The sequence below is a fragment of the Leuciscus leuciscus genome (genome assembly GCF_965113295.1).
Source record: "Leuciscus leuciscus genome assembly, chromosome: 12".
NCBI lineage: Eukaryota > Metazoa > Chordata > Actinopteri > Cypriniformes > Leuciscidae > Leuciscus > Leuciscus leuciscus.
In genome coordinates this window covers 14,834,594-14,978,772 of record NC_138736.1, presented here as the reverse complement: position 1 = coordinate 14,978,772, position 144,179 = coordinate 14,834,594, and the positions used below count along the sequence as shown (strand labels likewise).

General features: G+C 37.4%; 5 protein-coding genes, 2 long non-coding RNA genes and 1 pseudogene across 12 annotated transcripts; 5 read left to right on the top strand and 3 right to left on the bottom strand.

Annotated features, from left to right (window-relative positions):
- Positions 1-19,163: 19,163 nt before the first annotated feature.
- Positions 19,164-26,463, top strand: LOC309510407 (serine/threonine-protein kinase Sgk1). The gene is made up of 12 exons (XM_082185152.1): positions 19,164-20,160; positions 20,865-20,940; positions 21,997-22,104; positions 22,220-22,277; positions 22,368-22,451; positions 22,534-22,665; positions 22,763-22,875; positions 22,995-23,118; positions 23,551-23,646; positions 23,823-23,978; positions 24,061-24,150; positions 24,739-26,463. The coding sequence occupies exons 1-12, from the start codon at positions 20,091-20,093 to the stop codon at positions 24,904-24,906; spliced, it is 1,275 nt and encodes a 424-aa protein (XP_082041278.1). The 5' UTR covers positions 19,164-20,090; the 3' UTR covers positions 24,907-26,463.
- A 6,800-nt stretch (positions 26,464-33,263) lies between these two features.
- eya3 (EYA transcriptional coactivator and phosphatase 3) lies at positions 33,264-61,660 on the top strand. Of its 3 annotated transcripts, none has more exons than XM_082186370.1 (19): positions 33,264-33,391; positions 39,838-39,961; positions 40,568-40,617; positions 42,465-42,568; positions 46,422-46,505; positions 46,605-46,674; positions 47,794-47,903; positions 48,127-48,264; positions 48,505-48,584; positions 49,182-49,362; positions 50,170-50,339; positions 51,201-51,284; positions 51,401-51,490; positions 51,571-51,629; positions 51,818-51,978; positions 52,330-52,444; positions 55,289-55,410; positions 58,155-58,255; positions 59,077-61,660. In XM_082186370.1, exons 2-19 carry the CDS (start codon positions 39,929-39,931, stop codon positions 59,155-59,157), a joined length of 1,833 nt encoding a protein of 610 aa, XP_082042496.1. In that variant the 5' UTR covers positions 33,264-33,391; positions 39,838-39,928; the 3' UTR covers positions 59,158-61,660. The 3 variants fall into 3 exon arrangements, with proteins under 3 accessions (XP_082042496.1, XP_082042495.1, XP_082042497.1); XM_082186369.1 differs by having other exon boundaries at positions 46,419-46,505; XM_082186371.1 differs by lacking the exon at positions 48,127-48,264 and having other exon boundaries at positions 46,419-46,505.
- Positions 61,661-67,991: 6,331 nt separating this feature from the next.
- Positions 67,992-73,979, bottom strand: LOC309510578 (XK-related protein 8-like). Of its 2 annotated transcripts, none has more exons than XM_082185414.1 (3): positions 73,349-73,979; positions 71,802-71,995; positions 67,992-70,626 (listed from the first exon to the last, which is right to left on the bottom strand). In XM_082185414.1, exons 1-3 carry the CDS (start codon positions 73,912-73,914, stop codon positions 69,902-69,904), a joined length of 1,485 nt encoding a protein of 494 aa, XP_082041540.1. In that variant the 5' UTR covers positions 73,915-73,979; the 3' UTR covers positions 67,992-69,901. The 2 variants fall into 2 exon arrangements, with proteins under 2 accessions (XP_082041540.1, XP_082041541.1); XM_082185415.1 differs by lacking the exon at positions 67,992-70,626 and adding an exon at positions 72,241-72,277 and having other exon boundaries at positions 71,810-71,995.
- A 77-nt stretch (positions 73,980-74,056) lies between these two features.
- Positions 74,057-78,257, top strand: LOC309511279 (XK-related protein 8-like). Of its 2 annotated transcripts, XM_082186377.1 has the most exons (4): positions 74,057-74,402; positions 74,484-74,635; positions 75,972-76,165; positions 77,411-78,257. In XM_082186377.1, exons 1-4 carry the CDS (start codon positions 74,139-74,141, stop codon positions 78,136-78,138), a joined length of 1,338 nt encoding a protein of 445 aa, XP_082042503.1. In that variant the 5' UTR covers positions 74,057-74,138; the 3' UTR covers positions 78,139-78,257. The 2 variants fall into 2 exon arrangements, with proteins under 2 accessions (XP_082042503.1, XP_082042502.1); XM_082186376.1 differs by having other exon boundaries at positions 74,057-74,635.
- A 5,550-nt stretch (positions 78,258-83,807) lies between these two features.
- LOC309511291 lies at positions 83,808-85,482 on the top strand. The gene is made up of 3 exons (XR_014210570.1): positions 83,808-83,876; positions 84,627-85,184; positions 85,362-85,482. It is a non-coding gene; the product is annotated as an uncharacterized lncRNA (long non-coding RNA).
- Positions 85,483-86,754: 1,272 nt separating this feature from the next.
- Positions 86,755-93,027, bottom strand: LOC309511631 (threonine synthase-like 1; annotated as a pseudogene). Its single transcript has 2 exons — positions 93,003-93,027; positions 86,755-89,253 (listed from the first exon to the last, which is right to left on the bottom strand). The product of its transcript is annotated as a threonine synthase-like 1 (transcript).
- A 30,454-nt stretch (positions 93,028-123,481) lies between these two features.
- On the top strand, positions 123,482-124,692 carry LOC309510783. The gene is made up of 3 exons (XR_014210436.1): positions 123,482-124,039; positions 124,324-124,447; positions 124,556-124,692. It is a non-coding gene; the product is annotated as an uncharacterized lncRNA (long non-coding RNA).
- Positions 124,693-134,875: 10,183 nt separating this feature from the next.
- LOC309511282 (XK-related protein 8-like) lies at positions 134,876-139,859 on the bottom strand. Its single transcript, XM_082186380.1, has 3 exons — positions 139,481-139,859; positions 138,030-138,220; positions 134,876-136,131 (listed from the first exon to the last, which is right to left on the bottom strand). The coding sequence occupies exons 1-3, from the start codon at positions 139,780-139,782 to the stop codon at positions 135,398-135,400; spliced, it is 1,227 nt and encodes a 408-aa protein (XP_082042506.1). The 5' UTR covers positions 139,783-139,859; the 3' UTR covers positions 134,876-135,397.
- Positions 139,860-144,179: the final 4,320 nt, after the last annotated feature.

The following is a 144,179-nucleotide window of genomic DNA, read 5'->3' as shown; positions in this document are numbered from 1 at the left end:
AGTTAGAATCCATCCTGATCACCTTAGCAAAACCATAACCACCGTCTATCAGCAACCTAATGGTCACTCAGCACTAGGGCTTTGACTTTTGCCCAAAAATCATATTCGAAGTTTGTTTGATTATTAATATTAATATTAAAATATATTTGAATATTTAATAATAATATTTTATTCTTATATGTTTTAAAATATCAGGAGCCCAGATGACTAATTATAGCCTTGCTAATGAGCTCACGATTAACAACTTCACCAGTCGTGAAAAAGCGTCGGAATCTGAATTGAAAACAATGTTTACAAGCAAACACATTAAAATAAATAAATAAATGCCCATAACAGGTTCGAATATTAAAGGGTACCTAATATTCGTTCGAATATCATTATATTTTTAAATATTCGAATTATATTCGAATAACGAAGTTCGGAGTCAAAGCCCTCCTCAGCACCTTAGCAACCACATACACTGTAAAAATAATTGCTGCGATTATTTATCACAACTTAAAATCCAACATTGTTTCAACTTTAAAAAGTATGTGTTCATGCTTGACTTAAAGTGGGAGAGAGGCCGCACTATGCTTGAATATATTTTTATTTGCACAGACGCGTTTCGGCGCGTGCCTTCTTCAGTGTGCTTCATGCTTGATTTTAAATATTAAATTTAGTTAACTTTAGTTAAGTTGGATATTTAAGTTATCTCAACAAATTTTAAGTTGTTATAACTAAATCGCAGCCACATTTTTTACAGTGTAGAAATGGCATAGTAACCAGCGAGGTCCTAGCACCCCCTCGAACACATTAGCAACCACATAGCAGTGCGCTGACAAAAACCAACACCTTAGCAACTGCATGACAATGCCTTAGCCAACATCTAACAACACCCTAATGGTTAACTGCATAGGAACGGCATATAAACCCCTAGCCACCAGCCCAAAATACCTTGAACCTACCAAGCAACCATTCATGACACCTTAGCAACTGCGATTCCCTAGCAACCACCTAAGAAGGACCAATGAACCATCCTGAACACCTTATCCACCACATACCAGCACCGTGGCAACAATCTATCAACACTCTAAAAGTCTCAGATAGAGCTGCACGATTAATCGTTAAAAGATCGCAATCTCAATTCAAACACACACGATCATATTCCTAAATGACATTGATTCACCTGTGTTTATTAAACCTTTGACAAGTACACAGCGAACATTCAGATCTGCGATGGCGCTGCCATTGAACCAGAGAGCAGTTATCATGTATAGGTATTCAACACACAGAATCGTTATTTCTGTTCTATTATCACAGAAGTACTGGATAAAAGTTTATAGTTCGGATATAAACACAGATGTCAATGGAAGTGTAGCAAAGTTCAAGGTTTAGGGAAGAAGGAGGCGGGACATACATTCAACATAAACTTTATTAACAAAATAAAATTAAAGTAAAAAGGCAGCCCCTCACGGACGACTGCATAATAAAACGCAACAACATAAAGTCCAGGCCTGGTCCTCTCTCATCTTGCACTGTCGTTACTCCTCCTTTTATCATTCCGGAGCTCTTCCGTGAGATTTGAGACTGTTGTGGCACGCAGGTGACACTCATGCCAACAGCCTCGCTCCGTTCCCATGGCTCTCGGCCCCGCCCTGCTTGCTGCACACCCCCACCCCCCCTCGCAGGCCGTGGGGTACCCTCGAGACTGCACTCTACTCCGTCCCCCTCACGCCCTCCAGGGCCAGTCACAGCGGCAGCAACACCTGGGGCTAAGGACAGATGAGGCAAGAAAAAAGGAGACGGAAGGATGAGAGGGGAAAGAGGGAAAAAATAGGAAAAGATAATAAAAAAAAAAAATCGTTCCCAAGAAAACACTGCCATCCGGAAATGGCTTAGCTACTGAGAAAGCCCTAGCCACCATCTCTAACACCTTAGCAACCACAAAGCAGTGCCCTGGCAACAATAAAGAATATCTTAGAAACTGCTTGGCAATGCCCTAGCAACCATATATCAACACCCTAATGGTCACTCAGAACATCTTGAAACTGCATAGAAACGGCATAGCAATCAAGAAGGACCTAACAACCATCTCAAAAACATTAACAACCTCGTAGCAGTGCCCTGGCAACAAGAAAGAACACATTAGCAACTGCCTAGCAACCATCCATAGCACCCTTGTCACCACCTATCAATGCCCTATGGGCAGGGCTGTCAAACTCAGTTCCAGGAGGGCCACTGACCAACAGAGTTTCGCTCTAACCATAATTAAACAGACCTGAACCAACCAATCAAGGTCTTTAGGATTACTAGAAACTTCCAGGCAGGTGTTTTGGAGTTGGGTGGAGCTCTGCAGTATTGGCCCTCCAGGAGCCTGGCACATTGACACATGTGCCCTAGAGATTACTCAGAATACTTTAGAAACCACATAGAAAAATCCTATAAACAACCCAAACACCTCAGCAAAGGCCTTACAATTACCTAGCGACCATCTGTGAATATTATAGCAACATTAGTTATCAGATCAACTCCAACATTCTAGTGGCAAGTTTTTCATAGGCAAACGTCACTGACATTTTCTTCAGAAAATATAGTTGGTATTTTCTCAGTGGTGTGTGTCGAATATTTGACAGAATAGACATAAAACAATGTCACGTCACAGACCAGATTTTCTTGCTCATGCAACATTACAACAGAATTTCTCAGCATGCTACAGTGATACTCACTGCTGGATTAGATCTTCACATTCATCACACTATTCAGTAACATTGTTATCATTTTTATTGTGCCAGCCAAGATTGTGTGGGGGAGTGAGGAATGTGACTAATACTTTGCCAGGCCTGCACGCATCTATAGTGAAATAGGCTGTTTTGCTACTCTACCTTTGGTATTTAAAATGTTGGTGATGGTCATACACTACACAGTATGTTAATGTGCTTTATGATTGTGATGTTAATACGATTTTCACTAATCTGTTTTCATTTCACATCTTTCTATCACATAGTATGCACTATGAATAACTTTGAACACAGATCTCTATGGCCGAATTTACACTGCAAGTCTTGATGCCCAATTCTGATTTGTTGAATATATATAAGACTTTTTTGATGACCAGCTTACATCTTCTTTTGAAAGTGACCCATATCTGATATCTGAACTTACACTAAACATTTGGCGAAACAACCCAAGGTTGACATACTGTCCCAGAAAAGCATAGGTAGAAAAGGAAGTAAAAATGGCGCGCTTTGCAATGGACCATCTTTAAAGGTCATGCAGCAAAACATTGAGGTGGAACTTCATCCTCCATTGCGCCATTGAAAAAAGTAATGTGATCACGGTTGGATTCCACATGTGTTGACGTCATTAACAACCATCACTTTTTCAATCTCGTACGACTCACATTGTCAGGGGAATATCCGATCTGTCCGCTTACATGGCAGACTCAAATGCACATAGGGCTATCCGATTCATATCAAATTTATTTTCACCTCTGAGTGAGGTCTGAAACCTATCTGAGAATACTGGAATCCATGTGTTTTCTTCCTGCTTACATGTTCATGGGTCATATCCGATCTGTGGCACATGAGAGGAAAAAAATCTAAATTGGGTCACTTGAACCACATAAATATGTACTTTATAGAGTAGAAAACAAGTCTCCTAAAGATTTCTTCTGAGTGTCCTGCAAGTCTCAAAGTGAGTTTTTAAATTCATTGAAGTCTCCATTTAGTGTTCAGATGGAACATAAGATTGTAAGCACATGAGAGTTAAAGAACACTGTGACGAAAGTGAATCCATACTGTTTTCTTCTGCTAATTCATCCAAAGCGCCTCAGGCACTGTGATGTCAAGTTCTGGAGTTTAAATGTAAGATGTTTTCATAAAAGCGTCAAAGGCCCATCTCAGTTGGTGCACATATGACTGTATGTGCGTTTGCTTTTAAACCCCCAGGGCTGTCGCCATGTGATGTTTATCTGTGATGTTGTGACGTCAGTTTGAAACGTGTACAGTACATTCTTTCTCCGCTGGGACTCTACAACTGCATATTTCACATGAGCGTGGAACTCGACCTCACTATGGTAGCAATTATTTGTGAGAAGACAAGAGGAGGCCGAGGGAGGTACAGAAACAGTGATACCCCTGGAGTTATCTTTCTATCGGCTCAGGTATCGGAATGCAGTGTTCCCTTCGTAAATAATGAAGAGGTGCTCTCCACTTTTCTTTGTCAGAAAGTTCCAGAACAGCCCCTTTCTTTTTGTCCCTTTCATTTTCTGAACATAGTACTGTATTTGTTTGATGTTTTTTTTCAGGAGCATGAAACCTCAAGATGATGACTGAATTTATTTTAGGTGAACTATCTCTTGTGAAAAAGAAGTACATTTTAGCATACTGCTTTGTAATTTATTAGAGAAATAATAATTCTGAAAAGAATATAAGTGTGCACTGCATGTGATGTTTTTGGTCACTTAACTGCAATTAAATGAAAAAGTACTATAGTTTAAATTTAGATTAAACGCGATTACTAAGTGCACTTTTTTAAGGATGTACTTAGGTGTACTCTTTTAAGTACACTTAAGTGGCCTTTTCTTTAATTAATATTATAATATCTGTAAGTACAGTTTTTGGTCACACTTTATTTTAAGGTGTCCTTGTTACAATGTAATTATACATTTAAGTATTAAGTAATATTAACTAATTACATTACTATATGGCTAGGATTAGGGTTCCATGTAATTATGCATAATTTGTAGTTACATAACATGTAACAAGGACACTGTAAAATAAAGGGTTATCTATAGTTTTGTTATTATATATATATATATATACACACACACACACACACATAGCCATAGTCAAATACTTTGAATACATATTCAATGCAATGAAGTGCACTTCTTTTTACAAGAATCTGAACTTTCTCTTGGCTCCAACTATGAGTAAGACTATGAAATGAGCCTTATGCAACTCATTTCATTTCTTAGTATTACTATATATCATCACAGTCTTATTATATACAGACTTGGGACTGCATAACAGCATGCTTTGTTTGCACATGACTAGCTTCGGTGGGTTAGAATCAGACCCTAGCCTGTCAAAACCAGATCCCCTCAACACTCCTAGTGAGATTATGCTGGTTCAAGTTCTCTCTCTGTTTGTCAGATTCCACATGTTCACTATTGTTTTGAGGGGTGAGGTGCATGAAGGGTCAGCGTACGCTTTCCAAAATAGAGCCCTCCCTGTCGACACAGCACCTGCGAGGGTCACAACCTTTTTCTTTCTTTAGTTCATCTTTGATGGAAGCTTATTCAAGAGCAGAGGGGAAAGTCAAAACAGGCTGGGAATGTGTGCCGTGTGTTCTCAGCATAATTCACTGACCTGCTGCTTGCAAAGTAAGAGAGATGGCTCATTTCCCCAGAGTGCATTGAGGCAGACCGTAGAGCCACGGATTGTAATTGGAATCATTAAATGTTGCCTCCCTCATACGCTTGATTTAGTAAGTCTTCCTGCTCCTGCTCAATGAAGCATTTGTGTTGTTGCCAAAGAAAGCAAGCTGGTGAAGGTGACAACCATGTGGAAAATAGTAATCAGAAAGGCAGATTTAATCAACATAAACTACAACATATAACATAAAAATATGTATTTTGATGTTATGTCAACTTAACAATCACAAACTTTTTCAATTGAATTAACTGCATGATGACTTTATGATGTCCTTTCCTCTGTGATGTAACAAGCAAGTGACCTGTTTGCAATTTGATCTGCAGCCAACACGCCCGTTCCAGTGACTGCATGCAAATATGATGAAGGCCGGCTGTGTTTCACCCCATCTGACAATAGCATCAGTATGACACAGCTCTCTACTTCACTAACCCTACTTAAATCCATAATCCCATTCACTACATGTGCACATAGCTGAAGAACTGTTGTATAACCTCTAGATCACAGTGTCATAACCATTACACTGCAAAGTGCTTTACATTAGACCCCACAGCCAATTCAGAATAACATAACTGCATCTACGAATGACAGTGGCAGATCATATTTGACCAATGTCAAGATTACCAAAACTAAGAAGATAGTTGGGATTTTTTGTGGGGGATAAAGCACTAGCCCCTGTACAGACTGATGGAACACTGTGATGCAATGATATTGTTGGCAATACATTTTATTAATCAGGCCAGTCCAATGTATTGGATTTCTGAGAACTGCTGACGCATGAGTAACATGTGGGCATGGGCTATTTTAATGTCAGGTTATCCTTTACATTGTGCACAGTGCTAAACTAAGTGCCCTTCTTCAGACACACAGTAAATCAAAGTATTAATCTGAATGCTAAGTGCTAAGTGTTAAGCTGTCACAGATTCGCAGAGACATTCTCATCTCAAAAAGGAAGTTTCCATCATGTCAGGATCACAGAATACATCAACAGAATTTTTAAAGGTCGAACTTTAAAGGCACCCTGAAAATGGTCTTGCAAACCTGCCTGCAAAATAAAAGCACTCTTTAATTGTAAATAATTGTTTTTAAAGTTATAATACATTAAAGTACACAGTAAAAAAAATATTTTATCAATTGTAATAATAATAATAATAATAATAACAATAAAAAAAGATTCTAGAAAAAACTACAAAATAGTTTCTTAATTATTTTCTTGGTTTGTGCATCGTAGTTGTAGTGTGAATTTTTTAGATGCTATTATAGTTTTTATTAATATTTTGGATATTTTTAAATTGTTTAATTTTATATTATCTGTTTTCATTTTCATTTTAGTTAAAGTTTTAGTAATTTTGTTGTGTTGTCATTTTTATTTAGTTTTTAATGTCTAAATAGTTTTTGTTATTTTTACTTTAGTTTTAGTTTAATACATCAAGTTTATAATGATAGATGTTGTCTTCTTAACTATAGCTTTCTATAGTTAAAATAAGCTTTCTATTTTATTTTATTTCACTTAATGTTTGTTTTATTTCAAGTAACACATTTTTTTATTTTTTTTATTTTAGTTGAATAATAACCCTGGTTGTTTGAATGTATTCAATGTAAACAAGGAACGAGAACTCAGGTAAAAGGTACAAGGAAAACGCGTCCTCACGATGTAAAAAGCCCAAAAGAGGAGGGAGGGGGTTCCGGCAGTGGACGAGGAGCAGGCGAAGTATAGGAAACCGGAGGAGCCTGCAAAGGGGAACACCACAGTGAAGACGATGGAGGGAGGAGCCAGAGAGCGGCCCAGCAAAGAGCCATCAGGACGAGGACCCACGTTGGAACTGATGGCTGGAGGAGGCATGGTGAAGTCCAGGGTCTGCCCAACAGAGGTGAAGCCTGGCGTGGTGACGACTTGGGCGAAGTCTGAGGGACTACAAGACCAGGCGACACCAGGAAGACCAGGAGAACAAGGCAGAGCCGTGGATGCCGAGGTGGAACAGGGGTGCCAGAGTACTGAGGCGAGTGAGGACTGAGAAGGAGCCGGATAGAAGGAGGAGGCCAATGGAGATGAAGTGGTGGAGAGATGAGGCATAACAGGAGGCCCGGAAATCCGTGGCAGAGATGGAGCGATGACTGACAAAGGCGGAACTAGTGGGACAATGGAGCCTGGAAGAGCTGACAGGTCAACGGGCCAAGGTGGAACAATGGGCTCTGAGGGGGATCACCACCAAGGCGGAGCTGGAGACCGGAAAGCCCAAGGCAGATCCGAGTAGCTGGGTGATGCCACTGAAGGAGGAGCCGATGGGATGGGAGGGAGCCAGTGTAGATTGGGCCAAAGAACTGGATGGTATAGACAGAGGAGGAGGGAGTGGGACACTGGGAGCACCAGAGACGGAGGAGACTTGGAACTGGCTGACGAAGGAGAATTGGAATTGGGCTGGATCAGCACTGACAACATACTCGGAGAACAGATCTTTTTCCACCTCCTCAACTGGAATTGAGCTTCACTCAGTCCTGTCAGCCTAGAGAGTATGGTCGGGGCTCCTCTCCATTCCCTCATACTCCACTAACACGCCCTCTGGGACAGACGTTGGTGCCGGCATATGCACCTGGCCAGATTCGGCAGGGTTCGGCTCAGGGTCTGAAGTGGGCTCTGACTTGAAATCCATGGGGTGCGTGACGGGCTGGGCTCTGGGTTCAGAGTGGGGTTGGTGTTTTCCTCTGCTGCAATGAAGACAGTAAGAGGGGAACTGCATAGCTCCAACACCCCCTCAATCCACATATGCAATGAAACTCCCTCGAGGGCAATCCCCAGACAATTTAGACTTGGTCAAGATGTTCAGACCGACGTAATAAAATGTGCACAGCCAAACCTAATAAAAATTACAAAAAACACATAGCACACAAAAAAAGTATCTCAGTGATACTGAAATAACATTGACCTTAAGAGAGAGAGAGAGAGAGAGAGAGAGAGAGAGAGAGAGAGAGAGAGAGAGAGAGAGAGAGAGAGAGAGAGAGAGAGAATATAGACTTAACCTTTCTCATGTAATGAAGGCTAGCACATGCCTCTCACATGGACTTACAATAATCCTTCATTCCTAATCTGGAATGAATGGCGAGTCTTTCTTAGAACTCAACTATGTCCAGAGCGGAAAGAATCATGCGACCTAAAACACATGCAGACAACTATGCTACAAATGCACATTATAATACATATACTCAAGGGTGTGACTAGACATAATTTGAATGGCAATGGAAATTGATTTAAAATGAAAAATGATATATTTTAACATCCCATTCACAGTGCTTGGAGTATGTGCGATGCAACAGCTTTTAAGATTATACGACTGCAATGCAAGTTCATTAATTACTCATTTATTATGCATATGTAATATAAAAGGCCTCTAGTGATTAAAATTAGTAAATGCCATGTGCTCTATTTGATCCCAATATGAGTTATTAAAGCAGCATAAATTTGACTTTGCACCTTATTAGTTCCAGAAAAGAATTCCTTATATACGTTTCATACACCATGATCATTATAATCTCAGCCAATATTGCATTGCTTTATGTCAAGCAGCCATAGATTTTTTAATTAACATCTGTAGGGCCTCTGAGGACATCACATAATAGATCTCTCACTGTGTGATAACTTAGATTATTCTCAAAGGGAACAGCTTATCTTAGGGACAGGAAAAAGTGTGAGGCTATTTTTGGCACAAGTTTGCAGATCAGGTGAGATCTGGATCAGTGTGAGGTCAGGGCAGAGCTGTAATATCATTTTTAGTTTGCTAAATCAATTTCATAACACACACTTAAGTCAAATTGAAAAGTGAATGAGTTGTTGATGTTAGCTGTTCTATTGTTCTATGGTGCTGCATGTGCTAAAAAGGGTATAGCGTGATTCAAGTGCCTGTCCATAAGTCCAATCAATCCTGTCTATAAGTCCCAAGTACAAACTCAGAGACGGTCAAAGGCTATTTAAAGAGCGTCTTAGACAGTGTTCAGGTTTAAAATGTCATCTTTGTCTCTCTTCTCCTCTGCTCCCCACACTTCATCATGAATAACCATGAGTGAGCAATCCTCAAACAGCTCCTATAGCACTGAATGATTAGAACTAATTATCACACTGGACGATTATGCTGTTTACTGAAGTGCAGTACTCACAGCGTTTTACATATTATTCATGAGTTCATAGTTCACAGTTCAAGTAAGTGTTAAAAGACAACTGGATTTTCTGAGAAAAATGTGAGTGACCAGCGCAAAACCCAACAGCATTATGCTAATCGTGGGTTGTGGGTGGTTACTAGGATTTAGGTCCCTAGATATGGTTTGAGTCATTCATGAGTTTGTGAAAAAGAAGTACACTTTAGCATATATTACATGAATATGGACACTTGCAATTATATGAAACATTTGCAATTAGATGAAAATAAATGATAGTTTAAATTTATATTAACTGATTAGCTGAACTTAGCAATTAGCTGAACTTTAGAGTGCTTTTTAATCCACTTAAGTAGGACTGAAACACATCTTTATATGCAATTTTACAATGACTTTTATTGTCTTTGATATGGTTATAGTGGTTAAACAAAAATATACTTTATGTAATATCTATTGAAATTTGTATGTCATGTATTTAAAATTGTAATTAGACATTTGTAGTTATGATGCTGTAATTTAGTACTTGTAAAATATATTAACTTTAAATGTAATATCGAATAACACACCACAGTTAAAATGATAATAATACTTTACACATGCTTTAGTATGTTTGTCAACACATCACAATAAGTTTACTTCTTTAAAGCAAGGCAAATATTATTAAAACATAATTATTTAAATTGAACTCTAAAGTAAAGCATTTATTTTGACATTGTTCTAAAATGCATTTTTTTAAATGCTTTTTTTGTGTTAAGAACAGTCATGAAAGTGTACTCTCTACACTCAAGTAGCCTTTTATTTCGTATGGTATCTCTTTTTGATTCCATCCTCTCATATCAGTATTTCTCGGTACAGTACCAGAAGGAACTGAAAGTAGTTGCACTTGTTTGAACTTTGATAAAAAAAAATAAAAAAAAACAGTACTGACTCTCTTGGGCTTACAAGAAACTCCAGCTGGCTTGTCATCAGCCCCAGTCACGGATTATTGCAAATGTTAACATTCCATAGCAGTCTGAAAATATGAATACAATTTAAATCAGTTTAAAAAAAACATGTATAATTTGTTGTCAAATGCTTATGTTTTTCTGTTCTGCTTCTTGTTTTTATTTCAAGCTATTTTGCCCTTTGTAATACCATGATGTAACAAACGTCTTCACTGTAGGTTTTACAATCCCAGGACATGGCTGACCTCTTTATTTTCATTACTCAGGGATTTCAAACCAACTCCCACCTAAGTATTAAACTTAGTTGTGTAACATGTCATTATTGTGCTGCAGACGCACGCCTCAGTAATGCTGTGGCTTACCGAAGAGTTTGCTGTTACTTTTCTGAGTGATCAGATACCAAACACTGTAAAGTAGTAACCTATGATTGTTAGCTTAAGGAGCTCAAATATAATAAGAATAAGAATAAGAATAATAAGAATAATACAATTTTCAACAACAACAGTTAGTTAGTTAGTTAGTTAGTTGTAAAGCGAGTGAGTGAGTGAGTGAGTGAGTTAGTTAGTTAGTTATTTAGTTTAGTTAGTTAGTTAGTTGTAAAGTGAGTTAGTTACTGTAGTTGTAAAGTGAGTTACTTGTAGTAAGTTAGTTCTAAATTGAGTTACTTGTAAAGTGATGGAAAAATGTTCCAGTAATGGAATTATCGCACTGAGCTAAATAAACAGGAAGTTCTAAGTAACGCAGCAAGTGACTGCCATTGCTTGATGAAAACTACCAACACTTTCAGTTCCTTTGCTAAAAGCGTCATGGGGCAATGCTCTAATTATCTACAGTGTGGCTAAAAAAACACAATGTGACCTCAAGATGTGAAAATGTCAATAAAAGGTGGAAAATCCACTCGGCTTGACAACCAGCTCATTGTTCTGCATGTCATGTCCTCACTTTAAATGTAATAATTTAAAGTCACAGCAATTTTATAATTTGGTGCTAATAATAACCACAGTCGTCATAAGGAAGTCAATAAATACAATGATGCACCCTGCACTTTACACCACTCAAAAAACCTGAATAAGAACATTATGAAATATGAACAAAATCCTAATTTATAGTTGCGTGTCGTCTCTTGCAACAGTTTGATAAGAAAGCATTAGCTGAAATTGCTTTTGTGTCCTTCCTTTGATTCCAGGCTAACTGAATTGGTCTGCAGAACGCATGAAGACATAAATATTGAGGTGTCCTATAGAAAGGGCTAGGCAATAATAAGGATATAATGGTTTCATTAAACTTCCAGTGTGCCATTAAGCCAGCCGTTTAGAAAGAACATAGCAGATGCCATTTGAGGTGCTCTCAATTACCCAAAAGGCTATTAACATACAATTATTCTACAGTGGAGATGAATGTGCACTGGGCAGGAAATCAGTAATAAAAATGTTATTGTCTCTTTAAAAATCTCTGGATCGTCTTCATGATTTAATGAGGAAACCTTTAGGTAACCTTTACATAAGGAAATGTGCTTCTTTTCATTGAAGCACTTCCACATTTAGCTTTGTTTTTGTTTTTTTATAAAGCTGAATTAAATTGTAACCATTTGATGTCATTAGGACATTAGAGGTCTTTGACTAAGTAATATATGTGTAATATTATATATGATTATGTATAATATATTAGCCTGTGTATGTAATAAATGCACCGCCTCTGGCCTATTTACACAAATCATCCTGCCTGGCCAGGTGTAGCTGCACATTTGCCTGACTACGCAATTTCTAACAGCAAGAAACTAAAACTTGCCAAGTCATTGTTTTTATTCGTTTTTTTATTTTATGTAAGATATTCCCAGAGCGTAGCGATGGACCTGGGAAGTCATTAGAAGCTTATGGCACAATTAAACTAGTGTAGAAGATGGTGCAGGCATTGCCCTAGTGACTGCTGTAACCTGGAAACTGGTTTCCCTATAGGGCGGTACCAGGACACTCGTGAGACGAGCTGCTATCCGACACCTGTCGCTTTGTTTTGTTTGCAAGACTCAAGAACAAGGGAGGCTGGAGATACGTCACCAGTTTTTGGTTTCAGCTATCATTGAACTAAGACAAGGAGAGCAAAAAGAGAGGCGAAGAGATACAGAGCTAAGAGTGATGAGGCCAATAATTTGCTGATCTTTGAAATTGAAGCGATGAGACCGCCTCTAACAATACTGCAGCACTAGAGAGATTTAGACACACACCTACACACACCCGCACACACATGCTTGTTCACATGCAAAATGTTTCAAAATGATGAACTGCTGAGGATACTGCATTAGAATCAGCTTTTAAAAGGATTCCTGTCAAAGCACAATAAAGAAGAAGGATCTACTTTGGACTGAGAGATACGCTCTTAAATGACCATGAAGACTGGGAAGAAATCATTCATAGGTAGGAAGTTTTTCAACTAAAAACTGACCAGTATCACCCTAGTTGTAACAAAGTTTGTACATTTTACAGGTAAAACATAACAAGGTTCCGTTTGTTAACAATTTTGGTAACTACATTAGTTAACATGAACTAACAATGAATAATATTTCTAAAGCATTAATTAATCTTAGTTCATGTTAATTACGACATATACAAAAATCTGTAGGATATCTGTTAATATTCTTATGGACCTAAGCTAACATGTATTTCAGTTGTATGTCTAATAACTAACCTTAAATAAGCTAAATAAATACTGTTACAATGTATTGCTCGTTGTTAGGTAATGTTAGTCAATTCATGTTAGGTAATGAGACCTTCTTGTAAAGTGTTACCATTTTACTCTAACTTTACAGAGTCCTTCTCTGTCCTGTTTAACCATGTGAAATGTGACTTCTAAATCTCCAATTTTATGAGATTTATCAAGATGAAATTATATTTTAATTGATCTTTGAGAAAAGGAGATGTACTCTAAATAGTCAATTTCAGAACCAAAACCTTCCTTTTTGGTTCAAAATGACTATTTATTGAAACTGAGCTGCAGAAACGTGTAATACTGAACTGCATCAAACATATGAATACATCAACATACTGTATCACACTCTTTTAGTAAATGGACCATTTATTTATATAAGGGTCAAAAAGAGTAGGTAATGGTCTTTAAAAAAAAAAACTATAAACGTGGTCCCACTTTATATTAGGTGTCTACTATGTGCCAACATTTAAATTCATACATTTGATACAATGCACTTATTATGTATAAATACATGTTTTACATTATACTTGTATTATTAAAATTACCTGCATGTAATTACTTCTTCAATTACACTGTAATTACACTGTTGTACTGTTGTTACCCACTCTTGAACCTAACCACCTCCAAACCTGTCCCTACCCTTACCTGTATCTCACCTCAATAGCAGCAAAAGTGATTTTCTATACAGCATAAACACATAAGTACATACTTATTTTTTTATGTAGGCCTGAGTACATTGTAGTTAAAGACACCTAATATACAGGTTGACTGTAAACTCTTCTCACTGTAACAAAGGAATTGTGATGCCGTGCGCCTAGGATCATTTGTTTATGCAATTTTTGCAACCCTGTTTCCAAATTTGTGGGACATGTCTAAATAAAGCTTAAAGCTCTGTGTGACACTTATGATCATGAAATAAACATCAATATTACATGGACAATATTTACATAAAAAAATAAAAAAATAAAGAACTATATGAGTAACAGGATATCAGTAACAGGGTTGTAAATTTGGCCTAAATTAAGCCGTCACTAAGTAGGGTTAGATATTTTATATATTATATTTTATATTATACAAATATATATTAGTAATGAATGTAAGAACAACATTTACATTAACTTGTGTAACAGGGTTGAATAGTTGTTCTTGACAAATGCAGCTAACACCTCAATATTTAAAAGAAATATATATAAAAAATGGAATGAGAAAATGTACTTCTCGTCATCTTGTAGAGAATATCCGAATAAAAATACGTTAGCTCTTAGGTGTCGCAATTTTGAAGTTGCTTTTTTTGTAATGAGAGAAAATCAGGTGGTAACAAGGTTACAAAATATTGTGTTTTTGGTATTTAAAATGAGTTAATAATTAAAAATAGCGATGGATTGTGATGCATATGATTTGAATTGTAGGATCCAGTTGAAAAGACAAAACCTCTGAGGTAAGACACACATAAAATTCCCATGTTAAATGAACCGGATGTTGCGGTAGACTTCCGTATTGTTATGTATTTCTGAGGGAAACTGAGTATGAAATAGAGGGCAGGGCTTGATTTTCACGCACCTCCTCACCATCTCTCGCTGACAGTGTTTGTTAAAGGGATACTTCACCGTTTTTTCATATTAAACTATGTTATTCCCTTAACTAAGACGAGTTGATACATACCTCTATCGTCTCAGTGCGTGCACTAAATCCCTCTGTCTTGCGGCGAAACTTTGTTAGCCCAGTTCATTTAATATGGGCCAAGCAGAGAAGATACCAAACACCTCCACGTTTTCCCTATTTAAATACAGTTACTCGCGAAGTGTAACTCGACCTAGGACGGTGACACAAAACAAAACGTTGCGCTTTTCTAAGCGTGTAAAATGGATAACTATTTTGTATGGTGGAATACCATAGCAAGTGCTTGTAAGCACTTCGACTTGGCGCAGTAATATCTTCACTCGTGAAAAATCCTCTCACCGGCCCCCGCTCCCTCTAGTGAAGATATTACTGCGCCAAGTCGAAGTGCTTACAAGCACTTGCTATGGTATTCCACCATACAAAATAGTTATCCATTTTACACGCTTAGAAAAGCGCAACGTTTTGTTTTGTGTCACCGTCCTAGGTCGAGTTACACTTCGCGAGTAACTGTATTTAAATAGGGAAAACGTGGAGGTGTTTGGTAGCTTCTCTGCTTGGCCCATATTAAATGAACTGGGCTAACAAAGTTTCGCCGCAAGACAGAGGGATTTAGTGCACGCACTGAGACGATAGAGGTATGTATCAACTCGTCTTAGTTAAGGGAATAACATAGTTTAATATGAAAAAACGGTGAAGTATCCCTTTAAGGATGTTCATGCCCAAGCCGTCAAACTGACGTCATTAGGAAAGAAACATGATTCAAGGGAAGAAAGTTTTTAGATTTCACTTTAAGGGTGGCAGAAGTCATTGGATGTGTATATTTTTCATGTCAGGTTATATACAATTTTCTCAAATGTGACATTTGCACCGCCTTTATAAAAAGGTCAATATATTTTATATTCTATTTATATTCTGGATATTGTACGAGTTCCTTCCTTTGCCCTCACTTTCTGTACCTATTTTAAGTCCTTCATTTTGCAAAAAGGAAGCAATATTACCGATAAAATCATTATCACGGCACATACTGTGTTCAGTAGATCAGCTTTGCCAGTCCATCCATTCATTCATTAATCATAACAGACATAATCCACTTTAGTCTGATTTAGTTGTCTAGGCTTTGATCTCTTTGGCTTTGTTTGTTTCATCTGTTACCTGGGTGAGGATGCTCTGTTTCACTTTTACATTCAACCTACATTAGCCTTCGACACATATACTAAATACACATACATGGCTTAATTGAGCAGGATTTATCAGTGCACTTTATTCCAATGTTTGATTATTGATTATTTCTCCCTCATAATCTTGTTTAATTTAGTAACAGGTGTATACATCACATTAGAAAATACGTTCCCTTTAGGTGTCTTTAATGTACAATGCACTTATTGTGTACATACAGGTTTTTTACACTGTACTTGAAATATAGGCTATGTAATTACAGCTGCAATTCATTTCTGTAATTACATCTATAATTACACTGTTGACCCTTCCCTTAAACCTTAACTAATCCTATACCTGTATCCCACCTCAATAGCAATAACAATACAACAACACATTAAGTACATTGCACTCATGTTTTTGTAGAAGTGCATAGTTAAGGACACCTAATATAAAGTGTGACTGAAAGTAAAATTGGTTGTGGATGCTGTTTCATGTTAACTTCACTTCTTACCACTTAGAAAGAGAAACAACGATAGTTACTTCACACATATAAATCTTTTAGGGGAAGTACAGTAACGTGAAACCCCCAAACTGCGGTATGTGATGTCATGAATACTGGAATTTTGCAGAGATTTCAGAAGACTTTCTGTTACAGCAGTGACTCAATCAGTGTCAATATTATTAAAAAAGAAGATTAGCTTTGGAATATACTGATATTATTTAATGATATTATTTGGTAAAAAAAAAAAAAAAGTTTAATCTATATAAATTAATGTCATTATATTTCTAAGTAACTATTTCAGGCCATTTTCAATAGTTTTTCTCTAACACTTTACAATAAGGTTCAGTTGGTTATGTTATGCATTAGTTAATACATAATGCATTAACTAAATGTTATTTAACCTTATTGTAAATGGTTTCCATTTCCTCTTTGCAGCTATTTGACATAGGCTAGGCCTATATTAAATGTATGGATCGTCTTAATGCAGGATTCACCCCAAAATGACAATGAAGTGCTCCACCAATGGTACATGCCTACTAATATCCATGTAACTTGTTTTGTAACTCATGTCTCCCCTGTAATCAACATAGTTATAGCAATAGTTAACAGTTGAAGAACACCCACCTGCAGATGCCTCAATGCCCATTACACAGCTCCCATTGAGCTCAACACAAACACATTACAGAGAACAATACATAGATGTGATATGAAGGATGAGATAAGAGAGATAAAAATGCAAATAGGGGGAATCACGAATCAATTAGTCAAGAAAAGACAGAAGTGAGACATCAAACATCAAGACCATGGGTCGGACTAAGCTAATGGCAGCTAGAGAAATCGATCTAATATACAGTACATGAGTGTGTGGGCATGAGGTTGGCGCAAGCCAGAAAGGCAATCGGCCCTGAGCAGTGAGAGGAGGTGCAGAAGTCAAGAATAAACTCCCCCTTCTCTTCAGATGATTCACTTCCTGCCCACCAGAGTGTGGCAGACGGTATCTGACCGAAAGACACTCGGCCTGTTATGCAAATGCTCACTCTCGGTCGACCTGCGTCTCCACGGTAACGTGGCAAGTATAGTAACAGGAAATAAATAGTAATAATTGGATCTCTGACAACTATGACAGAATGACTCATTCAAAGGACATTCGGTGAGCAGCGGAAAGACTTTGCCACCTGCATGTGCTCTTGGCATATGAGAAACTGTAACAGTAACACGGTTATGTGGAAATATGGGGAAGTTAGTGGAAGGGAGAGACGAGACAAAAATAGAAAATGTTTTAAAGCTGAACCACCAGATATAGTCACCTGATAGGGTGGATAATATTGTTGTTTCTCTGTCCTAGTGTCAGCATAAACAAACAAATATTTACTATTTACTTATTTGAAAGAGTTATTAGGTTATTAGAGCTTTTGATTTGCCCCAAAAAACTAGATTGCAAGTAATCATCAGTCTTTTTTCATCAGTACTTACAGTATTGTTTGTTTATTTTCATATAAAAGTAAGACATTTTGGGTATATAAAATATAGGAATACATCGAAATGGCTTGAAATCCTACATCTGTCTATTATTCATCCGTTATGAGCTGAAATACAGTGGAACCTGCTAAGCACTATCCAGTATTCCACTGAATACCTTCCCCATCTTTTTGTTATTTGAAACCTGCTCCAGCTGAATTTCCCTGCATGGTTCCTCCTAGCTGCTATCTGAAAGGATGTTTGGTTGGATACAAAGCATGTAACTCTTAAGTCAGATAATGTCATGCCACCCGATCCTGCTTGCGTAAACAGAACTTGGCAAGGCTCCTCATCTACAGGTGATTTTAAAGCTCTCAAAAAGAACTTATCCTCTTTGTGTAAAATGAAAGGATACCAGCGGCATTATGTGTAGACTGGATTTACAGATAGAACAGGTTATACATTCCAGAAGAAGCCCCAAATGGTTCTATGGAAGTGGAAATGCAAATCATGTGCACCAGGGTTTATGTTTGTTAAAGCAACTTGATGCAGGCTACTAAAATGACAAACAAATATTAAAACATTTATGAAAACTTTAGCCTATGTATATATATATATATATATATATATATATATATATATATATATATATATATATATATATATATATATATATATATATATATATGAAGACTAATAAAAATGACAGAATCTCACAACAAAATTATTAAACTTTAAAAAGAAAAAGAAAATGGAAAATATAAAAATAAACACAGATTTTAAACTGGGGTCCCAGGGGGCTGCAAGAGTATAAGGTGGTCTGCAGAAATATGTATGTTTAAAGTGAAAATATATATATATATATATATATATATATATATATATATATATATATATATATATATATATACTGTATATGTGTGTGTGTGTGTATAAATCTAACTGTAGATAATACAAAAATAATTGTTATTTAGTAATAATATATATTTATATAAATGCACATACATACAGTTACATTATATTTTACATTATATACATATTCACTGTAAACATGTAGCCTATATAATACAAAAATAATATTTATTTAGTAAAAATATATATAAATATAAATACACATACATATACACACACACAGTTACATTATATATATATTTTTTTTACATATTCACTGTAAACATACACTTTTCTGCAGACACCTTTATACTCTCTTGTGGCCCCCTGGGGCCCCTTCGACCCCAATTCGAAATCCCTGGGTTATTCCTAGTTGTCCCCTTTGATGTCTAACCGGACAAATTCTGTAATATAAGATCGAGGATGGCATCATGTTAGGACACACTTATATAACTTACAGGGTCAGTGGACCACATTTGGAGAACAGGCTGAAAAATAAATGATGTGGCTCAGAGTATCGGTTTACGTAAGCCTTGATAGCGCAGCCTCCTCACACCCTTGACCTGGTCGGATTGCTTGAACATGGTGGCTTGTTCACACAGATGAGAATCTGTTAAAACACAGGCTTTAACAGATTAACATTGTGCGTCATTCTCAGTAATGGGGAGAATATTCTTTAGCACATCTGTTCAGCACAGGAATGTCTTCCATTAACAGAGAGAAACCATAATCTCATGTAGCCTAATGTGCATGATCCTACGTACAGCCCTAATTTCACCGAATGCATTTCATTTCACATTTTTTACTGCTTCACCATTACTGATAAGGATTAGAAGTTAATATGTCACACTATGATGAGATGGTGAGCCAGCTGTGTATCAATTTCAATTGTCGGAGCGTTTAATCTCGTTCACTTGAATGGAAGCGCTTCCGCTCCCCCTCCCCTTGCATCGCCCCCTACCGGTGAAACAGAGATTCGTGGGATCCCGTGACGTCACATTCCGCAAGTCTCCTCGGTTACTCATGTGATGTCAGAGCCTCGCCTCCACAACCACGTGTTCCGTATAAAAATACGAGTCCAGCGCTGGCCGGGAAAGACAAGTAGCGCTGTCCTTCCAACAGCCTGGCATCAAAACCCTGTAGTGCGCTTCGTCAAACTCAAACGGTCCGCTGCTGGAAGATCAGTGAGTTGCAATAAACGGCTTCTAAAGGAATACATTCCTCCTGTGGATTTACTCTTAGAAAATAATAGTGATGGCAGTTACTCAGGCAGGATGCGACCTGACTTACTGCAAGATGAGGGGGATCGTGTCAGTTCTCACCGGTACGTCTCTCTCAACAGATTTGAGTTATTGGAGTTATTTTATTTTAGTTATGTCTATAAAAGACTTTGCTTATTTGATTATGCTTTAGAAAAAAAAAAGGATGCAATATGTCAAAAATGCAATTAAACAACTGTAATGGGAGAAAAATGTCTTTAGAAGTGATAGCCGTTTTTGTGTTTGTACAGTCTATTTTAATTAACGTTAGGTCTATAATTTATTTAAATTTTTTTCGTTAGTCGCATTTTTTTTCTCTATAGGCTACTTCATTTAAAAAAAATCATAATTAAAATATATAGCCTATTGCATTGCATTTTTCTTCGGGTTTAATTGTTTTTACATTGGTTAATTAAATGATGTGGTAGGTGTTTCATGAGGATGAAGGAAATGATGAGTATCGAGTATCGTTCGTGATATGTTTACAGTTGCATACAGTGAGCAATGCGGTGTGTTGTGTAACACTGAGACGTTCTTGACATTAAACCACTTTCACACGGATTCTGAATCACATCATGTAGGCTATAAAACATGATTTCTGGCATAGACCTGACGTGCAAATGATTACCGATAACCTTTAAGATTTTTTAAGGGTTTCCCTTCTCATAGCCTACGGTTGCCACTTCATTCAGTTCAAATGCAAGGTGTTAATGACGTCAGCTGTGGATTTCCTTCTGACGTAGACTAAATGGTTATTTTTCCATTTCAGCTTTTATTAAAGAAAGGAAGATGGGCTTAAACGACTTCATCCAGAAGCTTGTTTCCAACCCTCCCATTTGTCAACAGTAAGTATCAAATATTTAATTATATGATGAATAAAAAAATAAAAAATGCATGATGCTGCTTTTACAGTTAGCCTACATGTAGATTTGACGATGAACAAATAAGATCATAGATGATTTCTGTATTTCAAAATCAGCAAGAAAGTGGTTCAGGATATTTCCAGCATTCATTCGCCAAGGCAGCACTGTAACCTCTGGTGTAACCTGTAATCCCATCATCGGACTTTAGATGTTCATTCTGCTAATTGTGTAGGTTAATCTGTACCGGCAGGATAAAGCCTAGCACCAGAATAGTGCTCTGTGAAAAGCAGCTGTCCAGGCCGCTGCTTGGCTGCAGTAAGCACCTTTGAGAAAATCCCTAATGTCCCCTAGACGAGGATAAGGGCCTAATTCAATTAAGTGCGGCCCATTTGGTCTTAGAGCCATTCAGGTCGGACCAGTGGAAAATTTCTCAGCGCATCATACCCTCCGTATTCTCCACAATATTCATTCATGCTGGAAGATGCTGGGGGTGTCCCTCAGTTGACTAAAAGTCATCATTTTGGGCAGGAGGACTGATTTTATGAAGGCAAATGGTTTCAACGAAATATTATTTGATTTGATTTGATCTATTAATTGTAGATTTATGAATGTTCCATTACCAGATATAGCCCCACATAAACTTTAACAACACTGCCATCTATTGGTGTGCAAAGGCATTACAAGAAATAATTCATTTAAAGCAGTGGTTCTCAACCTTTTTGACTCACTGCCTAAAACAATATTTTAAGGCCCTCTATATAATATAGTACTGTAACTATAATATAATATAATAAGTATAACATATTATTAACAGAAACTGGGAGTGCCAATATAGGTCAAATGAATCACAAGTTTTAAATACGTGCTTTAATAAAAAACGGTATTAAGGGAAGAAACACTTACATTTGGCCCCGTAGATTTCCATTGTAACTATCAAGTTACTATCAGTTTGTTTGTCTTTTGTTTTACAAACCGTGGGTTTTTTATCAAAGTTGATTATCTGAAGTAAACATTTTTAAATGTTTCTCTTTTCTCTAGTGATGAGGTTGGATCATTCTTAAAAATCGATGAAAACCAGAATGAGGAGCTGGAAGAGAACCACCTGTGTTTGACCAATCCCAGGAGCTCTTTGGCTGAAGAAACTCAGTACGTAGTTACTCTTCCCATCTTCTGTTCTCAATCTTTTGTTTGGTTAATTGGATTTCAGTCAGTCAGGCCATTTGCTGTTTGCATTACTGATGTTATTTAATTTCCTTAACAGGATCCAACCTTCAGATTTTGACTACTTAAAGATCATTGGGAAGGGGAGCTTTGGAAAGGTGGGCAACATTTCATTTTTTATACAGTCAAGATGCAAAAATGTATGTCATATTCTAAACTGAGAATGCTAACGGCGTCTTATTCCACAGGTTCTGCTCGCGCGGCACAAGGAAAGCGAACAATACTATGCTGTGAAGGTGCTACAGAAGAAAATCATTCTGAAAAAGAAAGAGGTAAGACCTAATGCAATGTTCTCATATAGATGTGAAAGAACTTCGCCACAATCATAACAATGACACTTAAAATGTTTTTCAGCAAAAGCATATAATGGCGGAAAGGAGTGTATTAATGAAAAATATCAAACATCCATTCCTGGTTGGGCTGCACTTCTCTTTCCAAACCACAGACAAACTGTACTTCGTGCTAGACTACGTCAATGGAGGCGAGGTTAGTAAACAATGCATTCATAGCCTGAAAGAGGCCACGCCTCAGCTCAAAATAGATGACTGAATTCATGAACTCTTGGTATGTTTTTCTCCTGCAGCTGTTCTACCACCTCCAGCGTGAGAGGGTGTTTCTGGAGCCCAGGGCAAGGTTTTATGCTGCTGAGATAGCTAGTGCTCTCGGTTATCTCCACTCACTGCACATAGTTTACAGGTATGTGAATGCATGCAGTGCCTTCTAGTGGAGAAGCAGTTGAACTGAGTTCTTGATTCTGTTCATAATTCTGTTCATTAAGATCATGGGGTCTTACCTTTACCTGTCAATTTTCACAGAGACTTAAAGCCAGAGAACATCCTCTTGGACTGTCAGGGCCACATTGTGCTGACAGATTTCGGTCTGTGCAAAGAGGGACTGGAATCAAATGGCACAACCACAACGTTCTGTGGAACTCCTGAGGTGAGTCATTCATAAAATACTATCTTGTGAAAAAGAAGTGTGCTTAATTGTATTGAATGTGCACTTGCAGTGTACTTCAAACTTAAAAGTATATTTTAAAACAAAAACTGTTTTTGCAGATGATATTATAATAATGAAATAAAGGGCCACTTAAGTGTACTTTAGTTTACCATAAATGTTTCAGTATATTCAGCAGTAAAGATAACCATACTGTATTTACATTTTCATTTATTCCCGTGTCTGAAAACATTGTATTCAGTTCACACTTAAGTGTATTATTTTAAAGTATATTATTTCTGTAATAAGTGCTCTTTTTTTAAAGTATCTTAAAGTGTACTTCTTTTCACGGGGGAATATAAGATAGTTTGTATTTAACAAGAATTTTGGATTTAAACAGTGTTTTGATTTTTTTCTTTCTTTTTTTCCCCACAGTACTTGGCACCTGAGGTCCTCCAGAAACAGGCCTATGATCGTACAGTAGACTGGTGGTGCCTGGGATCAGTACTGTTTGAGATGCTGTATGGACTGGTGAGAAGACCTTTTGCATGGAAAATTACTAGATCAGTTGTACACTCTAATTTTTTTTTATTTTTTTTTTTATTTCACGAACACTTACTTTTTAAAATTGAAACAACAATTTTTTTTACAGGGTAGCAAAGGATACATTTAGCAAACAATTAATCTCTCGCTCTTTGTTTTTCTAGCCTCCATTTTACAGTCGCAACACTGCCGAGATGTACAACAACATCCTTCACAAGCCACTAGTCCTGAAGCCTAATGTGTCCAATTCTGGCCGTGACCTGCTGGAGGGTTTGCTGCACAAGGACCGTACCAAGAGACTGGGGTCCAAAGATGATTTTGTAAGTGGAAAAACACACCAGTGCTACTCATATATGGTTTATTTTCACAAGATTTGTAATTCTAATTTAAACTTATTTATAGCTGGAAATGAAGTTCCACAGCTTCTTCTCTCCCATCAACTGGGACGACCTCATGGCTAAAAAGATCATCCCTCCTTTCATTCCTTCAGTGGTAAGTTAATAATTTACCTGCATAGTAATAATTTGTAATAATTTTAGTACATTTTAAATCAGTATGTTTTAATAATCTTTTGTTGAGCTTTAAAGAAACACACTTATTTTGAAGTGTTGATGTGCATACTAAAGCACTTGTAAAGTACTGTGGTGTGTTATTCAATATTACATTTAAAGTTAATATATTTTAAAATAAACTTCATCATTACAAATGTGTAATTACAAAAATATTTTAAATACATGACATATAAGCAATGACATTAAGGCAAGACACCACAGGTGAATAGAGTATGTTTGGTGTATGCAAGTGCTTCTTAAGTTTAGATAGTTTTAGATTTTTTTATTATTCATTTTGAGAAATAGGCCTTTAAAGGTATGTATTATTGGAAATCTACAGATGCAAATACATAAAGAATAATAATAAACACCTTTCTTTCCAGTAGTCTACATGTTATGGAAGCAAAAAGCCCAAAATAAAATTGACCAGTGCATGAAAAAATGGTCTTGCCTTAAAGTATATTTTAGTTTACCATAAATCCTTGTCTTTGCATAGAGATGTAATAAATTGTCTCTATTAAATCTACAGAGTGGTCCCACTGACCTTCGGCACTTTGACCCAGAGTTCACACACTTACCTGTGTCGACCTCCCTATGCAACACTGATAACCTGCACATGACCAGCAGCGTACGGGAGGCAGCTGGAGCATTCCCAGGTTTTTCTTATGGTCCACCGGCTGACCATGCCTTCCAGTAACAGCCTCCGTGACACCATCCAGAATGTCCATTCCAGAATCGGGACAGAAGAAGGACCACAGGGTGGGACACTTAGCTCTTCCAATTTATTTGCAAGTACGACCTGGCAGCACAAAGGGACACTGATACAACCCGGATACTCGTGCATGCCCAGGAGGAACATGGGATGTTATAGGAACACAGTAACAACTTCCAGAAAAGATGAAATGTGTGCCAATGGTTGCAAAGAGGACCTGAGCTCCTAGAGAGAGAGAGCTTAGAAGTGCCTGAGAGTTTAACGTATGATCTGTGAGGGGAGGGAAACGGGTAAATTGACTTTGGCTTACCGGAGATGATGGCACCAGCTACTGGGCGAAACGCCTTCTGTGATATTTTACATTTGATCAAAATGTCTTTGGATGATGTTTTATTTAATTGGATTTTTCATGCATCGTTGCACAGTGGAGGTAAAGGATCAAGAAATGTACAAAATATATGGATGGTATACATCAACCCCTACCAGTACAAGAGGACACACAGGCTGTACGACTCAAATATCAATTCATTTTTAATGAGTACATTTATTATAATCTTCCTATTGACAAATGTTAATTAAATAACAGCAATATTTATCATACTGCATTATTTTAGTGTGGTTTGGCTTAACTCTTTGGTCCTACTCAGATTTATATTAGAAGGGAAATTAGTTTAGATTACGAAGCCACAAGGCTTTTAGCTGTGATTATTTGTCTGATTGAGTAGAAGACATCCCGTGTTCCTGCAAAAATGAATATTTTGTCTTACAAGCACTTTCTTTCCTTTTTACTCCAATGCCAGCACTTTTACACAATATGCCAGACACTGTTTCTTGGGAAGGCAATTTTACTAGTCATACATAACATTCTTTTATCATACATGTAGTGAGATGGATGTATGTTTTAAACATCCATTTGTCATCACTATCTGAAGCGATCGATGTTTACCGAAAACACAGCATGTCGATTAGATTGTATTGAAACCACCTGCATCATGTAGAAGTCATATGTACTAGCCCAAAAGGAACTGTGTCTTTTTTTGTTCAAATTGTGCCTGTTCAGCTAATTTATGTATGTTGTGATGCATTTCCACGTGTGTCTATCATTCCTGTCTGCATCGTTCTGGGTTGGACAGGGACATGGAATGCTGTGCAATAGAAATGGTGACTTGAAAGAGATGTGAACAATTTGTCATGCAAGACGTTGTTGAGACGATTGAGTGGCATCGACTTAATGAAGAAGAGGGGTTTGGATGCCCTCATGAAATGCATCCCTATTTTAATTGTAATATATTTCATATCATTGGACCAGTTATGTGCTATACGTTGTTTTTTAGATAACTACAAACATGGCAATATTGATAATGTTTATTTTCTTCCATTTTTGGAAGTTATTCATATATTGTTTTATATTTTTCCATGTATATTTATTTACATGTCACATATTTTACCTCTAATGATCAGAGTATTAAATTCTTAGATTGATGAAATATTGGAGAATGATCTATTTGAATGCAAAATAAATATTTGAAAAAATTATCCATACATGTCTACTTATTCTTCACTTTTGTTTTGATGTTTAATTTGTTCACTTACATTTTTTTTTAATTGTTCAGTTTTGGGTTATGAATATTCTCATGTCATCCATCCAGGGTATTTCATTGCTCACGGCCTGAGATGCTGGGATCACGGGCACGGCATCTCCACAACCATAAGTGACATGGGAAATGGTTGAATGGATGGAGTCATATAAAAAAAAAAAAAAGTCTCTTGGGCTCACCAAGGCTGCATTTATTTTATAAAAATACAGTACAAACAGTAATATTGTGAAATATTAGTAAGATTTAAAACAAGCTCTCTATTTGAATATATTTTAAAATAAAATGTATACCTGTGATGGATGGCAAAGCTGAATTTTCAGCAGACATTACCGGATGAGACCGTCCGTCCTTCGGATGAGACGTAAAACCGAGGTCCTGACTCTTTGTGGTCATTAAAAATCCCCTGGCACTTCTTGTAAAGAGTAGGGGTTTAACCCCGGTGTCCTGGCCACATTGCCTCCAATGGCCCTTGCCAATCATGGCCTAGTAATAATCCCCATCCATTGAATTGGCTCTATCCCTCTCTCTCCTCTCCACCTATAGCTGGTGTGTTGTGAGCGCAGTGGCGGCCTTGTACTGTGGCTGCCGTCGCATCATCCAAGTGGATGCTGCACACTGGTGGTGGTTGAGGAGAGATTCCCTGATATGAATGTAAAGCACTTTGGGTGTACAGTAGTACATATGAAAAGCGCTATATAAATGCCTCATTCATTCATTACTCCAGTTTTCAGTGTTACATGGTCATTCTAATATGCTGATTTGCTGCTCAAGAAACGGTTCTTATAATCAATGTTAAAAACAGTTACGCTGCTTAATATATATATATATATATATATATATATATATATATATATATATGGATGCATAAGGTCAATATTACACGATCCAGTATTATGGCCTAGATCCTGGTTATGATCAGGCAGTGTGAGTGTGATCTGTTTGGCATTTTTATGTTGATACGGTTAATTCTCAAAGTGACAAATGATTCCGGCAGATTCAAGGAAGGAACTGTGCTATTTTAGTGCATCTTGAACTTGCTTTTGGCACAGTGAATAATGTGATTATCCTTGATCGCTTAAAGACAGGGTAGGTGATTTGTTCCAGAATTTATTTTTGTTATGCTGGTTGAAGTAGTCACTTCACATCCTGATTGCAATCACTAAGTTAATTGGCCTAAATGTATTTATATGTACATATTGTCTGTGGAAAACGTACGGCAATAAAATGTTAGTCCAATCTTTGCATTCGATCCGAATGCAATGATACAATGTCCTACCTGCCTGTCAACGTATGTATTTTCATACGTCTGCACACCCCGCTCGCACAGACATCACACGACATCAGCGCGTTTTATGCTATGCAGAGTTATGACAGACGTCAGTCACCGAGCACCGCAACTGAAACAGCAGCCGCCTTTTACAGTTTACAACGAGCTTATACTGCGTTCACGCCATACCTACTGTGATTTGGAAGAGATGGAAACCAGTGACGCTATACTCAGAGCAGTTTGTGACTTGAATTTATGCGTTTCAATGTCAAAACTATCAACGCCCAAATTAAACTGCAGCAGTCAGGTGGTACAGGACAAAGTGGATCACCTGCGGCTGCGGTAAGTGTTCCGTTATGTTTTAAGATGACTAGCCTACTGTTACAGTGCCATTAGCTAGATGTAATGTAACCGTAGTGACACTATTACATGAATAGGGTGCTCACTACTATTACAGTTGTTCCCGGGCTCCATGTATCCCCTGTAATGTTAGTCTTGTGTTGTCACAAACGCGCTCTATCACCCCAGGAACAAATAAGCGGCGCTAAAGGTAACTTTCAGGACTGCAGCATTCAACTTGCTAATGAATTGGAGGGGGGGATGGGCAGTTTTCATTTTTGAGAAACAGTGACCTTGTTTGTGAAATAGTAGGCTACTGTCTATCAGCTTCCAAAGTTTGTAACTCCTCTTCTGTGCATTCTGGCTCAAAACGATATGGTGCCAACTGTCACCAACGCCATGTAGCCATTTACATCCAGTCTTTGTGCTAAGCTAGGCTAGCGGTGGGTGCGTCAAACAGACTTACAGCACGCACGGAGATGAAAAAGGTATGTATGGACTTATCTAACTCTGGGGGATACGGTGAATAAGCTAAAGTCCCAAAAAGTTGAAGTGTTCCTTTAAGTGTTTATGTTCATTATTATTGTAATGTTATGTGCTTTGAGACATGAGGTAGTTTAACACCATCTCTCATGACACTTTTGTTCGCTCCCTGCTGTATACCCATCCTTGATGTGATTTGAAGGAGGTGTGGCTTTGGAGACGCTCTGAAGGGAGGATGGGATATTATGCTTTCAAAGCTAGCTCACTATTGCTAGCCTCAAAATTGCCTACCCTACCTTTAAGTCAGTGGGTGGGATAAAGTGCAATAAAGAATTAAAGGGGTTGTATTCTTAAGCCGGGTGCACACTGCACGATTTATAATAGTCCTTTACGATTGTTACTTGTCAGACTGTACAAACATGAGTCCAGCTGTAAGCCATGTCACACTGTGGGATATCAGTTGTCTTTATGTCAGACTGTACAACAGTTAAGTTCTCTTTCTGACGTCCATTTAGTCTCACTTTGGGAACGCCTCAGGCATGACCAACTGCGGAAGCACCAATTACACCGTCTGTCAGACTTATAGACCAATCGCCACAGCAATAAGGGAGCCCTGCCTGCCTTTCTTCCCCATGAAGATTGTGGAAGCTGTACTCATTGACACATTATAATATTTCCTGCTGAACAGTTTATGGACAAAGATGGCTGATGACATTGCAAACACTGTAAATCTTATATTGCTTTTAGCTGGGTGCATTTTGCTAAAGTGGGAAAACGTCCGCGTCAAGGTGAGTTTTTCCATTCCAAAGAGAATAAACAGCCTTATTCCCGATCGAATACGATTTAGTTTATATTGAATACAGGGATATAAGAGTTTATTTTCAGAAATAATTCTGTATAGCACTGTTCTGGGGTAGTAAACCTACACGTCACGGTGAGAGTTTGCTGAACAAAGAGAGTGGCCACTTATGGCCACTTATAGAAGGGCAGAGCATGGATGATGCTCCCTGCCACATGTGCTTGTGCGGTCAGGCTGCCACCTGGAAGCAGGCTCTCCTAACCAAGCTCTTTGGGTGGAGATTTGTGTGATAGCAGATCTGAATTTCCTGATGTCACATAGGGTGGTCAGGAGCTGCAGCAGGAGTATGGGGCTAACAGTGGTGGAAGAAAGAGCGCTATGGCTCAGACTCTCAGGCCTTTCTGAAAAAGTGGTTTCTTGATGACCCCATGGATCCCAAGGCACTGTTTGGCATTACAGTCATGGCCATGCACCAACAGTGTCTTGAGGATGAATCAGGCTCCTTGGGTTTTCTGCTCCACCGCCCTTGGAGTTCAACACTTTTCTTCCTTCCCCAGGCAAACAAAGAAGGTTGTTAATTGTAGATGGTCCCATTTCAAAAATTTTAAGGGCCAGTTCAGCAGGTTCTCTTACCACTATAGGAGGGACAGTGGCACAAGTTCCCATGGTGCCCCCTGTGACTGTTCTCCTAACGCAGTCGATCACATCTGAGGCGTTCCCATAGTGAGATACATCACTTCTGTAATCCGAGAACAGAGGCTATAGTAATCTAACGTTTCTTTAAAAACAGATGCACACAAGAAGATTTGTCCAGAGTTTTACATCATCAACACGTGACACGTTCAGTGACTATGAGCAGCATTTAGATGCAGGACTGAAATGGTGGCTAGCAAACAAAATTAATCTCTAGCGTTATTTTGATAATGGCTTGTCTTGAAAAGAAAATGGAACAAAACAAAGATGATGTGTGTGGAGCAGGTGGTTGGTTATTTTTGTCACACTTCAGGTTCTGTGATTCTACTGCTTTTTGATTTGATGGTTGTCGTAGGAGAAGTCACACTGCAGGACTGTGCTGCTTCAGGATTGACACAGAGATTTCATCAGAGGTCAAATTTGATCGCAGTGGTCATTAATCGGCTATCGGCGAACATGTCAAACTAGCGATCAAAGACTACAGATTCTGCATTGTCTGTTCTCCATCACTGATTCTCCATGGTCAATTCTCCAATGTTTCTCCCCAGTGACTACCTGTATTGAATGTCAATTTACACAAATTTCCACGATCGATCGTCATTTAAATGAATTATCAATTAATCGATTAATTGTTAGTTAGCCTTAAAATATATAGCCAACAGCATGACAAGTCTGCAATGCTGCTCAAAGCGCTATGTTCCTCACCAAATTAATGTGAAGGGTTTTTAGTCTAAATAAAGGGCTAGGAGGATTGTAAAATTAGTCGATGTGATTGATCCTTTAATTAAAATACTTATTTAATAATCAAATGATGACTAAAAAACTGTCACCAACGCCACCTCAGATGCCTGCTAGTCAGAATGTGTAACTCCTGTTGTGGACGCGCTGCACGGCAACAAAACCCAATGAATTCACAACGATTCATTAAAATAGTGTTCTTATTATAATATAATGTAACATTGTAACAATCGGCCTAATCGGTAGCGTTACAAGAATAAAAACGGGGTCAGATTAAACTGTGTGAGTTTGTTAAGTGTTTTAAAAGATGAGACAACAACAGAAATAAAGTGAATAAATGAAGTGCATTTACAATTTCGACCAGGAACTTAAAACAACACAATACAACAAAGAAGCCTTAGGCTGTTAAAAGCATAGTCCATTGGTTCCATACCCTAAAACAGTCCTTAAGAGTCCTTGCGTGCTGTAAGTCCCAATGTGTAAGTGTCCACCGGTGTATATACAATCCAACTGTAGTGATAATCCAATGAAAGTGATGTGGTTTGCTGGAATGGTAAGTCCTTAAAAGCAACTCCTCGATCCAGCTTTGGTCCTCTTGACAGAGACCTTGGCTGTTTCTCAATATGCGTTCTTCAGTGATCTTGTGTCCTTGTGTTCTCGTACTACGTCATCATCAACCGCCGAAGTTCAATTCCAATACTCAAGAACGCAAGTACAGAGGACGCATGAAGTGCCCGGATGTGTCCTTGATATCGAGGATGCATCAAATGCAGACTTGAGAGAATCGAACCGCAAAAAATCCCAGAAGACGTTGCGGGCAGTCGACGTACGGAAGGCTGTAAGCTTTAAACTTCTCGTTCTCACTTAAGAGATTCCCGCTGCAAGCTCGAAATACGTGACAGCTCGTGAAAGTTTACATTTGTCATTACTCTTTTGCTTCATTTTAATAAAGTGATAAAGACCTTAAGAAAGCGGCAGTATTTTTATTGGCATATTAAAAAGAATCTTAACATTGACAAAACATAGGTAACACAGGCTACTCATAAATACACATGGTAAAATAAAAAAGATATAAACTATGAAAACAATGTCTATAATAATATGAAAGAAATGTTTAAAAGTTTGTGACATATGTTTGTGATGTTAATTGTGTTGTATTTGCCGAGATGGTCAGTTAAGCAGCATCGCAGCACATCTCAATTCTCATAAAGATGCGTTCTGTGTTCTCGCGTCCTTCCGAGTTCGTTCTTTCAAGGTCGCCTGGCAAGACCAGTCTCAAAGAGAACGCAAGTCTGTTCTTTGCGTTCTTGGAATTGAGAAACAGCCCTTGTTTGTTTGCCATGCTGCTTCTTTTATGCTCGCTATTTCCTGTTTCCTGTCATGTGATTGCTCACATGAAAGGCAGACCCATAATCTTTTAAAGACATACACACATAAAACAGATAAGAGGAATAAAATGGACTAAAATGACTAAGACAACATGTAAACCTATTAAAACTCTAATATACATAAAATCATTATAATACATAGAGTGGTTAAAACATGTGTCATGTGTGACAGTGTCACAACATGATAGTCCCAATCATAGTTATTATATGTCGTGCATTGCTGTTTGAGCTGTGCAATGGTTTTTAAGGGCTTACATGGACTTGCACTAGAGTATATTTCTGGCCGTTTACATCATTATCAAATTACTAGACCTTTAAGATCTGCTCAGAGTTTCCTTTTAATTGTCCTCAAGAAACGACTGAAATCCAAAGGAGATTGTGCCTTCCCTCTCCACATTAAACATTAAACAGCCTCCCTCTCCACATTAGATCTTGACACTTCTGAGTGCTTAACTTCTCATTTGAAGACTTATCTCTACTCTGTTGCTTATAACTGTCATTGGACTTATATTGTATAATGTTATATTGTACTATACATGTGTTATATTGTGTGTTTAAATGTGTCTGTATGGTAATTTTGGTAGTGTAAGGCTGATATAAATAATTTATTATAACAATATAAATGTATTTACTGTCACTTTTAAACAATGTACTGAATGAAAGTATTTTTTATTTTTTCAAAAAATCTTACTGACCCCAAATGTTAGTAAGTTTGTTATTTGTACACACACACACACACACACACACACACACACACACACACACACACACACACACACACAAATAACAAACTTTGCTTGGCTTTCAGGATCTTTCTGTCATTTCCGTTCATATCTTTTTTTTACCATAACAAAAATAGGCTACTTATTTAATTAAACTGCATTTTAAATATATGATGTTCTGGGGGAGCTTACAAAGTAAAGTCTCTCTATGGTAGTTTACGAATCAGTAGTAACAGAAATGCTTACCTCAGCACTCATCACATTTTTGCATGGGTTCACCGTTTTGTGATTCGAAGGAGCGCTTGTCATTTCTGCGCATGCGCGTCGGGAATTTTAGCGACTTCCTGCCAAATAGTTGTCCCTAACACTACACGGCGCCCCACCGAGGGAATTTCAGTTCAAGGAAACATAAAGTTTCCTCGAAAGTAGCACTTGGTGAGATGGTAAGAGTTTCTTTCCCATTTGTGTGTCACGCACTGTGAATTTGAGTGCTTTAATGAGCGGTTTAGTGTGAAATGGTAAGGTCAGTGAGCCGCGAGCTAAATAACACACGTTGGCTAACTGCTCAAACTGTGCTTAACGCTAACGTTCCATGAACACAGCGACTACTGGAAAACAGTTTATATTTCTCCTCCTATAGTATGTGCACCAGCAGTGATAACGTTATGCGTGTTTCCGAACATGGTCACATTTAATGTGTGTGGTATGTGGACATCTCCGGTGAAATAACCACAGTTTTGGAGAGAAACACTGGCTGTGTCTCAGATCCTTTGATCTTCCTAGCGTTACCTAGGCAGCACTTTTCGGCGTCATGGGAGCAAAACGTTGATTTTGTAGCGAAATACTAAGTAAGATGTGAGATCCTCACCTTCACTGATCAGTCCTTGAGTCAGTCCTGTATAGTGTATGTTGAGGATGTCTTTAAACTTACACTACTTAAGCCTCCTGCCATTGTGATCCTCCTGCTATTGTTTTGTTTGATAGGTTTATGCTGTGTACTGTCAGCACACTTTTATGCCTACTGATCTACAGCTCATGCAGTCTAATACTTCTATCTGAACTGATCTATATATTTATATATGACATTGGTGTTTTTTAAACTAAAACTATACAAGTAAAATAGGCCTACATAAAAACAAGATTCAAAAATACAAATTGCTTTTTGTCATAATTTCTAAATGCAGGTGAAGTTTTAACATTTATTTATTTGTAATTTTTTAATTTAAGGTCAGGAAGGTTTGTTTTAATTATTACTTTTGTTCAGCAAGGATGAAAAGAAAGCATAAAACCATTTATAATGTTACAAAATATATATATATTTCAAATAAATGCTTTTATTCACCAAAGAATCCTAAAATAAATGCATCACGGTTTCCACAAAAATACTAAGCAGCACAGCTGCTTTCAACATTGACAATAATAAGAAATGGGGCTGGGTGTCAAATCAGATGTCCCAATTCGATTTTGATTTTCGATTTCGATTCCCTATTCGATTCTCAATTCGACTCAATGAATATAGATTTTATACAAATCTTATATTTATAACAAAGAAAAGTGAACACAAGTTTACATTAATTAATAAAAAGAAATGAACAGCCACAAACCTGTATATTAAACTCTTTTTATTTTTGGTACACTTGGGTACATTAAAACTGAACCCAGCTCTACATTTCAAATGCATACAATGAATAGACAGGATTTTTATGCAAGATAAAAATTTGATGCTGAAAATTGGACAAGTCAGAACAGTCGCATGCTTTGATCAAACAGGATCAGGTTATTTTATGTTTAAGATAACACAAACATAAATTCTCATAGCATTAGCTGTAACATGGAGGCTGAAAGCATATGAACAGTGTAGGAAAACTAATACTGGCTTTTGGGTGATTGATAAATAAATGTGGATTTATTTATCTATCACATTTAAAAAAACGATTAATCGAAAAAGCCCAGCCCTAATAAAAAATGTTTCTTGAGCAGCAAATCAGCATATTACAATGATTTCTGAAGGATCATGTGACTAAAGACTGGAATAATGCCTACTGAAAATTTAGGAATAACTAATCACAGGAATATATTACTTTATTCTTTATACTTTATTTTCAAGGATAGCCCCTTGAGATTAACCATCTCATTTTTGAGAGGGTCCTTACAGTACAAAGAAACCAAAATCATAACAGAAAATCATAATTAAAGTAAATACAACTCAGGACTATAACAAACATTTAGATACGTTGACATTCACATTCATACACATGCACACTCTAACAATGCTCCCACAAACCTAGTCCCTTCCCTTTTGGCCCATACCATAATCAAAGACAATCGGTGAAAATGTAAATACAAAATCAAGGTGTAAATATGCTTACACACATCCATATACCCGTACAGATACATAAATGCAAACATGTACAATAACCAGCAAAAAAAAAAAAAGAGGGAGGGATCAGAAACAAGAACATGATGTTTGAAAATAAGTAAAAAGAGATGATTTGAAAACATAAAAAGAGGTTATAGATCTGAGCGAGCAGGAAAGATTGTTCCAGTCTGATGGAGCTTTACATTTAAATGCACGACAACCTATTTCTTTGCTGATTCTGGGTGAATGAAAGAAGAGCTGATCCGTATGCCTTAAGTTGTACTGTGTATTAAGAGGAATTAGGTAATGTTTCAGATATGGAGTGCAAGTGGTTCATTACTTTCTATTTTAATTATGACATCACTTTGTAGGCCAAAATGCATTTAGCACTTCGGGTTCCATCGTCCCAAAGTCAAAGGGTTTTTTGAATGGGGTTTTGGTTAAATGGCTGAAATAGTAAAGGTAAATGGCAGAAATAGTAAAGGTAAATGGCAGAAATGTAAACTCTGTCTACTTTTACAGCATCGTTATGGTTATAATTGTGCTCTAACAAACTATTCTAACTCAAACGTTCTGGGAAAATGTTTTTAGATAAAAACTGAAAGAGTTGTCGGAAGCTTAGTGATAGTGATGACGTTGAATTTGTGGGACTGTTGTGTAGTTCGTTTTTAGCCTACCTTTAGCTTTTTACTTCTGGCGACTGCATTTAGGCTTCAAAATTCATAAAAGCTGTGTTCATCTGTGATAATTATCTTGATGGACAAAACGTCCAAGTATCATAAACTTTTGTGATCACAGAGCTTGTTTTTAGTGATAATCTAAAAGCCTATGACACAATCCTGTTGGGTTTTTGTCGAGAGGTCCAGGCTAGGGATGGACGATATGGCCGAAATTTATATCACGATATGTTTCTTAATTTCAGTGGATACGATATAATTTTGATATCGATATGAACAATGTAAAAGCCTCAGAAAAACTGATGAACACAACGGATGTCTGTATCTAGTCTATGAAACCTCCTCCAATAAAACTATATAATATTTTAGAAATAAAAACAGTAAAAAATAAATGAATGTTCACCTTTTATTTGTATTTAGCCTTCATACAAACAAGAAATGTAAAATCATCACACAAGACTCTCAACTTATTAATATTAATGTCTTTAACTTTAAACTATAAAATAGGTTGATTATATTATTCTTATAGATTGAATACGCGTCATACGCCATCACTCTTTCTACGTCATTGCACATGCGCAGTCCTTTCAGTTTCGGTTTTCAATCCGATCAAGTGTTTACATGTTCTCTCGATCGGATTAGAAAAGGAATAAACCGCCCCTTTCAATCCGATCGAAATTTCATTCGGATCGGGCTCAATCGGATCGATTAAGGGATTTACATGAAGGCTTTTCAGTCAGATTGAGCCGTCAATACGATTACTAATGGATTATTTGGTTGCATGTTAACGTAGTGTATTGAAATATCTGAAATGTGTTTAAAAATCATATCAACGTTATTGAAAAAATTATATCGCAATATATATTGATATTGAATAATTGTCCAGCCCTAGCCAGGAATACAAAGTGACGTCATACCTGCACCACTCTATGCTTGTAATAATGGTGCGTTCAAGTCCTCCTGGGAAGTTCGTATGTACGAGGTGGGAAGTCGTGTTTACGACGGCAGGTGCGTTCAAGTCCCTTTCGTCGGAGTAAGATACTTTATTTTAATAAATTACAGAAAAATACAGTAATGTTCTTAAACTCTTGTTCTAGAAAATGAAGAACAAAGAAATGTGCATCAGGTGTACTTTGTTTTTTTAATGTTTTTAATTAATTTATGATGCCACTGCCAACTTTATCGTTACATGTTGCAGTGTTATAATGTAAACTCAGTCCGTGACAGTCCATATTCTGTGCAGGCAGTTAGCTTACTGCGCTGTAAATTGAAAAGCCTGACAATATCACTGTTAATACCTTTAAGTATTGTGGTATTCCACCATGTTTCTCAGTGAGACGTGGATCTGATCTTGCGGATAATTGAGCGGATCAATTATCTACATAATTGATCTTGTACCACAACTCGTAAAGATCGGGGCATAGAGAAAATCCCGAGCTCCCCACTGGTATTTACGACATTGTGGTGACATTCAAGTGCGATCAACTCGTAAATACCATCTATACAAGATGACTTGAACGCAGCATAATTGATCTTGTTAAATGAATTTGTTATTTACTGAATTAATTCTAGATAGCAAACTATTTAAATTAAGGGGACTCCTGCGTCTGCATTTTGTACATGCATACATACATAAGGAAGTACATGTTTATGTGAACATTGACTTTGCTTGCAGATGTATTAAAAACTTGGAGCCTGAAGCTGAAGTTTAATGTCTGATGCTTTTGTATGTAGAGTTTTATTGCAAACTTGTTACAATTTTAAAGGGTAAGTTCACCCAAAATGTAAAATTCACATTTAAGATTCACATTTTACAATGAAGATATTTTTAATGAAATCTGAGAGCTTTTTGTCCCTCTATTGACAGCCTATGAAACTACCACTTTCAGGCCCCAGAATAGTAGTAAAAAGACACTGATGTTAAAAGTAATAAAAAGACATTGACATTGATGAGAGCACCATGACACATGCATGTTACTTCATAAAACTGAGGTTAAAGTTTAAACCACATTAAATAATCCAAGTGGTTTAACCTCAATTTTATGAAGTGACACGAGTGCTTTGTTTGCGATAAAACAACATAATTTGCCACTATTTACAAAATAGTAATCTCCAACGCGCGTTCACACAACAACGTCTGCTCATGACACGCATGTGCATGTGTTGTGCTCTCGTGAACGCGTCAACAATATTCTTTGTTCAATTATAATTGTATAGAAAAAAAATTTATTTTACTTAAATGGAATTATTGCCAATTAAATTCAAAATGCTTAAAGGACAAGTATAATAGAGTTAAATGTTGGTAAAAATAAGCGTTTTCATACTTTTCACGAAATTAACCAAGGAAGAAGTTTTCCTCCATTTACACTAATATAACAACAATAATTAAAACATTTAATCATGAAAAAAAAACGGAATAAAATTTGAGTCAATTAATTTAAACCAATTTCCCCTTATGCCATTCCAAACATAATGAAATGTTTAGAAAAATGTCTGTTTGTTTGTTTTTTGTCCGTACAGGGAAAGTCACTGGCCCAGTGTTGTTTTGGACATTGACTTTCATTGTATTAGTAATAACAGAATTACCCATTTTTGGGTAAACTATCCTTTATAGACCCCTTTTCAGTTAGTAAACATGGTGACATTTTTTGTGGGCGGAGCTTAGGTGGAGGCAAAGCGATTCCTCTGGCCGCTTCACTTGCTAGTTAGCAAGTTTTGTTAGCTTGTTTTTTAATGACTGGAGAAAATCCGATTTTATCATAATGTATAAGGTCACTCACTGTCCATTACAGTGCAATTTTAATGATGTGAATATTTTCTAGAATTTTTTTTTTCCAGATACAGCAAATTCATTTGTCAACTTTATGTATTTGATTATTCTTTCTTACCAGGTTCTTCAAAAAGTCTAGTCACAATCAATCACAACAATGTATACAATCATAGATGATTCACAAATAATCAAAATAGTTTAGAAAACATAATGCGATAATTTCAAATTGGAGCCTTTACACCGTCGATTCTAGCACCCAACAACACAAGATTATGACATTTTAAGCTCCTTATATAGCTGAATCTGTGCTGGTTTGTATTGGCTGCCTCCAGTTTTCCCTTTGATTTTGCCTCCGCCATGACGCAATTGTGACATCGGCGCAAAAAGGGTCTATAGATTGTCTGTGTAACTTTCTAAATTTATTTCAGATTTTTTGGTGTTTTTTCCATTTCCATATCACTTTCCTGGGACATTGGGCTGTATGTTGCAAAAACATTGCTCAGGGCATTATGTGTTTTACTAAACATTGTAGTCCCATGTTTACATGAATGACGCTTTGGTAAGCGTCTGCTAAACTGGCTCAAGTGTAAGTGAGCGTCTGACCTGCTTTTCCCTTTCTTGCTTCATATACCAATTAAATAAATGCGGTTTAAAGAAGGCATGAGGTGAATAAAATTAGGTTAGATCTTATCCTCGCCCACCCTTTGGATGTGACAGCTTGCGCAGAAACACCTAATGCCTTTTTGATATAATCAGGAAAAGCTTCCTAGTTTTCACCAAATGTAGGTTAGTAAACATGTAAGGAGAGGCGGACATCTAACCCAGGCATGTGCGCTGAAGAGTGGGAAGGTACGGGGGAAACATCTGGTGCTTTTGTGGGGCACCTCACGTGCCGGTGCCGAGCTCACCTGCCACGAGGGTGAGAGAGGGATTAGGCCCCGCAAGCACCACTTGTTCCCCTGACTTTCCCATGATACTCAGCACCGTGACCGCGCACACAGACAAATGACAAGGATCAACCCCAGTGAGGTGGAGAGCATATATAAAGCTGTCTCACAGTGTTGGCTTATGTCTTTCGCGCAGGGCCTTGGCCAAAGCAGAAGCAGCGGCAACTGCAGAGACTGACGGCGTGGATTTACTTGGGCGGACGGTGAAGACGTCATCTTTCGCAGCCATGAACGAGTCGCAAGAGGTGCCTGAGCTACCTGTGAGTACACTGCACTGATATCTTTCATATTGTCCATATGACTGTTCAAAACACAAATTTCATCATTCATTTGAAAATACATTTTTTCAAGCATGAAAGTTTTTAGTAAAAAAAAAATACATGTAAATATAGCTGTTTATTAATATGTATTGTTATATTGTTTCACTTAATCACACCAGTACAGGAATGAAGAAAGATTCATAAGTAGCTGACAAATAGAATGAATTTCTTCTTGTTCGGCATCAAGACATTTATTTTAGGTGCATTCTAAGCGCCTTTTAGCTTTTGTATTTCATTCAAAAATAGCCCTGCAGTCTGACAAATGGGAAATTGATGAGGACTTTTCTTGAGTGAACTGCTAAAAAGACTTGACTAGTCGACTAGTTGATTGCAAAATTTCAGTTTAACGTTAATGAAATCAGTCGTTTTGCACAACCCTAATTAGTAGTTTTAGATTATGTAAAGCATGTCACACTACCGGATGCTTCTGTCACTGCATGAAATGCTTCACATTATTATGTCAAATGCCATCAGCCACTGTAAATAAACACGCTGAGAGACGTAATATATAAATGTATGCTCTTTTTCTCTGTTTTGATTGAATAGACAAAGAAAGCTCGGCATGATCCAGAAGTGAATCAGGAGGGTGATTCACGGTAAGTTCATATGCATTTTCATTACAGTGTAAGGTTCATTACATATTTTCATATGCATTTTCATTATAGGGTGTGGTGTGTTTCATATTTTTATGTGTAGCCTGCATATAGGCTATAGCATACTAGTTAAAGGGATAGTTAACCCAAAAATGAAAATTAGCTGTTCATTTACTTACCCTCAGGCCATCCAAGATGTAGGGGAGTTTTTTTTTTTTTTACTTCTTTACTTCAGTAGAACAGTAAATAACATTTTTAGCTGAAACTGTGGTCCTGGCCAATCTTTAATGTTATGAGACAGCGTTTTTTGTTTGTTTTTTTCAGGACAAACTTTTAAGGACTTATTTATGGATCCAGATTTTTTTTTCCATTTTTTTTTTTTTCACAAGTACATTTAAAGAATATTTTATAGAATTGTACTCATTTTGTACATGTACTTATTTTTGTGTTTGTTTTTTGTCTAGGTTTGTTTTCATTGTATTGTACTTATGATATTATGTTGTTAAATGTTTAATATGTATCTGCCATGTAATAGCCAGTGATGCTGATATGGCAATAAACTCAAATACTATTACTACTATTGAAACTGTGGTCCTCTGTGATTCATATAATGCAAGTCAATAGGTGCCATCACTTTGAGATGAAAAAAAAAACGTATGCAGACAAAACAAAATTAATACCTGCGGCTCCTGACAATACAGTGAGGTCTTAAGAAGCGAAACAATTGGTCTATGCAAGAAACTGAACATTATTTACAACATTATTTTTTAATGATTAGACTGCTTGGATGTGAACATGCTATTGTAAGCAGTACAGATACAAGGAACTGGATATAAGATCATAATCTTGCTCTATTACTGTTGTGCCCTTGAGCAATTAAGGGGAAAGAGAAAGAACAAAGAGTGTCTTGTCAGATTAAAGCATAATGTCATTTGATGTCATATTTAACAAAATGTCAGACATGTCAGAAAATATTTAGTATCAGAACAGCTAGCTACTCTTTTGGCCACTCATGCGGAATCTGGAAGCTGACCATTTTCAAACCAAAACTCAGAGGCTCATTTCATGTTTCATTTTTGTGTTGTTATACATTAAAGGAACACTCCACCGTTTTTTGAAATAGGGCTTATTCACCTTCTTTCCTACATTTAGATAGGTGGGCAAATGCATTTTTGTCTCAGTGCATGCATTGTTTTAGTTTGACAGGGTTGGCGCTAGCTTAGCTTAGCATAATGAATGGAATCCTTTGTTGCCAGCTAGCATGTCCTGAATAAAAGTGATATATAAAAAAAAAAAACCCCACCTAATTACTTCTTGTGGCCTGCGTATTCACAACAAGTACAAATAGCGATGCAGATTAACACTAGGCGATTTCCTATGCAGATTTTGACTTGGGACTATATTAGGGGGAAGCACAGGCGAAGCACTGCTACTTGGGCGCAGAGATATCACGCCCAAGTAGCAGTGCTTCGCCCTGTGCTTCCCCCTAATATAGTCCTTAATATTTAAGTTAATATCTGCCTAGGAAATCGCCTAGTGTTAATCTGCATCGCTATTTGTACTTGTTGTGAATACGCAGGCCACAAGAAGTAATTAGGTAGGGGTTTTTTATTTTTTATATCACTTTTATTCAGGACATGCTAGCTGGCAACAAAGGATTCCATTCATTATGCTAAGCTAAGCTCACGCCGACCCTGTCAAACTAAAACAATGCATGCACTGAGACAAAAATGCATTTGCCCACCTATCTAAATGTGGGAAAGAAGGTGAATAAGCCCTATTTCAAAAAACGGTGGAGTGTTCCTTTAAGAGAACAACAGGATACATTTCTAAAAGTCGTTCTTTTGCAGTGTGGTTGCTAATGACAGCAGTGACTCCCCAAACCGGGACGAATCAACAGCACAGTCAGAAGTCAATTCATATCCACCATCATCTGTTGCTCACTTGCACTTAAGTAAGTAGGTTTCTGCTTTAATTTTCATCATCTGAAATACTTTGTTTATTTTAGGGTGGTAAAAGGTGCAAACAAGTTTTTTCCTCCTCCATCAACTGTGTTTCAGTTGTTTTAGGTTGGTTCTTGTTTATGCATTGTGTGGTTTGCATTATTCCCCTGTCTGTTCATTCAGAGTGTTTGCATTTTTAAAGGTTGTATCAGCGATATCAGGCCCAAAAAAGGCCCAAATCTTTCCTAACGATCCGCTAGCTGCCCACCCCATAATCAGGCCGTCAAAAAAACGCGTCTCTGTAGGCAGCCTAGGCTCTGAGATCTGCACACAAAAACAATTGGTTTCACCAACCACTCAAAACCAAAATAAATAGTGTTCCAACCAATCACCGACAGGGGGTGGGTGTTCTGAGGTTTTGCGCTCGTGACTCCGACTTCGTGTGCAGCCGTGCATGAGTGCAAAACCTCACAACACCCACCCCCTGTCGGTGATTGGTTGGAACCAGTGATGGGAATAACGGCGTTATAAATAAACGGCGTTATTTTTGTCAGTAACGAGTAATCAAACTAATTACTGTTTCCTCCGTTACAACGCCGTTGCCGTTACTGTCAATAAAAATGCGGCGTTACTATAATTGAGCTCACTGAAGCGGTTTTCATCCGAGTAGGCTCTCTCTGTGTGTGTGTTTATGAGGCGCCGGACTGGACGAAAGTGAGGCGAATGCCGCGAGCCAGCGCGCTCGACAGTCCGCAAGAGAGACCGAGTGTGTCTGAGAACGCGCTCGACAGTGCGCGAGAGAGACCGAGTGTGTCCGAGAACGCGCTCGACAGTGCGCGAGAGAGACCGAGTGTGTCCGAGAAAGCGCTCGACAGTGCGCGAGAGAGACCGAGTGTGTCCGAGAACACGCTCGACAGTGCGCGAGAGAGACCGAGTGTGTCCGAGAACGCGCTCGACAGTGCGCGAGAGAGACCGAGTGTGTCCGAGAACACGCTCGACAGTGCGCGAGAGAGGCAGAGTGTGTCCGAGAACGCGCTCGACAGTGCGCGAGAGAGACCGAGTGTGTCCGAGAACGCGCTCGACAGTGCGCGAGAGAGGCCGAGTGTGTCCGAGAACGCGCTCGACAGTGCGCGAGAGAGACCGAGTGTGTCCGAGAACGCGCTCGACAGTGCGCGAGAGAGGCCGAGTGTGTCCGAGAACACGCTCGACAGTGCGCGAGAGAGGCCGAGTGTGTCCGAGAACGCGCTCGACAGTGCGCGAGAGAGGCCGAGTGTGTCCGAGAACGCGCTCGACAGTGCGCGAGAGAGGCCGAGTGTGTCCGAGAACACTCTCGACAGTGCGCGAGAGAGGCCGAGTGTGTCCGAGAACACGCTCGACAGTGCGCGAGAGAGACCGAGTGTGTCCGAGAACACGCTCGACAGTGCGCGAGAGAGACCGAGTGTGTCCGAGCAACGAGCATAAATACTTTATTTATAAATAAATTACACATTTCAGCATTTGAATAATCTCTGTAGCATATTGGTGTCATATGCAATGTTTTAATTAGTTTATATAGTCTTACATAAACTCCAAAATAACCTGCAGGGAACATGGCTATTTGTTTGACCGGTTGTTGTGCGGCAAACACGACTAATTTGGCTAAAATAACCTCTGATGATGACGTTCTCTGTAGGTTATAAAAATAAAGCCCCAAAAGATTATATTTTATTATTATTATTTATGTTGGTACATTGTTCAGTATTATATTGAGAGCACTTTTTGTTAAACTTAATATTGTGAGGAAGAAAATACTTCAAGTAGGCTATACAGAATGTCTACCAGTTGTAAAGGTGTGTGAGTTTTATCATTTTAATGATATGCACTAGTGTATGTGTATGTAGGCTATATTTTCTATTACTATTTATTTATTTTTGGTACATTTCTTAAGAAGCATGTTCTTAATTCATTTAACATTTCATATTGGGGGTATCCAAGAAATTTCTTATATTTTCTTTATATATATATATATATATATATATATATATATATATATATATATATATATATATATATATATATATTTTTTTTTTTTTTTTTTTTTTTTTTTTTTTTTTTTTTTTTTTTTTTTTTTTTTTTTTTTTTAAGTAACGCAATAGTTACTTTCCCTGGTAATTAGTTACTTTTGTAATGATATAATTCAGTTACTAACGCAGTTACTTTTTGTGAGAAGTAACTAGTAACTATAACTAATTACAGTAACTTACCCAACACTGGTTGGGACACTATTTATTTTGGTTTTGAGTGGTTGGTGAAACCAATTGTTTTTGTGTGCATATTTCAGAGCCTAGCCTCATTTATGTTTGGGCCTGAAATCGCTGATACAACCTTTAATAAAGCCGGTTTTGTTTTTGAATCTCAGTCTTTGTGTCTGCTGACCACATCGTTGCACTTATTTATATAGCAAAAAAAGAAAAATAATCTTTAAATATGACGATAATATCGCATATCATGATATTGAGCCACTCAAAATCCATGCAAGGGGAATTCCTTCACCGCGACAGCCCTAACCATTTACCAATATTGTGAATATTGCAATGATTTTAACACCTTTTTTATTTGTCCATTAAAGGGATAGTTCACTTTGAAATTAATTTTTGGAATGTTTTAGCTTACCTCAAAGGCATCCAAGATGTAGGTGTCTTTTTTTCCGCAGTAGTTTCAATTTTTATATTTTTAGGTCAAACCGTTCTTGTCTGTCAGTCAAATAATGCAGGTCTATGGTCACGGTCTCAAAACACAAGCACAGAGTCCAAATTAAAACAATTCCCCGTCGTCCAAATTAAACAATTCCCCATCGTAAGTACACATTGATGGCCTAAGACACAAAACGAGCGGTTTGTGTGAGAAAACGAACAGTATTTATATCGTTTTTACCGCTTATACGCAGACATGTCCAAGTGATCTGATCTGACGTGTACGCAGACTGGTGCATAGATATATACACTAGATGTCGCCTTAAAGACATTCGTTCCAATGAACTGCCGTAGACAAGGCGACATCTAGTGTGTATATATCTATGCACCAGTCTGCGTACACGTCAGATCAGATCACTTGGACATGTCTGCGTATAAGCGGTAAAAACGATATAAATACTGTTCGTTTTCTCACACAAACCGCTCGTTTTGTGTCTTAGGCCATCAATGTGTACTTACGATGGGGAATTGTTTAATTTGGACGACGGGGAATTGTTTTAATTTGGACTCTGTGCTTGTGTTTTGAGACCGTGACCATAGACCTGCATTATTTGACTGACAGACAAGAACGGTTTGACCTAAAAATATCAAAATTGAAACTACTGCGGAAAAAAAGACACCTACATCTTGGATGCTCTTGAGGTAAGCTAAAACATACCAAAAATTAATTTCAAAGTGAACTATCCCTTTAAGTATGAGTGATAGTACCGAGATCACATTTCTGATTTACACAACAGGAGCAAACTTTTAGCTGAGATTTCATTTTTTTATTCATACTGTCCATATGATTGAATTGGTTCAAAACACTAATTTCTTTGCACGATTATTTGAAAATCTATTTTTACAAGCTTTAAAGTTTTTAGTAAAGTATATGTAAATATTGCTGTTTATTACTATGTATTGTTATATTGGTTCATATAAATTCTAATATTATATACCTAATCATAAATAATTACACATTTTAAATATATTTTGTTGTTATAATTGCTTTATTGAATTGATGGTTCATCTGATTGAAACACTTATGTTATTTTAGATAGATATTGAATATTGTCAAAAGACTGTAGTGCCCCACATGTATTTGTGTAAAAATATGTGTAAATATTATCCACCCCCTCAATGTCTCCAGCAGTGCCTGGGGGTCCAGAACAGTCAAATCAAGAGACAATATCAAGATCCCAGGGCTGTGTCACAGAAAATGCATATACTCACAATGGTAAGGCCCATTTACTATATCAGGACAAGAGATGCTGTCTTGCTCAGACATTGATTTAAAGCATAATACCATTGTTCCAAAACTCCCTGTTTTTAACAGCAGTGACGTGCAAAGACCTCACCACAACCACAGCCACTGAATATACCTCACAGATCTACCAAGGAAGCAAGTAAGTACTGAAAGTTATATTAAAACGGGTTAGTATTTTTTTTATTTTATATATACAATCAGTCATCTGTTTAATAAAACCTGAACTGAATAGTCTAGCATGTCATTTGGAATCAATATGGAATCATAATCGACCCTATTTGCTTGCTTAAGAAATTGACTTATTGTGCATGTACATAATACATCAATAAATGTTGTTTTACACACACACACACACACACACACACACACACACACATATATATATATATATGCAAAATGAAAATTAGCTTATGAAAATTAGGTGAAAGTTATGACTAGGGGTGAAACGATACCCTCATTCACGATTCGCTACATATCCCGATACTGAACTCACGAAATTATATTATTGTGATAATCCAAGACATATGGTAAAAGGTTAACAAAAAAATATATACTGTTGATTTAAAATGCTAAATTTGGTATTACATTGAGGGTGGAAATAAATAGGCTTGGACTTGGTGCTGGTAGCCCAATGCACAGGACAATGGTGACACCAGAATAAAAATATTCATGATTCTGAAACTGAAAATACAGAATAATTTGAGAAGAATATGCTTGCACTCTGTTACGCACTAGATATATTTCAAATAATGTATGACACTTTTTACTGGTAACATAAGACATTTGGCACTATAAGGATCCACAAATATTCCCCCATTGCATTATTGTACAATATATTCAACATTATATATAGTAGTTTGTAGTACTGACACTAAAACTCTGTAAACTTAAAAAAAAAAATTCTCACACAGTAATTTTTATTTTGGGTGAAGTATGCACAAGACAGATTGTCACTTCCAATGACACATTTACATTTTTGTATTGTAATATATTGTTACACCCCTAGTTATGACGTTTTAATGAAAGTTTTTTCTTTGAAATAACATGCACAGATGAATTGTTCATAACACCAGTAACATTATTAAGAAAGTAAATGGTGTCAGTTTTGAATACATGTTGACTAAGATCATACCACATATTGAACGGTTGGTTTAAGTCAAATTAAATATGTTGTCTACCCAGACTAAAGCCTATAGCAGCCTAAGTACAGTGGTGTTTTTGAATGTTCAGCTATTAACTCTCCTCCATTATTCTTCAGCACGGCTGTCACTGCATATGCCAGCCAAGTGGCTTTCCCCTCCCTGGGCCAGTCGACCGTATACAGCGGCTTTCCTCAGTCCGGCCAGACGTACGGACTGCCACCATTTGGTCTGTGCTTCACCCAGTTGCTGTCTGTGCTTTAATTCATCTGAACACTCATTCCACTTAAACTCTCACCCTGCATTCACACTGTACGCTGGCAGTCAGATCAGTTCACGTCTACATTACATCCAGTTCTTAACCTCCCTCTAATCACCACTTTCGTCTCTGCATCCCTTTTCTCCTCCACTCTTTGCCCTCTCTTGCGCCATCTATCCATGCACGGCCTCAGGCTCCATGTGGCCGGGCTTAAAGACAGAGTCGCAGCTACCCGAGGCGCCCTCTGTTGGCCAGACGGGGTTTCTCAGCTTCAGCTCAGCCTATACCTCAACCCAACCCAACCAGATCCACTACTCCTACCCCAGCCAAGGCAAGCCTGCTACTGCTCTCTGTGTGTGTCTCTACACGCTCTCTGCACCTCACAGCCTATCAATACAGGACCGCTGAGGACAAAGATCGGTCCAGTTCCATCCGCCAAAACCTTTTCATTAACACTCATACAGCATTTCATTCAGAAATATTTATCATGATCGCCAATCATTTTTAGTACTGAGCTGTTCACTGCATGTCTTTTTGGCATCCTTTATAATAATTATTCTTCACCATTCAGGTTCCTGTTTCACTACATCCAGTGTGTACACTAATATCCCCCCAGGAACTGCCGTGACCACAACCACTGGCACACATCAGGTGAGTGTGGAGAAAGGAACTCAGTACTGGAAAGGACAGAGTAACTCATTTGAGGATGCTGTTGATGCTTCTTGGATTAGATGCACACTTTATTTGACCTAAGTTGAAGTCATATTTTGCTATACAGGTTGTCTCACTTTAACTACACACTTCTGTAAGTCTGTAGATGCAATGCTCTGCTCATTTAGTTAGCTGATGTGGAGATGTCATGACTAAGACATTATACAGTGTAGAACAAAGTTATAAATGCAAAAACATCATGTTCTTGATCATGATATGTTACAATATACATTTTTTATGAAGTGATTAAAAAAATAGAAAAAGAAAATATAGATAGAAAAAAATTGATTCTTTTTTTGAATAGATTCTCAAATTTCAAACAGTTAATTATAATTTCAACCAGTAAATTTTGACAGACTTATTAGACTTCAGAAAAGTAGGTTGTTTTACATATTGAAATGAAAGCTTGAAACAATCAGTTTGCTTTGGTTACTTTTGTTGAACAAACAATGAACACGAATTTAATTTATATGAATGCTGTATATTGTTTCTTAAGAGTGTACACATTTCTGATGTCCCCTTTTTATTTTATTTTAGGAGTTTTCAAATTACAACTCTCTTGGCCAGAATCAGTTCTCCCAATACTACGTTCCTCCTCCCAGTTACCTGTCCGCTGGGCTTCCCAGCAATGATAGAGATGGAGCAGGTGTAGTGGCACCTGGCTATCCAGCCATTAAGACAGAAGGCAGTGCCTCTGCAAACCTGCCCAACACAACAGGTGTGTTATCATCATCATCATCATCATCATCATCATCTCTGTAATTTGCAGTTAACCTTTTCAATTATTTAAAACTTTCTATATACGAGTACTAGACTTTTTTTTTTATATATAATTTATAATGGTGTCAGTATTTTTTTATTAAGAAAATATTTTTATTCAACATGGACACATTAAATTGATCATAAATTACAGTAAATAAACTTATGTTACAAAAGCTTTCTAATTCAAATAAATGGTGTTATTTTGAACTTTCTCATCATCAAAGAGTCTTTGAAATAAAGAGTTTCCACAAAAATATTAAGTAGCTGTAAACTTATAATGGTAAGAAATGTTTTTTGAGCAGCAAATCAGCATATTAGAATGATTTCTGAAGGATCATGTGACACCAAAGATTTGTCACCACAGGATTAAACGAGATTTAAAAATTGTATTAAAATAGAAAACAGTTATTTAAATTCTAATAATATTTCACAATATTATTGTTTGTACTATCTTTGATCAAGTAAATGCAGCCCTGGTGAGCAACAAAAGACTGAGATGTTTAAAATAAAATATTATAAACTCCCAAATTTTAGTCAAAATGACTATTTAAAAAAAAGTTTAATTAATATATTAATTAATTCATATAATAATTTTAATGTAAAAAATACAAATAATTTCAATAGTAATTTTTAAGTTTTAATAGTAAATGCAAGCAAAAATGTTGCTCTGTACAGGTCCTGGTCTAGATCATGTTGTCATTGTGAATGCTCCTCATTCTTCTCTGGCTCTCACTGCAGTTCATATTTTTGCTTATTCCTCCAGATGCATCCCCAGGTGTGACGCTCCCAACTGGTGTGGCTCTGCCTGCTGGGATGGCCCTTCCCACCGGTGCACAAGACCAGGACGAGCCCAACCGCAAAAACCCTCCTAGCAAAGCTAAAGGCAAAGCCAAGAAACCAGACGGTTCCCAGTCCACAGACAATGACCTTGAGGTAATGCAGAAGCTTGCATAGTTTTAGAGACATATTCTAACCTCTAAAAAGGTATGCCCATGTGGAAACTAAATAGAAACCCCTTGCAACAGCAATGAAAAATCACTTGTACTTGCATTGCATTCTGACACAGTAAAGGTATAGTTCACCCAAAAATAAAAATTCTGTCATTTACTCACCCTCAAGTTTTTCAACCTGTATGAATTTCTTTCTTCTGCTGAACACTAAAGAAGATATTTTGAAGAATATGGGTGTTATGACCTCTTGTGGTCTAGGGTTAAAATAAGTAACATTGGGATTATGATTTGGAGTGATGGTGGTGGCAAGAGACAACACGAAACAAAGTAATGCAAAATAAGAGTAATTTATTATACATAAGTGAAAATAACTACAAAAAATGTGGATAATAGTAATAATAACGATAATGAAAATAAGCAAAATATTTACAGATCAAAGAAATATCAGATAAATAAGTAAACCCAAGAGAAACAGGGATGCAATTAGTGATGCCAAAGAAAAAGTCTAACTTGTAATTGAACCTCTAACCAATCAATTGATGGGCCTCATTGACTAGCATAGTGTGGGGGGAAAAACACTATGGAAGTTAATGGGTTCCATCAATTATTTGGTTAACGCCATTCTTCAAAATATATTCTTTTGTGTTCAGCAGAAGAAAGAAATTCATACAGGTTTGGAACAACATGAGGGTAAGTAAATGATGACACAATTTAAATTTTTGGGTGAACCATCCCTTTAAATTGAGCTTGCTTGGCTAAACAGAGGTCAGCTTTACAATTTATTTATATTTGCTAAATGTACAAAATAAAGTGATTCATGACACAAGTCTTTTTCTTTTCTCAGCGTATCTTTTTGTGGGATCTGGATGAAACCATTATCATTTTCCACTCTCTTCTTACTGGTTCATTTGCACAGAAGTTTGGCAAGGTACAGCAAATTGCTTTTTTTGTAATCTTAAAGGTATCTGCAGTTGATTTTTTGATCTTCTGTTATTTTCACTTTTCACATTCTTGTTGTTTTCTGGGATGGTTTTATTTATTCAGGACCCGGCAACAGTTCTCAATCTGGGTCTTCAGATGGAGGAGTTGATCTTTGAGCTTGCAGACACGCATCTCTTTTTCAATGATCTGGAGGTAAGTGTAGCGGAACACAAGGGTCAGTTTACTGTCTGTTAGATTCATGAAAATAACATTTACCTCTGCTGTCAAAACAGGAATGTGATCAAGTCCATGTTGATGACGTTGCCTCAGACGACAATGGGCAGGATTTGAGGTAATGAAACTTTAGCTTTCCAGCAACTTCTTACACCAGCAAATTGCTTTTCAATTGTGTTTTGCTTATATTCTCAAAACACACATATCGCTGTCATATTTATGACAAAGGCTATGTGTAAAAGCTCTTTTTTTTAATTGTTTTTTTATTAGTCTATATTGTATCTAATATTGATCATTCTGGCTTAGCAACTACAACTTCTCTAGCGATGGCTTTAGCGGGCCTAGTGCGGGCGGTGGTCCGGGTTCCACCGCAGCGGTACAGGGAGGAGTAGAGTGGATGCGTAAGCTGGCTTTCAGATATCGCCGTCTCAAAGAGATCTACAACGGATTCCAGGGAAATGTGGGAGGTGAGAGTGTGTCCCGTATCTCTATTTCAAACCCTGCTACACATTCATACAGGCAGGGTCCTCGCAGGTACTTAAAACATCTTAAATTAGGTTTTATCATTATCTTAAATATCTCTAAAGGGTATAATAAGTCTTTATTATCATTTCAAGAGGTCTTAAACTTAAATCTAGTCGGCACTATCAACTTTTAGGACTAAGGAGTATACTAATCTAATTTTTATTTGATGTGATATTATATTTTTCAAGACATGTGATATTATATTATACAAAGTCGAGTAGTATCTTTAAATTACTGCATATTATATATATTATAATATAATTTGTTTTAATGTCAACATTGCTGTTTTTTAGGTCTGCTGAGCCCAATGAAGAGAGACCTACTGCTCAGGCTTCGCTCAGAGATTGAGACAGTTACAGATGCCTGGCGGAGCACTGCCCTCAAATCACTCTTGCTCGTACAGTCAAGGTACGACTTACTAAACCTGCATCTAGGGCTGAGCAAAAAAAAAAGATTTTTCAATTACCGTTTGTTCAGAATATATATTTTTCTTTTCTTAGAAATGCATCTGAAAAAATAGGGTCGTCTTATATTCAGGGTCTAGACTTTTACATGTCAATAATACACCCACGTCAACAATAGGGAGCGCAAGAAGTCAGGCAGGGGAACCAGCAACTAAGGAGAGGTTATGATGCAAACTTTAAAGGGGTGGTTGATTATGATTTTACTTTTCTAACTTTAGTTAGTGTGTAATGTTGCTGTTTGCAGGGATGCAAACAGCGCGCTTTTCGGCGCCTCCCGCTTTTTTCACGTCAGTTTGGGTGACAAAGTCATCTGAAGCCATTCCATAGCTTAATGTGAGGGACAGAAGTCTATTTACATCATTAAAGTTTACGGAAACTCGTTTTCCCTCCTCTGCGGCTGTCAGTCATTCTCCATTCAGTATTCAAACCTCTGCGGTTACAGCAGGATGCACGGTAAAACTCTCTCCAATATGATATATTCACATTATAATGCTTGATCTGCAGAGAAAAGGCTGTGAATTTGCATAAAATGACTTTATTTTGTTGGAGTTTGTTGCTGTTTTTAAACGACTCGCTACCGTGTGCCTGTTAGATCACACACATCACAAGGACTATAAATACAAACGCACAATAACTGGAATTTAAAACTGTGAAGAAACAAATGATCAATAAACTGTTGGACAGATATACACTAGGATTTGTGCTCTCGACATTTCTTCGCTTTGTGCCGTGAACTTTTAAATGCGCACTTGTGCAGCGCAGCTCTCCGGACTCCATGTTGCTTTGAGCACATCATTCTGCACCCGCGATGCGCATACGCGCTTTGTGCGCTCTGTTTTGAAGCGTTTCATATTATCATGGTTTTGCGCACTGAAAGATTATTAAAAGCCTATATTTTTTTTATACCTAGCCTGCTCAATACATTTAAAATAAGCATAATTGTATATTATTTCTGTGTAGTGTAGGCTATATAAATATATACACTTCTGAATTCTTGACATTCATGTATAAATATAAAATTGTGAAATGTATGATTGACTGATTGAATTTTATAAGTATTTTGTTTTTATTTACATGTTTAGATTTTATAAAATTACTGTGCAGATTTTTTCAAGAATTACTTTTTGCTGCTGATTTATACACTCACTAAGTTTAATAAAAATACATAATAATACATTTATGTAATATTTAATGGTGTTAACTGTAAACTTACACTGCAAAATAACTTACAAAGGATTAAATTCATCACAATTATGTAAGTATCTGGATATTTTCCGCGGGGCGAGGGCTTCGATAACCTCTCTCTTTTTTGACCATACTTGTGTTTGCATCCCTGTGTTTGAGCTTATACCATGGTCTGGGTGAATACTCGATTCTGATTGGCTGCAGGGTGTGCATAAAAAAGTGATAGAGGACACCTAGTAAAGGTGTTCTGGTGAAACTGACTTTTTACTGTTCAAAATTAATAAATAAATGCGCTGGTTACATCAGCTGTGAGTAACCATAGCAACAGGCAGTCAAAGTATATCAAACAAACATCTAGTTAGCCGTTATACATAGCCTACTAATACAACAATGAGCGACTTCGTTATTTATTTGAACCTTTTTGGAGAATTTGACAACTTTGATGACTGGGATTGCCAAATTGCACTATAAATGGAAACGTTGAATTTAATTTTAAATAAAAAAAAGCTAGCATGATGGCAAATGCCCCTCTGTTCGACCTGATTAATTTATTTCCCTATATCTATAAGCGCAAATCGCTGGAGCAGAACGAATTGTGTTTCGTTTGTTTGTTGTTTGATTAATTGTTTTATGTGTAATATTATTTTTTTTTAAACTATGCCTACCTGTGTTTTAATTATAGGTTAAAAAAACGAAAGTGTAACGGCCATGGCTAGACAAGCCGAAATTAATAAATAAATGCGCTGGCTACATCAGCTGTGAGTAACCATAGCAACAGGCAGTCAAAGTATCCGTTTACAATTTATTGTATCAAAACAAAACAAAACTGAAGGGTTCTACGAGCTGAGCGGACTATAAATATCTCCGAAACCAAGTTATTGTTTGTAAAAACTTTAGATTTCGATTGTAAAACTAATTAAAATATAAACTAATGTTTTAAAAATGTGTTATTTGGCAAGTGACCATGGTATAAGCGGGTTAATGCCCTTCGAGGTGTCCATTGTCAGGTATTAATGGACTTCGCTGCGCGTCGGACGGTTCACGCCTTGCCGTCGTCCATTAATACCTGACAATGGACACCTCGTCGGGCATTAACCTTTACATAAACAACATCTGCAAAGTTACAACACTCAGTTCAAAGCAAAGGAAGATATTTGCTTTTAAAGAAATTGTTTTTTAAGGACTACAACAAACGGCTGGTAGGGACTACATACATGACATCACCAACCCTAAAATGTACATAAACCCCGCCCCCGGGAACACGATTTATAGATTATCATGACCGAATTTGCTAATCAATGACTAGAAGATAGTTAACTCCACATCAGCTGCATAAATTCTTCAACTAACCATTCAGAAATGTCCTGTTGCTTTCTACATGTTTTCACTTCTTCTTGAGTCTCTCCATCATTGTCTGACTCCGGTTTGAACATAAAAGGCTAAACGTTTTGAATTATCTTATATTTAAATCATCAGATCTGCCTCTAGGCATTATACACTGTGTGTGAAGTGCTAGAGCAACATGCTAAACAGGTTTCTCCGTGCGGATCTGTCAGCTTAAATGTAGTATACACGCTAACATTGGCTATTTGTTTGTTCACAGGGGCAGATGTATGAATATTCTGGTTACCACCACTCAGCTAGTTCCTGCTTTAGCTAAAGTGCTTCTCTATGGCCTGGGTGACGTCTTTCCCATCGAGAACATCTACAGTGCTACTAAAATAGGTAACAGTTTTGGTTTACCAAAAATTTAAATTCAGATCCTCATGTCATTCCAAAGCCAGATGGTCCAGACCAGAGCCATAGAGAGAAAGAGTTGCGACACTCTTTGATGTCGCCGCTATGGCTGTCACGTGGTTCATGTAAGCCCCAATAGTTCCAAAACATACCCTGGCTGTCATGTTCTTCTATGGGACAGACAGCAGCGATTGCATTATTGAACGGTAAATATAAAACACACACCCAAGTACTTTTTCAGCTATTATTGCATTTTGTTAATGTCAGTTTTGCATTTGGAGAAGTTTTAGGCTATATTTTTGGAGGGAAAAGCTTAGTGTTCATGTTCGCATGGGTATAGCACTGGCTTTAGCGGCTCTAACTTAACTTTTCCTTATCATTCATCTGATGATGGACGTCTCATGATGATATTTATTTTAGCACAACTGGGCTGTATTAGGCTATTGATTCCCGTGATTTTGCTTATAAATTCCGATTCAGCCATTAGCCTACCTTCGTGATCACGCGAAGAGGTCTGCCAGTGCCGTGGCGGTCCGTTCAGAATTTGCTTATAAGCTAGCTCACTTTTTGATGAAAGTGGCCACCCCCAGGACCACAACGTGAAACATGATCATGTTAAGACTAAGAATATAATTTTAAGATTAAGCCATACACATTATCAAAACTATAACAGATTAAAAACGAATTTTTATGCTTTTATGTTTGGGTATATATAGTGCAGAGTGAATTTTTTTCTCTATGGCTCTGGGTTAGTGTACAGTGGGTATTAGAGTAGGCTAAAAGTAAGGGTAGCAAGTAACTTAAGCAATTAACTAACAAAACACTTGAAGACAAATGAAGGTTTTCAAATAAAATATTTTTTATTAAACAATGGCAGACAACAAAAATGAGTGCTTGTGTGAGTGTGTGTGAACAAGAAAAACAAAAACCAGGGGCAGGTGATCCATGAAACAGAAACACTGGTGATGGCCATAACAATCCTAGAGGTCCAGCATTGTTCTCACAAGCCGCTTCAACTCAAGACAACAAAACATAATGAAAAGTTAGTATATCCCAAAAAATTTAATTAAATAAAAGTTGCTATAAAGGTGGTAGCAATTCATTACCGAACTCTTAGGGGCTGTTTACACCTGGCCACTTCATGCGTTTTCTCAGATCGGATAGCTATCCGATCGTGAAAAGACCAGGTGTAAATGCCCTCCGAAACGCATTCGAGACGGATTGGAATCCGATCGCTCAAACCACTTCAGGAGGTGGTCTGGGCCGCATTCCTGACGAAACTGGACAAGTGTAAATGCATCTGGTTGTTGAAACCACATATGTAAATTGTACTCCTCCCAAAAATGCTAAAAAAATAAACGTGTGAGAGCGTGTTATAGGCTATATGTAATGTTATAGCCAGATATGACGACGCTACTGGAACACGCATCACCGCAGATGAGAAACTGAGCATCTATTCATTAAGCCAACGTGCAAACTATCGCAAATCAAAGTGAAAGTAAGTCGTAGACGCTTAACACACAATCATCATCATTAAAAGTAAATTCTTAAGAAACGAAATGATCTTACCAGGGCTGTTGCCGCTCTCTTTTATTGCGGTCTTTGAAATTTTAGCTGATGATCAATAAAATGCAGTTCATATCTTTTGCTTTCGGTGACGTACACTCCATTAAATCTGCATATAGCGCGGGAATTGAAGATCGGATTTAAATCCGTTTCGCAAAAACACATTTATGTGACCAGGTGTAAATGGAATCGTTTTGATAAATCAGATAGCTATCCGATCTGAGAAAACACATGAAGTGGCCAGGTGTAAACAGCCCCTTACTGTCACAGCTGACGAAGTCGCGCTAGCTAGCAGGCAATGCTTGAAAATTGGTTGAAACAACCAACATAAAATATAAATAATTACGCTGTGAATGTACAAATGAAGACCAGTATAAGCATTGCAAAGGGCCTCTGATACAATATAGACAGTTGACAATTCGAAAGAGGTCGATATTTCTGCAACTTAACTCTGAAACAACTCGACGCGCAGCAATGTAAGTGAATGGTGTCCAACGCTCAAATGACAGTGTTTGGAACTAATCCGATCTTCAAATCCCGGAAGTAGGCGGTTAAAAGCGCCACCATTTTTTACAACGGAGGTCTATGGGAGTGTCGCAACTCTTTCTCTCTATGGCTCTGGTCCAGACTTGCAGAACACAAAAGGAGACTGTTAAAGATTAAAAAAAAAATGTCATACTGCTGTTTTTTCTATACAGTGACCAGGGGCTGTTAAGCTCCAAAAATGTAAACTAAACTACAACCGTATAGACCTGCAGCTGTCAAAACATTGTAAATAAACATTTCTACATACTTTTGACAAAAAAATCTGTGGAAAACATGGGTTGTGGCAATAATACATCACTGTGTAGACCATAAGATGTCATATGTCTTACGTAGACTTGGAATAAAGGCTAAGCTCATTTTGGAGCTTTCATCCACTTACATCATTATATAGAAGAGTAGTCACAATATTCTTTGAAAATTCACCTTTTGTTTCAGGGTATTACAAGTTAAATGGTTTTGAACAACCATGAGGGTTAATACATGATTCCAGTATGTTCATTTTAAACATCCTCTCCTTTTAAAATCATTGGTATCAAACTGAAACTGAGCACAAGGGGACATTTACACATGGTATAGCTAACATTTGTTAGAGTAACACTGAATGACTCGTCTGTTAACAGGAAAAGAGAGTTGCTTTGAACGCATCATCGCTCGCTTTGGGAAGAAAGTGACCTATGTTGTTATAGGGGACGGCCGTGATGAAGAGTTTGCTGCAAAGCAGGTACAATACCAGCATTTGGACATACAGTATTACATAATCCTGTCAACGTGATCACATCACAATATAATACCTCATATTATGCAATTGCCAGAGATTCCTAATGATACTGCTATTCAGGGGTTTTCAAACTTTTTTTCTTTCAAACTCGGATCTAAATTATTTACTTAAAGTATACCCTGAGGTACACTACCGTTCAAATGTTTGGAGTCAGTAAGATGTTTTTGAAAAGTCCATTAAAGCAGCATTCATTTGATTACAAAAATTCAGTAATAACAGTTGTATTGTGAAATATTATTACAATTTAAAATAACTTTTTTCTCTTTGAATATATTTTAAAATGTAATTCATGTGATGGCAAAGCTTAATTTTCAGCATCATTACTCGTCAGTGTCACATGACCCTTCAGAAATTGTTCTAATATGCTAATTTGCTGCTCAAGAAACATTTCTTACTATCATGGTTGAAACTGTTGTGCTGCTTCATATTTTTGTGGAAACAGTTATACTTTTTTTCAGGATTCTGTTCAAAAGAACAGCATTTATTTGGAATAGAAAACTTTTGTAACTTTATTCATGTATTTAATGCCGTTTGATGCATCTGTGCTAAATGAAAGTATTATTTTTTCCCCCACAAAAATCTTTCTGACCCCAAACTTTTGAATGCTAGTGAATTGTCATGTTTTGACTCTCCCAGTTCAATAGGGCTGACACAAAGTTTCACAAGTGTTGCTTTATTGTATTGATTTTACATTTTATTGGGCAATTCTCTGAAATTTATTCTATGTATTTGTAATCTAACAAATTTGCCCTATCACTGTTTAGCACAACATGCCATTTTGGCGAATCTCTTCTCATGGAGACCTGATTTCCCTTCACCAAGCTCTGGAACTGGACTTCTTATAGATTGAGTTGGAGCTAAGACAAGGATCTCTCCGTTTGCACCCATCAGCAATCCCATCCTTACCCATCGAATCAGTGGAGCAGCTGAAGTAGAGTCTGGAATATTAGCGTTCATAGACAAGAACTCAAGAAGATCTGTGACACGACACGATCTCAAAAGCCCTCCACTCCCTCAATGGCAGCTATCCTCCCCCTAGGTTGAACCTTGCACTGGGACAACACCACCATACGTGCAGAAAAGAGGAAAACACTGTCTCCCATTCTCACTGCATCTTTCTCTTGGAAAAAGGATGTAGCTTTACCATCTTCAACGAAACTGGATTCACCAAAGGAAAAAACCATGACCAAAAGTCTGCACTGACACAGAAACTTAGGAGTGAACTTAGTTCTCTTTTCTTTTTCTTTTTTTTCAAACTTTTTAAAGGGCTGAAAAGTAAGTTGGAGTCATTTTGATTTGCGCTCATTCCAAAGGTCAGGATTGGTTCTTATGAGATGGCAGGTTACATGCTTTAGACGCCTTCAAGAAATGATGCATTTATTTCAGTTCTTAAAGCGGATCACAGACGTGACCCGTTTAATATCTGTCTTCAGATGGTACCTACAGGGTTTAGCATAGATCACATTTCATTTTTACTGTATCTATATGAGTTTTCCTCAGTTCCAGGGGTCTGCATGCATTTTTATCCTTTATACACACTTAATTTCTGCTTTAAATTGGGCAATATTACAAATTAGATTGTGACAAAGGGAAACCTTATTTCTTTCAGTACATTTTGTTTTTTCTTGAAAGAATTAATAACACAAAAATGAGAATTGTCATCTTTTGCGTTACTTTTGTTCCAAACCTGTTTGGATAGGCACAAAAGGAGAATATTTACGCTGCTCTTTTCCATACAATGAAATTTTAATGGGAAATGGGGGCTTTCGAACTCCAAAAATCACCATAAAATAACTAAAAGAAGTCAAATACGTCTACCGTGTTATATAATTGAAGTCATATGATGAGCAACCTGCCTAAATCTTTTATTTTATTTTATGAATGACTTAAGTTATTTACAAACAGCCTTCCCCTTTGCTGTAGCTCTTAAATCTATTTCAGTTGTAAGACTGAATCAACTGACAGAACACATTCAATTGAGATTTCAGAGCTATGACAGAGGGAAGGATTTTCAATGAATGGCATACTAAATTTGAGGCTGTTTCGAGGACTTTTGGATTGCAGTAGCAAAATCCCTACTCTCTTTCATTAAATGGAAAAGAGCAGCTTAACACCTTCTGTTTTGCGTTCCACAGAAGAAAGTTATAGGTTTGAATCGACATGAAGGGTAAGTAAATGATGAGAATTTTTGGATGAGCTATTTCTTTAAAATCCATATAAAGGTGTTGTTTTGAGGGAAACTTAAGCTCCTGGAATTAAACGTCCCATTATAAATGTATCTGTTAAATGTGTAATGCAATTACGAGCCACATGAACTAACTGCATTATTGTCCCCTGAGGTAAATCGTGTGGCTGAGTGGGATTTTGTAATATTACCTCTTGCATAAAGCCAAAATTACCCATGGATTTGAAGCTACGGGGCCCCAGCCTGTGACCTTTTTCTTTCGTTCATATGTGTTTGGGAGGAAAAACTGTGTGATAGTGTGCAATACATTTCTGATCAGTGATAAATGATTGTTTCAATTATGGTTGAAGGTGGTTTTACGAGCATCTTGGGTCTAATATTCCCGGCCGCTGTGAGATTGTGACTGAACATTACTGAGCCTGAAGAAAAAGCATTTTTACTCAAGCAGCTTTGACAATTAAGAATGTGTACTCTTCATTTGTTTGCATAGATGTGCGTGTCTGTGTGTTTCTTTTCCTGTACATATTTAATATTGTGCCTTTTAAATATAATCACCATTCAGTAAATGTATTATCTTAAAGGGGATTACTGAGATATGACAAACATATGCAATATGACAAACATATGTTTGTATTGTTTGTTTTGGTGAAGTGTTAACTTTGACTCAAAGGCCTATGCCGTTATCCGTCATTTTCTTTAAGTTTGGTACTTTTGATGTGCGCCGACTTCATCTCTGCATAAATCATTTTCCTCCATAACCCGGCCAATCAGATGCTGTTATTCTTTCACTTGAATCTCAAAAAAATGCTCTTCTGGTGCTTTTTTCTTCTATGTCCTACTTTGTTTCCTGCATTTTTCAGGAAAAACAAAACAATGATCTAGTCCCTGTATACTGTCTTTTATCTACACCTAATTGAAGATGCATGACTGTATCATGAGATTTAGGGATTTGTTACTAATGCATAGACAATCAAGGGATGTAGTAGCTCTACTAGCTAGAGAAAAAGTGCTCGATCTAGCCCTGGAATTACGCTTGAGCTCTTAGGTTAGTTGGCGAACCTCTGGCATATTCAAACAAACTGGATGGAGAATTAAATATCTGTACCTACACTGTTTCTGGTTTTGTGTAAGTGAAGTTCATTAAATACTTTGTGGCTGGCCTACTTGCTTGGCTTGTTTATCTCTCTGACTCATAATTGTCTGACTCAAAATGTCTTTAGCATAGAGTTCTTATTACAGAAATAATTTACTTTAAAAGAACAATATAATGTTTTTGGACGCTTAATTGCATGTTAGTTGCATTTAAATGTAAATGTATTGTTCAAATGTATATTAAATGCAGTAATCTGAACTTTAGGGTGCTTTTTTGACCCACTTACTAAAGTACATGTATGTTAATTATTGTTTTTGAAATAAGGATGAAAATCACTATCAAATGTACATTTAAAATATATTACCTTTAAATGTAATAATGTGTAACACTAAAAATTATTTAGTTTACATGTTCTTTAGTATATTAGTCAACACTTAAAAATAAGTACTTTAAAAAGCATGACAAAAAAAATAAAGCACTTTTGAAAAGTAAATGTGTATAAGTCTAGTCATGAAAGCGTAATAAAGTGGACTTATTTTTTCAATATCTGTAAGTACAAGTTTTTTTTTAAATATACTTCTAGGATTTAAAGTAGAAGTGCACATTCAGTACAATTAACTGCACTTCTTTTTCACTAGGGATATGTTTCAATAATGATTTAGTTTACATCCACAGTATCTGTGAAAAGAAAAGGTTAATAGTACATTTCTTGAATTAGCAGAGTTGGATTGAAAAGAGCTAATAGTCAAGTCAAGTTTATTTGTATAGCGCTTTTCACAATACAGATTGTATCAAAGCAGCTTCACAGTATTAAATTAAAATAATACAACAAAGTTTGTTTCAAGAGGAATTTATTGATTGATAAAATTAAATTAAATATCCCCAAAATATCCCCAACTGAGCAAGCCAAAGGCAACAGTGGCAAGGAACCGAAAAACTCCATCAAGTGACCTAATGGTGTCCTAAAACTCCATCAGGTGACCTAAAAAAAAACCTTGGGAGAACCCAGGCTCAGTCGGGGGCCAGTTCTCCTCTGGCATTTATGAGCTAGAGGCCGGATTGTAGTTTGAACTGTAGGATTATATGAATGCCTGGCTGAAGAAATGCGACTTTAATCTAGTTTTAAACTGGGAGAGCGAGTCTGAGCAACGAACAGTATCAGGAAGACTATTCCAGAGTTTTGGAGCCAAATGTGAAAATGCTCTCCCTCCTTTGGTGGTTCTGGATATCCTAGGTATGACCAAAAGCCTTGAATTTAGTGATCTTAAAGAGCGCGATGGATTATAGGGCGATAGAAGATCCGTTAAATAGACTGGAGCTAAGCCGTTTAGGGCTTTATAAGTCAGTAGCAATACCTTGTAATTAATACGGAACTTTATAGGTAACCAATGCAGTGATGATCAAATTTTCTTGATCTCGTAAGAACTCTAGCGGTGGCATTTTGGACTAACTGTAGTTTGTTTATTGAGGATGCAGGACAACCAGCTAATAAAGCATTACAGTAATCCAGTCTCGAAGTCATGAATGCATGAACTAACTTTTCTGCATCAGAAACTGATAGCATATTACGTAGCTTAGCAATGTTTCTAAGGTGGAAAAAAGCTGTTTTTGTACTAAATACAGTACCCCCCCCCCCCCCCCCCCAATATTTATACCATGATCACAATATCAGGAGGCATACCCAAACTTCAATCCCCCCAATGTTCAAACCAAATCTACGCCCTTGGGTGCAACCACATCCAATGTTCTAGAGAGAATGTTGCTCATAGTGCTTGTTAGTTCTTCTAGTTCATCTGTTTGTTTGGGTTCAGGCAGCAGCTGAGACAGATTAGATAAGCAATTTGAGAAATTATCTATGGTGGATGGGAGGATTGTTCTGCCTGGTTGATAACGCCACGCCGCATGACATATTACAGCAGTACGTAATATGCAAGTGACCATGTAGTGATCAATGACATCATCACTTTGTGGAATGATATCTATATCGGTTGGATCGGTTCCATGTGATATAATTAAATCGAGTGTATGATTAAGACGATGAGTTGGTCCGGTGACGTTTTGCTTGACCCCAAATGAATTAAATAAATCTGTAAACGCATCATTTGGATTATCTACGTGTATGTTAAAATCTCCAACAATGAATGCTTTATCGACATTGACTAATAGGTCTGAGAGAAAATCTGCAAACTCTTTTAGGAAATCAGCGTAAGGCCCTGGCGGTCTATATACGGTAGCCAAGGCTAGAGATAATAGGGATGTTTTTCTAACATCTAAGAGCGTAACATTTAGTACAAGTACTTCAAATGAAATAAACGTATAACCCGTTTTCTGAGTAACATTGAGAATATCTCTATAGATGGTTGCAACACCGCCGCCACGACCAATCAGACAGGGCTCATGCTTATACAGTATCCAGGAGGAGTAGACTCATTAATAGCGAAATAATCATTTGGTTTAAGCCAGGTTTCAGTAAGGCAAAGTACATCGAAGCTATTATCTGTGACTATTTCATTTACAATAACTGCCTTAGGTGTGAGTGATCTAATGTTTAGAAGACCTAGCTTTAGAAATAGTTTTTGTTTACTAATAGCAACATTTTCTGTTTTAATAACAATTAGATTTTTCCTAGATCCTGCAGTAGATTTATTATTTGATCTCACTAAACGAGGAATAGACACGGTTTCTATGCAATGTTCTACACTAGTATTTATATCAGTTAAATTGGTGCAGCAGAGACTATGATTTGGACTTTTGGTTACTAGTCAAAGGGTATTTAACATTTTTTAGATGTTATCGGACAGAATATCCGCTCCGAATCTGCTTGGGTGTAAGCCATCAGCACGGAAAAGCCTAGGACGCTCTCCCAAAACAGATTCCAATTATTTACAAAGAGCAGTTTCTGCTCATTGCACCATGACATTAACCATTCATTTAGCGCAAATAATCTCCTGAACTTTTCATGCCCTTGTCGGTACGTGGGAAGCGTTCCTGACACAATGATCGTTGTTTCAGGCGATGTGCTGCGTACCGTATCGATCAGATTCCTGAAGTCTTTTTTCAGAATCTCCGTCTTGCGCAGCCTGATGTCGTTCACTCCCGCGTGCAGGACCACAGTTCCGACGCGCTCGTCACCGTTCAGGATCTCGGGAACGCGAGCAGCGATTTCAGAAACACGAGCACCAGGAAAGCAGTGACTGTGCACCTTACTTTTACCTAACGTAGCGTGTACGTGCCGAACGATGGAATCGCCGATGATCACAGCATCGCGTTCTGTTTCGCGAAGAGGGGAGAAGCGGTTTTGTGTGGATAACTCGAAAACCGGGAGGGTCGGAGAAAGTCTTGGTCTAAACCTGACTCGCGTCTTCCGCTGCGGAACCACCCAGGCTTCGTGGTGGTGTGTTGGAGCCGGAGTGAACGAGACCATGGCTGATCGCGACCGATGCTGAGGAACGCACGGAGTAGACGCGGTCGGAGTCAGCGGGTTAGTAACTGTAGTATCAGGTTAACTACTGGGGTAGGAACCTTGTGTAGGTGGTTGTTGAAGGGGGGGATCATTAAAGCCGTGGGTTCAATGGACATACTGTGGTGATCCTTGTGTTGAGCCTCCTATAAAGGTTATGGTGTGTACCTATAAACCACATAACATGGTGTCAGAAGCAAAAACGTGATATTAACAGACGTCGAATAAATAAGAGATAACGCAGTACGCAGGCTAGTTGTTTATTTGTTTTCTCTCTGCCGATTACCGAAAGTTTGGGGGCTAACGCTAATGCTAGCGAGCTCACGGACGGCAAAATGAATCAGTTTCAAGTATCCCCACCAGAGAAGTTCACATTTAAAGCCGAAGACTGGACAAAATGGATTAAACGCTTCGACAGATTCCGCATTGCATCTGGATTGGAGACACAAGCGGACGAAAATCAAGTGAATGCACTGATTTACACAATGGGGGAGGAGGCGGAGGATATACTGGTTTCCCTGCACCTCAGCCCAGAGGAAGCGAGTGAGTACGACACAGTTAAGAGAAAGCTGGATGCTCACTTTGTAACACGCAGAAATGTGATCTTCGAGAGGGCAAAGTTTAACCAGAGGCAGCAAGAAATGGGCGAGTCGGCTGACAGCTTTCACACAGCGCTGCACTGTCTAGCGGAGCACTGCGGATACGGGGCTCTGCATGACGAAATGGTGAGAGATAGACTTGTTGTGGGTCTGAGAGATAAACGCTTGTCAGAACAGCTACAACTCGATCCCGAACTGACTCTAGAGAAAGCAATTAACAGAGCTCGACAAAGCGAGCAGGTGAAGAAGCAACAAGAAATGCTAAAAATGAACTTCAAAGCAGATATTAATAACGCTCAGCTTGACAGCGTGCACGCGCGACAGCGCAACGGCGCAAGCGCAAAACAACCCAAGCCACAATACAAGCAAACAGAAAAAAAACTGAAGGAAAGACAGGCACAATGCAGCAGATGTGGTGACTCAAGATGGCAAACTGACATCTACAACATCTGGAGCTGTGATTGATCACGTCAAGTCTATCTTTGCTCGTCATGGTATACCTGAAGTGGTCCGCTCAGACAATGACCCGCAGTTTGCATCTGAGATTTTCAGACAGTTCGCACAGGATTGGGGTTTTAGTCATGTGACATCCAGTCCCCATTTCCCACAGAGCAACGGGGAGGCGGAGCGTGCTGTGAGGACAATCAAAAGTCTCCTCAAGAAATCCAGCGACCCTTATCTTGCCCTGATGGCCTATCGAGCTGCTCCCCTGGCGAATGGATACAGTCCCACTGTACTTCTTATGGGGAGGAAAATAAGAACGCCAGTTCCTGTCATTCCATCCAAGCTCAACCCAGGGTGCGCAGACATGGATAACCTGAAAAGGACAGAGCAAAGGTACAGACAAAAACTGCGACAGAATTATGACCAAAGACACAGAGCACGCAACATGCCGTACCTTCAACCCGGTGATCATGTGTGGGTCAAAGATACAGTGGAAAGAGGCACGGTGGTGTCTACTGCCGGCACGCCGAGGTCATACATCATTGAGACGCCCGGGGGCGCTCTGCGAAGGAACAGATACCATCTTTCACCGACCCCTGTGGCTCCTGGAGAACCTGCTAACTTAATTGAACCAGCACCCGAGAGCACAGTTCGTGAGGACACACACACTCCTGTCACACCCGGAGCACAGTGTGTAGCCAGTCAGCAGTCTCCTGTGTGTGAAAGACGTTTCCCAGCCCGAATAAGGAATCCTTCGTCTTACTTGAAAGACTTTGTTCGTTCTTAGGAATGGCACCTGAGTTATGGGGGAGGGCAGGAGTTGATTGTCGCCAATTTATGTTGTTGATAAAGTGTTTACAGAAGCACATGTTCATAGTACTTCACAGCCAAACTGTATGGAAAAAAAAAAAGAACCATAAATGTGTGTTACGGCTGTTACTGATCTTGATTGTCATTTAATGATGGTATGGGTATATTTTCAGTATAAGTAATCGGAAGAGCCTTCTGTTAAAGTTTAGAAATGCTCTTAATGTTATTTCTGTTTCTCATCTGCACATGGTTTATCCTTTGCTTAGAAAGGGGGATGTAGTTGTAGTTAACTACTGGGGTAGGAACCTTGTGTAGGTGGTTGTTGAAGGGGGGGATCATTAAAGCCGTGGGTTCAATGGACATACTGTGGTGATCCTTGTGTTGAGCCTCCTATAAAGGTTATGGTGTGTACCTATAAACCACATAACAGTAACGTTAAACACTGATTTGTGTGCATCGGCGCGTGATGTTTCAAGAGCCAAACACCGGTCTCTCAGCTCGGCCTGTCTCAATAAAAGGTCGTGGATCTGTTTCTCAACAGCTTCCAGCTCAGACTGCAGTGCGTGCAGCTCAAATGTGTCCTCACCTGCACCAAAAGGTAGACTACTTACATCTGATATATTCGCCATTTTAACAGATGGACAGTGAGTTAGCAACGAAGCTACCAGTGATGCTATCAATATTAATACTAATTTATGACTGAAGTCTTGGATATAATCCTTTTTTTTTTTTAGTGGTGGGGTGTAGAGTAGACGCACGATAGGCGAAAAAAAATGTTTGTTTGTAAATGAGTGTGGAGAAGACGCGTTCAGCCGTGATCCACGGACGTACCTTTAAGAGTATCCAGCGTTGGATCACTAATAGGCTTGAGACGCGTCTGCTCAACAGTCCGCGTTGTAACTATGAGGTTTGAGCAGTAACGTTAGTGCTTCTCAGCGAGGAAAAGTAGAAAATGTTCGTTGTAAGTGAGTTTAAAGAGAAAAATCAAGAATTATAAATCAAATCGATAGAGCTCCAAAAACAACGCCGCGTTCAGACGCGACGCATGCGCAGTGTGAGAACAGCCGGGAGGGTAATAGAATACTTAATTCCAAGGTAGAAATAGTGTAACACTTTATTTTACAGTGTCCTTGTTACATATGTTACATGTACTGACCATAGTAATAACAGTCAATTTAGCATAATTACATGCAACTAACCCTCAACCAAAACCTAATCCTACCCTAACCCTATAGTAAGTACACCTTAAAATAACCAAATAATGTAATTTTTTAAGGACTTTTTCCTCTTAGCCACCAAAACAGACATGAAAATTTATGAAATTAACATTGTCTAGGTGTATGTTGTATAACTTTGCTCTCCAATAGTCATCCAGAATTAGTAGGTTGGTATATTAACATATCAGTTATTATATATATATATACAGTGGGGAGAACAAGTATTTGAAACACTGCCGATTTTGCAGGTTTTCCTACTTACAAAGCATGTAGATGTCTGTAAATGTTATCATATGTACTCTTCAACTGTGAGAGACGGAATCAGAAAAATCCCGAAAATCACAGTGTATGATTTTTAAATAATTAATTTGCATTTTATTGCATGACAAAAGTATTTGATCACCTACCAACCAGTAAGAATTCCGGCTCTCACAGACCTGTTAGTTTTTCTTTAAGAAGCCTTCCTGTTCTCCACTCATATACCTGTATTTACTGCACCTGTTTGAACGTGTTACCTGTATAAAAGACACCTGTCCACACACTCAATCAAACAGACTCCAACCTCTCCACAATGGCCAAGACCAGAGAGCTATGTAAGGACATCAGGGATAAATGTAGACCTGCACAAGGCTGGGATGGGCTACAGGACAATAGGCAACAACTGTTGGAGCAATTATTCGAAAATGGAAGAAGTTCAAGATGACGGTCAATCTCCCTCGGTCTGGAGCACCATGCAAGATCTCACCCCGTGGGGCATCAATGATCATGAGGAAGGTGAGGAATCAGCCCAGAACTACACGGCAGGACCTGGTCAATGACCTGAAGAGAACTAGGACCACAGTCTCAAAGAAAACTATTAGTAACACACTACACCGTCATGGATTAAAATCCTGTAGCGCACGCAAGGTCCCTCTGCTCAAGCCAGCACATGTCCAGGCCCGTCTGAAGTTTGCCAATGACCATCTGGATGATCCAGAGGAGGAATGGGAGAAGGTAATGTGGTCTGATGAGACAAAAATAGAGCTTTTTGGTCTAAACTCCACTCGCCGTGTTTGGAGGAAGAAGAAGGATGAGTACAACCCTAAGAACACCATCCCAACCGTGAAGCATGGAGGTGGAAACATCATTCTTTGGGGATGCTTTTCTGCAAAGGGGACAGGACGACTGTACCGTATTGAGGGGAGGATGGATGGGGCCATGTATCGTGAGATTTTGGCCAACAACCTCCTTCCTTCAGTAAGAGCATTGAAGATGGGTCGTGGCTGGGTCTTCCAGCATGACAACGACCCAAAACACACAGCCAGGGCAACTAAGGAGTGGCTCCATAAGAAGCATCTCAAGGTCCCGGAGTGGCCTAGCCAGTCTCCAGACCTGAACCCAATAGAAAATCTTTGGAGGAAGCTGAAAGTCCGTATTGCCCAACGACAGCCCTAAAAACCTGAAGGATCTGGAGAAGGTCTGTATGGAGGAGTGGGCCAAAATCCCTGCTGCAGTGTGTGCAAACCTGGTCAAGAACTACAGGAAATGTATGATCTCTGTAATTGCAAACAAAGGTTTCTGTACCAAATATTAATTTCTGCTTTTCTGATGTGTCATGCAATAAAATGCAAATTAATTACTTAAAAATCATACAATGTGATTTTCTGGATTTTTGTTTTAGATTCCGTCACTCACAGTTGAAGTGTACCTGTGATCAAAATTACAGACTTCTACATGCTTTGAAAGTGGGAAAATAGTATCAAATACTTGTTCTCCCCACTGTAGATATATTATATATAGAACTAGTAGTAGAAATTAGCAGCCATGTTCCTCCCCCTCTTCAGAACACCAGTGACAGGTTGAGCAGGAGCTCTGTCTTCAGATAAGGATTCCATGGAGCCTGTATTCATGCTATAAAATTCTTCATCGTGTCTCTTCTGATGTTCACTGGGTTTAGCTATTTTCTGTTCATCACAGTTAGGATGGAACCATCTGTAGTATATCATTTTCACAAGAAATCCAACAACGTGCAAACCTACTAGTGTCGGTATCACTATGTAAGGATTTAAGGAGCTCCAACAGCCTGTATACTCAAACTCCTTCCAGCACCAGAAGCCCAGCAGCATCACTGTGTCCAACCCCATGACACAATTATAGAGAACAGCCTTTAATGTTATGCTTCCTGTTGATACTTTAAACCAGCTGAAGTACCAGATTATTCCAACAGTAGCTCTGAAGAGCCATTCCCAACCAGGACTTTCCATGTGATCTGTTTTTTGGCTCCAGACCCCTAAAACCAGCAGCATCCACAAAGATAGGAAGTGGGCGATGATGTAGCGTGGCAATACACTGCAAAAGAGTGCCAGAGTGGTCACACGGGGAATGATCAGCAACAAGTTCCACAGAAAGTAGATGCCAGTGGGGATCCAGCTCATCTCACGATTTTTGTGAAGATAGGAACGCATGCTGCGGTGATACAAGGCTTCTGTACTGGCTATTGAAGCAGCTGATGAGAGGATTTTTAAACCTGAAACAAAAAAACATTGCATATTATTAAACAATATCACACAAGCAATAGTGTTCTTCTGAATATATGAGTGAGATGCATATAATCACAGCCATGCTGATGCCTAGACTCTGAGAAACACACATTGGCACTGCTATGTCTGGAATTAACAGTTTTTTATTCACATATCAGCGCTGACATAGAGCACATCAAATATGGTAAACATGCTTGACACACAAGAACCAATCAGGTTTGTTCTCACAGTTCTTCAAATTTAAAGTCACCATTAAATCAAAATTGACGATTGAGATTTTTTTATGGAATATGGTAAATGGTTTATACGTGCCCATATTTTTATTTTATTTTTAAATTCATGTGACCTTGTAATCTTTAATCAAAAATAACCTCACTGACACACAAGCAAGCAGCATCCAACAATCCAATCAATTCCCGATGGACAAAATCAAGTCGCACCCTACACTTTTTTATCTTGTTTGAGAAACCATTTCACTCGGACATACATTACAGTATGACGAAAAGACTAAAAGTGACGATCACAATTTCCATTTCATGCAACATTTAAAGGTACTTTTTGCTTTTTTGGTGCTTGATAGCATCAGTCACAATCCACTTTCTTTATATGAAAAAAAGGTAAAGATCTTTGCTAAAGATCATCTTTTGTGTAAATAGAAAAATCACAGAATGACAAGAAATGATGTCGTAAATGATGACAGAATTATTATTATTTTTTGCATAAATATCACTATAAAGTCTACGTTAAATGGAAGTTGAAATCGTCTTTTTTTCCCTTTGACATATCAGAGTGAAATGGCTTCTTGGACAAGAAATAATATATAGTGCAGCCCACTTGATTTTGTCCATCGGGTATTGATTGGATCGTTGAATCATTGTGGTTTGCTATTGCTGTGATCTCATGTGATTGTCCCGCACTTCTGCCAGTAAACACGTCATAAGAGAGAAGATGAGATGTTGCTGCAAGAGGGTGGGGAATGTATTTTGATTAAAGACAATGAGTGAATTTGCATGGATAAATCGTTTAACAAATACGCGAATATTCTATAAAAAATACGATTTGTCAAATTTGATTTCATAGTGGCTTTAAGTGGTTCAGAGACACCTAAGAACTATAATCTGAAAGAAACAAAGATTTAAAGTGTTCTGGATTTGAGACAGACCTGTAAAAAGCTCCAGCTCTTCTCTCTGTAAGATTCTACACATCATAAGTATGAGTTGTGGGGCACTTTCAGAAAATGCCTCAAACAAATTAAGCATCTGAAGGTCCTGGTTCAGGAACACAACCACACCATTTCTGAATCTATTTGTTTTTTTAAGAAAAAGCATTGTGGAAATCTCTATCACCCCAGCATACCTGTGAACACAAGGTACACGCATTTACTTAAGCAACACTTAATACAACAAAACTTTACAAACAGAAGCCACAATCTGGATTTTGTTCTCCATTATGAAGTACTTGTTTTATTTAAATGTGTAAACGGTTTGACTCCAGACCAAATCAATTGATCTCAATAAGGATTAAGAAATAGCTCTGATTAGCTTGGCAATTTTTAAAGGGTTAGTTCACCCAAAAATGACTTTCTGTCATCATCTACTCACCCTCATGCTGTTCTTTGAAACACAAATGATGATTTTTCTAATGACCCAAGAACAAACCTCGCTGATTATTGCGGAAACTGAAACGTGTTTGCAAGAACAAAACTCTGTTTGCCATTTCTATGTGCTCTATGTATATGTTGATCAGTGTTTATATGAGAATAAAAGCCTCAATTAAAGCTGTATATCATATAAATGTTGAGTAAAATGAGAGTTTGGGTGAACTATCCCTTTAAGTGTTCATAATTGTATAGATAAAGTGTGCTTAGTTGTACTGAATGTGCATGTGTACTTCAAATCTTAAAAGAATATATATATATATATATATATATATATATATAAAACCTAATTGTATATAATATAATATATGAAATAAAAGGCCACTTAAGTAAATCTAATACACTTTCATGACTGTTTAACACATTTGTAATAATGTAATAATGTAATAACATCTTGTAATAAAAGTGCACGTTGTAATAATGTCATATTAAAAGTTTTACTTTAAAGTACATATTAAATAAGTATGTTTTAATAATGTTGTGTTGTGCTTTTAATAAGCACACTTTTTTGATGTTGACTAACATACTGAAGAACATGAAAAGTACTTGATTAAAATTGTAACTGTAGTGTGTTATTTAGTATTTCATTTAAAGTTGATATATTTTAAATATTGCTAAACTGAAACTATATCATTACACAATTACAAATATATTAAAATATGTGACATTTAAGTCAATAGAAATTACATTAAAGTATATTGTACTTTACCATAAATGCTTGTCAGTACATTCAGCAGTACACTTTAACCATATTTAAAAAGTAAGTAAATAATAATAATTATGAAATTACATACAAAGATGTTTTTTAAGTCCTATTTAAGTGGGTCAAAAAACAAACTATTTGCCAAATTAAACTATAATGCATTTTCATGTAATTGCAATTAACATGCAGTGAAGCGTCTAAAAACATTCCAATCAGTTTACACTTATATTCTTTTAAAGTATATTATTTCCATAAAAAGTACCCTTTTTAAAAGTATGCTAAAGTGTAGGCTACTTTTTTTTCCCACAAGACTATTCGAGGGAAATTGAGAAGCAAATATATCACAGACCTCAGGTAGAGTCCAAGCTGAAGGAAGTGGAGTGGTTTGATCAGTTTATGCCTGTCAGCAAATGTCTCCACTATAGTCTCAAGCTTAATCTCCTCCGCCTTAGTCTCAAGCTTAGTGTCCTCCACCTTAGTCTCAAGCTTATTCTCCTCTGCCTTAGTCTCAAGCTTAGTGTCCTCCACCTTAGTCTCAAGCTTAGTCTCCTCCGCCTTAGTCTCAAGCTTAGTGTCCTCCACCTTAGTCTCAAGCTTAGTGTCCTCCACCTTAGTCTCAAGCTTAGTGTCCTCCACCTTAGTCTCAAGCTTAATCTCCTCTGCCTTAGTCTCAAGCTTAGTCTCCTCCATAGTCTCCAGGGAATCTGAGTACCAGAGCCAGCTGAACACCTGTAACAATACTGAAGAGCCCAGCAGCAGAAAGATCATCACGGCCATATACACATAGTCCCCATCCTGATAAAATGACACAACAGTCCAAATGTCCAGCGCTATATCCAGCAGGAAAAGTAACAATCCCACCCAAGTAAACAGATATTCCAATAAAGAGTAAGGAAAAGGGAAGCTTTCCTCCATGATTGATCCAGTGGGAGAAACCTTGACAAAGTAAATACAACTACCTCCTTTCTACGTGTGCTAAAAAGATCTGAAAGAGAAAGTAAACTTTACACCCAGACATGGGAGGAGTTTATGTATGGTTTAAAGTTGACTTTCTCTTTCAGATCTTTTTAGTATACGTAGAAAGGAGGTAGTTGTATTTACTTTGTCATGCTGTAAAGGTTTCTCACACTGGATCAATCATGGAGGAAAGCTTCCCTTTTCCTTACTCTTTATTGGAATATCTGTTTACTTGGATGGGATTGTTACTTTTCCTGCTGGATATAGCGCTGGACATTCGGACTGTTGTGTTATTTTATCAGGATGGGGACTATGTGTATATGGCGGTGATGATCTTTCTGCTGCTGGGCTCTTCAGTATTGTTACAGGTGTTCAGCTGGCTCTGGTACTCAGATTGCCTGGACGAGCTTGAGACTAAGGCGGAGGAGATTAAGCTTGAGACTAAGGTGGAGGACACTAAGCTTGAGACTAATGCAGAGGAGAATAAGCTTGAGACTAAGGTGGAGGAGACTAAGCTTGAGACTAAGGCGGAGGAGATTAAGTTTGAGACTAAGGTGGAGGACACTAAGCTTGAGACTAAGGCGGAGGAGATTAAGCTTGAGACTATAGTGGAGACATTTGCTGACAGGCATAAACTGATCAAACCACTCCACTTCCTTCAGCTTGGACTCTACCTGAGGTCTGTGATATATTTGCTTCTCAATTTCCCTCGAATAGTCTTGTGGGGAAAATATAGCCTACACTTTAGCATACTTTTAAAAAGAGTACTTTTTATGGAAATAATATACTTTAAAAGAATATAAGTGTAAACTGATTGGAATGTTTTTAGACGCTTCACTGCATGTTAATTGCAATTACATGAAAATGCATTATAGTTTTTTAATGCAAATAGTTTGTTTTTTGACCCACTTAAATAGGACTTAAATACATCTTTGTATGTAATTTCATAATTATTATTATTTATTTACTTTTTAAATATGGTTAAAGTGTACTGCTGAATGTACTGACAACCATTTATGGTAAAGTACAATATACTTTAATGTAATTTCTATTGACTTAAATGTCACATATTTTAATATATTTGTATTTACACATTTGTAATGATATAGTTTCAATTTAGCAATATTTAAAATATATTAACTTTAAATGAAATACTAAAATAACAACACAGTTACAATTTTAATCAAGTACTTTACATGTTCTTCAGTATGTTAGTCAACATCAAAAAAGTGTGCTTATTAAAAGCACAACACAACATTATTAAAACATAATTATTTAATATGTACTTTAAAGTAAAACTTTTAATATGACATTATTACAATGTGCACTTTTATTACAAGACGTTATTACAAAAAGTGTACTTCAGTGTTAAACAGTCATGAAAGTGTATTAGCCTTACTTAAGTGGCCTTTTATTTCATATATTATATTATATACAATTAGTTTTTATTTTTTTTTATTTTTTAGATTTGAAGTACAAATACACATGAACATTCAATACAACTAAGCACACTTTATCTAAAAAATTATGAACACTTAAAGGGATAGTTCACCCAAACTCTCATCATTTACACAACATGCATATGATATACAGCTTTAATTGAGGCTTTTATTCCAATATAAACACTGATCAACATATACATAGAGCACATAGAAATGGCAAACAGAGTTTTGTTCTTGCAAACACGTTTCAGTTTCCGCAATAATCAGCGAAGTTTGTTCTTGGGTCATTAGAAAAATCATAATTTGTGTTTCAAAGAACAGCATGAGGGTGAGTAGATGATGACAGAAAGTCATTTTTGGGTGAACTAACCCTTTAAAAATTGCCAAGCTAATCAGAGCTATTTCTTAATCCTTATTGAGATCAATTGATTTGGTCTGGAGTCAAACCGTTTACACATTTAAATAAAACAAGTACTTTATAATGGAGAACAAAATCCATATTGTGGCTTCTATTTGTAAAGTTTTGTTGTATTAAGTGTTGCTTAAGTAAATGCATGTACCTTGTGTTCACAGGTATGCTGGGGTGATAGAGATTTCCACAATGCTTTTTCTTAAAAAAACGAATAGATTCAGAAATGGTGTGGTTGTGCTCCTGAACCAGGACCTTCAGATGCTTCGTCTATTTGAGGCATTTTCTGAAAGTGCCCCACAACTCATACTTATGATGTGTAGAATCTTACAGAGAGGAGAGCTGGAGCTTATTACAGGTCTGTCTCAAATCTAGACTATTATTATTTTGAATTCACTCATTGTCTTTAATCAAAATACATTCCCCACCCTCTTGCAACAACATCTCATCTTCTCTCTGATGACGTGTTTACTGGCAGAAGTGCGGGACAACCAGTCAATCACATGAGATCACAGCAATAGCAAACCACAATGATTCAACGATCCAATCAATACCCGATGGACAAAATCAAGTGGGCTGCACTATATATTATTTCTTGTCCGAGAAGCCATTTCACTCTGATATGTCAAAGGGAAAAAAGACGATTGCAACTTCCATTTAATGCAGTCTTTATGGTGATATTTAAGCCAAAAACAAAAACAAAAATTCTGTCATCATTTACAGATTCAATTCTCTTGTGTCACAGTGCCTGGTTTGTGTTTCCCCGGGTGTCCACTAGAGGTCTCTTCCCCATTCTGTCACCATTACTTCTGGAACTGCATTTCCCACAATCCCTGTCTGGACTCATCACTGTTCATTGCACTCAGCTGTTCCCTATCACATTGTTAGTTTCTGTATTCATGGGTTTCATCAGGTCCCTTTCCACAGGTGTATAAAATCAAGCACCTAGATTATGAATGCAGACTGCATTGTGCTTGATTAATACACCTGTGGAAAGGGACCGGAAGAAATCCATGAATACCCTGTCTGGTTGGAGTTTGTCACAGAGTTGTTGTTTGATGTCACTTACACTTCCGAAGTTTGTTTCTCGCCTGTTTTTGTTTTGTTTCTGAAATGGCTTCTCAAACAAGATAAAAAGTGTAGGGTGGGACTTGATTTTGTCCATCGGGAATTGATTGGATTGTTGGATGCTGCTTGCTTGTGTGTGAGTGACAGGTTATTTTTGATTAAAGATTACAAGGTCAAAAAAAAAAAACAAAAAAAAGTGCATGTATAAACCATTTACAGAAAACACTGCAATATTCTATAAAAAAATCTCAATCGTCAATTTTGATTTAATGGTGACTTTAAATTTGAAGAACTGTGAGAACAAACCTGATTGGTACTTGTGTGTCAAGCATGTTTACCATATTTGATGTGCTCTATGTCAGCGCTGATATGTGAATAAAAAACTGTTAATTTCAGACATAGCAGTGCCAATGTGTGTTTCTCAGAGTCTAGGCATCAGCATGGCTGTGATTATATGCATCTCACTCATATATTCAGAAGAACACTATTGCTTGTGTGATATTGTTTAATAATATACAGTGGTTTTTTGTTTCAGGTTTAAAAATCCTCTCATCAGCTGCTTCAATAGCCAGTACAGAAGCCTTGTATCACCGCAGCATGCGTTCCTATCTTCGCAAAAATCGTAAGATGAGCTGGATCCCCACTGGCATCTACTTTCTGTGGAACTTGTTGCTGATCATTCCCCGTGTGACCGCTCTGGCACTCTTTTGCAGTGTATTGCCATGCTACATCATCGCCCACTTCCTATCTTTGTGGATGCTGCTGGTTTTAGGGGTCTGGAGCCAAAAAACAGATCACATGGAAAGTCCTGGTTGGGAATGGCTCTTCAGAGCTACTGTTGGAATAATCTGGTACTTCAGCTGGTTTAAAGTATCAACAGGAAGCATAACATTAAAGGCTGTTCTCTATAATTGTGTCATGGGGTTGGACACAGTGATGCTGCTGGGCTTCTGGTGCTGGAAGGAGTTTGAGTATACAGGCTGTTGGAGATCCTTAAATCCTTGCATAGTGATCCTGACACTAGTAGGTTTGCACGTTGTTGGAATTCTTGTGAAAATCATATACTACAAATGGTTCCATCCTAAGTGTGATGAACAGAAAATAGCTAAACCCAGTGAACATCAGAAGAAGAGACACGACGAAGGATTTTATAGCATGAATACAGGCTCCATGGAATCCTCATCTGAAGATAGAGCTCCTGCTCAACCTGTCACTGGTGTTCTGAAGAGGGGGAGGAACATGGCTGCTAATTTCTACCACTAGTTCTATATATAATTATATATAATAACTGATACAATGTTAATATACCAACCTACTAATTCTGAATGATATATTGGAGAGCAAAATTATACAACATACACAATATTAATTTCAGAAATTTTCATTTGTCTGTTTTGGTGGCTTTATATAGAAGAGTGCAGAAAAACAAACATTGCTAAGAGGAAAAAGTCCTTGAAACATTAAAGGGGTGGTTGAGTGTGATTTCACTTTTCTAACTTTAGTTAGTGTGTAATGTTGCTGTTTGAGCATAAACAACATCTGCAAAGTTACAACGCTCAAAGTTCAAAGCAAAGTGAGATATTTGCTTTTAAAGAAAAGGACTACAACAAACGGCTGGTTGGGACTACACAACATTCCTCTCGGGTTAGTGACATCACTAACCCTAGAATTTACATAAACCCCGCCCCCGGGAACACACAGTCCATGTTGAGAAGAGGAAAAGTTGTTGTATAAGAGTACATTTGTGAGTCAGCTCAAACTTTAGCATCCATCTTTTCACATGCAATAGAAAGTCACTCTGTGTGCATCTCACAACAGTTCATGACAGAATATCCTAATTGAAGATAGTTAACTCCACATCAGCAACATAAATTCATCAACTAACCATTCAGAGACGTCCTGTTGCATTCTACATGTTGTCACTTCTTCTTGAGTCTCTCCATCTTTGTCTGACTCCGTTTTAACATTAAAGGCAGAACAGTTTCTGTCATTTTAGTGTGTCAGGTAACAGCAGCTGCTAACAGACACAAGCTCTTGAAACCCCGCCCTCTGCAGCAGCTCATTTGCATTTAAAGGGCCAGGCACAAAACGGTGCGTTTTTGCAAACCCTCAAAAAGTGACATCTTTAACTTGCTATATAAAAATATCTGTGGGGTATTTTGCGCTAAAACTTCACACACACACTCTGGGGACATCATAGATATATTTTACATCTTGTGAAAAGGGCATTATACCACCCCTTTAAATAATTTCTACCTTGGAATAAAGTATTCTATTAGCTCTGTTCAATCCAACTCTGCTAATTCAAAAAAAAAATACTATTAACCTTTTTTCTTTTCGCAGATACTGTGGAAAAGTCTAATATATATATATATTTGATCTATTATGGAGGCCTTTTAACTGCAGACCTGTTACGGACACAGGCAAATAGGCAGTGATCACTAAGATCCTGATTGAAGACCGCTGGGGTATATTTTGAAGGCATATTTGTCAGAGCTATATCAATTAGAGTGCCTTGGTTTACAGATTTTAAATTGTATCTAGTAGGTTCTTTGATCATTTGTGTAAGGTTGAGGGTATCCAACTTAGTTGGAGCATTTAACATGTCCAAATTTAAATGGTTGAATCAATTCGCATAGCATGTCTAGAGCACAACTGGGGGCTGAAGGAGGTCTATAACAAGCAGCTACTGTAAATGACTTATCTTTGGAAAAATGAATTTTTAGAAGTAAAAGCTCAAACATTTTGGGTGCAGACCTGGATAGAACGACTGAGCATTGTAGATTGCATTTTTCTACAATAGAATCCAACTCCACCCCCTTTTGGAGGTCTGTCTTGATGGAAGACTTTATGGATATTTATGAATTGTGTATGGATTTCTTAAGCCAAGATTCAGACACAGCTAAGATGTCAGGTTTAGCTGAGTGTGTCAGAGCAGTGACTAAGTCAATTTTAGGGAGGAGGCTTCTAATGTTAATATGCATTAAACTAAGGCTTTTACGATTACAGAAGTCATCAAATGAAAGTGTATGAGACGTTAAATTTTCAACAAGGGTTACAGGGCCTGGATTTAACTGAGCATCTCCTGAGGAAAATAGAAGGAGAAGAATAAGAGCCCGGCTAATGGCTATGAGAACTGGCCGTTTGGTACACTTGGGAAAGTAAAATAAAGGGATGGGTTTATGGACATAGTAGAATATATTGGGTGGTAGTGGCGCAGTGGATAAGACACATGCCTTTGGTGTGAGAGACCTGGGTTCGAATCCACTGTGAGACACCAATGTGTCCCTGAGCAAGACACTTAACCCCTAGTTGCTCCAGAGGCGTGCGACCTCTGACATATATAGCAATTGTAAGTCGCTTTGGATAAAAAGCGTCAGCTAAATGAATAAATGTAAATGTAAATATATACAGAGCTTATGGACAGATAGTGATATCACAGGCTGAATATGAGATGGAAGTTAACCTAAGCATTGTGTGACAATAAAGGCGATTGAATCTCTAGAGAAACCAGTTAAATCAGATGAAGTTACAGAGAAGAGGGGAATTGAATAAACAAAGGACCCTGATACATGATGACTGGGAGATTTACAATGGAATAGTGCAATGGTAAATAGCAAAAACAATAATAAACGAGACATACTGATATTGTGAATATTTGGTGGTTTAGAGTGTGTTTCTAGGATGTTTTCTGTGCAGCCCACTCCACTCCCAGGTCTCTATGACTTGATACTATGGTCTTAAGTATAAACATGCAGTGAACATTCAGTATAAATCTGTTTTATTTTTCGATCATCCATCCGGTGATATCATCATCTCCTCAATAAGCTGCACAATTTGAGGTCTCATTCATGAACAAACAAGTTATGTAACAAAGTTTAATACTTAAGGTTAATGTTTTGTTCAAATTTATAATCTTAAGTTGAACAACAGTAGTAATGTTTGTCTCAGCACTAGTAATAAAAGTCAAGTCAAGTCAAGTCAAGTCACCTTTATTTATAAAGTGCTTTTTACAATGCAGATTGTTTCAAAGCAGCTTCAGTGATAACAGGAAAATAATGCAACAAAGTTTGTAAGAGGCACATATTCTCTAAAGCTCAGTTGTCTAACAGAGGGAGGTAAAGGCATACCTGAAGTGCAGCCATTATTTGAATTATTTAAAGCTTCAAGTCTACAGCAGGAAAATGCAGGTGCATATTTTCCTTAGTATACTTAGTAAATAAAGTCTGCTGTCATGCAACCAAACAGGCAGTACAAGCTAATAGTTACTCGGAAACAAATTATGCAAATTATTTATTATGCAAATAAACACAAGAACGCACAATAACCACACATGAAAGACTAGTCTGGCTAGTTTGTTAAACAAAATATTCAATGGAGACCTGTAAAAAAAAAAAAAAAAGTTCTTGAATACTAAGAACTTCTACAGTCAGACATTTGCTCTGACAAAAATGAGTCATTTAATGTATTGAAAAATATATTGAAAGTGTAGACCATAATCGTTAGCAGTGCTGTTCAGATCAATCCATAGTGAAAAGATAAGGACAAGGTATATTTTCACAAGATATGTGACCCTGGATCACAAAACCAGTCACAAGTAGAACTGGCATATTTGTGGCAATAGCCAACAATACATTGTATGTGTAATGAATTCACTGGAAGCAAGCTGGTATGAACCCAAATGCAACTTTACTTCAAAAACATAATCAAACATAAAACAAGGGCATGGCAAGGCATGAAACTCAGAACACAAGAACATGGACAAACATTCAGTACTCAACAAAGACACAGGGCAAACATGAGGGCTTATACTGCGTTCCAGGCAGGTTATTGAGCACGTACACTCTAAACAAAAATGGTGCTAAATAGCACTAAAAGTGGTTCATTGGCTTGTAATCATAGGGGAACTGGATTTCTGGATATATGCTTTCATTACCTAGGAAATTAAAATATACTGTCCATAGCCTTAAAAAATCGATTTTCACCATATTTTTTTTATTAAAATGTCACATAAATCAGGCCAGGAATGATTTATTAACAAATCCCTCTGAAAATATCTTCAGAATACTGCTAAGTGTATAACTGGAAAGTTTGGTGTACATAGGTGCTACATAGGCTGAGATGTTTCTACTGGAGAATGACAAAAAACTAATTTTGAGAAAACGGCAGTTAAAGATTTAAATAGCTCTAAATGAGATTTCGTCGTTAGCTTTAAATCCCCCTTTGGACATTCACGATTGGTTACTGATAGAAAGGAAATGCCCATATTTGGGTTACATAGTGTTGTGCAGGAGACTCAGAGCTTCACAACGATCCCGGTCATGACAGACTTCAAGCCCATGTTGCAGGTTAGAGTACCCAGTAAGCCAATGTATAGAAAAATAATGTAGGAACTATATTTAAATATAAACATATACTTATAAAACGCTATTTAGGCTTCTGGAGTCGTTTTTGTGAGAAATTTTTACTTCCGCATTTGAAAACCGCCGAACCGGAAGTGACGTAACATGAGGTAGAGCGGTCAAAGTAAACAATAGGAAAGCAATGGATCGCCATGACAGCTCGGAAAGCTGGGGGAATTGTAGTCTAAATGTTTACTCGTATGTCGTATGATATATATATATATATATATATATATATATATATATATATATATATATATATATATATATATAAAACGTATATATAATTCATATATATGATGATGATATCATATAATTATGAGCCTGAAATGAAGCCAAGTGAGAAGGACAGGCCAAGGGTTAGACAGAACAACTGTGAGTTGTGGTGTGAGGAGAACAGGGCGAGAGAACAGTGTTAGCTTATAGATGTATTCACGTTAGCCGACGATATGTACAACACTATGCTCAGATCATAATACTGTACAGATTATTATCATCATGTATCAGGCAATAGCAAAGCTAGTACTTAGACCCTTACCTGCATGTGTTATGTGTGTCAGCCATTAGGAGACAGTTTCCAGAGGAAGGGGGACTTTATAAAGGCTTTGAATTGACCCATTTGGTGACGATGAATAAAAAAAATTATCACAATCACAACTGTCTTACTGTACAAAAACTTTATATGTAGAAACAGCCAACACAAACATTGAAGTCGGTTTTTACAGATTGAAAATGAATTATAGAACATAATATATTATATTTATAATAATAATAACAATAGTGTCTTCTGCAGACTAATAACAAACACATAAATGCAGTACATTACAAGTTTATGTAGGATATGTTAATTAATTAAATTAAGACAAGGCACATTTCGTAAAACAGATGTACAATGTCTGACGGATCCGTGAGCGTCATGTTTCCCGCCGGCGGCCGAACCACATGCTGATGGCGGACCGTCACCGCGGGCGACCCGATGAAGGAGCCGGGACAGTGTCCACATATCGCCGGGATTATAATCATCCGGTCTATGGTGAACGCTACACACTACCGCGTTTTTCAAAGCAGAAGCAGAAGTGAAGTCCCGTCTCTTACCCGGCACAAAACGCACACAGGCACGGAAGATCGCACCGTCCTTTTATTCGGAAACCTGTGGACTTGATGTCCTGACAGGCCATAATTCACAATCATTTACCACGACGATGATTCATTGAAATACAATAAGCACCGAAAACACACTGAATCATGACCGCTTCAACTGAATACCAACCTATCTCTGCACTGAGCGCGAACGCAGAGCCAAACGACTACCTCATGTGGCGTCATATGACGCGATGGTGAAAAAAAGCGTTTTTTCAACACGGTCAAGGAAACTGTCACGTTTTCTATTCAATTTGTGCCCTTATGTCTTGCAAAACAATTTTTAATCCTGCATTTACTTTTCATATGGTATTTTCATACAAGGTTATATTAATAAAAAAAATTAAAAAAACCCTGCAACATGGGCTTTCAGTAAACAGACGGATCTCGGCGTGTCGCGTTGGAATGCTAACTTCTTGGTAAATTCGGGAGAAACTTGTTGCCGCAAGTAAACAAAATGTAATAAAATAAACATCTTAATGTATATTTTCAACGTTTTCTTTATAGCAGCTTGAAAGAACACATATTGAAGGAGTAAACTAGCCCAAAATCTCAAAACTGACCACTGCATGAAAAATCGTTGTTTTTGCCTGCCGTGTCTCGCCTTAATAGTGGATTCGGGTGACTCAAAGTGCACCAGATTAATGAATTTATCTTTAAAATGTACAAAATTTTCTTCCGGTGGGGAATGCCCCCGGACCCAGGTACCAAGCTCCACCAACAGAATGAATTGTGGAAAACACATTAGGCTATATGATGATCTACAAAAAAATACACATTTTTGTTATCTTATTATTAAAATACATTATTATGATTTTACCACCTGCGCCACATTTTAAGGCAGGAAAACCCTGAAATAGGCAATAGGCTTCTTGTAAAGGTATAACTATTTGCACTTGGCGATCACGGTGGGGATTGATATGGTAGTGGACCATGATGGTCATAGAAGAAGTGAAGGAGCAGTACCCCCCAATTATGGTGGGGTAATTCGCACTCTGCCTCAGAGAACATAACATCAACCAGTTTTATGATGTGTGGCACATCGAAAAAGGTTTTATTCAATAACATAGATTTATAGTGGGTATAATATGAAAATTAAGAAATTGTGACAGTTTATAGGCATATCACAAATATTTAGTAGTGGCAAACTGTGAACATCACTGTTTTTATTCTCAGCAGTAAAATGCTTGTCTATATTTTTATTTACAGGGATTGTGAGGAAACTTGAAAACATTTCCAAGATGAAAGACTTGTGAAAAATTACGGAAATGGCAGAGAAGCATTAAAAACCACATTTACTGCATCATCTTCAACCACTGGACCAGAAAGAGTGGCAAAATGGAAATCGATTCTGAACCATGTCAGGAACGTACACAGAGGATCCAAACTTTCCTGCTCGTCTACATCATCTAAAGGGAAGCAGAGATAGAAACAAGTGGCTTGTTGCCAGTATGATACTGTAAACAAATATTATTTTTATGCAACACGACATGTAAAAAAAATTTTTTTAAAAGGAACTGTTAGTCGAAGTGTAAATAACCTCAAATTAAAGTTATTAGTTGTAATTAATGCAATTTTTGTATCATTTCTCATAGGAACTCAGGCATTCTACAAGCTGGAGAAAGTGATGACAAACACGCGGATTTTGAGGGACATCACCAAACTAAGTCCACATCACCAGACTTCATCTTTGGAGTCATTTCATAATGACATTCTACAGGTTTCCCCAAAAAATGTGGTGTTCCCATTTCTTGGAATGTTGTGCAGGTAATTTAACTGCTGTTAAAATAACTTTACATCACTATAGGCTATTTTCCTGAATTGGGTCTGTGCACTTGCAGACTAAACCTGGCTGCATTTCATTACAATGAAAATACTGGTCGTGCACAAGCAACATCATCAACAGGATATACATTTATAAATACATTTTGTTTTATTGCACAGAGTACCTAGATGACCTGCAGGACCTAATATTTGAGCATGTTTTTGTGGACCCTGCTCCATACATGGATGAGGTACTTAAGATACCCATACTATCAGACCTTTGTGCGGAGTATGAGTGGCCAGACAAGGAGGAGGTCATCTCCACCATGGTGTCCAGATTCAATCATCAGCTGGTAGGAAACCAACATATCTGCCCTGATCATCTGGAAACTCACGGCGAACCCTCATCACCACCCAGGCTGGAATCACGACACGTACCCGACGGCCAAGGAAACCCCAGCACCAGCTCACAAAGGAGCGATATGCCAGAAACCTGTAACGACTAAAACACAGGCACATGTACAGATAGTACTTTATTTTTCAGCAATGTCTTTGTTTTGTTATAGCACAGCCTATGCTTCATTTTGTGCTTTCTTATAATTCTATGAAGACTCCTGAAGTTATTTCTTACTATTGTATATAAAATGTCAAATATTCACTAGTTTGTTTACAGTATGTATTGGTTTTGTAGAATCGGCAATGTTTATTTAATTACAAGAATAAAGTAAGATCCATCCACTAATTATTTATACAAATTGTGAAATAATTTTCTTGTATTTGCAGAGTGTATTGTGATATTAATAAATATTAAGTTTGTTCTGCCATATGTGTTGTCAATTTCATGGTTGCAATTCAGAATATAGCTAAGTTTTTACTTTTGTGCAGTCAGTATGTGTAGGTTGATTGTAAATGTAAATATATTATTATATAGCCCTGCATTAAAATGTTCAAACTTTAATAAAATATAAAAACTTGACATAACATTTAAAAACACTATCGACACTTACTGTACAATTCCACGTAGACGCAAGGTTCCATTAGCCTGGAAATCCAGACCTAAATCTAACTTGCTGAGCAAATTCAACTTGTGCTCTCGCGAGAACTCTGGAATACCAGGGTAAGGTTCCATAGTCGGCTCGATAAATGTATGCATTCTGAAGAGAATACACGTTTAAACAAACAGGATCCAATCCAGGATGCTCAGTCATTTTATATATATATATATATAAAGATATTGGGAAGAATGTTGATAAAGCAAACCGGTTTGGTTACCATTGACTTCTACTACATGAAGGGGAAAAAACGGATTCATTTCTCATTATTATTTTATTTGTATTTTTTTGTGTTTGACAGAATAAAGAAAGTAATTGAGGTCTGGAACAACATGAGTGTTTGAGTGAATGATGATGAACTATCTCTTCAAGAGGGAACAACTTTTTGTTTGCCTTGTCAGTTTATTTATTTGTATTTCAACCCTTAAAGAAATAAGCTACACATGTCAACAACAGCAATAGGAATAAAAATGATAAATAAATTATTTTTATTAATAATATTCAAAAAGAATAATTCCACCAAGTAATATTTCATTATGTAACTGTAGACTGTTTGCTGTTGCCAGCAATTAAGCCACTATCAGTATAAACAGGCTTTTTTAATAAAGTTATCAACACTAAATTAATAAAACATCTGAGAGATTATGATAAAGTACAATTAAGACTAGTTTATGGACTTACATGAAAAGCATTTGAACTATATCTCATGACTTTACTGTCACCTTGTGTTCAGATTTGATGGAAGTATAATGTTTGGGGTTTCTTGACAGACTTTGCCATCAAGTGGACATGTGCAGGTACTGCAGGTTTCACTGGACTCTCAGAAATGAGTCTTGTATCATAGTTTCTACTTCATCTGTGAGCTTGTTATAGTCAGCCTGACATACTTTATGTGGATGATGTCCACTGTTTCCCATGCACTTCAGCAGAGCGTCATGCATCTGCTCTCGGCCTCCAATGCTGCAGAGTTTATCCAACTGCTCAACAGGATCCGGTGGGATATCTTGACACTGAAGGGCTTTTAAGACAGCCGGAGCAAACTTCCCGTGGTGTGCAGTGGAGCATATCACAAGGTGCAGTGGAGCATATCGCAGGTTTTGTCATGTATACGATCGGCGACTACTTTCCCAACCGCTGTGTGAGTGTCCATTATGAAGCCTGTTGTAGTGTGCATCTCCTGTATGGCCCTCAAACAGTCTTCTTCAGAGCACCAACCAGCTTGAAGTTCCAGATTTATCTTCTGCCGTAAAGTCTCCGACACTTTAAAGATGCGCTCTCTTTCTAGATTCAAAAACAGATCTCTGACAAGACTTCCATCCCCACCGGAAGCGTGATGGATGAACCTCTCAAGGTTGGAAGACTTCAGGATATCAATGGCAGGAGAGTTTGAAACCTGCAGCTTCCGGTTGCGGAGATCATACTTGCCACTAGCGATGAAGTCGGATATGATGCAGTTATGATTGGATGCACAGATCACCTTCCGTATGGGTATTCCCATTTGTTTGGCATACAGGGCTGACATGGCATTGCCAAAGTTTCCGGTAGGGATGCACACGTCAATGGGGTCTCCGAAAGTCAGCGTGCGATTTCTAAGCAGGTCCATGTACGCCGAGCAGTGATAGACCACCTGAGGGAGCAGTCGGGCCCAGTTTATCGAGTTTGCGGTGCTGAGAACCGTGGCATATTCCACAGCTAAATGTCCGATCAAGCTCGAGTCCCCAAACATTCGTTTAATGCTCCTCTGGCAGAAGTCAAAATTGGACAGGACGCTGATGGACTTGGCATTGCCCTCCTGAAATCCTGTCATCTGTAGCTTCTGAATCTCACTCACTCCGTTCTCAGGGAAAACCACAAGCACGCCGATCCTCTCCCGGTCACTGTCTTTAAGATTTCTGAAGCCGTTCAGCACCGCGCTTCCGGTATCTCCAGATGTGGCCACTAGAATCAGGTAGTTGCACATCTGTGGCAGGCAGTGGGCAAACAGCTGAGGCATCAACTGCAGTGCCAGGTCTTTAAACGAGGCAGTTGGGCCGTGAAAGAGTTCTAGAAGATACTGATGATCAGTGAGGTGCTTTAGAGGCACAACCGACTGATCGGCGAAGTTCTGGCCGTAAGCATGACACACCATTGTGCTCAATTCTACAGGGGACACATCCATAGGATGGATACAGTTTTCCAGTATGGCCACAGCTCTCGTGGCATGGCTGGATATTCTCAACCATTCTGAAGGTTCCAGTTTGGGGAAACCTTTTTTTGGTACGTAAAGCCCTCCATCTGGTGCAAGACCCTCTATGACGACATCACTGAAGAACTTGGGGTCACTTGACATTTGGCTCCTCGTTGAAACAAACACCTCTGATTCTGAATCCTCATATCTGAGCAGAGTCCTCAGGACTTTATCAGCCACGTCCTCCACGGAATCTCCCGTCCCACAAAGGACTCTCGCATCTAGCCATTTCTCATAAAACTGCTCCCTGTAATGCAATATCTCTCTCATAGAAACACCAGCATCCTGACCCACAATCCTGTTCACCTTCATTCGAGAGAGTCTCTGCATGATATCTTCTGTGTCCACATCCAGGTACACGGCCAGTCCAGAGCGCTTCAGGTGCCGCATGGCGTCCGAATGCAGGGGATTGGAGCCGGTCAGAGAGATGACACTTCCTGTGGCTGCAAACCTGCACACTGCTTTACCTTCTTCTTCAATAAAACCATCACCACCAATTTCAGAGAGCTTGTCTGCCACACTCATTCCCCACGTCCTTTCGAGAACATCGTCATCTATATCAATAACAGGCATACCTAGTCTGTGTCCCACAATCCGCCCTACACAGGTCTTCCCTGCTCCAGGAGGACCCATCAGGAGAATGTTTCTTTCATACGGTTTAGAGTTTTGATTTGATAGCCGTGCTGTAGTGAAGTATGAAGGAGCAAATAGCAGGTGGGTCCTTAGCTTGCTCACTTTAGCCAACAGCTGGCCGAAACTTGCAGGGATCATCTTGGAAAAAAGATCAAATAATCTAGGAAGCAGAAATATGTTTCAGAATTAAAATCATGTCAGTAGATTACAGATAATTTGCTAAAATACAAAATGTAATGTTTAGGCCTGGTTTCACAGACAGGGCTTAGAGTAAGCCAGGATTAGGCCTTAGTTAAATTAGAGCATTTGAGTAGCTTTAATAAACGTGTCTTAGAAAAAACATGACTGGTGTGCATCTTGAAACAAAACAATGGCACTGACATATTTTAAGATATGTCAGTGCAAGATGCTTTTAGTTAAAACAGCTCAAACATACATTTTAGTCTGGGACTATCTTAAGACTTGTCTGTGAAACTGAGGGATATTGTATAGACCTTTATCACAACACATTAGAACGCTGGAAGTAGCCGCGAAGCAGTGTACGGCGTCTTCCGGTTATTGCACTGGACTACTTCGCTCTCGCATCTGCCAAAAGTTTCTTTTTTTGTTTTGTTTTCTTGATTCCATTTTAATGGTTTGATCAAATTGTTATAACCAATTATTTAAAATGTAATGATTTAAGCCAAACTTTCTTCAAAGGTTAAACCAAACTTTTATTTTGACGGGTTGCCTTGTACACCTTTGAGTCTCTCTGTGTTTTATGATATGATCGTTTTTTCTCAAATGAAGCTAAAATGCTGCTGAAGTGACTCTCAGAGCAGCTGTGTTGATAAAGTGCATTAATGTTAAGACGTTAGGCTGAAAACATGCGTGCCTCAGTGTGTGTGTGGTAAATGAAACCATTCATTCACAGAGATACACAGAACATGCATGATTCCTATTTAAATGGTCTTTATGTGGTTTAATATTGACAGACACTGGTCTATATCGCGATTTTATTTAAGTTTACTGACCAACTTTTCATCTAAAAGTGTAACTACTTAACAACCGGAAGTGCGAGTACACTGCTTGGTGATTTCGAACGTTCCAAAACCAGGAAATGAGATAAAGGCCTATTGGTTTAATCTATGTAAAGATTTGTTTTAATAAAGACACAGCCCGTCCCAATGGAACCCTAGGCCTTCGACGTCTTTCTCCAGTTCCACGCTTTCATGACATAACGCTGCTTTGTCTGTCGGGTGTAAGTCTGCTTCCTTCTGAAACCTAAAATGACAAATGGGACACCCTGCAGTCTTGTGGAACACCACAGATGCACATGAAGTGTGCCGTTTAGAACAGGGCCTTAAAAGTCACAATGAAACGGAAGTATAGACAGATCTTTTCTTCTGCATTGTGATATCTTAATGTAACAAATTATTGAAAGGAATAATAGTAGGACTTTCTTCACGCCCAGACGAAACTTACCAATTCACAAAATTAACGGAATGCATACCTGATATAAAAAATTGGATGACTAGTAATTTCCTACTACTTAATTCTGAAAAAACAGAGATTCTAATTATTGGACAAAAAAACTCCCTCACGTAATAACCTGGAATACTGTCTAACACTTGATGGCTGCTCTGTTAAGTCTTCATCGTTGGTTAGGAACCTGGGTGTGCTCTTTGATACCAATCTTTCATTTGAAAGTCACGTGTCTAGTATCTGTAAAACCGCATTTTTCCATCTTAAAAATATATCTAAATTACGTCATATGCTCTCAATGACAAATGTGGAACAATTAGTTCATGCGTTCATGACATCAAGGCTAGATTATTGTAATGCTCTACTGGGTGGTTGCCCTGCACGCTTAATAAACAAATTACAGCTAGTTCAAAACGCAGCAGCTCGAGTTCTTACCAGAACCAGGAAGTATGACCATATTAGCCCGGTTCTGTCAACACTGCATTGGCTCCCTATTAAACATCGTATACATTTTAAAATACTGCTGATTACTTACAAAGCACTAAATGGTTTAGCTCCGCAGTACTTGAGCGAGCTCTTAACGCATTATAGTCCTTCACGTCTATTGCGATCTCAAAATTCCGGCCAGTTAATACAGGGTGTCTACAGATAACAAGTTAAATTTAAGACCAAATCTGTGATGGAAATACACATTATATTGCATATGTATATGTAATATTTAACCGAAGTAATTGAAATAATTTAATATTAACTACTTGTTTATTGAACTAAAATCAATGTAACATTTGCAATCGTGAGAATATTCAGCAAAATAGCTCCCGTCATGTTATGTTACTTAACTATATCACATGTTATAAATAAAAATAAAAAATCAACATTTAGAATTTTTACCTCAGTATGTTTCTTCTGTGAGTTTTTTTATGTGTGCCGTTATGCTCATTTGTTTTGATTTCTTACTATAAAATCTATCACAGAGACAAGCAGAGCGAGCCTCAACAGCGTTACCAGAAAAAGCCTACATTATCATTATCAATAGCTGTTTAAGTAATCAAATCTGAATCATTCTCGCGATTCGATGCTTCACTGGTTATTTGACGGACATTAGGTCCGTCAGACTGGAGAAATTTTAGCGGTAATGTGACCAGAAATATTTAAGACCTATCGAATCTGAATTTAAAACATTTTAATACTTTTTAAGGCCTTTTATTAGGAACATTTTATTTAAGACTTTTTAAGGACCCGCGGCCACCCTGAATAACCAAAATACAATAAAATATATCTAATAAAATATATATTTTAAAGTTAAATAACCAAAATACTATGTTTGATAGTTATACTTATAATTTTGTTTCTATTACATGCAGTTCTAACTTGAGCTCTTAGCTCTCCGGTTAGAATATTGGCTTCTTACTGACCCTTTAAAGGGATACTCCACCGAAAAATGAAAATTCTGTCATCATATACTCACCCTCATGTTGTTTCAAACCTGTATGAATTTCTTTCTTTTGCTGAACAGAAAGGAAGATATCTAGAAGAATGTCAGTAACCAGACAGTTTTAGATACCATTGACTTCCATAGTATATATTTTTTTCCTACTATGGAAGTCAATGGTATCTAAAACTGTCTGGTTACTCACATTCTTCTAGATATCTTCCTTTCTGTTCAGCAAAAGAAAGAAATTCATACAGGTTTGAAACAACATGAGGGTGAGTATATAATGACAGAATTTTCATTTTTCGGTGGAGTATCCCTTTAAGAAACACAGAAGAACTCACTCTTGCACTCACACTTACAATCTCACACACACACACACACATATGTGGTTTATGAGGACTCTCCATAGGCGTAATGGTTTTTCTAATGTACAAACTGTATAATCTATCCCCCTACACTAACCTACCCCTAAACCTACCAATCACAGATTTAGTATGTTTTTTAAGCCGTTTGGTTTAGAAGGACACATATGTCCTCATAAACCATGTTTACGTTGTAATACCCATGTCATTATACACATGTGTCCTCATAAACCATATACAAGAACACACACACACACACACACACACACACACACACACACACACACACAATAACACACACACACACAATAACAATATGCTCTGACAGGAGGAGTAAAGGTACACAGCCCCGGGTCTAGCCGGACAGCCTGTGTGGGTGTGGGTGTGGGTGTGTGTGTGGGTGTGTGGTGTGGTCATTGAAAATGTGTTCAGATATATATTCTTCACAGAAAATGAGCCAAGGCCAATGAGTCTGAGTTTGAAAAAATAATTAATCGTATAATTTTTCTCTTGATAAAAATGAAACCGGGTCCTACAGACCCGAACACCATACAAGGGTTAAAACGACACTAACGAGACGCTAAACAACACAGCGTACAAAACAAACATTTTATATAGATATCATATTCTAATTAAATGAATACTTACAATCACAGAAATAATGTCCTTGGCGATGGTCAATTTGCTGCCGCCGCAGCTGCTGCTCGTGACCGAAAGCTGAATCATACGTGTAACAGCTGTTGTAAATAAGCTACATCTGATTGGTTAATAATAATCCTATTTCAGTATCTTGCCGCACTATTGGCTCGACTGATATAGTAGGCAACCGCGTTTGCCTGCATATTTACGGGTCGTGCAATATAATTTCGGGGGAACATGTGCAATAAATGGGAGTGGCAACACTTTTCATATCGTTGAGAATAAAACAACCGTCCCAACTTTACAAATCCAGGTTCTCCCTCCATGGGGATTATCCATTTCGAAAAGTAAAGCAGATACGGTGTGGTATAGTATTCGGTAACCCTATAGTATTCGGTAACCCTGAGGACCCAAGCAATCCGATTGGTTCAAAGCACGTTTTATGGGTAATCGCTTTAGTGCCTGCTTACAAATCATACAAAATCACTTTATTATAGAAGACGTTTGTACTACGTTATAACGAGTCATTAATGTATTTAATGTATTTTAAATGATACGTTTCATATACTAGTATTTAACCGAAGCTATAGATTGTGAAATTAAACATTTCTCGTTGTTAGTGTGTTTTTTAGTTAGCTTAGATAGTAGCATAGCATACAGCTAACGTTATCTGATGATCGTGCTATGAGCTTTACTGAGCTTATACTGCCTTACCGTATTCACAGCAATTCGTGGTGCAATTATAATTATGTCATTGTTTTTTATCGCAATAATCAGCGCAATATGTTACAAGTACAATTTTATTTATTAAAAGAGCCATAACATAATGTTTATTTGTGTATATTACTGTTTTTCTTATTAACAGTTTAGACATTTAAATAAATTACAGAATGCTAGCTATGTTTTGTGGGTGTATATATATTAATTGGTTGTCAAGCCTTGACTAAAGAACAGTATAATAAAATTATAGAATCACAAATCTTAATGTAATCAAACTACTTAGTTCATATAATAATCTTTTATTTTAAAGAAATACCATTTTTAAGTATGTATAGGGCATAATATGGGCAATAGGGCATAAAATGTTTTTTTTTTTTGTTACAAGCATGTCATTTGTGTACTAATGCATATGATTTATGGCATAATTATTTCTTAATACAGAACATCATACAACACAATAACATTTAATGTAATAAAATTAGTGAACCAAAACTTGTATAACATTTTTATTAAATTACACAATACAATACATAATGAATTCAACTGAATTATGAGATGTAATATATTACATTTTTATTAACAATAAGTAAATTCATGTTGTATATGCAGTCAATTCTTTGTGGAACCATCCTAAGGCCTAGATGATGCAGTCAGTCAATTTCCCCTTTAGATGGTGGGGTCGTGACCTGTAGGCGAGGAGGCTGGACTAGGTGTCATGGACTGGCTTGAGGGAACTCTGTAAAAACACACAAACATGCTGCAACACATCATGTTCAACTGGACATTTGCACAGTCTTTAGTGCTATGGAACATCACTCACTGTTTTTACTTTGATATGCAAGCCCAAAGGTGCAACGCAGCAGAACGTAGTTAGCTCGTTGAACCTGGGGTGTTGTGACATTAAAAGGCTATTTTAATGACACACTCCACAAGATAAGATATATCAGCCCAAAAGTGACTGAAACCTTCCGTTCGTCTCAGTATTAGAAGGCTTATCTGTACAAAAGATAAAAAAAAGTAATTACTTAATGAGTTAGTTTAGTTCACCAAAACATATAAAAATCAGCCATCAGTTTCTCCCAACATATTATCAAATGATACCAGGGTGAGAAAATGATGTGTTTTTTTGGTGATATAAAAAATTCAAGTACTTATTTGTACCAAAACGATCCCATAAAATGCTTACCTCAGGAATCAGTTCACACATTAAAAGGTCAAAATGTTCAAGTTTTTTGTCCTTCTTTTGCTCAAACACAATGTTGTCGATGTGTCCCAGAAGTTCCTCAACATGTGCTGACAAGGCAGGATGAAAGCTCTTAGGTTTTGCCATTTTTCCAGTCTTCATTTGCCACCATTTGTTCCATGTGGGTTTCAGTGAGCCTTTTACAATTCCTTGAAACAACTCCTGAAAAAAATATTTAGTATAGCAAACAATATCTAGCCATTTAAAATTTTGTAAAGTCTTATATGTACCTGAATTTCAGTATCACTGACAAGAGAACAAATTCCTTTTTTTCCCACCTCCTCGACTGTCCTATATTTTAAAAATCATCGATCTACTTGATTTATTACAATTTTAAGTTGATTTATATGAATGAGGACACACATTTTACACATACCTTTTATACGTCATATGCTGAACAGCATATGCTGCCATAGATGATGCGTGATATCTTCTCAGATGCCACAGATCGTCTCCCTGTATCACCTCGTTTTTCATAGAGGTCCATTTGTCCCTCACCTCCATTTCTGCCATCTAATGAAATAAACACAGTTGTTAAAGTAATGTAGATAAAAATAAAATAAAATAAATAAATAAAAGCATTTATTTAACTTACTGTACAAACCAAAACCCCACAGTTGTTAGAGTCAGCCAGCCTCCACTGTTCTGGGTACTCAACAGTCCATTTTCCCAAGTCCCAAGTATTTCGGAAGGCATTGCTTTTGCACAAAAGAAAAAAGAAATGTACATTAGTAAATAAAGATAACAGTTTTGACATTTACAAAGCACAAAATACCATAGTATAGCCAGGTCCATCGCAGAAATTGACTTGTAGTTGCCAGTGGGGTCGTAAACTCGAATACGATTCAGCAAACCATCCAAGACCTTTACAACATAAACAGAAACCGCTTTAACCAGAGTAACAACTGTTGAGCAAAACATTTATTTATTTTTTTATCCATACATACCCACAAAATGAAGTGGTTTCCCTTTTCGGGGCTCTGTCCACCAACAATTCTTGGAATAAGGACTGTGTCATTCTCATCAAGGTCCTTTAAAATATTTTTAGGTAAATAAGTAAGTAAGTGTGTCCCCTGGCCCTGAAATTTATTTCATAGATTTTCATTTACCTTCAGACAAGAAATGTGACTGTCATCCACATGTTTCTTGATAGTGAAGGATCGCCACCAGAGAACGAACGTGTGCACCTGTAAAGCAGTTCCACCATGTGCTTTACAGAGCAGTGCAATCCTTGTGTCAAGAATCTAAAAGAAATAGTAGATTTCAATAAAATGTTGTTGAATAATAAAAGAAGTACATATAGGAGGTTTGTGTACAAAAGACCATATAAATAAGCTCCCATTGGACACATATGGAGGGCTCGCCTGAGTCCCAAAATTTCTCCAATCATGCATTCATGTCTATGTCTCAGCACCCTCTAACAAAATCCACGGTTTCGAGAATATCCAAGAAACTTTATTTTTCGCCCCAAAAAAACTATAAGGTGTACGTACCCCTTATAGATATTTTGGGTCAAAAAATAAAGTTTCTTGGATATTCTTGAAATCTTGGATTCTGTTAGAGGGTGCTGAGACATAGACATGAATGCATGATTGGAGGCTCTAGTCTAGAGCCTTCCAGAGCTGAGATATGGAGATCCCACAAAGCATTTATTCCATTGGGGCAAATAGAGACTCGCAAATTAAAATTCTAACATCGTCATTCAGCCATGGGAAACTTTTCTTCTGTGGACTGGACACAGTGTCTCGAAATCTTCAACTGTGGCCTGGCATCTCGGAAACTGAATGAGTGGCCGCTTTCTGTCGGTTTCCTCACTCAAAATTCTCATATACATTTCCTAGAAAAAAAAAAGCTTTGTAATTGTCTTACATATATAATATTATATATTATATAACAGACTTCCATTTATTTAACATCTTACCTCTTCTAGCTCCAAGATGTGAAAGCGATCCATTGAAAACTGTTTTTTTTTTTCAATTTCTGTAAACACATTTGGATCAGTCACAAATCTTTGTCAAAGTTACTTATTGTACTTTTTTTAAATTAAATCAAATAAAGCATACCTGTGCGTGATGCATCACCTCCTGCCATGTCTGTCTTCAGGCAGTAAGAATCATGGTCGTCATGAATTTTCACTGAAAAAGGTTGTATATGTAATATTTTAAATTTGCCATAAACATTTACTTCAAAAAGTGGACCATCTACTTTAATGTACTGCCTTTCTCACCATTCAGGTTAATGTCACGCCGCAGGAATGGTTTGAGTTGGGACACATTGGTTTTCTGGCGGAGAATGTTGCCTGATTTGTCTGCAAGTGTAGCAACCCCTTTTCCGGTAATGTCTTCGACTACAAAAGGGCCTGTCCAGTTCCCCTCTAAACGTCCACCTTTGCGTCCCTCTTTTCTTTTGTTTGCTTTGAGTACCTCCTCTCCTTCGTGGATGTGAAATGATTTCACATTTTTTCTTTTCCGGGACTCGTACTCTGCCTTTTGCTTCCCCTGTGCTTTTGCAATGTGATCCCGCACCTTATGAAGATAATGTACAATAAACAGACTTAATAGAATACCTTAAATAATGTGAATTATTACTTAATTATAGTTCATACTAGAGACAATTACCTTTGCCTGTACTGCTGTCACCTCTACCATCCGTGTTGGCATTACAATATTCGGATCCTCTGCTACAAAGCAATCTGTCTCAGATACTACCTTTGTGTTTAGAACCTCTGGCGTGTTTGGGTGCCGGTGAAACATCAAAAAGAATGGTGTATACTTTGTAGAGCCCTAAAAAAAAGTGTTTCAACAAATTACATTTACATAATCAATTGCATATAGTCATTTCTTTTTTAAGCAGTTCCAATCACCTGCTTTGAGGTGTTGATGGCATGCACCACATCCTCCAGTTTTTCGTCCCAGTCATTCTGCATGTCATTGCAGTACTTTGACAATGACCTCTTTATTGTCTGATTAGTCCTCTCATCCTGTCCATTTGACTGAGGGTGGTAAGCTGACGTGACACACTGCTTCACACCCAATTCCTTAAATATGTCCTCATTTAGCTGTTATCCAAAAGGTATCAAAGACATGGTACATTCTTATAACATATAGCCAAAAAATGTAATAATAAAATCTTCTTAACTAAATAATAATAACCTGGTTCACAAACTCCCTCCCCTGGTCTGTGATTATTCTTTCAACCAGTCCATATGCATTAAATGCTTGTAAGACCCCTTTAGCCACCTCAACTGCGGTCTTACACTTCAGGGATTTGGCGAAAACCCATTTGGTGAAGAGGTCAGTCATTGTGAGGACATAAATGTTCCCCTGAGGACTGGTTGGAAATGGTCCCATCAAATCCATTCCTATTACATTCCAGGCTTTAGTGACCTTGATAGGGTGCAACACTGGAGCCACTGTTTTAATAGTATCATTACACTGACACTGTGGACATTGGGCAACCTAAAAAATGTAGGTGTTTGTAACATTACAAACAACAGAAACACATTACTTTGTACAACTACATCAGGGGTCTCAAACTCAACATAGGATCTTGAGGACACAACTTAACACCATTAAGTATTTAATAGAATATGATGTTGTGGTCCTCAATATAATATGTTGTGGCCTCTACATAACGTACCAATGAGTTAATTATTTACACTTGAGGGGCTGTATGAAACCATCTCGTGGGTCAGGAATTTGAGTCTACAATTATCTTACCCACTTCGTGACGTCCGGAAAGATGCCTTGCCAGTAGTATGCGCTTGCAATCTTATTAAATGTCCTTGTTATCCCCTGATGCCCACCTGTAGCTGGGCTGTCATGGCAGTCCCGAAGGACTCGTTCCTTCTGTTTCTCATCCATGACAACTAGACGGTTTGATCCGTCTGCAGTCTTGTAATAAAGATGTCCACCTGTGTTAGAGACATAAAGAGGTAATGTGAGGGAACGCAACACACAGTATTTAAATCATGTTATTTATTGAAGAAAATATTATGTAAAATTAGTTGTTTTATCATAAGCAAACGTAGCGGATACTGTAAATCACAGAATACATTTAACACATTAAAAGGCAATGATATTTTTTCTACTTCCCCTGCACAATGAACTTCTTAGCAGAACGCCTGACAATTCTCTTCCGTCCGGTGTCGGCGTTCCCTTGGTAAACTCCACGCTCCAGGTACTCCTTCACCTCAGCATGCAACGCAAACTGTAACATAACTTTAATGCAAAGCAAAAGTAATGATATTAGGTTGATTAAACGTATTAATTGTGCAGTCAATCGATCCCAAAAATTTACTAGATTAAATACACTTTTTTTCTGATTAAGTGCGTCATACAAAAAAAATGTAACATAATGAACATTTATGAAACGCATAGTCATATTTTGTAAATAATTAGTTAATCATTTACTAATCACTTGTAATGAAATTTACAAAACATACATAAAATGTTAGTATATCACATGCTAATCATTTATGCATGTTTTGTAAATGATTAGTTCATCATTAACTAACCACTTATTAATGACCTACAACTGAACGTTATTATGAAGTGTTACCCAAGTCTATACGTTTTTACTATATTTGATCATTTAATCATTTCACATTTAATCTCCAGATTAATGTAGAAAAACATAAAATAACTAAATAAAGACATTATATTTTAAATACTTGTTTAATGACATTTTTTTATATATATAAATGAAGGCCAGTATCACTGATACTAATAACGTTACAGCTACTGATGTCTTGATAAATATGAGAAATAAAAAGAAATTGAATAAAGCGTAAAAAACTCTGCACTGCATAATTTATAAATTAGATATAAATGAATCCTTATTAAAGCTACAAAAGTTATTTAGTTATGAGCAGTGAGTAATTTTCTCTGTTCCCATTGTTATTTGATTGACCTCGTGTGAGACCGCTATATTGGGTGCTGTCCCTTTAAGACCTGCAGTTGCCGACTGCCAATTACTGCTGCGCAGTGCGCACCATATGGTGCGCGTGACTGTCAGGACATGTGTGTGTCTTTTCGCGCTCGAATGTTTTTAAACAATTTGCTTTAAGTGCATGTTAAATGTAACGCTAGCTAAAGAATGACAGAAAAAAAAGAATGCTGCGTTATTTTTATTGCGTTAAACTGGACTAAAATAATCGCATGCGTTAACTTTGATAGCACGAGTTATTAATATATTCAATGCAACTGTGCCCAGGTGCTCAAACTCGCTTTGGTGTAACTTATTTATGCAAGTGCCTACAGAGCTGAGCCCTTTAATTTTTAATTCTTCATTCGGCAACAAAGACTTTCGTCCAAATTGTATTAGGCCTATAACATTGCAAATATATTTTTTTTTTCGAAAGCATGCTCATGCAATAATGTTGAACTGTCTCTTAAGTATCTATAACGGTAAAAATTATTACAGGCCGATAATTTCGTTTTAATCAAAATATAACTACACTTAAACTTTATTAAAATACACCGGGTGATGGATATACTTACTGAAATGTTGGATGATGAGAAAAAAAAACAACACAATAATTAATGTAAAGTTAAATTGATAATTAAATTGTATTTTTGAATTAAGTAAGGTAAATGTATTGGTCGCAGAGATGAAATCGTCCAGAGATGTTTGGTCACAGATATGAAACTGTCCAGAGAGATGCACAGATGTCCAAAGATGAAATTTTCGCAGAGATACTTTGTAGAATTTCTGACGAAAGGGACCTGTGAAACATGGCAATCGTATATATAGTCCCGCATTTAAAAAAAAAAAAAAAAGTGATGAGACATTCTCATTGGTCATTTTCAAGTGTCTTTAAAAATGACAATATTTTATTGATGAGTCGCGTTAAATAGTTTTTTTTAAACCTGTGTAACATTTCGATGTGTGCAAAAATATTGTATTGGTGAAAAAACGTTATCTCTAATACGTTTTTTTTTTTGTCATGTACAAATGGAATGGCAATATCATTACATATTTGCATTAGAATATACAGAACAGGTGCATAAAAGAAATACAAATAAAACAAGAAAAATAATTATCATAGTATTAAACAAAAAAGATTGAAAGGTTAAAGGGGCTTGGTTGTGTTTTTGTTTTGTAAATCATATTCTTCTTTAATGCAAACAATATTTATTGCATTCTTTTTTTTCATCACTTTAAGGGCTTTTATATAAGACAAACTCATTAAGAAGTTATCTCTCATTTACAGCTCTTCTCATTTATTACTCATTTACAAGTAAAGTAATACATTACAAGTAACATGCATTACATAATCAGATAATTTTTTGATGATACGAGTAAATTAATGCAATACAAGTCACATACATTATGTAAGCACGTTACATTCTAATAATACATTTATTTACATAAATGTCACTGCAGATTAAGTATTTTCAAAAACAATATTCACAGTATAAGAATTGTAGCTGAAATATAGCCATTGATGCATGAGGTCCACTATAGTGGACAGATGATTAATCAGATTTTTATCCCAATCTAAAATCAAAACTTGGAAAATTGAACTGTGATATGACTCATTAGATATTGTTTGATGCTGCAATATTTTTTTTACCTACAAGAGTCTCCTAGGAAAGGAATGGTTGGATATTCCGGAGCAACTTGGCATGTCTGACTGACCATTGACCATCTTGGTTTGGAGGGGGAAAAAAATCGAAACACAACGGCTTGCCACTTGGTTGCAATGTATAGGATGATGCACCAGGGTCCACTGAAGAGGATGATGTGCAACTAAGCCATCAAAACCCGTGCAAATTTAAGCAAATGCTTTTTTAATAGCCGTCCACTGTAGTGACCAATATGCATGAAAGGGTTAATCCATATAAAACAGCGCTTAATCTTGCAAAGTACGTTTTGGTGCTACTGCTATCATTACGTTAGTAATTCATTAAGTTAACTATAAAGTGTCGCTATGTTGTGAGAAGGTACTCCTTTGCAGAGATCCCAAACCTAACTGAGCATTTAACAAACAGAAAAGAAGTCGTGACAGCCCATTGACAGATGTTCTCCAGTCCTAAAAGTAAAACACAAAACACAAACAATCTGTTTTTAAAAGATCTTTTAGAAAGTCATAGTCTCTTTTGAGCCTTTGTCAGTGATACTTGATTTCTTTCTTTCAAGACACCTGAAATACTTCCCATCCCATACATGAAAAAAAATAAAAAAATACATGCCGTATTGGTGATATCATATATATATTAAAATATTCTTACATAGGCTATATAAAATAAAATGACACAACCCTGTCTCTTTTTGTTAAATTTCTGTTTTATTGATCAATAATAGCCATTATAAAAGCAGCCTAAAAGGTATAAGAAGCTATAGCCTACAAGTCAAGAAATAAAGTAAGTAAAACGATTCAGTCAAACATAAGTCAGCAGGCTACAACGTTAAAGATAAATAGCCTAAATAATTTAACGTTATATAAAGTTATGAAGCTAAAACTTTGCCCTCAGCCAAAACGATTTGCCAGGGAACAAATTATAGATTAATGATATTTCAGATCGTCCGTTAGATATAGCCTACACAAGACAATAATAAGATATACACAAGATATAATTCATATCTCATGTTTAACCACTAGACTAGAGACATAAACCAGCGGCAGACGGCAGTAGATTTAGCCGAGTTAAGGCTGTTTCAGGCGGGATACATGAGCGCTGAGCACCCGGTGATCCCTTGGATCTCACATCTCCGAAAACGTCAGATCAATTTTTTAAATAGGCGCTATCTGTAGAAACAAACAACATATTTGTGATTGAAACAACTACATTATCGACTGAAAAACTCTTAAAACTACATTTCGTGACACATTAACAGTAGTATTTTTAAATTTCGCGGTCTTTCTCCTGCTATTGACGCAACTTGAGATTTTAAATATTAGCTATAGAATATACACAATTTACATATACAATATACAATTTAATTTAATCTTACCTTGCATATAGCAGCGGGATTTAGCATTCTACATAAAGCTACCACATAATAACACTAAAATAGCTCACGTTAGCTACAAGTTATCGCGAGAACAGATTTAGATCAGGCATACTACTGGCATACTAATTGGGTCCTCAGCCCGGACCCATCACTTCAGAGTGACTGAATACTTCGCCACACCCTTCTTATACTGTCTATGGCCACACCGGCCCAGCTATCGGTAGGCACCGGTGGTGCCGCGGTAGCCTACCTGAGAAAACGTTTTAGAAAAGACAGGCTATGGACCCAACCAACTCTATGGGAGGGGAGGGGAGAACTCCCTCTCATGGTACAACCCATGCAGAGGCTGCGCGCTGCGGTGTCAGAATGCGGAAAGTGCATTTTCCTAACATAAAATGTAACTAACGTGACAAATATAAAAAAATAAAAAATCCTCGACCGGCCCAAAAGTGAAGCGGCCCAATGTAACTAACATACGGTGACGCATTGCTGCCACATACATATTATTTTTTTCCCTCAATTATGTCTTAATAACGAGATCTTATGTCGTTTTAACGACATCTTTTCTCGTAATAACGAGATCTTATGTCGTTAAAACGACATCTTTTTCTCGTAATAACGAGATCTTATGTCGTTAAAACGACATCTTTTTCTCGTAATAACGAGATCTTATGTCGTTAAAACGACATCTTTTTTTTGCCCTTATAAGGACATGTGTAGTCATGTACAAAATATGCCTTTATCCACATAAAATTGACAGCCTATCTCGCCTTTATCACACGTTCAAAAAGCTTAAGCAAATAGTAGCAGCCCCCAATCATGCAAAATTAATCAATGAGGCCCTTTTTTGAAAATATATTTTAAATAGGCCTATAAGTTTTTATATATATATAATATATTATATATAAGATTTATTTTTGTTAATAGGCTATATCTTCATTCATTACCTAGAGATACAAGTAGTCAAAACACAACAGAAAATTTTACAACATTGTGTTCTTATTTTGTTTAATTAACGAAATGTCAATCTTCGTCTTTATAACAGAAGATACAATACAATACAAAAATCTTCAAGATGTATAACGGATTGTCACCTTATAAACAGTCCTTTTTTAATGGAATAATACACCCTTATAATAAAGAAAAAGCTTCAGTGATGAAGAATATGAACGCAATGCATTTAATTATACGTTAAGCGTTTTAGAAACCCTTTATTATAAAGAAAATAGGTGGCTCTTAACGTGTCTCTATGGGAGGATGGTATTGCGGTGCACAGCAAATATTCAATGCATGCAATGCAAATATTCAATGGTAGCTATTCAATGCAAAACAAAAATGAAAAATACAAGTAGGCCTAGCCAATAAAATCAACAAATTATTGTGGCATTAATTAGCCCATAAACAATATTTATTTTAAAGCCTAAACGAATTTGTTTAAAGAAAAACACCAGCGTTGGGCGTTTATCTGCAGGCTTCAGCCGCCCTTTTCAAACTGGCGCAATAAAATGCAACAGAATTTGATTAGTTAAACATGAAGAGGATTATCCGTCTGGCATGGCCACTCGCTCTAACGTTAACCTAGATAAATGTTTATTAAGCGTATATCCAAGTGTTTGTGCGGAGTGTGGAGCGCGCAATGACATGGATGAAGGCGCCGGTGCCATCACTCGCATTTTCCTATCAACAGTGGAAACAACTTAAAATACTCCATCATTTCTGGTCATACAGAAAATAATACATCAGTCGCAACTACTTTTATTTGTGTAAACTCACAACAACAAGAAAACGGTGTGCTTTTGTAAAATAAAAGAAAACGAACAGGGCGCGCTTTCATGATCTCCGTGAATTGGAGCGCGCCTGAAAAATGAACTGAAAAACAGTGTATAGACAAGCCTCACAGACATGAGAAATATAACTATAAAGTTTATAAAAAAAAATGTCTACCAACGAAAAAAAAATCCAATCGAAAGCAAATACGGTACCATCTGATTATGTAATCCTGTCCGTATGAAAGGCGCATCTAGGCTACATTACAGCGGAGATGTATGGAGATATGTATGCAGGCAGCCTACACTGATTTAGAAAAGACTAGTTCATTAATTAAAATGCTTCGTTATTTTTTTCAGATACATTTATTATATCATTAGCCTACTTTTGCCGGCGCTTTGCGGCAAGTTTTATGCATGCGCTTGAGCGCGGAATATCCTACATGCACCCAGGATTGAATATAAACGTGCATTCATTAAATGAATGAATACTAGTCTAGAAAAATCCTTTAGTCTATGGCAACTCTAATCAATAGCCTACATTTAATATTTGACATTATTTCATTAGTAATTAGTATCCAGCTCTTCACATTTAATTAGTTGAGTTAGCATAATTAATGAACTAATAAAATAATAAAATAAAATTTAAATTAAGATACTAACCATATATTTCTATATAGCATTGCTTATTCCACCACACAAAGGACTGTTTATAAGGTGACAATCCGTTATACATGTGAAGATTGTAGGCTGTATCTTGAAGATTTTTGTATTATATTGTATCTTCTGTTATAAAGACGAAGATTGACATTTCGTTAATTAAACAAAATAAGAACACAATGTTGTAAAATTTTCGGTTGTGTTTTGACTACTTGACTCTAATGAATGAAGATATAGCCTATTAACAAAAATAAATCTTATATATAATATATTATATAAAAAAAACTTATAGGCCTATTTAAAATATATTTTCAAAAAAGGGCCTCATTGATTAATTTTGCATGATTGGGGGCTGCTACTACTTGCTTAATAAGCTTTTTGAACGTGTGATAAAGGCGCGATAGGCTGTCAATTTTATGTGGATAAAGGCATATTTTGTACATGACTACACATGTCCTTATAAGGGCAAAAAAAAGATGTCGTTTTAACGACATAAGATCTCGTTATTACGAGAAAAGATGTCGTTAAAACGACATAAGATCTCGTTATTACAACATAATTGAGGGAAAAAAATAATATGTATGTGGCAGCAATGCGTCACCGTACTAACGTGACAAATATATGTAAAAAAAAAACAAAAAAAACAAATCCTTGACCGGCCCAAAAGTGAAGCGGCCCACCGGGAATTCTCCCGATTACCCACCCCGGGCCTGGTAGTATATAACAAGGGTAACATGATAGGGTCCAGGTCCAAAGACAGTTTATAAATAAAAAGACATCAAAAGCAGAAAAAAGCTCCTAAAGTGCATAGTGCCAAGAACAGATCAGTCCATAATGATTTCCTCAGCTCAATATTTAAAAGCATAATTGCTGAAGGAATAAATGATCTTCCATAACGGTTTGTCTTTCTAGGGGGCTGCAAGTAACGCCGACCTGATGGCATAAGAACAAATTCATCTCCCAGAATATGATGTTGGTTCATCAGACTTTTTACTTTTTGAAGAACACGTTTCTCCCAAAGAGAATTTAAGTCGCACATTTGGATTCCAATAATTTTGGAACAGACTTTCACAATATTATTTAAACAGTTTCGGTCCTTCACTGAAATATTACCAAACCAACAAATGAAAGAAAAAGTAAGAAGGCTCTCAATATAAGACAAATACACCGTGCACAGTATAGATTTAGAAACCCCAAAGGAATTTATCCTGCGCAATAAATGTACTCTCTGCTGGGCCCGTTTGACCACTGATTCAGAGTTCCTTTCAAACTTCAGTTGAATCAAAAACCGTACCCAGATATTTATAATAATTTACCATCTCCACATCCTCGCCATGGATCCTGCATACTGAAGTATTTGTCCCTTTTTTTCTAAAATCGATAATGAGTTCCTTAGTTTCAAGAAGGCTGTCATCACACCACTTAACGAAATCAGGAAGTGCACGTCCGTGATCTGACTCTGTGCCATGGAGGAGTGACAGCAGAGCAGTATCATCAGAAAATTGAACAAGAAAACTATCCTCTTTAAGAGACCTACAACTATCCGTGTATAAAATGAACAGTAGCAGGGAAAGTACACAGCCTTGTGGGGAACCTGTGTTGGAGACTTGGGTTTTTAAAGTAACCCCATTTACTAAAACCCTCTGTGTCCTATCAGTCAGAAAATGTAAGAACAAGGCTAAAAGCTGATCGGGCAGATTAAAATAAGAAGCAAGCCTCTCAATCAAAATGAGAGGCTGCATTTTGTTAAAAGCTGATGAAAAGTCAGCAAATAAAAGCCTGGCATGAGATTGGGGTTTCTCCAAATGCTTATAAAGTGTGTCCAAGATAAAAAGCTTAGCATCATCCACACCTTTATTCCTCTGATAGGCAAATTGAAGAGAATCAAGTTTGCCCTCGACCAAGATGAGAACCTCTTCTTTTAGGATTTTCTCAAGGTTTTTTACTACAAGGGAACTTGCTGATATTTAAAAAGTCACCCTAAGAATATAGGAAGCTGTAGTGATTTGTTGCTTTCTTTAATATCATTGAATCTATTCACACAGAGTATTGCGGAAACAAATAAGGTGTCGGACAAGCATGCAAACAGTTTTTGGATACACATAAATAGCTTTCTGTTAGTCGCAGGTGTCTTTCGAATATATTTAAGAATGTCCGTTTGAATTCACTAAACAGGTCATGAGAGAAATGTAACTCTGAAATAGTAAACACCTGTTTAAGTAACTCTTCTGAACCATGCTTAGTAACCGACGTTATTCTAGTTTATTAATAAACCCTAAAATAGTGTTGGAATTCTATACACACACTGTTTTAAACTAACACCTCTTAATGCTGACCATTTCTAGTATCTTTAGTTACTTATATTTGCTTTAGTCCACTCTCTAAAGCGAATGAAATGTTGCGAAATGTTCAATGGCATTGAAATCCATCCACTAAAAACCTGGCTCTGACTGCAATGGTCCTAATTTTACATTGTTTCCTCACTGTCGCTCTGAATGCACACAGTTAATCACATGGTGCAGGATTTGTCCAGTGGATCCTGTGGAGGGGGCGCCGGATGCTGCGCCGCTCCCGTCTTGGGTATCGCCACCATGGGTTTGGGCCGCAGGGCAGGGGGCTTGAGCTGCACCCCCATGCGCGGGGCCACGGCGGGTTTGAAGGTGCTCATGGTATCGCTAGAGGAGCTGGTGCTGCGGCGCATGGGCGGCTCCGTCAGGGCGGGCCGGAGCAGGAGCCCGTGCAGTTGGCTAAGGGACTCGGTGGAGCTGGCCGGTGTGGGAGCGTAAAATATGCCTTATTGATGAAACACAAGCAGAATGAGTGTGTGAACTGTTTGTAAAGCCATTTTTACTTTACTTAAATTAAATTAACTTCTGGTATTTCGGTAGCTTCAACAAGGGGGTCATTATGAAGCCTCAGAAAACTTCCAAGGGTTTCAAATGAGACAAAACAAGTTTTAAAATAATCAACAACAACAACAACAACAACAACAACAACAAAACAATGTAAAAAATGTTTTCCTCTTCCCCTGATTACTATACCTAAAATAAAACAAAATATATATTTTTTTGAATTAGAAAAACATTCAAAGAAAATATAAACTGAATACGAAAATATTTTTTTCTAATTGATCCTTAAAATATTTTATTGGGTAGAAAATGCTCTTTGTGCGCAAAAATATTTGTAAAAGTTTTTATTCAGTATTAATCACAAATGACTGGAAAGTTAACGTAAATTCACTAGGGTCTCAGCAAACTTATTTAAAATAATAATAAAATATAAAGACATGGACATTTCTATAATTCATATAAATATCCAAATCATTTTACTGGGTAGAAATTTATCTTTGAGAGCAAAAATATTTGTAAAAATCATGTAAATTAATTTGTCAAAAAGAGTGAGAAGCCTAAAGAATTTTAAAGAAAAGCATTTTCTGGGCCAGCAAGTTTCAATCACTTAGAAGCCTATGGAGAAGTGATCCAGCTCTCAGTTTTAATCAAAAATATCTTAATTTGTGTTCCGAAGATGAACGAAGGTCTTACGGGGTTGGAACAACATGAGGGTGAGTAATTACTGACAGAATTTTCATTTTTGGGTGAACTAACCCTTTAAGAGTTTTTCTTTATTTCTTCTGTAATTGTGATTGTTAAAAGTTCATGTCGTTATCATTTTGTTCCTTTAATGTTAGGGGTATTCAAGATTTAACTAAACGAAAGGCTGTTTTTTTGTATTGCAAGAGATTTAATGTAGATTTTGATTTTTTTACGAGAGACTCATGCTTGTTCTTCAGATGTGAATTTTTGGAAGTTTCAATGGGGCAGCGAAATTTGGCATTCTTTTGGAAGTAATTACTCAGCAGGAGTTGCAATTTTAAAGGGTTCATTTAAAGGTAAAATTGTTTATAGCAAAGTTCACATTGGGGGTAGGTGGATAATTCTAACGATATCCATTGATGGGAAAATGTTTTTGTTAGGTACAGTATATGCTTCAAATATTAAAAAATATAATGTTGATTTGTTCTCTGATATTGAAAATGAGATTAAGAAAGAAAAAGATTCCATGATATTGAAATAATTCTAGGTGGGGACTTTAATATTGTCCCAGATGTTAAGATGGATAGAATTCATATTCCAATTGGACCATCTACATGTGATTCAGAGCTATCTGTATTTTGTGAAAATGTAGGGGTAATTGATATATGGAGATATAAACACCCACATTTGAAAGAGTACACATGGGGTAATAGGGATAAATCTTAACAGTCAAGAATCGATCTTTGGTTAATTTCTAATTCATTAGAACAAACAAACAGAGTATCAATTGAACCATCGATATTGTCTGATCACAAAATGATTTATCTTTGCATCAAAGGGAATAATGAAACTTCATTTAAAGGCTCTTAGACTTATTGGAAACTTAATAATAGATTATTGGAAATTGATAGTTTTCAACATGAAATTTAGAAGATAATACAAACATATTGGAATCAAGCTTAGTGAACAAATTTATACTGTAAAAATTGGGAGCTTATGAAGTTTCAAATTAGACTTAGTGCAATTGATAAGGCAAAGAAGTTGCAAAGTCTAATAAGTCAAAGGAAGAGGAAATTATTAGATTCTAATTTTTTAATGAATCTGCAGGCTGAGTTAGATAAATTATATATAATCAAGGCCAGGGGCGATTCTAGGATTTTCATTTTAGGGGGGCTCAGCCCCCAATGAGGGTATGATTTAAAAAAAAAAAAGTTAGTTTATGGTCTAATGCGCATTATTAACTAGTTTCATTCATTCATCCAGTAACATGCATATGTCAGGGTTTTATAATCACTGAGGTACCAAATGCGAGGTATTTAGGGGGGTTCGGGGGTAAGCTCCCCCGAGAAAATTTTGATTTCTCTGATCTACATATATGCATTTTAAGATGTTTTGAAAGCCAAAAAAATTGGATAACAACAGCTTTAAAACCATGTGCGGGTAGCTGTTTATTTTCCACACTTCATCAGCATCACACTCTTTTTCTCTTTGTTTTTATCTTGCTCTGTCTTTTCCCCTCCTAAAGCTGAGCTTTGACTGATATAGGCTTTTCATTTTTGTCTGTCAGTGAAGAAAGTAAACATAGGGTCAACTGATAGGTTGATTTATGAATCATTTTCTCAGACAAAGCTACCAGGAAAGCTAGGTAACTAAGTTTATTAAATTCATTCACAATATGTACACATTCATTATTGATCTAGGCCTAATACATGGCCATAGACAGGGCTTTATAATTAAAGAGGTCATAAATTTGAGGTTGTTATGGGGTTAGACATTTTTATTTCTCTGATATGTGCATTTCAAGACGTTTGAAGGCCAAAAAAGGATAGGAAATATATTTAAAACCTGCTCTCTCCTCATCTCCATCACTCTGTCTTTTTCATCACTTCAGTCTCCTGATCTTACCCTGTCTCTTCACCTCCTAAAGCTGAACTTTTTTAATTTACTGAAGGCTACAAATTGTATTAGGCTATATTAATTCTCAACATGTACACATGCATTATTAATCTTGTGCCTATGAAAACGGCTTTGTTAATGTTTCTTGTCCCCTCACAATGACATAATTACACGTTATATAGGCCTATTTTCAGCTCAAAATGGCGAAATTAGACAAAAGTTTATTAGTTTTCTAATTATTTTTGTCATTCGTTTAACATTTATGACCTAAAAAACTGTCAAATATAAAATGTTTAGTTTAGCTATTTACATCTTCTTAACTCGCACTTGACCGTAAACTGAAGCGTCAGTCGTGCTGCTAAAATTCCATGTAAAATTCGCGCTCAGCAGCTTCTGTGAACATAAAGCCCGCCTACTTTAATTTGATTGGTCATCTCAAATATTCTGACACTGACGAGAAGTGAAAGACCAATGAGGCTCAGATGAACAAACACACACACACACACACACACACACACACACACACACACACGCGCGCCTCTGTTTCTGACCTTCGCTCTGCTTGGCGCTGCTGCCGACTGAAGATGAAGAACATTATTTAACCTTGTCAAAGACAAAAAAAAAAATATATATATATATTTAGAATAACAACATTTCTTACTCCAAGTTTTAGGGGTGCTGAGCTCCTTTTTAGGGGTGCTGAAGCACCCCTAAAAAGGGGCTAGCCTCGCCCATGATCAAGGCAAAAGGAACATTTGTTAGATCACGAAGACGTTGGTTAGAGGAAGGGGAAACTAATTACAGATACTTTTATAATTTGGGGAAAAGAAATGGAGAGTATACTATACATCTATTAGAAAGCTTAATATTAATGGCCATGAAACACAGGACCCTATTATTATTTCAAAATATGTTTCAAATTTTTATGGTAAATTATATTCCAGCAATGCATGTTCTGTAAACAAAATAGATGATTTTTCAAAGCCCGCTTACTTGGACATCAGTGTGTTTTTTCCCCCTCAAATTATAAATGGTTCGCTAGTACTTGTGTATTTAAATGCCTGAAAAAAAAAAAAAAAAAAAAAACATTATTTGGTTGAAAACTGTCTGAACTTTGTGATAAATGACAACTGACACACAGTGCAGTGCAGAGAGCTCTCTGGCTCAGTGCCAAACGTGCGAAAGCAGCTAATCAGCGCTGTGATCATGCGTCAGTGAGATACAGTGATCTACAGTGATTATTACAACCAGAGCCGGATTAACGCAAAGGCAAACTAGGCACGTGCCTAGGGCCCGATTGGCGGGATGGGGCCCAGACAGAGGGACAAAAAAAAAAAAAAAAAAAAAAAAAATTGTACAAATGTCCTATCTACAATTTATTTCAATATTTATTAATTAACTAAAAATAGTGACGATGTTTATCTTAACCATAGACTGTTACATTACTGCAGTTAAACCAATTAATGTGTCCGTTACAAAGCGGGTGCCGGCTTCTGAAAGTATGTGTAACGAACATCCATCAGGTGCTGCGAGGCAAAAGCCTAATAAGCACACAAAGAAGCACAGCTCATAATGCAGGTGTGTGAGTTGTCGTCATCTATTTTGGAGTGATTGCAATGTATTCTAAATATAAACTTGTACTGTAGATCAGCGTCATTTCTGGAAAAATCATTCACCGCTTTATTACGAGTTTAAAAGAGCGCGAGCGTCATTAACGTGCCCAGACGCGACGCTTTGAATTTGCGCGTACAATGAATAACATCGCGTCGGGAGCTGACTAGTAAAAAAGCTACAAAATTAAAAGACAAGACGTCTGTATTCTAAGTTAAAAAGCCAACACACTCACTACAACATTTTTAAATGTTTTAAATAAAGGATCTCATATCTATGGGTCTATCTTCTAAATTCTGCTGATGATTAGATTATACCCTGACATTACGCCAATAATATCAGTTTATATATATTTTTCTGCTCAGTAGCGATCGTGTCTTTCTCTTCCACTTGATTTGTGTATAGCATATTTAAGGTAGCAATGCAATATAAAAGCACTTATGCTCATCTACTGAAGTGGGATTCTGGAACTGTGAATAAATTGAATAAAACAGCAAAATAACAACAACAACAACAATAACATCTTCATTAAACAAAAAAGAGATTACCTTAGATAAAGTTTGATTAATATGTACATACAGTACCGGTAAAAGTCTGGACCCATTACTATTTTTAATGTTTTTGAAAGAAGTTTATTATTATGCTCTACAAGCCTGCATTTATTTGATCAAAAATACAGAAAAAAACAGGAATATTCAGCAAGGATGTGTTAAATATATAAAAAGTGATAGTGAAGACTTTTTTAAAACAACTTTTTAATAATAAAAAATCCTGAAAAAAAGTATCACAGGTTATAAAATAAATATTAAAGGAGAAGTTCACTTTTAAAATGAAAATTCTGTCATCATATACTCACCCTCATGTTGTTTCAAACCTGTATGAATTTCTTTCTTCTGCTGAACACAAAGGAAGATATTTAGAAGAATGTCAGTAACCAGACAGTTTTTGGGTCCCATTGACTTCCATAGTATATTTTTTTCCTACTATGGAAGTCAATGGGACCCAAAAACTGTCTGGTTACTGACATTCTTCTAAATATCTTCCTTTGTGTTCAGCAGAAGAAAGAAATTCATTTCTAACATTTGATAATAAATCAGAATATTATAAAGTTTTCTGAAGGATCACGTGACACTAAATTCAGCTTTGCATCACAGAAATATAAAGTATAGTAAAATAGAAAACCATTATTTTAAATTTTAATAATATTTCACTATATTATTTTTCTGTATTTTTGATCAAATAAATCCAGGCTTGATGAGAGACTTCTTTCAAAAACATTAAAAATAGTAATGTGTCCAAACTTACTGTGTAAGTAAAAATATACTGCTTTTAAAATTAAATGTTGTATAAATAAAAAGGTTAGGAATCATATTTGCTTCAAGTGTTTTTTTATTGGGGGTGGGGGGCCTCCAACATGAATTTTGCCTAGGGCCTCCTAATGTCTAGAACCGGCCCTGATTACAACTCTGATCTGTGGTTTTAGAAGGTAGGTCAAGTCTTTCCAAGTCACTCACAGGGCTCAAGTCCGAGTCAAGTCGCGAGTCATTGTTGTCAAAGTCTAAGTCGAGTCGCAAGTCATCTTTGATTATGGCAAGTCGAGTCGCAAGTCATCAAATTTGGGACTCGAGTCCAAGTCAAGCGACTCGAGTCCACAACCCTGCAATTGAACATGACTTTATTTTTTAAAACTCTTAAATTCTTCGGTTTTGGGGACAAATTTCAAAAAGCAATCAGAACCCTATATAATAAGATTCCCAGCTCTGTAAAATTGGCATATGGAACTTCTCATAGATTCGAAATTAAAAGGGGTATTCGACATATGAATACCTGCCCTATTAGTCCATTACTTTTTTTGTTGGTTAGACAAATTATGGCCATTCATATTAAGAAAGACATTTTTCGCGGTATTAAAATAGGAGATACAGAAATTAAATGCACACAATTAGCTGATGACACTACTCTTTTCTTAAGAGACTGAAGTTGAAAAAGCAATTAATTCCCGTGCAAAAAGTTATCAAATATTTGGGTATTAAGATTTCAAAAAATAAGGAAGTCAGGAATGAGTTAAACTTCACTCCCATCATTCAATCATTTGTAAAAGAAACTGAATTCTTGGCTGATGAGAGATCTCTCTTTCACTGGTCGAGTGTTATTGGTTAAAGCTGAGGGTTTATCCAGGTTGGTTTATGCTGCTCAAGTGTTAGATGTCCCCCCCTCATTAATTAAAATGATAGACACCAAACTCTTTAAATTTACTTGGAAGAACAAATCACATTATTAAAAAAGAAAATATTTGTAGGTCAAAAATTGAAGGAGGATTGAATGCTTTGGATGTTAAGACCTCTAACACGATATTTAACATAAAATGGCTCCAAAATTATTTTTAAAAAAAATAAACAAAGTAGGCTATGGTATACAGTACCTAATTTTATATTTCAAAAAGTAGGTGGTATAGAATTTATACTGAAATGTGATTATGATGTTAACAAAATACCCATTAAACTTGCAAGTTTCCACAAACAATCATAACCCTCATGGACCCAATGGAGGGACCCAATGGTCTCCAATGTCCCAAGACCCAAATGTTTTGGAAAGAACTCAGTATTACTTGCAAAGAAAAGTTATGACTCTTGTTAACTTTGAAGAAATTGATGTTATGTTAAAATTTGTTTCATTTGAGGGTGATACAAATATTTTGTTTATTTTATATTGAATTGTTATAATTGCCCGTTACTATATTCATAAAGTCAAATGGAATGGAAAACTACCACATTTTGAACATTTTAAAATTGAACAATGTTAAAATATATTTAGAAACAATATCCAAAAGTAAAAACCTAAAAGCTAGGAAAACTACACAGCTGTTTGACAGGTACAGGTGTTTTTTCTTTTTTTTTTTTGGCTTTTTTTTATTTTCTTTTTTTACCCCTGACATGTATGGTTATATGTACTCTTGTATGTAAATTATGTTTTGTTCTTGTTAAAATGCAATAAAATAAAAATAAAAAATAAAATCAGTTGTCACCCAAAAGTTCAGGGATCAGCGGCCATTTTGACGTCAAAATAGCTGTATTATTTATATGTAATTTGTAAGTTTACCCAGAGACAATTTATATAAGAGACATGCCACTTCCTCAATCCTCAATACAACTATATAAGGAAAACCATAGACAGTATAAGAAGATTACAGCGCAGTCTTGCCCTCCGCAAAATGGCGGACGCGTTGACGTATCGCAGCAACGTTCCAAAGCGGCCAATAGGGCATATTTATTATGTCTATGTGTCCGATCTGATTGGTTAATAATAATCCTATTTCAGTATCTTGCCGCACTATTGGCTCGACTTATATAGTAGGCAACCGCGTTTGCCTGCATATTTACGGGTCGTGCAATATAATTTCGGGGGGAAATGTGCAATAAATGGGAGTGGCAACACTTTTCATATCGTTGAGAATAAAACAACCGTCCCAACTTTACAAATCCAGGTTCTCCCTCCATGGGGATCATCCATTTCGAAAAGTAAAGCAGATACGGACCCTCGGCCCACGCGAGATGCAATGCGATTGGTTGCTGGACCAGCCAATGGAATTAATCTGTGTAAATCCTATTATTTTAATAATAAAAAATCCTATTATTTTAATAGGATTTAAAATTGCCTAGTCATTAGATTTGTGAATTCTCTTTCTGAAAAACAAAATTATATCATTAATCTTTTAATTATTTTGGCGAAGTTTTATATTCATTAGACAAAAATAACTCAAAAGAAACCCTCCTATATTACCTTTTATAACACTGATCTCACAATATACTTAGAATATCTTTTAAACATGAGATCACAAAACAAAAAGCTTATAAAAACAATACAACTTTTAAAGCTTTTCAAATACATATAACTGCCCTGATATTATAAACTTTCATTTCTGTATTTATTATTTATTTTATTATTATTATGTACATTTATACTTTAGTTGTTGTTGTTATTAATACATTTTGAATTGTATTTACAGTGCCTTGTATTCATTTTGTTTTTTGTTGCATTGTACTTGAAATGTTTGTAATTTAACTAAATAAATAAAAAGCCAAATATGTTATGTATACCGTACGTAATAAGATATATTTCTAAAATCAATACTTTCAATATTCAATACTTTCAAAACTTTTTTTTTTTAAGCAAATCTGGAGGCTAATGAAATGAAACAGATGAGAATCATTTTCCCATCTAAATACAGTTGATTTTATTGTAATGTGATGAATCAGAAAAATAAAAAAATATAACATTCGCTTAGGCTGTTTTTTAAATGGACCAAAATAAAGTGAAACCAAAGTAACAATTTGAAGTGACCAGACCACTGACATTGATAATGAATATTATAAACAAATATATAAGATGGCACCACAAGACGACTTTCACTTGCAGAGCAAATTTAGCACGTTTATAGTTAACTGGGTAGCAATTGTGAACAATTTTAATAGAGAATTCAAAAATAATTTGGATTTCTTCACCACTACGGTTGGATGGCGTATTAGTGATACTGAAAGCTGATTGGCCTTGATATATATGCGGAAAAGGGACAATTTAATTATTAATTTATATGATGTCCGTTTATTTGATGTTTTTGCGCGCATTTTCCACGGGTTTTAATAATAAAACTGGTCTGAAAGAATGAATATCATATTAAAGAAAACGTCAACATTAAGGTTGCAATTATTTAATAAATCAGAGTCGATGTGCGCGTGCATGCGTGATTCGAATTTTAGTTGCTAATAGCGACGCATTTTATGAATCTGAACAATCTGCATATATCTAGCTACTCCGCGATCGACCGCTGTCTGTTGGTTGAGAGACGAGGCGAATTGACAGACTGACTTTTGCAGAGCGAAACTTGAGACTTTTAACCTGTTTTTTGGATTTGTGAGAGGAGACTTAACGTTATATTCTTGAAGGACATCGGAGGATATATCCTTTTTGAAAGCGTCATTGAATTTTCTGATAATACTTTTGTTTGATATTTTTTTTCAGAGGAGTAACTTAACGTTAACGTTATTTCTGAGGAGATTTCGATTGTATTGTGTTGTGTTGTCTTGTTTGTTTTTTTTACCGATTTTATTGCAGTTTGGGGAGGTTGGCGATGGCTCGTCGTAACCACATGATGGGTGAAAGAGGAAGTGAGTGCTTTAATTTTTCATTTATTTGTTATGGTGTGTTGTACAATGACTGACTGATCCCATTTGATCCCATTTATTTGATTCATTGCATGTGAAATAAACTTGAATTGAATTTGAGTAACTTAACTGAAGTAAAAATCAGTAATTGACCACAGACATTGATTATTGATTATGATTAAATTAACGTTATGTGATATGTGAAATATTCCATCCTAAGAGCACTCCAGATCCAGGAGAGCTGCTTTCGGTCAGACGGCTGGTCAGGAGGTTTGGAGGCCCGATTCTGATGACCGTGATCAGGATCCGCTGCCCAGAGATGGACAAAGTAAGTTACACAATTTCCTTACTTGAGTGAAAGTAAGTTACAGATACTTCTGGTCAAATATTACTCAGTTACAAGTAAAAGTTGAAAAGACTGATTTTTACTTGAGTAAAAGTACAGAAGTACTTGTTTTTAAAAGTACGTAAGTATCAAAAGTAACGTAAAAAGTAAATGTCAATGCATTGTTTTATTATTGTTTGTAATACGTATAGTACCTTATGCCTCTGAATCTATGCCTGCCTACCTACCCACCCTCATATCAATATGAAATTTATTTCTAGAACACAGTTCCTGTAGTGGGATTGAATGTGAGATTGAATAAGTGCTCTCAATAACGTCCACAATAGTTTCGGCTGTTCCCTCAAATAGTGCCCTATTTAAAAAAATGTGGCTTTTAGGATGAATATGTCAGCCACTGTTATAAGCTAGTGTGTTCCAAAACAATGGCAAAATGAGCATTTAGAAGACCAAACCCAACATTGAAAATGAAAGTCAGATTGATGTCAGAATCCAACTACTTTCTACTCAAGGACCTTGACAGAAATGTAACGTTAGTGGAGTAAAAAGTATGATACTTGTCTTTCAAATGTAGTGAAGTTAAAGTAAAATGTTTCCAGAAAAAATAATACTCAAGTAAAGTACAGATACTCAAAAAGTGTACTTAAGTACTGTACTCAAATAAATGTACTTTGTTACTGTCCACCTCTGCCGCTGCCAGACCCGATCCAGACACAGAGCCAGGATCGTCCTGGATATTTACCATCTCTGTCTTCTGAGTTTTCTTTTTCTGTGTCCAAAGGTCAGGCTCACGGGGCGACGGCGAAGCAGAACCCAGATGTTGGACGTCCGTCCACTTCATCTAAACACTCTCGCAGAGGTCAGAATAGGCTTTTAATAAAGATGTAATGGCTTAGTTTCTATTTCTATTTTCAATGGCTGATTTGTCAACTAAACCAACTAAAGTACGGTAACACTTTATTTTGATGGTCCCTTTTGACCAATCTGTCGACTATAAGTAACTTTGCAACTACATGTCGACTAACTCTCATTAGAGTATATCAGTAGACTCTCTCCTTAATATCTGCAAACTCTTTATTGTAATGCTCACCAACAGACACTCTACTGACAACAAGTAACTTTTCAACTACATGTCAACTTATTCTAACCCTACCAGTCTATTAATACTCTAATGAGAGTTAGTAGACATGTAGGTGCAATTTTACTTATAGGCAACTGAATGTCTGTTGGGAGGAGCATTTTACTATTAAGATTTGAATAGTAAAATGTAAGTTATGTCATTGGTTAATTTGATGTCAGAGATGGGTCTAATAGTTGTTTTCATTCGTTTTTTCTTCATTTCAGAAAAAGCTCCAGAACATAGGGAGAGACTTTGCCTCAGGATCTGGAAGGCTACGAAGGGTGTTTTCAGCTGCTGTTTCTGTGGTGCTGTGACTGTTGTGGAGCCTTTCATTACTGAACCATCGTCACCTGCTCCAGATCACTCTGGTGTCAAGCCAAATAATGGTAAATCATTATTTCTCCAACATTATTTTAAACAGTATTATCTTGTTTTCCACTCAAAATAAGGCTTGTTTTTACAGAATATTAAAATTATTTCCCCCATTATAATATTATTTTCTCGACCAGCACTGACATTTTTAAAATAAAACAATGGATTATAAAATTATAAAATAGAATGTTCCTTTAACCAAGATAAAACATTTTTGAAACGGTGAAACTGGACGTTTTGAACGTTCAGGGAACATTTAGAAATAATGTTTTCTTAATTGAATGGGAATGTTAGCAAAACGTTCTCAATAAGGCATGAGCTCGATGGCTGTCTGACACACACCCGAAACACACGCACAGAATGCCGCTTCACAGACAGCATACGATCCAGAAAAGAATTCAATTTCACCACTTATTTCTCTTGAATTGTCAAAAACATGCAAAATTGTCAAAATGGCTGTCGTGCCGAGTATTACAGAGTCAGTTATGTCATAAATAAGACATTGCTATGCATTTAATAAATGTCAGTGTTTAATAAAATATATCTATATTTAGATATGGCCCATATGATCTTTACCATTACAAAAACTGAGCCACATGTGCCAGAGTTGGCCAAATGAAGCCTGGAAATGTATGTTTTCTTTTTAATTAAAGATCAGATAATATAAGAAAAATAACTTTAGCGTTGAATCGGAATCACCAGGCTCCACCCTCGTAATCGTGATAATAGTGAAATGAAATTACTATTACTATTGTGAAATAATATGTTGGGACATTTATGCAGGCATTAAGCAGAAGTCAGGTGGATAGCGTGAACAATTCCCATTACTTTAGATCTGTAACTTTACAGATAAGATTTGAATAGTAAAATGTAAGTTATGTCATTGCTTAATTTGACGTCAGAGATGGGTCTAATAGTTGTTTTCATTTGTTTTTTCTTCATTTCAGAAAAAGCTCCAGAACATAGCGAGAGACCTGGTCTTTGCCTCAGGATCTGGAAGGCTACGAAGGGTGTTTTCAGCTGCTGTTCCTGTGGTGCTGTGACTGTTGTGGAGCCTTTCATTCCGTCACCTGCTCCAGATCACTCTGGTGTCAAGCCAAATAATGGTAAATCATTATTTCTCCAACATTATTTTAAACAGTATTATCTTGTTTTCCACTCAAAATAAGGCTTGTTTCTACAGAATATTAAAATGATTTCCCCCATTATAATATTATTTTCTCGACCAGAAAAAGCTCCAGAACGTATGAAGAAACCTGGTCGTTTCCATAAGCTCAGGAAGGCTGTTTTCAGCAGGTCTTCCAGTGGTGCTGTGACTGTTGTGGAGCCGTTTATTCCTCAACCATCACCACCTGCTTCAGATCACTCCGGCGTCAAGCCAAATAATGGTAAATCATTATTTCTCCATCATTATTTTAATTAACTGCAGATGTTTTGATATTGGATCATTCGTGCCGCGAGATGTTTTATAGGGGGCGGTGAAAAAAGTCAGGCACCGAAAGTTGCGTTCTTATTCGGTCTCGATACTACCGTTTACGTCGGAACCGGTTCCCTATTGGAACCGGGTTTCGGTACCCAACCCTAATCATTGCTTAATTTGACGTCAGAGATGGGTCTAATAGTTGTTTTCATTTGTTTTTTCTTCATTTCAGAAAAAGCTCCAGAACCTGGTCGTTCTCTCAAGTTCTGGGAGGATACGATGGGTGTTTTCAGCAGCACTTCCAGTAATTCTGTGACTGTTGTGGAGCCTTTTATTCCTCCAGCAGATTCTGTTCCTGAACCATCATCACCACCTGCTCCAGATCCGTCCGGCGTCAAGCCAAATAGTGGTAAATCATTATTTCTCCATCATTATTTTAAACAGTATTATCTTGTTTTCCACTCAAAATAAGGCTTGTTTTTACAGAATATTAAAATTATTTCCCCCATTATAATATTATTTTCTCGACCAGCGCTGACATTTTTTAAATAAAACAATGTATCTAGCAACAGACACTCTACTGACTATAAGTAACTTTTCAACTACTGTACATGTCAACTTATTTTAACCCTACCAGTCTACTAATACTCTACTAATACTTTAATGAGAGTTAGTAGACATGCAGGTGCAATGTTTCTTATAGACTTATAGAATGTCTTAAAGGGACCAAAATAAAGTGAAACCAAAGTAACAATTTGATGTGACCACTGACATTGATAATTAATATAATAAAAAAAGTAATAAAAAAAACAAAACAGTTTTTGATGTCTGAAATGTTCCACCCTCAGGCCGCTTCAGATCCTGGAGAACTGTTTCCATAGATTCCTCATCCTCAGCTTTGTCCTCAACCCCCCCTGAGGCCCATGTCGAGAGGAGATGTCGAGAGTCGTTGAATCTGTGCAGCCGAGGCACGTACAGCGTCGAGGAAGAGGGTTTGTCCTGGTCCGACAGCCTCGAAGGGTTTCTGTGTCCTCCGCTGCCGGGTCAAGTTCCTGTCGAGCCAACAGAGACATCAACTGGCCGAACTGTTCAGGGTGCCGCGGAGGCTTCTCCAGTGAACAAGAGCTCAACAGGTGAGACTGAAATAAGGCTGGGCAGTGCAAAGTCTACAGATAGAGATTTTGCTATTTCACGCATAACTGAGTCAAGTTTTTAACACGTCCGATCACATTTACTGTTGCTCGACCAGCACTGATATTTTTTAAATAAAACAATGGATCTAGCAAGCTAATAATTGTCTCATGTTTTTCTGTTTGTTTTTCAGAGTCCTTTGAGTCTCTCTATAACATGGAAAAGTTAATTGGATCCGGAGGATTTGGCAGAGTGTTCCTGGGAACACGCAAATTTGATGGCAAAAGGGTAAATCTTACTGAATTGTACAAACATTTTGCTCTTGCATGCATCAAAACACATTTAAAACAATTTACAAATGGTTTAATACTTAATACAAGGCCAGATGCTTGAATACTGTTACTGTTATTGAAACTGTTTTTTTTGTTTGTTTTTTGCAGGTTGCCATCAAGCAGTTACGCAAGATTGACAACAATCGTTATCTTAATATTGTAAGTTGGCCAAAACCTGAATGTGTATAGAGTTGTTTAAGTGCAGATTACTGTAGTTAATACACCCGTAGGAAGCATTAGGTATAAATGTGATCAACAAATAAGCCTAGAGGCACCAAATAACTTTGAGCTGAAAAGGCTCTTTTGAACGCATCTAAAAAGATCAAAGAATAGTACATTTCAAAATGATGTTTTCTTCAGATTTTTACCCAGCTAACCTTCTGTCTGCTTCTTCTCTCTAGCCTGGGAATCCCGAACCTCTCGTTACAGAGGTGGCACTGCTGTTGCTGATAAAGCGAGAACCCATAAGCCCTTTTGTCATACAACTGCACGAGTGGTTTGAACATCCTAGATCATTCACTCTGGTTATGGAGTATCCGGAGCCCTGCCAGACCTTGCTGGACTCAATGAATCGTCAACCTTTGAGTGACTGTCTCTTACGGGTCATCATGAGACAGGCTGTGCGGGCAGTGCAACACTGCATCCGTTGTGGTGTTTTCCATAGTGACATTCATACGAAAAATTTCCTGTGGAAGAAAGACACGCTACATCTCAAGCTGATAGATTTTGGCTGCGGTCAGCTAGTTAGTAGTGAAGGCTGCGAGAGCAACACATACGAGGGTGAGCATTTTGGGAGTGTGGAAACCTGAAGGTAGTGACTTACTAATTATTTGATGATGCTTGAAAAAAAAACGCTCAACAATGTGCAAATGTCTTTCTTACAGGAATGATGGGATACCGCCCACCTGAAGTCTTTACAGAACCTCGATTCCACGCCGTCCCAGCAAATGTCTGGTCTCTAGGAGTGTTGCTGTACGAGTTGTCGAACGAATGTCTTCCTTTTGTTAGTGAAACGGAAGTCAAACGAGCCAAAGTTACATTTGTAAACCCCGGCTTATCCAAACGTGAGTGAATAATGATGATAACATTGAAATCAGAATTTTCATATATAGCGAAAGCCATCGCTGTTTTCAAAAATGCCAGGTCACATGGTCATGACTAACCAGCTCTCTCCTTATTTAAATGTGTACAGACTGCAGGGATCTGATTAGACGGTGTCTAGCGCGGGATCCATCTAAACGCCCCAGCTTAGAGCAGATGTTACAACATCAATGGATTGATTGTGATCTAGATTGGAGAAGTTTAGGAGACTCATTCAGATGAGGCAGTATAACAGGTAAAGTAGGATTATTATCTTTTGTCTTAAATTCTGGATTATTTGTAGTGAGATTTTCAAATTTGTGTTCATTGTAATGTTCTTGTTATAGTCAAATCACCTATATAGCTATATCATTTATATAGCGCTTGATACTATACAGATTGTTTTAAAGCTGCATCCCTGAAGTAAACAGGAAAATAACAGAATCAGTAAACCAAACAGAATTCAATTCTGTTCTAGCTCTAAAAAAACATTCATGAGTTGACTTGTTCATATTCTCTTTGTTTTGGATAGGAAATAACATACTTGCTGAGAGCTCTGAGCTCGAGACTTGACCCGAAGCCTGAAGTCCAACACCAACCTGACAGAAACTCAGAGCCTTTTATTCCTCCAGCAGATCCTGTTCCTGAACCATCATCACCACCTGCTCCAGATCCGTCCGGCGTCAAGCCAAATAGTGGTAAATCATTATTTCTCCATCATTATTTTAAACAGTATTATCTTGTTTTCCACTCAAAATAAGGCTTGTTTTTACAGAATATTAGTATTTTCGAATTACCGTGCTTTCCACCCTCATATCCCACTGAGACAAGAGATTTATGTATTTTTTGTCTGGAAAAACTGTTCGTGATCCAGCTACACAAAGTTTGACTTATAAAGTTTGTGATAGCATGTGATAGCACCATGAGTCCAGTTATGTTGTTATTTTTTAACGCGCTGATAGTGGAATCTTTATTTGTAAAGGACAGCACATCAGAAAAGAGCAGCCAAACCAGAGATGCTTGCCAGACAGACGCAAAACCGCTGACCAAGTCTGTTGGTACTCAGTTATCAATGAAGACGTTTCATGTTCGCTACAGGAGTTCAGGTATGTTTATGTATTACATGATACTGCTTATACAGAGGACCTATAACTAGTCTTGTTACACAATAAGTGTCACATAACAGTAACACACAACTACTTTGTATATTACAGGTGTCCAGACGACAGATACATTTTCGGACATTGACAGTTTGTCACCAGCAGCTGGTTTAATATTTAGCACCTCTACACCTATAAAGTGGCCATCAAAGAGATCTCGTGTGGAACTGGAGGAAGAGGATGACGAAGAAACCCTAAAGGACACATCATCTGTAGTAGCACCTCAAGAGCAAGATTATACATTTGATATCATAATATGATAGCTATAGATATGCAAATGATTTCTGTGCAACTCTCTATCTTTTACACAAGAGCTTTGACTACATCATTGCGAGTCTACTAAATAGGTATTGCCATTCATCAGTGCATTCATCCAATGCAAGGCCAAGATATACTATTGATTTGGTGATTTGCAACCCTAAGATAACATCACTTTTAGCATTCTGAAAAACTTCCTAATATCTTTCCTTAACTTTTAACTGGGGTTTATACTCCCTGAAGCGTCAGTCATTTTCACTTATGTTCTTTGCCGGATGTGGTTTTGCTCGACTTGGTTCACAACTCGAGGTGCGTGCATTTTAAGCGTGGCTGTTTTAGCAGGTCCACCCATTACGGAACACGAGTTTTTTCTTCATTTCAGAAAAAGCTCCAGAACGTATGAAGAAACCTGGTCGTTTCCGTAAGCGCTGGAAGGGTTTTTTCAGCAGCTCAAGAAATGTTGTGGAGCCTTTTATTCCTCCAGCAGATCCTGTTCCTGAACCATCATCGTCACCTGCTTCAGATCACTCCGGCGTCAAGCCAAATAATGGTAAATCATTAATTCTCCATCATTATTTTAAACAGTATTATCTTGTTTTCCACTCAAAATAAGGCTTGTTTTTACAGAATATTAAAATTATTTCCCCCATTATAAAATTATTTTCTCGACCAGCGCTGACATTTTTTAAATAAAACAATGGATCTAGCAACAGACACTCTACTGACTATAAGTAACTTTTCAACTACATGTCAACTTATTCTAACCCTCTACTAATACTCTACTAATACTCTAATGAGAGTTAGTCGACATGTAGGTGCAATGTTACTTATAGACAACTGAATGTCTGTTGGAGGAGCATCACAATAAAGAGTTTGCAGATATTAAGCAGAGACTTTGTTACCAGGGGCGGACTTTACCATTAGGCAAAGGTCGGCAATTGCCTTGGGCCCCGAGCTACCTAGGGGCCCCCAAAATGCCCCATTAACTTATGCTTAAGTTTTTTTTTTTTTACTTTTTTTTTTTTTACTTTTCGCAAATTATATATTTCTAAAACTCCATTTGCAAAAATGGCATCAAATCATTAGTCGCAGAAAGGAGGGGGCCCCCCACCTCACTACATTGGACTATTCCATTATCTTACGCATCTGCGAAAGTGACAAGCCTGTATTGCGACAAAAAACTGACAGAGAAAAAGAAGTGATTGACAGAGTGTAAGGAGTAGGCTATAGAGTAAAAATGAAGCGAAGCTACCCAAGCGGTGCTGAAAAAAGGAGGACAAATTGCCGAATAAGGTAACAAACTTGTTTTGTGATGCCCGCTGACAATGACAACAACGCTAACGATATAGGAACTACACAAACAGAGCAAGATGAGTCTAAACGTGAAAATGAAAAGTTTCGAAGTTACCCAAGAGTCTCAAATAAAAGAAAAAAAAGACTCAGATACTGTAAGTATTTAGGAAAGCTGCTAACGATGACAAACTTTTTTATGGCTAGGAACAACAAACGTCCAACGCACAGAAAAATCGTTAAGCAAAACAGAGCAGTTTAAATTACTTATGATATGAAAAATCTCAGCTCTCGGTTTCTGTCAATTCTATTACGAAATTCAAAGGCAAGGCAAGGCAAGGCAAGTTTATTTATATAGCACATTTCATACACAATGGCAATTCAAAGTGCTTTACATAGAAGAAATTAAAATAATGAAAAGAAATAAGAATAATTAAAACAGTTTAGAAAAATAAAATAAAATACAGTACTTTTAAAAAATAAAAAAGAATATTTATTATAGATCTTTCTTTCAAAGGATTCCCTTAAGACTTAAATCTTTCAACCTTCTTTTAACCTTCAATCTTCTTACGACTTCCATCTATCAACTTTCCTTTAACTTTCTTTTCTCCCTCATTTACTCACACGTTCTTTCCACTTTCTTTAGCACTTTAGCACTGCGTTCACATTCTTTCTCAGACGAAAACTTTAATATCGTCATTTAAATACTGTTCTACTTTCAAACCCACATTAATCACTTTCACATTATCACCTTCTCAGTGGGCATTTACAGTTTCGGGCTAAATGCCCTGCTGACATAGGAGAAATTAAAATAATTAAAAGAAATAAGAATAATTAAAACAGTTTAGAAAAATAGTGTAAAATACAGTACAGTACAAACAGTCGGACGAACAGCGGCACAGTGCTCATTCAGTAAATGCACAGCTAAACAGAAGTGTTTTCAGAATCAGAATCAGAATCAGAAAGAGCTTTATTGCCAAGTGTGCTTGCACCCACAAGGAAGTTTTGAGTCTGGATTTGAATGTGACCACTGTAGGAGCACATCTGATCTCTTCTGGAAGCTGGTTCCAGCTGCGGCTGGCATAATAGCTAAAAGCAGACTCACCATGTTTAGAGTGAACCCTTGGTATTTCTAGCTGATATGATCCTAATGATCTGAGTGATCTGTTGGGTTTATATTCAGTGAGCATATCTGCAATGTATTGAGGTCCTAGGCCATTGAATGATTTATATACCAGTAATAATACTTTAAAATCAATCCTAAATCTAACTGGGAGCCAGTGTAAAGACCTGAGGACTGGTGTGATATGTTCATATTTTCTGGTTCTGCTCAGAATCCTAGCGGCAGCGTTCTGTATGAGCTGCAACTGTCTTATGGTCTTTTTGGGAAGGCCAGTGAGGAGTCCATTACAATAATCTACCCTGCTGGTGATGAAAGCATGCACAAGTTTCTCTAAGTCTTGTCTGGAAACAAAGCATCTAATTCTTGCAATATTTTTCAGATGATAGTATGCTGATTTAGTTATTGCTTTGACATGACTACTGAAACTAAGGTCTGACTCTAGTGTCACACCAAGATTCCTGACTTGATGTTTAGTTGTTTGACCCCTAGAGTGAAGGTATGCGTTCACTTTGAGAACTTCATCTTTGTTTCCAAACGCAATAACTTCAGTTTTGTCTTTGTTTAATTGAAGAAAGTTTTGACACATCCAACTGTTGACTTCGTCAATGCATCGGCACAGGGAGTCAATGGGGCTGTAATCGTTAGGCGATAGGGCTAAGTACAGCTGTGTGTCGTCTGCATAGCTGTGGTAAGCAATTTGGTTATTTCTCATTATTTGGCTCATTGGGAGCATATACAGGTTGAACAGGAGTGGCGCAAGAATTGAGCCTTGAGGGACTCCGCATGTCATGGATGTCCACTCAGACTTATGGTCTCCTATACTCACATAATAACCTCTCCCATCTAAGTATGACCTGAACCATTTTAGGACTATCCCAGAAAGCCCCACCCAGTTTTCCAGCCTGTCAAGAAGTATGTTATGATCGACAGTGTCAAATGCAGCACTGAGGTCGAGTAGTACCAGGTCCAGCACTGATAATTTGCCTGAATCAGTATTTAAGCGAATATCGTTTATTATCTTTATGAGCGCTGTCTCTGTGCTGTGGTGCGGTCGGAAACCAGATTGAAAGTTGTCAAAGTATCCATTCGAGCTTAAGAATTTGTTCAGCTGATTGAAGACAACTTTTTCAATGATCTTGCCTATGAAAGGAAGATTTGAGATCGGTCTATAGTTGCTTAATATGGTCTTATCCAGATTGCTCTTTTTCAGGAGGGGCTTGACAACTGCAGTTTTCAGGGAGTTTGGAAAACTCCCAGAGAGAAGTGAGGCATTTACCACTTCTAGAAGATCTGCTTCTAAACTGTTTAGCACAATTTTGAAGAAAGATGTGGGAAGTGTGTCAAGGGCGCATGTTGATGTTTTAAGGTGTTGTACGGTTTCTTCCAAAATTTTGCCATCAATTTCTTTGAAGTCAGACATAGTAACTACTTTCTCAGGTGGTCTGATCTGTCTGACCCCAGTGCAACTCAAGGATGTGCTGATCACCTTTCTGATATTATTGATTTTCTCAGAGAAGAAAGAAGCAAACTCACTGCACTTGCTGTTTGAGAGCATTTCACTAGGAATCTGGCTTGGGGGGTTTGTCAGTCTCTCTACAGTAGCAAAAAGAGTGCGTGTGTTGTTTAAATTGCTGTTTATAATATTTGAGAAGAAAGTCTGTCTAGCTTTGCCTAGTTCCATATTGAAAGCATGAAGGCTGTCTTTGTAGATGTTATAATGGACTACAAGTTTTGTCTTCCGCCACATGCGCTCTGCTTTTCTGCATTGTCTTTTCATATGTTGCACTGCTGTTGAGTTTCTCCAAGGTGCTTTTTGTCTGCCACTCTTCTTCCTGACTTTAACAGGAGCAATATCATCAATTATATTTTTAACTTTTGAGTTAAAAGAATCAAGGAGAAAATCAACAGAGTCAGCAGATATGCTTGGTGTTAAGGATATAGCCTTCATAAATAGTACACTAGTGTTCTCATTTAAGCATCTCTTCTTGACAGACACAGATCTAGCTTCAGTGGCAGGAGAGATCAATATATCAAAGAAAATACAGAAATGATCAGACAGTGCTACATCCTTAATAAAAATCGATGAAATGTTTAGACCCTTACTGATAAGTAAATCTAGAGTGTGTCCATGATTGTGTGTGGGTCCATGTACATGCTGAGTCAGATCAAAAGTTTTTAAAACAGTTTTGATTTCTTTGGCCATATTGTTTTCTGCATTATCTATGTGAATGTTAAAATCTCCAGCAATGCCAAAACAGTCAAACTCTGAGGTAATTGTTGATAACAGTTCTGTAAAGTCCTCAGCAAAGGCTGGAGAATATTTTGGAGACCTGTAAATAATGATAAGTAAAATGCGAGGAGCACCTTTTAACACAGTACCCAGATATTCGAAAGACGGGTAATTCCCAAATGATATTTGCTTACATTGATAGATATCTTTAAAAAGAGCAGCTAGACCCCCACCTCTCTTAACAGCTCTGCAGACACTCATAAAAGTAAAGTTAGGAGGGCATGTTTCATTGAGGATTGTTGCACTGCAGTTGTCTTCTAGCCAGGTTTCATTTAGAAACATAAAGTCCAGGTTGTTTGTGGTTATTAAGTCGTTGACTAGAAGTGATTTATTTTTAAGTGAGCGAATGTTTAAAAGTGCTAACTTAACAGTCTTACTTTTTGTCCCCACAGCAATCTTAGTTTGACATGTAATAGGCACCAGATTAGTTGGGTTTGCTGTACGGCTATTGAAGGCCTTAGACTTTCTATCTTGTAATAGAACAGCAATAGAGAAAGATACAGGCACACTGGGTTCCCGCTTGTTCTGTAAACATTTGAGAAAGTTACTGTTATCAAAACAGGAACCCAAAACACATCACTGAGAGCTGGTATCAGTTGTTTTTGGTTCACCTCGAGCAGATGGAGGAGGGTGTGGGCCCTGGCGTTTTGGCCGAAGAGGCCGAAGAGCTCTCACAGGAGGAGGGGGCGGGCGAGCTCGGCGCGCAGGCTTCGGTGTTTGAGGTGCCTGACGATTTTTGGTTGGTATCTGGGGGCTTGCAGCAAAAGAGTGGGATAGTCTGGTTCCAGCATGCACTAGTTGTTCCATTTTCTGTGAGAAGCACAGGAGTGGAGTCGCTGGCGAGAGTGAGAAAGTATCTGGTGAAAGGGGCTGTTGCTCAGGTGTTATAGGAGGCTGTGATATGCTGTCCTGGCTTCCCTGGCTGTTTTCCAGGAAGTCGTCCTTGGGTGCTGAATCTTGGAGCAGTTCTAATATGTCTGTCTGTGGTGAGCTCTGTGGGCATGGCTCAGCTGAGATTGTGTCCGTGAGCAGAGGTTGTTGTGGCTCAGTGGTGTTATCATTGTCCTTGTGTGATATGTCAACCGCATGTCCATCTTGTTGCTGAAGTGAAGTCCCGTGTTCATTCATACTGTTTCCAGGTGTGTGTGTGTCGTTCAGATTGACACACACTGCAGAAGGATGATTGAGGGAGAAGTCGATATTGTCCTTTAACACTCTTGAACCAAGTTTGTTTGGGTGATGGCCATCCCGATGAAATAGTTGTCTCTGACTCCAGAAAAGATTGAAGTTGTCAATGAAGTTCACTGCTTTTATATTGCAGGTTTTTTGCAGCCATGTATTAATCCCAAGCAGCCGTGAAAACCTGTTTGTTCCTCTTGCTGGGAGTGGTCCACTGATGAATGTTTGAACTTTCAGTCTTTTAAGTGTTTCAAAAAGTTCATTGAAATCCTTCTTAAGGAGTTCTGACTGCTCTTTATGAATATCATTCTTCCCCACATGAATTATGAGTCGATTTGCAGTCTTATGTTTCATTAGAATGTTCTGAAGTTCCCTGTTTATATCAGAAATTGTTGCTTGTGGAAGGCAGCATGTAGTTGTATCCCTGCAGCTAATGTTTCTGATTATGGAGTCTCCCACTATCAGAGTCCTGGGCTCGGCTGTGCTCTGAGCTGAGTGCCGCTGTCTGCTCGACCTTGAGCGCCAGTTAGCATCAGTGTTAGCTACTGGCTGATACAGTCTGTGTTCGATCACATTCATCACGTTTGGGGATTCCTCATTTACATTCATTAGTACTTCAAATCTGTTCTCAAGATGTATAGGTGTTGGTGGGAGACCAGTGTTTGCCATCCTTGTCAGAGCTGTATCTGGGGTAGAGGATGCTACTGCGGTAATATGTGGGGCTCGTGACAATCTGATGTCTCGAGTGCCTTTGGGTCTCGCTCCCTGTTTGTGCCATCGATTTGTAAGTCGATCGGCTTGTTTCTCTACCTGTCGAGGAGCACTAGTTTCATGGGACTCACCGGCTATATGCTGAGGGTGTCCATGACGAAGCTCTGTTGTGTGTTCCGTCTGGTTTGGTGGTCCCGTAAATAACTTTGTTTCAAGAACTGCAATCCTTTGTAAAAGTCTGTGGCAGTTAGTGCAGCAAGTAGATTCCAGAAGAGGCATTTTCTCTCTTATCCTTGTAGGCAGTTGTGTTTTCCTTTCCCCGGAATGTAAGCTGGTCGGGTAGAAGAATTCTGCGTTTTTGTGATAATCCAAACTTTGTCGTTTGAGCACTGTGCTGATTTGCTGAAGTTAAAATTAGGTGATAAAAGGAGCTAAAATATAAAAATATAGAAGATAAAATATAAAAGCGATAGAGCAAAGCGCGGAGCAGTAAGCAAGAGCGTCCGAACGGTAGCTGAGCTGAGCAGGTAACAATAAATACCCTTTGGAGCTTGTAATGTGACGTGACCGATCCCTAGAGGCACGTGAACTGATCATCTTCGGTAATAACTTACCAAAATGTAGTATATTCCTTATTCATAATATCGACCAATCAGTGTTTTTCAACCGTGGAAAGAGGTAAAACAGCTGGAGAACAATCGTCACATAACGTTACCTCAGGAAAGCCATTTAATTACCATAATATAGGCTATAGCATGTTAGTTGACTAGAAAAATAAGATATAAAGAGTATTTAGCTAAATATGTGTAGCCTACTATATTACTTATTTAGTATATTGTTTACTAAAACGCATTATGTTCATAGTTTTTTTTTCTTGAGAAAAATTAACGTCTATCTTGTGTACCTAATATGTATCTAAATGAGCCAGTATTGAATCAAATCACAAGAATTGAATCGAAATTTGTCAAGCAAAAATAAAATAAAAACAGAGCTTACCAGAAATTGTACCATGTAAACATTGTGACGTTTCTGTTTAGGTGTGAATAAGAATAAGTGTATGCAAGGTTTAAAGGGGAAGCTTTATTTCTCCTCTCCAACCTTTACCTGCCATTCAGTCTGTAAAAAAAAGATTTTTAAAGGTGCAGTGTGTGATTTTTAGACGTCACAATATGTCGATCTTCATAGAAGGGGGTTCCCGCGGTTATGTAGGCCTAGATATAAATGACTCATTCTAAGGTAATAAGAACATAACGGTTCATTAAGTAAGGTTTTTATGCACTGAAAACATAGTTATATATTGCATTTATGTCAATAGATCCTCAGAAATATGACACATTGCACCTTTAAAGATCGGATGGGGGGGCCCATACATACCTTCGCCTTGGGCCCCCAATTTGCTAAATCCGCCACTGTTTATTTTCACAGATGTTATCAAAGCCCTTCAAATGAGAATAAACATGGTGATTGTTAGCCTAATGCTGAATTTGTATTTTCATGCATTAACAGCCTGCTTGCGTTGTAACATGTGTAGGCTACATGATGACAAACTTTAAGTTCTCTTGAAAAAGCCTAACCAGAAAGTTTGAAGTAGTTTTAAAAGCTTGAAGTTTGAAGGTTTTCAATTGGAAAGTTTTAGTTTAGTAAGACAGACAGGCAGATAGATAGATAGATAGATAATAATAAATAATATTAATAATAAATAGGGAATCACAGATAATGCAAGGATGATTCTGATTTAATTTAATTTAATGTTAAGTGGCGATTGATAGCCTATAGTTGATAATAATACACTGACGGTAACAACGTTTCAATTTGAAATGAAAGATGGAGCATAGGCTACATTTAATAAAATTAAGGAAAAAATGCCCTTTATAAAGGTAAAAAACGTATTCTGATAAGAATGTTTTCCAACAGTGATGTAATAATTGTAGTTTGAATAATTGTAATGTGATGATCAAATATCATAGGTTTGGGCGGTTGGCGGGTGGATTATTTATTTTTAACAGCAGATTCGGGTGACTCAAAGTGCACCAGATTAATGCATTTATCTTTAAAATGTACAAATTTTCTTCCAGGGGGGCATGCCTCCGGACCCCCCTAGGGGTACCGAGTTCCACCAAACACAGTAGGCTATATGATGGTCTATGAAAAATACAAATTTCATTATCTTATTATTAAAATGCATGATCAGGATTTTACCACTTCCGCCTAGTTTTGAGCCAGGAAAAACCCTGCATGTGCAATAAAGTAATGAACATCGTTCTTTCTTTCTGTTTTATTGCTTTAAAAATAAATAGCATATTAAGCCTGTCAACAAAAGCATGAAAAAAACTGGTATTCTGTCCCCCTCACTTTTGAAATGATGGCTACGCCCCTGGCCCCGACAAAACGTTGCACAACGTTTTTTAAACAGAAACGGTGATGCGTTGAACACACTGTTCTGAAGAGTTGCAACTATGGCAGCTGAGAAGGCCATTCTTTGTGTTCTTTGTGAAGAATTTTTGGAGCTTGATGAAGTCGGTATAAATATGTGTTTAATACTACTAAATATGCTCGATGTTACAGTTACTGCACTTGCCGCCCAGAACAAAAGAGAACATCCCAATCAAGTGAAGGGATTGCTGAAACTGAAATGGAAGCACACATCTTACCTAATTCAGACTAAAACACATCTATTTAGCCTCACATACTGACTTTATTTGTAGTTCATACTGTTTTAATACCCTGTATTTTCTTTCTCATTTTTAGGAAAAGCACTTAATTACCATTGTTTATTTCTATACCAAATGTCATACACTTGCAATGAAGCTAAAAATATAAACATCTACATCATCATTATGTTGATATCCTATATTTTTACAATAAAACTTACGACAAACATGTCTTCTAATATCCTCAGTTGTTGCGTATACCGAGCTGCATCGAACACATTTGTAAACTACTTTCCTTGAACCCATTGTGCGAGTTCACTTTAATACCGCGTGCTTTATATACATGTTGCTGCTGATTGGACTGCAGTTCTGACACACCCACCAAACAAGAGAAAACGTATCTCAACCCTGTTGCACACCGGTGCACGCCGTTTCCAGGAAACATGACGTTCAACCCGGAAACCGTAGCAAAACGTTGCGCAGCGTTTTGAACTTGAACGTGCCCCTGAATAAACACAGTATAAGAAGTGCGCATTAAAGTCTTATCCATAAACTCTCTCTCTCTCTCCCTTTCATTATCATCAACATACACAGCGAAGTACACAAAACACTCGTTATAACTAACAGTAAACAAATATATACACACCTTTTCAGTGGGTGTAAACTGGTAAACCTTATATCCATAAAATGACTCGATGAGCTGTGATAAAGTGCGTGCTCTCACTTTCATTTCTGCCGTGGTCAGTAACGTTAGGACTGTCGCTCTGAAGACCGTAAGCTGGATCACAAACAGTTGGTACAGATCCGTCCTCGAGTAACAACGAGAGTAAATGAAGACTGCTATGTTCATTCTTACATCCAACAACGAAACAATGGAGGACTGTGTCCAGCTCACTCAGGGCAGGTCTATGCTCAAACTGCAGTGTCAATCAACAGTCGTGGGAGGGGCCTGTACAAAGTGACATCACATTGCCCCGAATCTGAGAACAGTTTGTTCTGAGACAGTGCTTATGATTTATGGGGATTATAAAAAAAGCACTGGGTGGATTTTTATCATTATAGGGTGGTTGTGTACACACACTGCCAACACACATTTATGTTCAAACACCATGTAAAAGTGAATTTTGCATAATAGGTGCCCTTTAACATTGTATCAGTTAATGAAGTATGCTGTTTTTTTTTGTTTTTGTTTTAGTTTTTTTGTCAAATCCATAAAACCTAAAATGAATCTATAGCATTTATTTTTAACTGTAAAGTTCTGCCAACCACAGATACTGGGTATTATATATATATATATATATATAATGTGACGAGTTGCCAGCAGCTCATCAGGCGTCGCCCCTGCAACACACACAAACCAGCTGGGGAGTCTTAGAAAAATGTTGAACCAAGAACTAGTAGTAGAAATTAGCAGCCATATTCCTCCCCCTCTTCAGAACACCAGTGACAGGTTGAGCAGGAGTTACAGCCACAGCTTCAGGTGAAGATTCCAGGGTGTCTGTCTCTATGTTATAAATTACTGCAGCTTGACTTATATTCTGATGTTCACTGGGTTTAGCTATTTTCTGTTCATCACAGTTAGGATGAAACCATCTGTAGTATATCATTTTCAATAGAATTCCAACAATGTGCAAACCTAGTAGTGTCGGAATCACTATGTAAGGATTTAAGGAGCTCCAACAGCCTGTATACTCAAACACCTTCCAGCACCAGAAGCCCAGCAGCATCACTGTGTCCAACCCCATGACACCATGATAGAGAATATTCTTTACTTTCATGTTTCCTGTTGATACGTTAAACCAGCTGAAGTACCAGATGAGTCCAACAGTAGCTCTGAAGAGCCATTCCAAACCAGGACTTTTCATGTGATCTGTTTTTTGGCTCCAGACCCCTAAAACCAGCAGCATCCACAAAGACAGGAAGTGGGCGATGATGTAGCGTGGCAATACACTGCAAAAGAGTGCCAGAGCGGTCACACGGGGAATGATCAGCAACAAGTTCCACAGAAAGTAGACAATGGTGGAGATCCAGCTCATCTTGCGTTTTTCTTGAAGAAAGGAACGCATGCTGCGGTGATACAAGGCTACGGAACTGGCTATTGAAGCAGCTGATGAGAGGAATTTTAAACCTGAAACAAAAAAACATTGCATGTAAACAAGTAATAGTGTTCTTCTGAATATGCAAGTGATGCATATAATCACAGGCATACTGATGCTGAGCCTCTGAGAAACACACATTGGCACTGCTGAATGAATCAATAAATAAAGTTTTTTATTCACATATACAGTTGTGCTCAAAAGTTTGCATACCCCTTGCAGAATCTGAAAAAGTAATAATGTGAATAATTTTAACAAAATAAGAGGGACAATACAAAATGCATGTTATATTTTATTTAGTACTGTTCTGAAAAATACATTTTACATAAAATAGCTGAATTTATAAATATGATCCTGTTCAAAAGTTTACATACCCTTGATTCTTAATACTGTGTGTCGTTACCTGGATGCTCCACAACTGTTTTTATTTATTTATTGTGATTTTTTTGATGGTTGAACAAGTCCCTTGTTTGTCCTGAGCATCAGAACCAATGTTCTTCAGAAAAATCCTTCAGGTCCTGCAAATTCTTCAGTTCCCTTTCACGTTCTGTTTTCCCTGGTCACGTTCGACATAATGTCAGAAGTGAACCGACGAATTCGGAATCGCTTTTTAGAGACCAATATACTTTGATATATATATCCAAACATAAATGAAAGTCAAAAGCACATTTTGAGTAGGCCTACACAGTCATACCTGGAAACAAATCCTGTTCAAGGCTATATGGACCATTCTAGAGACAGTACTAAATAAAAAAATGCATGCCTTTTTTATGTTCCCTCTTATTCAAATTATTATCGTTCAAATTCACATTTTCACAGATTCTGCAAGGGGTATGTAAACTTTTGAGCACAACTGTAATTGATCAGCGGACAGACATAAAGCACATTAAAAATGGTAAACATGCTTGACCATTGAAGACCACTGAATCAAAATTGACAATAAATATTTTTTAATTGAATCTTGCAGTGTTTTCTGTAAATGACTTATACGTGCACATCATTATTATAATTATTATTATTTTTAATTCATGTGCCCTTGTATTTTTTAATTAAAAACAACAACCTGTCCCTCACACAAGATTGAAGCAATCAGCAAATGACAATGATCCAACAATTCAGTAAATTCCCGATGGTCAAAACCAAGTCCCACTCCCACCCTATGTTTTTTTATCTTGTTTAAGAAGCCATTTCACTCAGACATACATTACAGTAGTGACAAAAAGACTATCACAATTTCTGTTTCATGCAACTTTAAAGGTACTTTTTTCTTTTTCTTTTTTAGGTGCTTGATAGCACCAGCTACTTTCTTTATACCTCTTTTTCATGTAAAGAAAGTAACTGGTGCTAATATCTTAGCTAAAGATCCTCTTTGCCAAAGATCTTCTTTTGTGTTCCATGTAAATTGAAACAACACAGAATACATGAGGGTGGGTAAATGACAGAATTTTCCTTTTTGGGATAATTATCACTTTAAAGTCTGCATTAAATGGAAGTTGTAATAGTCTTTTCTTCCCTATTGTGACATATATCAGTGTGAAATGGCTTCTTGAACAAGAAAAAATATAGGGCGGGACTTTATTTTGTCCATTTGGGAATTGAATGGATCATTGAATCATTGTGGTTTTCTATTGCTGTGATCTCATGTGATTGACAGGTTGTCCCTTGTGCCAGTAAACACGTCATCAGAGAGAAGATGAGATGTTGCTGCAAGAGGGAGGTGAAGGTATTAAAGACTATGAGTGAATTAAAAATAATAATAATAATTTCCATAAATATGAAATCGTTTAAATACTGCAATAATATAAAAAAAAAAAAGATATATACATGAATGGTCAAGTTTGATTTCATAGTCACTTTTAGTGGTTCAGAGACACATAAGAACTATAATCTGAAAGAAACAAAGATTTAAAGTGTATGATTTGAGACAGACCTGTAAAAAGCTCCAGCTTTCCTCTCTGTAAGATTCTACACATCATAAGTATGAGTTGTGGGGCACTTTCAGAAAATGCCTCAAATAGACGAAGCATCTGGAAGTCACAGTTCATGTCAGCCATACCCTCTCTGAAACTTTTAATGTAATGAAGAAAATGCATTGTGGAAATCTCTATCATCCCAGCATACCTGTGAACATAAGGTACATGAATTTACTTAAGCAAAATTTAAAGGAGAACTCCGGTGAATTTTTAAGTTAATCTTGATCGTTTTACCTTTGTGAGTACTGTCTATAGAAAAAAAAACGAACCGGATCGGTGCTTGCAACACGGAGCTGTTACAGTTAATGCCCAGAGCTCCCATTCAGCTAAAACGGCAGTTATGGGGGCATTAACCTAAAGAGTGTCTTTGTGCCTCTTAACAGACACAAAATGCAATTAAAATGTCTGTCCAACATGAACAGGGCCCTTACATGACAACAAGATGCGTTTAGCAACTTAGCCATTGTTTAAACTCACCTAAATAGTGTTTTAGACGGCTAGCTGTAGTCTCTGTAGTCTTGGTGAACTGTTCCTTTAAGTGTTCATAAAGTATTCTTATTGAGCATTACCCTTGTGAAAATGTGCGCTTAATTGTACTGAATATGCACTTGTATTGTACTTCAAATCTTAAGAGTACATTTTTAAAAAAACTTCAAAAAAACTTGCAGATAATATATTATTGAAATTAAAAGCCACTCTAGTGAACTTAAAGCGAATACACTTTTATGATTGCTTAACACACTTAATTACACTTTTAGAAAATGCACATTGTAATAATGTCACGTTAAAAATGTCACTTTAAAGTACATTTAAAATCATTGTTTTAATAATATTGTGTTGTGCTTTAATGAAGTACACTAATTTTGCTGTGTTGTTGACTAACACTAAAGCACATGCAAAGTACTTGATTATAATTTTAACTGTAGTGTTATTCAATATTACATTAAGAGTTAAATTTTAATATTGCTCAACTGAAACTTCATAATTACAAATGTGTAATAACAAATATACTAAAATAGGCTACATAACATTCAAGACTAGAGAAATGACAGAGTATATTGTAGTTTTACCATAAATGCTTGTTCTGCAGTACACTTTAAGCATATCTCAAGAAGAAACAAAATATTAATGCAATTGCATATAAAGATGTACTTAAGTCCTGCCCAAGTGGGTCAAAAAGCAGTCTAAAGGTAGACTAATTACGTTTAATTGTGTAATTTAAATAATGCATTTTCATTTAATTGCAATTAACATGCAGTGAAGTGTCTTAAAGCATTACATTCAGTTCAGACTTAAGGATATTCTTTCAAAGTATATTATTTCCATATACGTTCTCTTTTAAAAAATATGCTAAAGTGCACTTTTTTTCCCTATTAAAGGAAAATTGAGAAGCAAACATATCACAGACCTCAGGTAGAGTCCAAGCTGAAGGAAGTGGAGTGGTTTGATCAGTTTATGCCTGTTAGCAAATGTCTCCACCTTAGTCTTAAGCTTGTCCAGGGAATCTGAGTACCAGAGCCAGCTGAACACCTGTAACAATACTGAAGAGCCCAGCAGCAGAAAGATCATCACCGCCATATACACATAGTCCCCATCCTGATAAAATGACACAACAGTCCGAATGTCCAGCGCTATATCCAGCAGGAAAAGTAACAATCCCACCAAATTAAACAGATGTTTCAATAAATAGCATGAGTTGCTCTCTTCCATGATTGAGTCCAGTGTGAGAAAGTAAATACAAAAACCTCCTTTATTTATACTAATAAAAAGATCTGAAACAAAAAATAAACTTTACAACCACAACTCCTCCCATGTGCACGTCTTTAAATGATTAGTCATGTGAGACATGTGAGTGAAGCCACTTGGGCATGTGACCATACTCACACACAATTGGTCAAAGTGGGAAATGCCAAATAATTGCTTTAATCCTCCAATTGAAAGTAAACAATAATAATAATAAAAAAAAACATTTACTTACCCAAATGGTTGAAGAAGCTATAACACCGGGGTTTATTTATTTATTAGTATTTATATTTATAAAAAAAATTTTTTAGATGCCACTATATTGGAATATTTATACAAGTTCCGGTGGCAAGGCACATAAATCGGGGCTGGGGCACAGTAACTTGTTTGGGGCGGGGGCATGGTCACCAGCCCATGAGTGCAAGTAAAGTTAAAGGGGTGGCTGATTATGATTTCACTTTTCTAACTTTAGTTAGTGTGTAATGTTGCTGTTTGAGCATAAACAACATCTAAGTTATAACACTCAAAGTTCAAAGCAAAGGAAGATATTTGCTTTTTAAGAAATATTTTTTTAAGGACTACAACAAATGGCTGGTAGGAACTAGGAGCTTCCTCCCGGGTTAGTTACATCACTAACCCTAAAATGTACATAAACCCCACCCCCGGGATCGTGATTTATAGATTATCAAGACAGAATATGCTAATCAATGACTAGAAGATAAATGAAAGCTTTAGCATTAAGTTCTGCCAGGAAGACTTAATTGTTACGTCACTCTACCTTTTCATCTATCCAATCACATTCCAACACTTGTGGTATAAAAGATCGGCTCTTACTCATGTTTGAGTTCGCAGATGCTGACGCTTCAGTTCACCACCATCCTCCCCACCTCCTCCAAATTGAATCCTTCCCTCCATCCTCCTCACCACCACCACCACCAGGATGGTCCCTTCCATACCTCACGGGGGTCGGCTGCGCCCCTGCCTTGATCTTCAGGCAGGATATGCAGAGTCCGGACCCTCAGATTGCGAGCTACGGACGGGGCCTACGCCAAAGAACTTTATTGCTTGCTGGGTTGCTAATAAATGGATAATTGTCACAGTATTTATTCTCCCGAGTCTTTCTGGTAGAACTACACATAAGCTACATAAATTCATCAACTAACCATTCAGAAATGTTGCTTCTGCATGATGTCACTTCTTCTTGAGTCTCTCCATCATTGTCTGACTCCGGTTTGAACATAAAAGGCTAAAAGTGTTTGAACTTTTCAGTGGATATCTGTGTAAGGTAAAAGGACAGGAGCTCTTGAAGGCTGTTCTGTGTGGCTGTTAGGGGGTTAAAATGCAGATGCTAATGTTCTGAGTGGTTTACAGTGCATTGCTATAGGGTGTTCTGTGGTTTACAGTGCATTGCTATGGTTTTTTTAGTGGTTTACAGTGCATTGCTATAGGGTGTTCTGTGGTTTACAGTGCATTGCTATGGTTTTTTTAGTGGTTTACAGTGCATTGCTATAGGGTGTTCTGTGGTTTACAGTGCATTGCTATGGTTTTTTTAGTGGTTTACAGTGCATTGCTATAGGGTGTTCTGTGGTTTACAGTGCATTGCTATGGTGTTTTTAGTGGTTTACAGTGCATTGCTATAGGGTGTTCTGTGGTTTACAGTGCATTGCTATGGTTTTTTTGTGGTTTACAGTGCATTGCTATAGGGTGTTCTGTGGTTTACAGTGCTTTATAAGGATGTTTTGAGTGGTTTACAGTGCTTTGTTTTGGTGTTTTAAATGGTGTACAGTGCACTGTTATAGGGTGTTTTGAATGGTGTAAAGTGCATTGTAGAGTGGTGTACACTGCACTGTTATAGGGTGTTTTTAGTGGTTTACAGTGCATTGCTATAGGGTGTTCTGTGGTTTACAGTGCTTTATTAGGATGTTTTGAGTGGTTTACAGTGCTTTGTTTTGGTGTTTTGAATGGTGTACAGTGCACTGTTATAGGGTGTTTTGAGTGGTTTACAGTGCATTGCTATAGGGTGTTTTGAGTGGTGTACACTGCACTGTTATAGGGTGTTTTGAGTGGTTTACAGTGCATTGCTATAGGGTGTTCTGTGGTTTACCGTGCTTTGTTAGGGAGTTTTGTGTGGCTTACAGTGCAATGCAGGGTGTGATTTACAGTGTTTTGCACTCTAAAAAATGCTGGGTTGTTTCAACCCTAATTTGGGTCAAATAGCCGTTGGATTAATTTTTATTTTTTTTAACCCAATCATGTTTGGGTTTGTCCATATTTGACCCAAATTTGGGTTAAAACAATCCAGCATTTTTTTAGAGTGAGGGTGTTTTGAGTGGTTTACAGTGCATTGCAATAGGGTGTTCTGTGGTTTACAGTGCTTTATTATGATGTTTTGAGTGGTTTACAGTGTGTTGATATAGGGTGTTCTGAGTGGTTTACAGTGTGTTTCTAGGCTGTTCTGGTTGGTTTTTAGGGCTTTGTTAGGGTGTTCTGAGTGGTTTACAGTGTGTTGTTAGCAGTGCTCGTGAATGAATTGACCTATGGCTAAACCACGCCCCCAAACGCCATGAGCCAATCACAGTGCGCATAGCTAACCCAATACACTCGGACATTCTCTGCTTCCTCTGCTTCATTTTTATATGTTTTTTTCTAGTCATTTTAAGTTTAAAATTGTCAAACGGCGTGCATGGGGTAGGCTACATGCAACTCTGACACTAGGTATCCCGAGAGGCTGGGCGATGGTGTGTATTTTTTACCCTTTCCCAAGCCACATCTCAACCGAGATAAGTGTCTGCTCTGGATTAAGTTATGCGGTAACGTTAGACCACAATACCAACTAAACGTGGATAAATTAAACAAGGATGTCTACATCTGTTCTAAGGTAAGTCAACAACGTATTTGAACGTTATCTTTTACATCTCTAACGTAACGTTAGGCTAACGTTAGCCTAGCTTCTAACTGCGTTGTACACACAAATATAAGTAGGCTAAACACTTTGCCGTTTTAATGATGTCCTGTATGAAATGATAGAGTATGTTTTTATGTTTCCACTGTTCGATTGCGCCCGCGCCTCTTCATTATGCTGCGTTCACAACAAACGCGAATAGAGCGTCAAATTCGTGCGTATCGCGTCTAGTTCGACGCTTGAACATTTTGAATCCATTCGCATGTCCAAAGCGAATAGGACGCGCGTATAAAGCGAGCGTTTGAAGTGAAATAGCACCAAACTAACGTTTACACTGTGATCTGTAAATCTTTGCCTGGAGCTGAAGCTTTTCATCGACCTTCTCAACAACAAAATTATTAATATAACCCTCCAATGCATAGTTAAGGCCCTTTTGGTGACTTCGAGATGATAATCTTTCTGTCTCCAAAAATCCCAAAAAAATGTCTCCTACTGTGACAGCTGCCATAGCGCCTGTTACCGAATGTTGACTGTTTGTCCGAGTGAGTGGAGGGGGCGTGGCTTAGCCATAGGTCAATTGTTTACAATACCGCCAAAGAGCACGACATTGTTTACTGCTTGCTTGGCATCGCTCCATGAAGCAAACTTTAACGAAAAATGAATACGTAATAAACCCTCACTCGGAGTCAGCCTGAGATAGCTTTTAGCTGACTTTGATGGGGCAATTTTGTATTTCAAATCTTTCTACTGTATTTATCCACTCCATGTTGGGGCTTTTGTATTCCTTACCTACATTGCACACATTTAGGCTTACTAATTTTTAATTACTTATCAGGGTTCTGTCACTTCTGTCTAGTTTATTTCTTGGTTTTGTGACAGAGCCCTGACACTCCTGTTTTGTGTTGTCTTTGAGCGCACAGTTCAAGCGTTCTCGAGCCGTGCACTCTTGTCTGTGTCAAGTCAAGTCAAGTCAAGTCAAGTCAAGTATATTTGTATAGCGCTTTTCACAATACAGATTGTATCAAAGCAGCTTCACAGTATTAAATTAAAATAATACAACAAGGTTTGTTTCAAGGGGAATTTATTGATTGATCAAATTAAATTAAATATCCCCAAAATATCCCCAATATCCTGTGTGCCTTGTTTCTTGTGCGGGGCGTGGTGTTTGGATCCCGGCACTTTGGTCTAGTCAGAGCCATAGAGAGAGAGAGTTGCGACACTCCCATAGACCTCCGTTGTTAATAATGGCGGCGCTTTTAACCGCCTACTTCCGGGATATGAAGATCGGAATAGTTCCAAACACTGTAATTTGGGCGTTGGACACCATTCACTTACATTGCTGCGCGTCGAGTTGTTCCAGAGTTAAGTTGCCGAAATATCGACCTCTTTTGAATTGTCAACTGTCTATATTGTATCAGAGGCCCTTTGCGATGCTTATACTGGTCTTCATTTGTACATGCAC

Bases quoted from the DNA above. Each gene is read 5' to 3' on its own strand.
- LOC309510578 (XM_082185414.1), bottom strand. From the start codon at position 73,914: ATGGAGGAAAGCTTCCCTTTTCCTTACTCTTTATTGGAATATCTGTTT. The intron at 71,996-73,348 runs GTCTGTGATATA...TTGTGTTCACAG, and splicing joins CAGCTTGGACTCTACCTGAG to GTATGCTGGGGTGATAGAGA. The intron at 70,627-71,801 runs GTCTGTCTCAAA...TTTTTGTTTCAG, and splicing joins AGAGCTGGAGCTTTTTACAG to GTTTAAAAATCCTCTCATCA.
- eya3 (XM_082186369.1), top strand. From the start codon at position 39,929: ATGAACGAGTCGCAAGAGGTGCCTGAGCTACCT. The intron at 39,962-40,567 runs GTGAGTACACTG...TTGATTGAATAG, and splicing joins AAGAGGTGCCTGAGCTACCT to ACAAAGAAAGCTCGGCATGA. The intron at 51,491-51,570 runs GTAAGTGTAGCG...CTGTCAAAACAG, and splicing joins TCTTTTTCAATGATCTGGAG to GAATGTGATCAAGTCCATGT.
- LOC309511279 (XM_082186376.1), top strand. From the start codon at position 74,139: ATGGAGGAAAGCTTCCCTTTTCCTTACTCTTTATTGGAATATCTGTTT. The intron at 74,636-75,971 runs GTCTGTGATATA...TTGTGTTCACAG, and splicing joins CAGCTTGGACTCTACCTGAG to GTATGCTGGGGTGATAGAGA. The intron at 76,166-77,410 runs GTCTGTCTCAAA...TTTTTGTTTCAG, and splicing joins AGAGCTGGAGCTTATTACAG to GTTTAAAAATCCTCTCATCA.
- LOC309511282 (XM_082186380.1), bottom strand. From the start codon at position 139,782: ATGGAAGAGAGCAACTCATGCTATTTATTGAAACATCTGTTTAATTTG. The intron at 138,221-139,480 runs GTCTGTGATATG...TTATGTTCACAG, and splicing joins CAGCTTGGACTCTACCTGAG to GTATGCTGGGATGATAGAGA. The intron at 136,132-138,029 runs GTCTGTCTCAAA...TTTTTGTTTCAG, and splicing joins AAAGCTGGAGCTTTTTACAG to GTTTAAAATTCCTCTCATCA.
- LOC309510407 (XM_082185152.1), top strand. From the start codon at position 20,091: ATGGCAGTTACTCAGGCAGGATGCGACCTGACTTACTGCAAGATGAGG. The intron at 20,161-20,864 runs GTACGTCTCTCT...TTTCCATTTCAG, and splicing joins GATCGTGTCAGTTCTCACCG to CTTTTATTAAAGAAAGGAAG. The intron at 22,278-22,367 runs GTGGGCAACATT...CTTATTCCACAG, and splicing joins GGAAGGGGAGCTTTGGAAAG to GTTCTGCTCGCGCGGCACAA.